At 38.8% G+C, this 105518-nt stretch overlaps 6 protein-coding genes and 1 pseudogene across 8 annotated transcripts; 4 read left to right on the top strand and 3 right to left on the bottom strand.

The window, feature by feature from the left end:
• Nucleotides 1-8173, bottom strand: part of LOC118782774 — an 18101-nt pseudogene extending 9928 nt beyond the window's left edge.
• A 15529-nt stretch (nt 8174-23702) lies between these two features.
• On the top strand, nt 23703-29323 carry LOC118789679 (histone acetyltransferase KAT8-like). Its single transcript, XM_036546195.1, has 11 exons — nt 23703-24044; nt 24362-24436; nt 24561-24739; nt 24934-24987; nt 25111-25275; nt 25398-25487; nt 27146-27286; nt 27748-27841; nt 28076-28226; nt 28435-28589; nt 28810-29323. Exons 1-11 carry the CDS (start codon nt 23717-23719, stop codon nt 28872-28874), a joined length of 1497 nt encoding a protein of 498 aa, XP_036402088.1. The 5' UTR covers nt 23703-23716; the 3' UTR covers nt 28875-29323.
• Nucleotides 29324-31707: 2384 nt separating this feature from the next.
• Nucleotides 31708-35307, top strand: LOC118789803 (serine protease 33-like). Its single transcript, XM_036546451.1, has 7 exons — nt 31708-31918; nt 32186-32232; nt 32964-32987; nt 33075-33240; nt 33336-33607; nt 34162-34322; nt 34953-35307. The coding sequence occupies exons 2-7, from the start codon at nt 32187-32189 to the stop codon at nt 35208-35210; spliced, it is 927 nt and encodes a 308-aa protein (XP_036402344.1). The 5' UTR covers nt 31708-31918; nt 32186; the 3' UTR covers nt 35211-35307.
• Nucleotides 35308-35898: 591 nt separating this feature from the next.
• mapk7 (mitogen-activated protein kinase 7) lies at nt 35899-42279 on the bottom strand. 3 transcript variants are annotated; one of them, XM_036545943.1, is made up of 7 exons: nt 42184-42279; nt 40419-40717; nt 40133-40298; nt 38528-40011; nt 37261-38411; nt 36574-36707; nt 35899-36210 (listed from the first exon to the last, which is right to left on the bottom strand). In XM_036545943.1, the coding sequence occupies exons 2-7, from the start codon at nt 40711-40713 to the stop codon at nt 36057-36059; spliced, it is 3384 nt and encodes a 1127-aa protein (XP_036401836.1). In that variant the 5' UTR covers nt 40714-40717; nt 42184-42279; the 3' UTR covers nt 35899-36056. The 3 variants fall into 3 exon arrangements, with proteins under 3 accessions (XP_036401836.1, XP_036401845.1, XP_036401854.1); XM_036545952.1 differs by having other exon boundaries at nt 42115-42246; XM_036545961.1 differs by lacking the exon at nt 42184-42279 and having other exon boundaries at nt 40133-40293; nt 40419-40488.
• Nucleotides 42280-44505: 2226 nt separating this feature from the next.
• vkorc1 (vitamin K epoxide reductase complex, subunit 1) lies at nt 44506-47922 on the top strand. Its single transcript, XM_036546735.1, has 3 exons — nt 44506-44989; nt 47316-47425; nt 47678-47922. Exons 1-3 carry the CDS (start codon nt 44799-44801, stop codon nt 47887-47889), a joined length of 513 nt encoding a protein of 170 aa, XP_036402628.1. The 5' UTR covers nt 44506-44798; the 3' UTR covers nt 47890-47922.
• A 12763-nt stretch (nt 47923-60685) lies between these two features.
• On the top strand, nt 60686-69567 carry LOC118782845 (transmembrane protease serine 9-like). Its single transcript, XM_036536483.1, has 11 exons — nt 60686-60756; nt 60951-60994; nt 62080-62100; nt 63348-63510; nt 63677-63945; nt 65072-65217; nt 65586-65868; nt 67513-67684; nt 68372-68631; nt 68834-68931; nt 69018-69567. Exons 1-11 carry the CDS (start codon nt 60686-60688, stop codon nt 69351-69353), a joined length of 1863 nt encoding a protein of 620 aa, XP_036392376.1. The 3' UTR covers nt 69354-69567.
• Nucleotides 69568-73016: 3449 nt separating this feature from the next.
• LOC118782934 (integrin alpha-M-like) lies at nt 73017-101332 on the bottom strand. Its single transcript, XM_036536600.1, has 30 exons — nt 101256-101332; nt 97916-98021; nt 97694-97797; nt 94644-94714; nt 92740-92854; nt 91383-91510; nt 90024-90172; nt 88879-89032; nt 88415-88568; nt 87975-88045; nt 87723-87846; nt 84931-85061; nt 84480-84626; nt 84079-84282; nt 83604-83734; nt 82391-82530; nt 82100-82248; nt 81840-81968; nt 81412-81485; nt 81017-81158; nt 80789-80902; nt 80091-80170; nt 79811-79894; nt 79061-79139; nt 74618-74716; nt 74341-74421; nt 73856-73966; nt 73508-73615; nt 73310-73420; nt 73017-73130 (listed from the first exon to the last, which is right to left on the bottom strand). The coding sequence occupies exons 1-30, from the start codon at nt 101293-101295 to the stop codon at nt 73017-73019; spliced, it is 3444 nt and encodes a 1147-aa protein (XP_036392493.1). The 5' UTR covers nt 101296-101332.
• Nucleotides 101333-105518: the final 4186 nt, after the last annotated feature.

Raw genomic sequence — 105518 nt, forward strand, 5'->3', positions numbered from 1 at the left:
CTCAAGACACCTAATATGAAACTAAGAGATGACCAGAGAGGTAAAGAGAAAAATAGAGGATGCTGTGTCGGATAGTCCAGGGTATTACATTTTAATCATAAGTCATGTATTACTCATGTACTCAATAAATACACACAAATTCACACACACAGCCAGCGTGAGAGGCAAAAGAGAACGTATCATGTTCATGTCATTATTTTACTATAAAATCAATGTTTTTTCTCCATGTTCTCATTTTGGCCTCATATGCAGAACAGTCGGATGCAGACGTTCATATACTCACTTTTCTCTGTAATATTCACAAGGTATGATGTAAAATTTTTCCATATTTCTGATGTTTCTTTATTTTCTTCTTCTATCACCTTGGAGAACAAAATTTAATGGAATAGAAATTAGAAGGATTTTCCTAAAGACAGATGGAGTAAATAACTTTCATGAGCAAATACTGGTCCCTTCTGGGTCTCTCTCCCATTCCTTCTCTCTCTCCATCTTTCCCCTTCTCATTACCCTTTTCTCTATCCCTTTTAATGTTTGGCTGTAATATAGTCAGTTTCTGTTTTATGACCAGATTTACAATGATCTGCATAATGGCATTTATGAGAAAGCCACTGTAGCGAAGGGCGAGAGCAGTCACCCCACCCAGCCTCAAACCCAGGTCTACAGATTACCAAACATGCATCTTTGACTGCGACGCCAAAGAGCCAGGCTCGTTGGTATGGCAGTCAGAGTGCATACTCAATTGTAGTGACAGCACTCCATCACAGCCACCATTATTTTTATGACACATCTTTCAACAAAACAACAAAACAATACATTTGCATGTTTTTTCAGGTTAACCTGAACTGGATATCCTGTGGGCATGTTTTACAATATTATAATATCAACAAATTAACTCTTTATAATAACAGATAAAAGGGAAGCCATATCAGGGAGTAAAATACTGTAGGATGTTTGTGAGTTTGTAAGTGAAACATAAAATAATTAAACTGTCAGACAATAGAAGTTTATCTGCTGAAATAGCACAAGAGTCTTAAATGACCTTTCAGATGTCATGATGTTGCCACAAGCCTTGTGGCAGTACAGGATAAAGAAAAATAGTTCTCCAAGCAACTAAAAGCTGAGAACATGACCTCCTGTCAGAATAGTTAAGGGCAGTGTGTGCAGGACTGTGGTGTAATGTAGTTTAGTTTCATGAATAAAAGTAAAAAATGTTGTAGGATTTTTGGACTGCTTTTTAAACATGTAGTTGATAAAGTCACATGCTGTTAGCTACAGAGATGACAAAAGGTTGAAACTGTTTGGTTTAAAGTGTATGATCTGACAGTTACGGCTTTTTTGTTACATACATCAATAAAGAATCCAAGGACAGCAATGCCTTCTGGATCAGCCTTTGCTTGGTCCACTGACAGTCCTTTCCTTAGGCTAACAATGTGCATCTGTTCAACAGAGAGAAAAACACTCACACAACTCATCATTAGTTTGGATACATTTCTGCAGACAAAATGTTATGACTTCACTCAGATAGCTGACAATTTGTGGTACTGTTGTTTACAGTCATTTTAATATACTATCATATACCACATGTATGCACACTTCTGCATAGACTGATATCTTCATGTATATTCATGATAACTCCACCCCACCAATAGACAGAAATGTATCCCTGTTGCTAGCTTCTGACCGTCTGCCCAATCAGTAAGAGACTGCTACATACCTTCCTAAATGTTACATTCACCTCACTATATATATGTGCAGCATTCATTTTTGTATTCAAATATTTTCCAGGAATTTCACTTGATTGCCTCTTTGCTAGGGGTCAGGGAATCATTTTCTGTCTTCCCCAGTTTGGCTCATGTTTTTTTTTTTTTTTTCCTCTGGAAAGCCTCTATATAGCACTTGGTAACAACCTTGGTTGTAAAATACACTATATTAAACACATTTTTTGTTGTTGTTGGTGATGATGATGATAATAACCACAGCATGAGGACAGGCCTAGAAAAAGAAGAGAACTGTACAGAAAAGACAGAGATTAAGTACCTCCAGGAAACCTGATTATCTGCTTTTTTGTGATCTAACACTACCTACCTGGCCTTAGTATATGGAGTTGTTATATGGCCTCACAGTTGAGGCCAATGAGATGAAAAGATCTATAATTAGGGGATATCAAATCTAAAATAAGAATGGAATAAAAATATTGAAATTATGGTGTAAAACAGGGATCTGACTCTAGAAGACCATCAAGACCACTGATAAGACATATATTCTGATTTCTTTTCCATACACAGTCTTTTTGCTTTCTTTTATTATTGACTTATACTTTAATTATTTCTCATATTTTTTATACATTCACTATTTCCTGTCAGTTATTTATCATTTATCTATTTGCTCAAATGATGTCAAATACAATCAGAGCTATAAGGCATAAGAACTGTCTGGACCACACCAAATGGCCCACAGAAACTGTCTTAGAACAAAGAGTCATCACCATATCAATGTGGACCACACCAAATGGTCCACAGAAACTGTCTTAGAACAAAGGGTCATCACCATATCAATGCTTGTAGTTTATTTTCATGTCACTCAGTCCAAATACAATCAATAGCTATCGAGGTGTGGCCTAAATCCCACCTGGGTATTTATGTGAGTGCTCATCTGAGCCTAGGCAGTCTTAGTTCGGGCGTTGTTTGTGTGTGGTTCATCCTTTGTATGTGTGGTATTGACAAAAAAGCACAAGCAATACAATCTCATATTAGCTAAAGGTATTGACCAGGTTTTGCAGGTGTATCTTAGAAGTTGTAGGATGAGTTACAGAAAATCAGATGGAATAAATATAAGAACAAGAAATAATAAAACAAAATAATTTGACTTTTCAAGATGGCTTAATTATGTTTTTGTTTTGGTGTGTACTCTGCACTTGCATCTACTAGTGTAGTGCAAATTGTCCTAGATGTGGTAAATAATGCAGAAATTATGATATGTAAACTACAGAGAAATAAAACTTGCTCATTGGCCTTGCTCACACTTGCTTACTACACATCTGATAACTTCTCACACTGTTGAGGTTGAATATCAGACAAGCAATAAAAATATCTAACCTAAAAAACACCTAACAACCTTTTAGTCCAATTATCATACAGCATCTTTCAAGACAGTGTCAGGATTATGTGAAAATAGTACCTCAAAAACTGCACTTTTCATTTGTCTACAGCTTCATTTTAATTTATCTTCCAACAAGAAATGGTAATACCGAATTGGAGTACTCTGAGGATTTGTTCTTTGGAGTCATTTCTACTGGATGTGTGCGCTAGAGTTTATTCCAAACAATGGATAAAGTTCTTGCAGCTGCTTTCTCTTTGCTAATTACAAAGTGAGATATCGTTTGTGCATTACTGGTGAGGCATGGACAAAATATCTGGCCTGAAAATCCAATCCTTTCAGTGCCATATGCAATTCATGCCATATAAAAAGGCAAAACAGACAATGACAATTATTTTAGTTTTACATAAATAGCTAGCTAGCTAGTTACTAGAATGACATAATCAGAACACACTTCAGATACACTGATACACTTTGCTTTCTGACCACATATCTCAGACTCAATTTAAATAGAACAAAAACTTGAACTTCTGGTAGGAATCTGGACCTTAGCTTAAAGTCATGCCTTCTTGTAATCCTGTGCTTGAAGAGTAGCAACATTCCAACTGTAATTGGAGGCCATAAGTTCTCATTTTCTTTGCAATAACTGCAGATGTCTCTAGGCAAGTAGTCATACTGCACATATTGCACCACACACCTAGTAAAAGGGTGTGTCGTTGGAGTGTGAATCTTTTGCTGCACAAGAAGCAAAGTTCTTGGGAATTCATTGAATAATGTGAAATAGTAAAATTACCCCCAGAGACTCACCTCCATTGGGTATCTCTTAGAGTCAACAGAGTGTTCAGAGCCATTTGAATTCTCACCAGTGTTCCCCCAGTGGAAGTGGAACTGTATGGTGGAGTACTGATGGTGGAGACCTCCCCCTTCTATCTCCACCATACCCTCCTCCAACTCGCATTTCACTGAGAGAGAAAGTGTTTATAAGATTCAAGAGAGGAATTGAAATAAAACTGGGCAATTAATTTAAACCACTCCATTACAATGGGACATATTTTGGAAACAATGACACCTGTGTCATTGAAAAGAGTTGAAAGGGTTGCCAGTTCGCTTCCCCACTGGGGCACAGCTGCTGTACCCTTGGGAAAGGTATTTCACCTAGAATTGCCTAAGTAAATATCCAGCTGTATAAATGGATGATATGTAAAAATTGTAAACCATGTAAGTTGCTTTGGATAAGATCATCTGCTAAAAGCCAATAATGTAATGTGATGTATGGACTCAATGTAAAATGCTAATTATTTATCTTTGGCAGAAAATGTCAGAAATATAATCCCTATATTATAAGACAAAGTATAAGACAAGATGATTACATTCCAGGATGATACACTAAAATATAATAGACTACACAGCACCGTAAGATTAATTGATTAAATTAATAACAGCCATTCTCTTTTTTCAGGGTTTTGTCCTGACAGCAAAAATACTTTGATGGATGAAATAGTTCTCACTGTCAATGTTCACAGTTTTTAAAATCAGTGGCTCCCTCTGCTGGAGACCAGCTACATGGCAAGCCTAGACATCTTACCGTTAGATGGTCACTGCAGCCAATTTATGGCAATATTTAGTGACTTTTTCATTTTTATCTTGAAAACAGTGAGAAAATATAAAACAAATTTTTACACAATTTCTTGGACAGGATAAATGTTTCATGGGTTATAGTTGAAAATTTTTGTCATTTTCTTGTGTGAATGTACAGTTTTCACCAAATGTTGTATTGGTCTGTCTGAGATTACAAATCAATTCCCATGCACATACCAAATAATTTTTTGTGTTCCACTTCTTATTGAAATTAAACAACATAACAGACTGATTTCTGTCCTTTCCATTAATATTGAAGGCACATGCATTATGAAGCACAGTGATAAATAAAAAAAGGCTTGATTGGTAAAAGTGATATTAGCTAAGATGATGAAGAAGAAGCCCTTCTGGATTTTTATTAGCATGTGTGAAAGCTTAAGATTTGTGTAAATTATCTGAATTCCTTTGTTCAATTTGATTTTACGTACCTGTGTGTCCAGTATTGCGGAGGAGCTTCATGCTGTGTGGGTTGGAGAAGTTGATGAAGTTGAATTCACCGAGGTTGGGGTCCACAGTCAGTTTGGAGGTGTCGATGTTAATGGGTGACTGTCTGTCTTTCCCACAGTCAGAATTGGGGATGTAATGCCATTGTGAGGGGTTGTAGTCTGGTAGTCATGGAGAGGGGGATTTAAGCACATTACTGCAATTTTCAAAGCAAAACTTTATCTTCACAGAAGGGCAGCAGCGCAGAAGAATTTGTGGAGACCACTGTCACATTAATCACATCATTCACCAAAAACACTAAATAAGGTGAGTGAGAGAAAGATAATTATTTAATCATATGCATCTTACCACAGTCATGATAGCACCACTCATGATCTGAATGGGTAAAAAAGAAAATCAGTTAAACCATAAGCACGATGCCTCTCTCACAGATCAAGATAAAAAGACACCACATTCCTCATCTGTGGACACATATACTGCAGTTTGACTGATAAACATATAAGTTTTAAGAATAAATAAAAATATTAAAAAGTTGTTTTAAATTTTAAACTCAACAATATTAACAGAGCTGCAATCTAAAATTTGAAACCCAATTGCATTAATTTATGACACAATCTTTTTAAATTTCCAGATGGAATATTTTGACATTTATAATTTAAAAACTACTATATATGTGGCTATATAAAGGTGCCACTTCATTTTAACAAAGCCTGATGCTTGCTGAGCATTGTCTGCACAGTACAACAAAACTACATGCATGGAAAATTTTAAAACATTTTTGTTGACAATACACATATAGCTAATAGTTGTACTCATGCAGGGAATGGAGTTCATCACACACTGACCGATGTTAGTTGCAGGGAATGGAGTTCATCACACACCGACCGATGTTATTCGGTCGGTGCTACATTCATAAAGTATTTACAGCTAGCTGACCATCAAAATTCTTGCCACACTGATGTGATAATCAACAACAAATTTACATGCAATTCAGCTTTTGTGCAAAGCAGTCAAGTATGCACTCAACCAAAATCGGTACAACTGGTAATAACTGGCTAAGACAGTAACCCTGGAACCAAACCTGGATGCGTCTTGCAGTGTGAAACTAGAAAAACCAAAGTTCTGTACGAAGGGCTCTGCTCAAAAATGGAGTTCACTTAATATGGAAGTTAATGACTATGTGTGCTATACATACAATTTTGTTTTTGAGAACTCAGATAATACATCTAATTGACTCAATAATTTTAATGAGTTCAAGAGCTTAAATTGTGCAGACAATGCCTATATTTAAGATTGCCCATCCTGATACTGTATGTGATGTGTGTAGTTAACTAGTTAAACTGAAATGACCCAACAAAATGTCAAAGAGATGTGCGATGGCATGCTAGCAGTAAGTGCAGTATTCTTATTTAATGCACACCCATTCTCTCTCTCTCTCTCACACACACACACACACACAGACACACAGATACACCAAGGACAGACAGACTGGCAGAAAACAAACCTGTGTAATTAATAAGTGATGAAGCACTTTTTGGTTGAACGTATTAGGTTCAGTCAACAATATGGTGAACATGGATGGAACTGAACAATTCATAACTCACCACTGTTAGAATGTGGTGCACTTGTGGTCTGGGATCCGTGTGACTCTCCTGCTGACCCTTTGATGGAAAAAGACCAAAAGAATATAAATAATATCAAAGTATACAGAGCTGGTCTTATTCTGTCATCAGAACAGTGCTGTTTAGTCACATTTACAAAAATAACCCCCACATTCTGATAGTGTTCAAACATCTCTTTTGTACATTGCCAGATGGAGGTACGGAAGCCTCAACTCCATGTTTAAACTGTGACATTGCAAACTGAGACATGATTCAACTGCAATTTTAGAAATGAATATACTGTTTTTCACTCATAACCAGCAATGGTTGTAACAAACAAACCTCAAAATAGGCATGTAATGAAATATTGTGAAACGATACAATGCCATAGAAAAAAAGTAACAGCATGCATTATGGATCTAAAAAATGTGCCATGATATCAGCTGCAATCTGTTTCTTCTAGTTGTGCAACTAGCACTAATTAATGTAGTAATACATTATTTATGAAATACATCCAGAAATACACTTGCATTGGTTTTAATTACATTGTCTGCAGAGCAGAGTGCACACTTTATTTCCCAGGCGGTTGAGTGTGTTTGGGTCAAAGTTTCCTAAAAATGAGGTTGGGTCTCATGTATTACAATGATATATGCAATCTGACCTGACAATGGAATTGGTTTTCTCTTGCAACTATTGCATGCATGAAAAAACAGAATAGAAATTGCATCACAGCAGCGATCGTGTTTAACATGAGCATTTGCCTGCAGTACGTAGGACCTGGCCTTTTTTCATCTTTAGGACTTTCAGGACCTTCTGGACTTTCAACCTGTATTACAATCATTATCCTCCAGGCACCCGAAACATTCCACTCTCATGGAGCAATCATTACAGTACACATATAATTATTACCAAATTCCTTATATACCAATTAGGAGCTCACTGGTGGAAAAAAAAATCAAATTCATACGGGAGGAAGAGATGGACAAATAATATCAAGAAGCATTTCTCTGAGTGAGTGAGTGCAACAATATTCACCTGGTACACTTCACACTGACAGATGTATTTTATTTTGCACAATTTGCAATATATCATTAAACCACACACAAGAAAGATAATAATAGACCAGCATTTAAAATCACAAAAAATACATACAATAAAGTCAGAGATTGACATGGGCAGAATATCATTCATGATTTGACAGATGTGTTTGTGTAAATTTTCCCCTTGAAAAAATAGATCAGTAAACAGTATGTGCATTTTTAAGCAAGCATGTAATAAATCATGGGGAGGTTCTGTGTACCTGCTACTTTCAATTTTTTGGTGTGCATCTCATTCTTTTCATTCAGTAAATGTGTTTCCTTCTCTGACCACAGGATGACCACAGTGACACACATGTTGCCAGCAGCAAGTAAAATTAATAATTCAACTTTCAGAAAAAAGTATATTTAAATATATGCAGACATTTTGAAGAAAATGGGTTCCTTGCCTTCAGTTATAATTTGAAACTTTGCCAGCTATGACTGCATTTCATTGCATTTCAAGCCACTCGCCTTTGTCTTTGTTTCTGTTCACTGCTCTTACTTTGTTCAGTTAGTTACTCTGTTCAAATCCAGTACATTGAAAGAGACAATTTGTAACCAAAATGGAGACCTGGGTCAGAACTGCCTTTTGCCAACAACTGATGACCATGGAATACCAGTCCAACGCAAGAATCACACATTAGGAAAAATCAGAAAAAAAAACTAGCTTCATCAATTCATTGTTATATCCTGAAATCCTGTTTGTGATTTTCCCAAATGTGTCCAGTGTCAGCCTGTGGTTGCACCAGGAAACACACGTCCTGAACAAATTGAACACTATTTATAGTCACGTTCTGAAAGAACTGAGGGAACTGAACGAACTGTGGGATGTAGGTTGTATGATTTGTATATTTTGTACTGACGTGCAGTGGAATTCCATTTGTTAAGTATTTGGGTATTTGTGTTCAGTAACTCTATAGTTTTGACACTGCCAGGAGAGCAGCCTGACACAAAGGAAGAGTTTCCTTCTTTCACTTATCATTTAGTTTTCTGGTGGGTGACACTATTGCTCAGTGATCGATGATTCAAATGAACAATAGAGTATTTGAATTGGGAACTAGTGCATAGAGTATATGGAAAAAGATAAATTATTTCCTGAACTGCACACTAGTACCGGTCTAGACTGTCTAGAGTTGGATAATAGAAGTATTTGTAAAACATTTTGAAAAATTGTTTCCTAACACAGTGTTTTGTATAAATAACTTCCTGTTTATAAACTGTTAATACATGCCAGACAATTGAGTGCTGCTCTTACATTGCTATATTTAAATTCAGGTCAGCATTTCTCTGATTTCTTATCATTGGTACTGTGATTACAGACATTAAACATTACCTAACAGCCTTCTCCAGGCTGCTCTTCTATGTGGCAATCTAGTTAGACAAATGATAACTGCTGCTTTCTTTCTAATTAATTTAATCAGTCATGGAGTTGCATTGCTATATGGAATCTACTAACATGGTGTGTTATATCATAGAGGTTAAAAAAGGGAAAAGAAAAAATCAACATATTTGCCTACAGCAATGCCTCCATATCAAAATAAAATAACAGCATACATAACTTACGAAAATGAGCGCAGTTCTCTTTACTAATTGTACATTCAGACTCTTCTCATAATATACACATAGTGCAGGGTTACATTCAACAGCTTTTACTGTACAAACTTGCATTCTTTATGACATTTTAAAATTGCATTTTAAAATACATTGCATTGCATTTTAAAATTCACATTTTAAAATTGTCAGATTGTACACATTATTATACAAACATAAGACAGTGTGTCTGAAAAACTGCATTAAAACATTAGTACCAACCTGTCACAGCAACAATACACAGGCTAAAACACACAAACTCCAGGATAGCGGATTGAAACATCTAAAGGAGAGTGGGAAAGGAAGAAGACATAAATAACAATAGCTAGATTTAAAAACAACAACTTACGGTAGCAACTTTAAGTAGACAAGCACAGTAAAGAGCATGCAGAAAATACACCCAGATGGCATTAAAAAATAGGGCTCTAAAAGAGAAAACGGAGAGAAGGGTGTGCTCTGATTGTCCTGTGAACCTGTGAACCATTGTTAGCTTAAGTTGTGTCTGTAACCACTGACAGATACAATGTCACTAGGTATTTATAACTGTTCTTACAAAATAACAAGTAGTTGATGCATATCTTCTTATGATTGCTATATCATATACCTTACAATGTTTTGACAATTTTGAATTAACTCTTGTTGAGGATACGGAGGTGTGTATGCTATCAACACACACACACACACACACACAGAGTTTGTAATGAGTCAGACCTCAAGATTGTTGTGATTATTTCTTCATGAAAATCCCCAAAAGGGGCTGATTCCCAGTGCTGTATAGGTATGGAGTATCCCCTGAAATCCCATAACTCCATAGATGGCATACCTGCCATTCCAATTTTACACACCCAATTACACCCATCTTTGGCTTTTAAAGTGTTCAGGAAACCATTTTGATATTGTAGCCATGTTTGTAGAATGTCAGAAAAATTAAGCATAATGCTACAGTAAAACATTTGGTTGCCCTGGCGCAAAGAGTCCAGGCCAAATTTTTTGTAGTTATTTTGTGTATTTATACTTCTAAGGGCGTATATCTTTCTTTTATACTGTGAGTCAAGGAAGATGAAAGCTGAAGGCGAAGGTTAAGTTACAGTGAGGACAAAAGCAAATATTAACATTATAGCCACACAATACAGTACAAAGCACCACAGGGTCACAGTTTGTGCTGGAAAATCGGTTTCACAGACATGGTCTTTTGGCCCTGGACTTGCTCTTGTTATTGATTTATTATGTTGAACATGTTTTGTGTTGAATATTTAATATGTTGAATATGTGTTATATATGAATGTTTTTTATATAATCTCAGATGTAATCATCTGAGTTACAGATAACTACATTTGTGATTAAAGCAGTGTGGCTGCTGAAAACAGCTGGTATAATTTATCTTTCACAACAAAAACATAATTCACTCTAACATGCCAAGACTAATTAAATTTCAGAGGTTAATGCTGCCAAAGGTATGTTTACATAAAAAAGCATTCATGAGAATGTAAAAATATTGAAAATATTGATGAACTTACCTGCATTTTCAGGGTAAAAACAATTTAGTTGTGTACTGTAGTGCTACAAAGTACTCTTTCAGAAATATATTTTCTTCTCAGCAGGAAAAAAGGTTGTTCCATGCATCTCAGTCTGTCAGTTTTACCTAGGTCCTTCAGAGGCAGAGAAATGAGAACGGGAGGAAAAGATCATTTATCTGGGGGAGGGAAAATGGGGAGGGACAAAGGACACCGGAGCAGTATTGCTACACATATATATCATTACCATGGGATGAAATAATGGAACACTACTACTTGAAAACTACTTCTGAGACCTTGCTTTTTTATTTACAATAAACACAAACATGAGAAGTGCGTTCAGAACATGGCACAGTGCACCATCACTCCCTCATTGTGTTGTATATCAGTGCTTCTGCACCTGATTGATCTTGACAAGCTTGCACTTCTGGTGACTTTCATCTCAGACTGTTCTCCCAGCTCTTAGCTGTCCACCTCCCTCTGCATTCTTCCAGACGGCATCTTTCATTGTCTTGCTCATTCATTCAACTGTTAGAATGAAGAGACATTGGAGAGGAGGAAACAAATGAAGGAACAGGGGAGATGGTCACTTTTGCAAAAAAAAATGGAAGTTGTTTTCATATAGAGATATGGTAAACCAACAGTGCTTGCAGATGCAGTATAAAAAAATGTGTAGACCTACATTCCAGTGTTTATTTGTATTCCCTACATGTAGATTACTACATGTATATCAAAACTGCTAGTCATTTTACTTCAAAATTTAATCAATCCTAGCTGTGGAACTCATAAATCCTTATTAGGCCCTTTGTTTGCATGTCAACACAAAGGTACATACAGGTGCCTTCACGTTCACTTGGGAAAGACGGAACATGAGAGGTTGTCTCACCTGAAAGGAAAGATCCATGTTGATGCCAGTAACTCTCTTATCACAACAACAAACAAGTTCTGACCTCTGCCCCTATCTTCTCATTCTTGCATCCACCCCCTTGTCTTCTTCCGCACCTCACTACTCTGATTTTGTTTTGAGTTAATCTGGTCCTGTGTATTCTTCTGCTTTAAACCTTAAACAAAATGGTAGCAAACCAAAACAAAATTAAAACTAGGAACAGGTCAGTGAACAATATCCACTGGCTAACGAATTACATCACACATGCAGCTTACCTATTCCAGAGAAAAAGGACTGATGAGAGGAACATATTTTGATCTATGGATCTAACTCACATTTTAACAAGTGTACATATAAATCTTTGAATGAATTCAATGAATTGATGTCTTACAATAAATCAGTTAACTGAATTAATAAATCGTGTTATAATTTAGTATCAAAATGTTCATAAACATCCAGTTTCATATGTCTTTAAGAGGTCATGTTATCTGTCAACAGGCAAAACATCTGATTTGTAATATACATATACAATATCATTGAAATATACAGCTTTGTATTTTTGGTGTAACAACTGACACCATATCTTTTTCTAACCCCTCAGATTGGTCACATACATTATCCTCTGAGGGGCAATTTTTTACAGCAATGATGCTTCTGACTCACTAAGTATATCCTGGGCATAATCTTAGTAACATCCTTTTCACACCTAAATTAGCATCAAAATACTGAATATTAAAACATGTTATTGCTATGGACCACTTTTCACAAGACAGGACAAACACAGGAAAGACCTTACAGTTTGCTTTGTGTAGCAGATGCAATGTATTGTTGCCTTCCCTTTTCAAAAATTCTACAGGGAGTAAAACAATCTGATGTGCCCCCGGGTACCTCAGCCAGTAAAGGTGCTTGTTCTATGCGTAAGCTGAGCGAAATAATGAATTGGGTGACATTATAGTATTTATACCTTTTCCATTCACACCAAACTGAACAGTGTAACATAACTGATACATTATTTGTTTGTTTGTGACATATGCCTGTTGGGGTGCATTCTCCAGGTACCTTATGAGGCTAACTGTAGCCTTCAGCCAGGAGCAGATGTCGTCAGGTGGTACCCAACCCTCACTGAGTGTTTCCACCCTTAACCACGACACTCTCCAGTTGGTGGGCTGGATGTGTTGGCCAAATCAATGCCTGTCTGCTCCTGACTTCCAGCTTCCCTCCTCTTGCCTACTCCATATTCAGCAAGAGGCTCGTTTTGCCTCTTTCCCCATCCTACGAGCTGCTTGATTCTTGCTCCTTTTGTCCAGGCCCAGAGCTGACAACAACCACCATGTTCATCTGGCTGGGAAACCTCTGCATTTGATTTCCACAGGGAACAACCATGCCTGCCATCCCTTGTCCTTGCACTCCTGAACTAAGCGCTCCTCCCACAGCACTGTCAGCCCCACCAGAGTTCAGTCTTCAGTTGACCACAATACAATATCCAGACGGATGGTTGTGTGCACCACCTCTGGGAACTGCAACCTCCTTCCCACATCGACCCTCGTCTCCCAGGACCTGGAAGAGATGTTTTATACCCGGACGGTATGTGTGCCAGTGTCCCCTTTTCACCACAGAGCTTGCAGTGCTGGTCCTATCTCAGCCCCCATGTGTGCAGATGTGCTGGCAAAGGAAGGTTGTCATACATGGATCACAAGAGGAAGGAAATACGGAAGGGCTCCAGTCTCCACAGCTCTGCCCATGAGATCTTGCGCTTGGGCAGATCCCATTTTGTCCATGCGCCCTGAGACCCTTGTTCCACTGCCTTAGACATCCGCTTCTCCTCCTAGCGAGTCCATACTTCTGCCTGGACCATGTCTCGCCTCTTCCTTGCACTTGCATGCCAGGATTTATCTATTGCTGGACCTGGGGTGAATGGACTTAAATACTACTCTGCTTCAGCAGGACTACCCAAATTTTGTTGCATTCCCCCAACCCAAAACTGAACTAAAATAAATTAATGCACAGCTATTGACAGTCAGTAATTTATCCAGACAGGGTGCAGTGTACAAGATAATCATGGTAAGATTCATTTCATAGGAGTAACAAGAACCAAAAAATCATAGGTATAGAACTACTAGTGACCCTAGGATTGAGCATCAAGATGGAAAACAGCAAAAATGTAAGCCTTAAACTACTGTATAGTTGGTTTAGCCCACATAATGTGAGGGGAGTCACTGGTTAACATTACTATTAACAATAACGCACTGCACCTATAATTCTGCATGTTATTTTTACATTTAGTTGGCATCATGTGTGATGTGATCACCATAGTGCATGCAATGCCCCTCACTCTGATTCAGTCAGAGACCCCCCACAATAAACTGTGGTCTGCATCTTTTTTTTTCTCAACAAGTATGGCTTTTGAACAAGCAAACGTGTGACAGATGTAGGATAAATTCCAACCCACAAAGTCAGAAATTTTAGCAGTGGAAGCAAACAAACATTTTAGCCTTACAACAAATTATAATGTGTCTACTGACCAAAGAAACATTTGGAAAGCAACTTGTATTAACTACTCTTAGCATAGTGATACGCTTATTTGGAAGTCACTCTAGGTTGGAGCATCTGCTAAATGACGCAATGTAATTTAATGACATGTTCATGTAAGGTAGCTCCATGGCCAGGAGGCATGATATTTGTGTGCTGTCTTCAATGTTAAAACCACTTGCTAAGGCCAGTGTTTTTAAATGCTTTGAGGCTAGGAAAGCATATTAAATAATCAATGACTTTTTATAATTAATAGCACAATCCATTAATCAATATTCATTAAATCAGCAGTATATGTTCTTTTTCACCCATTACAATGCACACAATTGAAATTATACACAGTTCTGCAACTTGCTTGAAAAGTAAAGAGGCTTCTCAGTTAATTCAATTTGTGTTATTACATTTAATCATTTGGCAGACACTTTTATCCATAGCAAGTTACAAGTGAGGCAGAGTACAACACAAGCAAGAAACCATAAGGAGTCAACAATGTTAGAAGCGCTGCATGACCAGGTTTCAATGGTTGGCCAAGCAATGTACAAGCTAGCTGGTAGAGCTAAAGAGTATGTTAAACCATTAGATTACATTTTTACATTTTATTTTATAGTTTAGAAGGAAATAGTTTTGAGACATGAGAAATTCCTTTAGGGGGTAGTGTTTCAGGTGCTCAGGTGAGAGTGGAAGAGCTGTGTCTTCAGATGTTTCTTGAAGACAGAGAGGGACTTGGCAGAACGGATGAAGTGTGGAAGTTCATTCCACCATAGGTGAACAATGGCGGTTGTTATCAAGTAATCCTTCCACTGGAGAAAGCTGTCATCTTCCATTAAGCACTAAGTTTACTTTTTTAATTCATCATACTCTCATACCTAGCATACATGTCTCTAAGTATTCTGACATCAGTCCCTGATGAATGCCAGACTATGCTTAAAGTCAAAGAATGAATCCACTTCTGTTCCTTAAATAACAGGTCTTAAGCTTGCTTTTGAACTGTAGTATTGTTTATCTAATTTCATTATCATCATTTATTTTTTTTTCTTATTTCTTATATGATGTGATAGGATCAGAGGTGAGGCAGAGGGTTGTGCAGTAAAATGAAGGACCAAACAAGGTAATACAAAAAAGACTGTAGAACCTTTATTGTGACAGATGTACACTGCCCACAGCAACAGCAAAAAACAAAGTGAAAAAAGAAAACAAATCTTAACTCTGTAACCCTCTGTAACCCCAGCCCTAACCCTACACCTCCCTGAGTACCTCTCTATTACTGGCAACAGGTGTGTGGCTGTAGGCTGGCTGGAAGATGTGGCCTGGCTCTAGTCCACCAGGGATTGGAGCCACTCTGTAGGCACATAGCAGCCCTCGACCACTCCACTGGTCCTGTTACAGTGAATTTCCATTCATATTGTACTTTTTGACCTTGTTTGCTTAATATTGACTTCATTTGAAATTTGCAAACATCAACATGCCTAAGCCTGCCATTAGAGTTATTTGACTTTAGGGAAAAATATATATAGATACAGTTGTACAGCTGAGTATGTAAAATCACTCCAAAACTGATTCCCTGTAAGGTTATGATATATTTCTTTTAATATACTGACAGAAATACTTCCTTTTTACACCTAATTTGGACTCATCAATTGTACTGTATGAGTCTATATAAAATGTATGAGTTCTGTATGATTTGAGTTCTGTCTGTTTGTGTAAGAAAAACTAACATGCAGAAATTGTCCCCTGTGATAAAACAACAGAAATGCATTAACTCCCTCCAATTTTGTAAGAATGCAGTGAATTTAGGTGATGATTAACTGGCCATTCTATGATTGCACATGAATTAACCACTCAGTTAAAGAAGGCAGCATTTTCCTTGGCTGAAATGTATTTAATGCATGATAAGTACTGTTCTATGAAAAATGTGCTCAGCTGTGGGTTTGTGTAAAGCAAAATCTTTTAAAATAGGGGCTTTAGTGTCTAACAGTAAAAACATTAAAAAAGTTTAATGATGAGAACAGGCCATTCAACCCATCTAGGCCCACAATTTTGCTTCTAGTCTTGTGTCTTGCATCTAATACTATACCAAAGTAGGTCTCGATCAGTCCAATACAAATCCATTCTATTCCAAAAGCTATTCCATGTATTAGTGAGTCTGTGAGAGAAAAAATAAAATGCAAAACAAAAAACACTCATTTCTAAATACAAAAGAATCCATGAAACCCCTTGGTAGAAGCCAAACATGGGGGGAGACAACTGAGAAGTTTCCGTCTGTATACTGTTAACATCGACTGCATAGAGATTGCATGAAGGTCACTGACAGGCTTCATTAATGCTATGGTAAGCAAAATGATGCTCTTAAATTGTTTTAAGGTCAGCTGTGAGAGATTGTGGGCATGCACCCAGCTGCAATGGGGTGGATCTCACCCTGGCCTTGTGCTTAATACACGCCTATGCTCCACTACTTTTTCTCCTTTCCCTAGGTGCATCTGGTAAAGGATCAACCACTGTCACAAAGGACCTGGCCAGGTATGACATTGTCAGTCAAGTCATTGATAGCATCATCTGATTTCTCAGGAAAATACATGGTTATGTTTTATTTATCTTATTTATTTATGTATTTTTTGACATACATGCTCTGGAACACTGAGTTTTGAGATTATGATCAAAACACGCACATACAAGCTGTTTTATCAGTTAGTGCAATACACACACTAAAGATGCAATGACAAACAATAAATACTTACTGTTTCATTGAAAAAAAATAAGTCACCAGAATTCCATTGTAACACTCACTACCATGGTTAAATGGTTATGACATCAAAAATTTAAGGCTAGCCAGACACAACATTGACACCTCAGAATGCAAGGAACCTGCCAAACTAGCTGGACTGGATAAAGCTAGTGGCTTTACAGTTGCAACATTTAGACAACAACATCAAAATGAGGGCAGCCAAACACAATAAGGTCTAATCATCCCTTCTGGGAAGGGTCACTCAAATCGATCACATCCCTTTTCTACTCTGGCCTCCTGTGACAGAGAGCCCTCACCTGTCCTCCAGAACTGTCTATTTGTTTGTTTCATTGTTAATTGTTTAAATGTGTTTAAAGATCCTTATCTTTCAGTCTTCATCTTCATCTATACCTGAGCTCATTGCAATCAACTGCATCTAAACAGGGCAATTGTTTAATTGTAATTGTTACATTGTCTGTGTTTCTCAGATCAGCTATTGGTTTACAAGCCACACCTGCCCTAATCAGCAGGCATTAAATGTATGTGTGGCTGCAGAGGGGAGCTAATTTTCAGCAGTTTGGTTGTGTGTTGTGTGCTGAAGACTGCTTCCTTTTTGTTGGATTTTTATTTTTCCTTCTTTTTGTGAGAAACATTGGACAGCTATTTAACAGTAATAGTCAAGTGTATGCCTATTATTCAAACTCCCTGCCATAAAGGAGTGACACACTTATTTTTTGTAAAATTACTAGCTAATGTGATAGTGTTAGGAAGGAGAGCAATGCAAACCAAGACAGAGAGCCAGCTGACTTGAATACAGGTGAATACAGCCATGGTGGGCTGGGGGAGGGGCTGAGAGGACCTGTTGTGAATGTCCCTGCTGTCCTGTGGGGCCCAGGAGAGGGAGCAGCTTCGGAGCTGGCAAGGCCGAGCGGGGGGAGCTGAACACAGGAACAGCAGTAGAGGAGCAGTTCCTGGAACCAAAGTGGAAATACCCAGGGAGCAGCAAGAAGCCACTCTATAGCACTGAGTGGGAATAGCTCGCAAGCCATAGGGAAGAGTTATGATTGCACCAGGATGCACACGGGAGACTGGCTGTCTGCTAAGCTGGAGGAAGGATCCTGGTGGCTGCTAGTCCTGAGTTTGGTGGAATCCTAATCGTTTTGCTATTGCCTGATTTTTGTGGATATTTGTGGATATCTGAAAATCCAACTACTTATATGACATGTTGGTCACCCAAACCCTGACCCATACCCCTCCTCACACTATGGTAAAAGTGTATGTGCAAGATATAAGCATTAGAGGCACACGCCTTTTGGCAGTATAAGCCTTTGATGTGGAAAAAGCTCAGCGATCAAAACTTGGCAGTAGAAGGTTGTAGGGGTACAAGCTTGGTAGCTGAAATGGTTATAAATTAAGGCCAGACTGAGTCTCATAACCATGCTATATGTCTATGTTGATAGACTATCTGTTTAACAAGACTGACAGAAAATACAATGAACTCAACCAAAAACTTAGCATTTTTTTAAAGATGTCTAACAAGTTAGTATACGGTGCAGTACTACAATAGAAAATGTGGAAGTTGAGCACCTTCATAACTTGCTGTAGTGAATTTATCATTGGAAAAAGTGGCAACATATTGAGTTGCATGACTAATTGCACTAATTCATGAATGAGGAGAGGGAGGGAATTGATGGGCTGCAGGAAGAACTTGGAAGTCAGTAATACGATGGAGGGCAGAACACCTTAGGAGGAAGAGAAGGAAGAAAGAGCGAGTTAGGATAGGATTTTATTGAGATCCATTTAGATTTGTTAAAGGAATGTTTAGCCAAGAAAGGAGGGAACAGTTTAAAGTTTCAAAGGAAGAAAGATTCTCAGATATAGGAAAGCTGGACTGTACAGTATACCCCCGCAGCCCCCGTGAGGCCCCGCCCCCGCCTATCAACAACTATTATATATAGAATTTTTTTTTTTAAGTTTTTATTATTTTTAAAAAATTACAATTACTTAGGGTGCACATCATGATATTGTCTGTATTTTCAGAGCCAATATTAGTGTAAAAATAAAACAAATATTTAAAAAAATCTTTGCTGGTCCATACTTTTCTTTGTTATGTGCGTCAGAGACTTTTGGTCCAATTGATACAGTAGTTGGCAAATTTGAATCAGTACAACTCAATGACATCACCAGTCTGAAAACAGAGCCACTTTGAAAATGAAAAGAAAATACCAAAGCGGTGCCCAAAAACAGTACAATAAACAAAAATCTGTTGAATTTACCAAACATCTGAAAATAACATCTATATTTAGAACAGTAAATCCTGTCAGCCGTGAAGGATGCAATCTGTCAGAGTTAACAGGTAGGCTAGATGGTTGCTATAGTTTAGACAGATACCGACAGTATTGGCAAGATAAACAGTTAGCCTAACTGTGTTTAAGTAATTTTTCCAATATACCATTTTATATGTTAGCCATATGAAGTTAGTTAGTCTGTATATGCTGAATCAGAACAATAAATATTTTTTACTTTATTAGGTTTTCACATACCTCCAGGGAATTTGTCTTTGTAATATGGTACAAAATAGGCTAGTTAAAACAGACAGAGAAAAATAGGCTACCCCCAGCCAGTCACACAGTGCCCCTGTTTTCACTTTCACAGAAAAAGTGTAATGCGTTCTTCTTGCTGTGATATTTTTTTGCGCTGTACTGCACCGGATCAGGGTCTTCATTGAATGTTTTAGTGGGAAAACAGCGTTTAATGTAATCACCATCATCAGGCCAGTGGACCGTGACAGGAGCTTGCACAAGAAGGTTACTGGAGAAGCTGAGTGATATTCTGAAGTGGGCTAGATTGAAGATTAAGTATTTCTTCTTAGTTCTTAGTTCTTCTTAGGTTAGGGTAGTCAAATTCATTGACTGCATTGGCTGAGTCAATTACTGAACCTTCATGAATCATGTATCCCACATTATCCCTTTCATCTGACATCTGTGCCTCTCCAGTCCTCAGCGAGAATATCATATCACGTTTCAAGAAACTCTGTGACAGGTGTGGAGGTGTAGCAGAAAACTACACACAGCCTGTCTAATTACAGTGTTGTTGTTGACATGATCACCATTGTTGTGCACTGTTTATTCCAACTTTTTGTGTGCGTAAGAGTTGCAGAAAGAAAACTGACTTATGCTACATCCCAAACCACACATTTTCTCCTATCCCCATCACCAAGTTTCCATCAGTGTGAGTCTTTCCTGGCATCATCAAGTGGACCAGTGAGTCGGCGAACAGCAAGGGGCGGGGGGGTCGGGGGCATCAGGTCAGAATCCACGTATCATGGAAGTAAATGAGACATATCCTAATTTCAGGCAAAACACCCTCATTTTGGGCAGAGGAGCATCTCCAACATCGGAACTTTGTGTCTGGTGTCTGAATTTGCATAGTGGCAATAGAGGTGCACAACACTTCTGGAAAGCACTTAAACAGAGTTTACATATACCTAGCCAAAGTCTAAATCCCCTATATCTGTGTAGCCATATAAAATGATGTAAATAAAGGTCATGGAAGTAAGACAATCAACCTTCTCATTTTGGTGTTATTTTCAGACTAATGGAAAAAACAATTTCACATGCCTTTTTGTATGGAATTTCATATAAACATGAGTGTTATGACATAAACACAGCTTTGCTTTAACAACATCAAGCTTCAAAAAGTAAATGCTACTATGTTGATACAGTACACTGTGACTGGCAGTTTATTGCCATTAGCAGCTATCTGTAGAATGGCTGTAGACTGCTCAGCAGACAGATTTGTGTGTATGATACTTAAAACATTAGCCTTTGGGATGGTGACATCAGAAATATTTTCATTAATTAAGGGGGTGAATATAAGGGCATTTTTGGACGCCAGCGTAAAGGAGGAGGTCATAGCAACTCGACATGGGAGCAAGAGAGAGTTAGCAAGTGAAGAACAGACACAAAACCACATAAGTTTAAGTATTTTTGCCACTATGCAGCTTTGGTTTTGCCAGGTGGTGAACTGAATTACCAGGAGTGGACAGGGCACTGTAATTACCTGCAAGGAGGGAGGGCTCAGTGTCAATGAGTAGCAAAAAGGGCGTGTGGCAGAGGGGCATTACCTAACGTGACTGAACATGTAACTCTTGACTTATGAATTGCAATATGTTGAACCTTGTTGCATGTGCTTGTCCTGTGTTTAATATTTTTAGTGTAGATTTTTATCAGGGTGATAATCTATGATGTATCTTGGCACTATTATTGCAGTTATATGTAGACCGGATGGTCAGCTCAATGCAAAATTGCCATTATTGAAGTGTTTTATCAACCAGCACTGAATGTGAAACGATCTAGGCACAATTCCATTTACCTGTGATATATCAGAGAATATTGTCGTGGCTGGACAAACCAACCACTGGTGTAAATATCGACGGTGCAACCAGTGCAGCGGCACCGCGGCCCAGAAGTTATCAGGGGCCCATGTAGGAAGGCAATTTTTTGCTGTTTTACTATTGTAGGTGGGCTCCCTCGCGCATTGACCATTTCACGCAGTCTTCGAAGTAACCATTCAACGATATCACTAAAATTACTTGTAATTGTGGTAGCTAGATATACCACCTTCCCACCTTGTGTATAACACTTACGGTTTTGAGTCATAGCCATTTGTTATGTATGTTTTATTTGCCCTTATTGAAATGTTCCAAAACTGCATGTTTTCTGCTTTGCAATTGTCTGGAGTGATTGTGTGTGTGTGTGCGCGCGCGCACGAGCGTGCATGTTTTTTTTGTTTTTTTTGGGGGGGGGGTAATGGATTGCCTTCATTAAAACATTAACACACAGCGGGATGTGCTTTATTGCAGTTATTGGCAGAGTGGTGATGCAGTTGCTAAGTATGAGGCTAAATCTTGCAATGTATTCAGTGATACATGCAAATGAGGTTTCAAGGGGAGCCACATACCAATATAATCACAAGAGGAGACTCTTGCCTTCTGTTCGACACCAGTTTATTTTTTGTATGACAGTATTTTGTATCGAAGAGTAGTGTTTCTTTGAGAAACGTGAGTCATGCTTTAAAATGAAACAATGTTGATAAAGTAGCCTACAGTGTGCTGCTTTCAAATCGAAATATCATTACTGGGAAACGATATGCAATCAATCATTCGCGTGGTTCATCCTACAAACCGGTTGCTGATATCGGGAGGAGAATTAAACGTGGATCAAATGTTAAAACGGCTTCCCAAACCAAGACGATCTTCAGACAACATAAAGTGACTAATTGGTCCGCACATCCATACGAAGCCAAAGCGAGCATGACAGTAATGGCCAGTAGTTACACGATGTCGTTTATGTTAATTTCCAAGCGTTGATTCTCCACATTCAGAAACGTAGGCTACTTAGTTGTAGTCGGTGACGGCAGTGTCTCTATGACTAGTTAGCTCGCTAAGAGTATTCATAGGGAACGCTAACCGCAGTTAGTGGCACAGCTAACTTTGATGATAAATGGGTAGAAATGTTTCTGTTTCTGTTACAGATACCTAACCGCAGCAGTCAGTAGATAGCTGTTTGTTATCGACTGCTGATTAATATGCAACGTGATTAGGCGATTTGCAATGACATATGGCTGAAACTCCAGTTGACCAATTAGATGGCGAGATCGGAACTATTCGTTTTATTAAAAACCATAACATTGATGGTCGGTATAGGAACACACAGCACTGGACCCTCCAAGACAGACAATGGAAGGAAATAAGGAGCTGAATATTTTGTCTTAACAGAACATCTGTGCTAAAACTCTCATTCCTCAGGGATCCATCGTGGGTCCAGTTCTGTTCAACATGCTTCCCCTGGGGCATATCATCAGGCAGGACAGCCTGAATTTTGTAATCACCTTTATGCTAATTATACACTTTTACTTGTCCTTCACCAGCCACATCAACTCCAAAGTGAACCTTCTATCATCCTACCTTGATAATGTAAAGTCTTGGACCTATGCTGTTTGGGTTTCATCACGTCTTGAACGAGATTCATCCCCATTCAATTTAAATTCACAACTGTGACCTACAGAGTAGACGGAAGGATCCTGGAGTAAGTTTATTCAGACTAGTGTTTTTAAATTGGTTACTAATGAGCATTTTATTAAAACTACTGAAATCAGTCAACTACCTAAAACTGTAATGTTTAGGGAGGTTAAGTTAAATTATTCATGCTGCAACGTATTCCCTCTAATCCGTCTGGATGTAGACCAGAGTTCAGTGTTAAGACTACGAAGGTTGAAACAATTTGTTCAACTTTGTGAGTCGTGTCACGGAAAAGGTGTTTACTATTGTATTGTACTGTATTGTATTAATACGAATAAAAAAGGATTACATATCAATATGAATGTGTTCATTTCTTTAAAAAGATAGTTCCTTCGTTATTGGACACTGGCAAATCGCGGTGCAGATCCCCGCCCACTCATCCTGCTTTCCGGGATCACTGCCGCCCTTGGGTGTTTCCAGTGATCTGTTTATTCGAGAAGGGTCTTTTGGTTTTATTCTTGATCAAAATGTTTACAACATTTCAAAACGCTGGGGGGCGCTGCATTCGTCCTGATAACGTTTCTAAACAACCAAGATGGCTGCAGTTGCAGTGTCTGTGTCGACGGGTTGTCGGACATCGTACGATAACTGCGGCTCTGAAGATCAAATGGACATTGAAGCGGAGCTCGGAAGGCGCTCTGCCGCGGACAGGACAGATCTGGAGTCTGGACCTCGGACGGCTTGTTCGTCTAATGGAAGTGGTGGGGAGGATGAAGAATCAGAGGCCGATAGGGAGAGGGCAGCCGGGGGCTCGAGTACGCCGCGCGTCTTGGAGGGAACAGGGATGGCTGGTGGGAGGGAGCAGGAAGTCTCGGTGGAAATTGGCGAGACATATCTCTGTCAGCGCACGGATAAAACATGGCGTGAGTCACCACGGCCGTTTTATTATTCGGTTCTCTAACGTCACGTCTTATGTAAACCGTACTTTAAGCTGTCAGCAGTTTTTTTTCTCAGCGGGCTACCTAGATAGCTTGTATAGCTAAATTAAGTGAGCCAACAACGGCAAGGCCAGCTGTGTTGCCAGAAACGTGCAACTCGATCTAGGACGCTGTTCTGTGTAAGTAAAATATGTTGCCGTTTTTGTGGAAAAAGCCTGTAACATCGCATCAGTTTTACCAGTCTCGTTGTCGGCGTTCTTGTAGTATAGTCATAAATGCATTGTCTCATTTTTTTGTCTCAGATTCTGCAGAGGTTATACAGTCCAGGCACAATGAGCAGGAGGGAAGAGAGGAGTTCTACGTCCACTATATAGGCTGTGAGTATTGCACTGCACAAATACAACTGTGCACCGAGAGGAGGGTGTTTCTTTCCGTTTATAATTTATTGATGTTCAGGGTGATACAGTTGAACCCTCCCTCCTCTTAATAATCTTTCCTTAGTTAACCGTCGGCTCGATGAATGGGTGGGCAAAGCACGCCTGGCTCTGACGAAGACAGTGAAGGATGCTGTGAGGAAGAGTGTGGAAGGAGGGGGTGGTGGAGAGCTGGGAGAACAGCCTGAAAGGAAGATAACCAGGAATCAGAAGCGCAAACATGATGAAATCAACCATGTCCAGAAGGTTCCTTTGGGGTTTTTGTTTTGCTTGATCTTACCTTTGTTTTTGGTACCTATATTTTACAAAAGTTATCAACATTTCCCAGTTGAAACAGAGGGAATGATCTGCATTTTTGTAACATCATGCAGGGTGTTACATAGAATCATAGCAGTACACTATATTCAACTCAAATACTATTGCAACTCTTCACTCCACAGACATATGCAGAAATGGACCCAACCACAGCTGCCCTTGAGAAGGAGCATGAAGCGGTAGGAGGGTCTGAAGAGAGAAATTGGAGGTGGCTTTTGGGCTATATATGAACATCAGTGTTTCACACATTGCCAGTTTTGAGTCAGAGAAATGCACTCATCTGTCTGTCCTTTTTCCTCTAGATCACCAAAGTTAAATATGTGGATAAGATCCAGATTGGCACTTTTGAGATTGATGCCTGGTACTTCTCCCCCTTCCCTGAGGACTATGGCAAGCAGCCCAAACTGTGGATCTGCGAGTATTGCCTCAAGTACATGAAGTACGAGAAGACCTTCCGATACCATGTGGTCAGTGCTGCAACTGACCTGAACGTGGGTCAGAGATACAAAGTGTTCAAGATGCCCTGCTGTAAAAGAAGAAAAAAAACACTTACATGATCTGTATTAATAGTCTTTTCTCTTACTCTCAGTCTCAGTGTCAGTGGAGACAGCCACCAGGGAAGGAGATCTATAGAAAGAGCAACATCTCAGTGTATGAAGTGGATGGCCGAGACCACAAGGTAATATTTTACATACACAAGTCCAGTTAGCACATACAGAAATGGAATTTTCAGTGAGTTTGTTGTACTGATCCATTCTCTATCTTGCTGTTGTTGTTCAATGACAATTTTGCTAGCATATTTTATTGCTACTGCTGTAGCATATTTTACATGATGTATGTTGTATAACTATGCAAAATATATTTATTTCACTGGTTAAAATAACACCCTGCTGGAAGGCACAGTAGTCAAGTGAAAATCAATGTCAGTATCACTTTCAGCTACTTCCATCTACTCTATGGCGTGTGCTGTAAGGAGACATTAGTGCCTTGTTATCACTGTGGCCTGTCTTAACCAGACTAGACAGATATGACAGATCAGACAGTTAGGTATCTCCATTTGGAAATTGGAGTCCATCTGAAATGAGCTGGGTTTTCAAAATACAGTGCAGAGGAGGTGGCTCTTCTCTTGAATTTTTTTTCCACCTCTTTATTGTTCATTGCTCACTACAGTAGTAGGCCAATATGTTATATTTGTATTTTTGCATTGGATAACTTGAAAGAGATCATTTTATATAAAAAAAAAATAAATAAATGAAACAAGGGACAATCACAAATCACAGCCATTTGCTCTAAAGACATTGATAAGTAAGTGTGTTAATATATGGTGGTAATGTAATGTTAGATGTAAACATTAAATGCTGTCTGCTTAAACGTAACTTCTGTCTTTCGACTGTAAACTTTGAGGTTTGGATATGGGGCCAAGTTTGTGTACCTGTGTATAGCTATTTGCACAAACACTAACTTTTGTGTTTTACATAATGGTTTTTCGGAAACGATTCATTATATTAATTTAGAAGTGCATATATAGGTTACTTTATCCTCAGCTTATTTCACAGCTAACTTGCTTGCAACAGAAAAAAATTAAGCATTCTTCCTATTAACTTGTGTCTTGGCATTATTTTCAGTTATAATTAGAATGTTAAGATGAAATTGTCAGCTAGTCTAGACGCAATCTGTAAACTGACCAGTGGAGAAACAGCATAAAGGCAGGTGGTGTCCTCTGCTGTATGGTGTCCTCTGTATGTTAACACTTGGACAGGCTTTATCACTGAAGAATAAACTGGACAAACCTGTGGTCTAAATTCAGTAAAAATGTGAACTGTGCAACATGGGCTTGTCTGCTACTTAGCTTTCGTCATTATGAGCAATGTTTTGTGTAGCTAGAATCACTTACAAGTCTTAATACCTCTGACAGATGTGACACCTGTCAGAGGTATTAAGAGCAGGCCTATTTGCTGCTTCTCAGCTTTCACTCCTGTAGATTGAGACAATCAATCAGCCTGATATGTAAACGCTGCAAAACATTAGGTAATCTGACCAAAGACAAATGTAGATTAATTTGTAATTACAATCAGTTCGGTAGATAACACAAAATTAAAACTAGGATTCTTTTCTGTATTGAAGCCATCTCTACAAGTCAATTATTTTACATACATGTCTCTCAAAACCAAATCGCCTGAATCACATAATCAGTATTAGTGCTTGACAGTAAAAGGATTACATTTTAGAATCTGACTTTTTGAATGGGGTGATCATATCTTGCTGTGGCCTTCTATCAGTGTAGATGTATTTATTACGCCTTTATTACATCACTGCTTTCCTTCCTCTTGTCTGTAGATATATTGTCAGAACTTGTGTCTGCTGGCAAAGCTCTTCCTGGATCACAAGACCTTGTATTTTGATGTGGAGCCTTTTATCTTCTACATTCTAACTGAAGTGGACAGACAAGGGGCGCACCTCGTGGGATATTTCTCTAAAGTAATGTTTATGTTTGGTGGTAACAAATCATCTCACAGTGTGTAGCATATGTTACAGAAATAATACATGAATGCTGAATGTGTAATTCGTAGTAATCAGGATTTTGGTTACTTTCATAATAGTTCTTAATGTGACATTTAAACTTTAGTAGTGATATCCCTCATTCATAGTATCATGGCAGTGATGTAAGAAAACTGAGGTACATGCCATAACAATTCTGATAAATATGTCATGAAAAACTTGGGTTAACATGGGTTAATTTGCTGGTATGAACATTGAAGTGCTACATGTAGTTCAGATTTTTGGGGAGTTTATAACATGTATGTACAATTGTTACATGTAACAAACTAGCAGTCAGACAACACCCTGTCTACTTCAAGAATGACACCCTTCTGTTTGACTGCTATTTTCGGACAGAGTAAGTGTAAGCGTTGTTTTTTTGTGTATCGTTTCATGAGCAGGAGAAGGAATCTCCCGATGGGAACAATGTGGCATGCATTCTCACCCTCCCCCCATACCAGCGCAGAGGATATGGGAAGTTCCTAATTGCTTTCAGTGAGTGTGACCTGCACCATCTCAGTAGAGATGGGAAGTTGTACACAAAATTGTGTGTACTGCTTAGAACACCTGAATGCCTATGGTGTGTTGGTTTCTAGCTGTTGTTGAGGTGTAATCTCCACAGCACTATTTAAGTGTTGGAAGTCACTGGATGTGTAACCACTGCATTTATTCTCAACTGTTCCACCTTACTCCACTTCCTTGATTGCACCCACTCTCCTCTCCTACTAGGTTATGAGCTGTCTAAGTTAGAGAGCACAGTTGGCTCTCCAGAGAAGCCACTGTCAGACCTAGGGAAGCTGAGCTACCGCAGCTACTGGTCTTGGGTACTTCTGGAGATCCTGAGGGACTTCCGGGGCACACTCTCCATCAAAGACCTCAGGTAGAAATACAGGAGTCTGATTGGTGGTTCACTTTGATTTCCGTCATCTGTCAGAGGACGAGTGTGTCTTGTGTTGTCCTGTCATCTGTGGTTCATATCTAACTAACCTTGTTGTAATGCAAGGAGCATCTTCCCCATCTAATTTTCTTTGGCAGGTGGCTACCTTCTTTCAAGTGTATATCTTGTACTGACCTTGCACCTCTTTCAGTCAGATGACCAGCATCACCCAGAGTGATATTATCAGCACGCTTCAGTCCCTGAATATGGTGAAGTACTGGAAGGGGCAGCATGTCATCTGTGTGACACCCAAATTGGTGGAGGAACACCTCAAAAGTGCCCAGTATAAGAAGCCACCCATCACAGGTAAACTTTTCACTTTGTGTTCCAGCCACATTGGTGCTTATGAATGCTACATAGGTCCCTAGAGCTGATTAAGTCATTTTTATTAATTTATCTGTCCTCTGTGTATTCTCATTTTTTGTCTGTCCTTTTACATTATGTACCCACGGTACTTATATTCATTTTCTCAGGGTCCACTAATTTCAGAATTAATAGCTAATAAAACTGTTTTTTTTTCTTTCAGTGGACACAGTTTGTCTGAAATGGGCTCCACCGAGGCATAAGCAGCCCAAGTTCTCCAAGAAGTAAGCGCAAGAGGATGAGACAGCAGAGTTCAAGATGTGGTCCCATTTATCTCCATTTCCTCCTTCCTGATGTTATGTTTAAATTTACTGTTGTAAAACATGTATGTATATTTCTAATGATCGAATTTTCATTTTTTAATAAACATAAGTAGGGATATTCAATGTTGTTTGTCTTTCTGAAAGAGAGAGTGGTCTGTTTTTGTACTGGGGCTCATTCTTGTGAAGAAGTGCCACATGCACATTAGGTTGAAAAAGACTCAAACACTGCACAGCTCTGGCTGCAGTGTTATGGCTTTATAACAGTGTGTATCTCCCCCTGTTTAATGCACTATACCTTGTTTCGATTCACAGACTGCTGAGGTGTGGTTGAAACCAGGTCATTCCAGTTAGTGTTTTTCCTGGTACTTGGATGTAGTCAGGGTGTGGTTGTATCATGTTTGTCAGACAGGTGTTTTCATGGAACTGACAGAAGAGGAAAGAACCTGATACAATGCTAAGTAAAATGGAATAAACAGGAATATCATACTATTATTGAGTCTGTATTAATCATACTTGTGTACTTATTAATTGTACTTATTTAATGTTTGTATTCAGTGCAACGTCTAATTTATATAGCATTTCTATATTGAAATGAATGATGGCAATACAATACAGTGACTGGGTGCTAAGCAGAAGATAGGTCCAGTTCCCGTGTAACAGCTTACGTGTGTTACCCACTGACATGACTCTGTGCTGGACTCTGGCAAGTCCCTGAACCTGTATCATATACTTTATTGATCCCCCATGGGGAAATTCGTCTTCTGAATTTGACCCATCCTACACACACTGTGAGCAGTGATCTCACATACACACACACACCGGGAGCCCACCAGGGGCACACACACACACACACGCGCTAGGAGCAGTGGGCAGCCGCAGTGCAGCGCCCGGGGACCAACTCCAGTTCAGTTCAACTCTAAGTGCACAATCACTTTTCACAGTCGCTTCATCCTGACTTATTCAAAATGGTCTTTTATATGTATTGGCCATCCTGTCAGTAAGTGCTTTACTTCACATATTGTATGGCCTGTGACTGTTTCCACTGCTATATCATTTGTTAGGTGTGTAGCACTTCTGAAAACGATAAAAATAACAAATTCACAAAACGAGTATAACTGGGATTTTGAAGCCTGAGGTTTTGAAGCCTTCTGACTAGGTAACCTGGACATACTGTGCATTTTCATGTTGCCAGGAAAGTTTGTACTGTATGTCATGCTGACAAGATGCAGAAGTCAGGGCCCACTTCTGTAGTGTGGCAGGAGCTAATTGGTTACTCCTGTTTTTGGATTGAGAGTTTTTACCAGAGGTTTGTGAACTCTTGCCAGTGTACACTTCCTGCTACAGAGATAATCATTTCTTGACCTGGTGCCTCTTTCTCTTTTTGAGCATAATTAACCTCTGTTTTTGTACACAAAGCTATAGGTCTCTTTGTGCCATTTGATGTTTTTTGTATGAATATTGCTCGCCTTAGGGTGGGTTTCATGCTGAATTGACAGGAAAGTTTGCATCATAAAGTTCCACAGTTTCCTGTCTTTGCTAGGTCTATCAGAGGGTTTTTTAATTGTCAGTGGAATTAAATGGATTGACTTGCCATTGAAATGTCAAAGACTACCCCCCGCCCCCTCCCCCCCACCCATCATGCGTGGCATTACACACCCACAATCACTATTCACAAAGAACAGACTCGGGTCCTTGTCAGTTTCTGTCGTACTAGGTGATGCATGCAGCAGGCCCGTGCTCCTGTGCAGCTGGGTGGATTAGTACTGCTGCTCGTTCGATGGTGATGTGTCCGGTACCTCAACACTGTCAGGATGTGTACATGGCTTTCCTGGAGGATAACGACCACTTTTTTTGATCAAGTGACAGCTGAGCGCTGTTTTTGGAGTCAACAAAGGACTAACTGCATGAATTTATACATAACAGTTTAAATCTTAATCCCATATAAACATATAATTAAAGGCCAACTGTAACTATTCAGCATGCTTTCCAGGAAGGCATCATAGTTAGAGGATTGTCATAGTAACGTCTGATTCACACTATAAATATGAATGTAGCGAATGGCAGCTATGCATTACAGTAAATCATAATAATCCTTCTGGAAGGTTTAAGACATCACTGGTGGGGGTCTGGCAGAAAACCTAGCATTTTCAGCAGGCTATTGTCACATGTCCATAGATTTTGGATTGATTGGATGATTTAGGGCAGGGAGATTAATATGGTTATATAAAACATGTGTTTTATAAATAAGTATTTTATATATTATGTCATATTTACTGACATACAGCTGATTATGGAATCAGTCTGATGTACTAGCCTACTCTTTCTGACCAATGTAAAAGAACGACTTTGCTTCTTTCCTAACATTCACAGAAACAATTATTATAGCAAGCAGATCCAAGCCTTGTTAGTGTTGATCAGGTTGAAAAACAAGTTTAAATGAGTAATAAGTAAGTAGAACATAAATATTTATTTTCTTGTAAAGACTTTTTGTAGCAAATCTAAAGTCAAGCTGCCGTTCACATCTAATCAAAGGAGAGAAGCGTTGAAATGTTCTCACGTAAGCGCGAGTAAAAATGAAAATGAAAAAATTCAAGGGAGAGTTGTCTGCCCAGATTTGGCGCACGAAGATTCCATCCGTGAGGTAAGCTACAAATTGAAATTATTCGCGTTCTTCCGGTTTAGCAGTATCAATTGTACAGAGCACAGAGACGGATATGAAGTACTTGAAGAAGCCCCCCCTGATTGGCTATGCGGCCAGGTATCTTTACGCAGGTGCTTAGCTCTCGCTGTTTCTGGTTTAACTGCATTCCTCCAAGTAGGTCTCTTTCATCGAGAGGACGAGTAGATGATTCTGTGAGTTAAGAAACACCGAAAAACATAGCGGCAAAATGCTTAAGTTTTGAGTCACATAATTATTTTGTAACTTGCTTTTCTTGGTAAATCCTTTGGAGAGGCCACGGCCGTTTTGTTGATAACGTGTGGGCATCTAGTTATACAAGCAAACAACAGGTAAGTGCTAAGTGAAATACTCGAACGCGTTTTGGTTGATAGCCAGTTAAGTTGTTTTAGGGAGTTCGGGGGCGTGGAGGATAACAGTTTTGCTGTCGGCAGGACATTCTGTCGAGTATTTATGTTATGGCTGGCACTTTTCAATTTTTCTAATATGAATACAGTTTAAACATGTAGACTCAGTAGTGCACTGCATGTATGTAAGAAGGCTTTTCCAAGTGAATTTGATTTGTAACCTAACGTTAACTCGTCTTATCTTGTAAAAAGGATGTTGATTTGGGAAGTTCCAGTGATCATTCTTTGGGCCGCTGTAGGTAAGTTGGTATCGTTCTTTTTCTTTGTATGGCATCTTCGTATCAGGTTCCCTGCACGGAGACATAAAAAAAATGACCACTTGGTGATGTATTGTTGAGTGACCGCACCCAAAGGGATTATTTTGATCAACTTGGTTTGGTGGGGGAAACCCAGATCGATTGAAGTGTCAGCTAGTTTCGTGCCATTTGTGATCGTTTTTCTCTCATAGCAATGCGCCACACAGAAGAACATACTGAACATATACAGACAAATACATAAATCAGAATGTAGCCAAGCACACACTGTTTGCTTTTCAGCGTCTACTCTTACCCTTTGGTCTGTCATAAAACACGAGGGAGTAGAACAAGACAATTGGCAATAAACAGAAAAACAGCGATGGATGTACAATTACAGTCTAGAGCGGGCAATTAAAGATTGTTACTGAGCTGGTGGAACATGAACACAATGTAAGCCCAATATATCAACAGATACGACTGACAATGCCCACAGCAAACACTGGACAGAACTGAATTAGTCCAAAATGATTTCTCAAGTTTGGTTTGGTCACTCCACTGTAAACCTCTGCCCAGGTACCAAATCCTGTACATTAACATTTCTAACTGAAAGTCACTTGCCATTACTACTATTTAAATATCAATAACTGTTATGGGGTGGTCCAGGTAAAACAATGAAAGTAACTGAATGCAGTTATACAGTGTTACAATCTTTGTTTTCTTTCTGGTTGTCACAGGTCTTCAGACATGTAAAGCTCAAGGTAATTATCATTACAATGCTAATCATGGCAGATGCATTTGTATTTGTGTTTTGTATCATCACCTTAATGTTTAATCTTCATTTGTAGTCTGTGGTCATCCCCCACTGGAAAACAGAATTGTTGGAGGAGTTAATGCGCAGTATGGGGCTTGGCCATGGCAGGTGGATGTTCAGACTTTTCAGAATGGTCATGTGTGTGGGGGATCCCTCATCACTCAGGAGTGGGTGCTGTGTGCTGCTCACTGCTTCCCAAAGTAGGCATTTTCTCTGCATATCATTTAATGTGTTTTTGGTGGTAACCTGTCTCACCTACCTGAATTGGACTCTTCCTTTCATTGTTTCTCCCCAGACCAATTGACGTGTCCTCCTATATACTCTACATGGGTCGTTACCAACTCAATGGCTTAAATCAGTATGAGGTTTCCAGCGGTATAACTCAGGTGGTGATACCCCCAGGGTATACAGAGCCACAGCAGGGTCAGGACATTGCTTTGGTCCAGCTGTCCAGTCCAGTCACCTTCTCAGACTTTATCCAGCCAGTCTGCCTTCCAGATGCTGGCACCCTCTTCCCCAGTGGCATGGACTGCTACGTCACTGGGTGGGGGAACATCGCAGATGGGGGTGAGTGCAGTTTTAAGTGAAAGCGGATGATTTGTGCCTTGTGGAAGGAGTAGTGGTGGGGACCATGTTTAAGAATCATGAAACCTAGAAGTTTTTTTTTTGTTTCTCAAAATTTTGACGAACTCTAGAAAAGCTTCCAATCTCTGCATGTAAAATCTTCAGTTTTGCTTGGCATAGTTATATAATTGTATAATAATATAACGATTTTGTATGATCTGTTTTTTTATGTTCCCTGTTTTCATGTTGGGATATCATAGTAATTGGGGTAGTTTGATGAATGATAGAGGGATTAAAATGTGTCAGCTTCAGTTGGATTTAACTGTAGGATTAACATTCTGTGCCTTAAGAAAGCCATGGTAACGATTTGTCTTCATAGATAAAACTGAAAAAGATCTCATGCGAGTAAGCCTGAGGAAGTGTTACTTTTCCTATGTTGTAAAGCTGAGGAGTAAAGTCCATCCACACTCACCTGGCCAGGAAAGTATTAGAGAAAGTGCCATAACCTTTCAACACTCTTGACATTTACTTTATACCCCTCTACTGTCATTGCTCAGTTTCTCTGCCAGGAGCAGGGACCCTACAACAAGTACAGGTGCCAATCATTGGGCAGAGTTCTTGTCAAGAGATGTACCAACTCCAATCTACAGACAGTGTGGACATTCTGTCTGACATGATCTGCGCTGGTTTCCAAGAGGGTGGCAAGGATTCCTGCCAGGTACACACATTCGTGCACTCACCTGAATCAACTTGTACATAGGATGTTCCAATAAGCATTCTGATGAAAGTCACATTCACTACGTCACTGTTTGTGTAGAGCAGTGTTTCTCAACCCTCTTCTGGAGGGCCCCCTGCCCTGCATGTTTTAGATCTCTCCCTGCTCCAACACAGCTGATTCAAATGATCAGTTTGTTATTAAGCAGCTTCAGGAGTTCATAATGAGTTGATCATTTGAATCAGCTGTGTTGGAGCAGGGAGCGATCTAAAACATGTCGCAGGGCAGGGCAGGGCAGGGCAGGGCAGGGCAGGGCAGGGCAGGGCAGGGCAGGGCAGGGCAGGGAGGGTTGAGAAACAACAGGTAAGTGTAGAGTATAATTAATCGGTCCTCAAAGGCTTATGTAAAGATGTTAATAGCTGTTCATCAAAAGGGTGGCTGTGAATTGAAATGAAATTTACTCTGTATACCCTGAAAGGTATAATCAAATGTGTGTATATATTAATTTGAATGCTCCTTGATTTGTCTTTTCTAAATTTCATATTTGTGTATAGCTTCGGCAACAGTTACACAGCAGATAACTGCAAAGTGGTGCTCATAATGACTTTGCTTCTCTTTTGTTTCTTTTCACAGGGGGATTCAGGTGGGCCACTGGTGTGTCCAATGGTGAATGGGACTTGGGTGCAGGCGGGGATTGTGAGTTTTGGGCTGGGCTGTGCTCAGGCCAACCAGCCAGGTGTCTACGCCAAGGTGTCTGCCTTTGCTGACTTCATCAGAAGTACAGTGCCAGATATCCAGTTGTTTGGTCGGGCCTCCACAAACTTAGCAAGTGACATAGCGGTGATTGTTAATGCCCTAGCCTCTCTGCTTGTAGTGTTGCTGTTGAGATAGGATAGATGAAGCTCCCAGTGTATGAACCGTCCAACAAACTACACATGTGGTGCAGTGCCCACACTATCAAATATACAGAATCACACACTTCAAACAATTAAAGTACCAAAGTGCAAGGGCATGCAATGATGTGTACCCATTACAGACTACACAAGCTATTATCATCTAACTCCAGATACTTGCCATACATAAGAAAAAGTCATACACCAACACGCCTGAGATCAATTGAGTCACATACATTATGATTTTAATATCTTGCCTTTTTTAGCTTGTAAAGTACAATATGTACAGTGTATCTGAATGTTAACAATGTTAACTTAAGATTTTGTAAATTTTATAATGAAGGATTACAAATAAATGGTAATTACTCAAAATTTTAAATGTTTTTTGTCTATGGAGTTATTTGTCATGCTTGCAATAGTATGTTTTTCATTTGTGTAACATGTACTAGTTGCATGGTTCTATGCCTGTGATTTGGAGCCTATGGTATAGTCTCACTGTCAAGGGCTGTACATGGTATGCTTATTGACTGTGGTGAACTTTTTCTCTGTGCCCTTGTTTCACTTGGTTTTTCAGCCATTTCCTTTTCCCATCCTGATCACATCCTGTTGACTTTTTATGAAGTTCATTCTCTTTATTTAAAACAGAAAACACTGTCTGTAGTCAAAATACAAAAATCAAATGCCTGTAGTAATAATAATCATAATTTTGACTATTACTAAAGTTACAATCATTTTTTAAAATCAAGTTACTCTGTAATAAATCAATCCAGTATTCACTGTAACCATTAGGACAAGATTCATAGTGGCAGTCATTCAACAGTTTGTTCCCGGGATAGATGCAAAGTTAGGTGTCGGGAGGGGTGGGTGTGTCCGAGAGGATCATAGGAGACCCTAGCTGCAACTCCTGCTGAAGTGACTCCAAGTCTGCGGGGGTCATTCGGTGAACCTCAAGCCAATCAGAGAGCAAGGATGCTGAGAGGGGGGCAGAGTCTGTGTGACTGAGGAGAGAAAAGAAGGGAGACTTTACACAGTGACTCCAATGCTGACAACTCTGGCTCCACCTGCATGCAGAAATGGAGACTGGTGGGCACAGTCAAGTACTCCATTTCGGGTGCTAATGCAGACTTTACACCAATCTGAAATTGTGTTTAATTAATGTTTCTGTGTGTTTAATATGCAGACCTTACCTTGTGGGAAAAGAAAAGGGGTGTCTTACAGTCAGCTGTGTCAACTCAAAGCAACACATAAATAGCCTTGTTCTGATGGTACCAAAGATGTAATCCCAAAAATTCATATATGCATCTACATATATAAACTATGTCCGAGACACAGTATCAGTATTGGGGCCAATGCATACTCACCCATCCCTGAGGTCTGACTGCTGAAGGTCTGTGAACGACTGAGTGAGGAGATCGTCCAGGTCAAACCCGACACCGTACCCTGCCCCACTCCCTTTGGGGGTTACTGAGAAAACCGGGGGCAATACATCTTCCACCTAGCAGGGGAATAGTACAATACTAAACATATGCAACACTTAGAGATGCATTCTGAGATGGATGTCAGAAAAAAATCTACACACTGGTATTGTGACAGGTGACCAGAGTATACATACCAACATTATGATAGAGACTGATGGAGGTTACAACAGAATACAAAATGGATAAAACAATCAACTAACAGGGTTGAGATACTCGCCCTGTTACACTATGCGATAAAGATGTAATCAATGAGGTCCCAGCAAGTGTCAAACCAATGACGTGAACAACTGCCAGATGAAAGTCCGTTACACAGGAGACTTAACTGAACTCCTGTCTTGACACTTGGTGTTACAGGTCATGGTGCCAGTGTTGCTGTGATCCAAGCAACAAACATGCAACTGTAGCAGCCATACAACAAAACTGACAAGAGAATTAAACTGCACAAAAGAAACAGCTTGCTCTCAAGGTGAATTAGTCAAAACACTTCATCTCACCCACAAGAGTACAAACCTGCAACAGAGACATCAACTGCCCTACACAGACACGATCGAAGACAACACAAAGACAAACCTGTGATTTGGAGAGCTGCAGCGTTACAGTGTGGATGTCAGGGACGCTGCTGCCCCCTGGCTGTTCAGAGTGGGAGAGTTCCTGGCCAGACTGCGAGGTCACTGAGGGCCCAGGCTGAGGACTCTGTGGATGGGTGCAAGGCTGCTCACTGAGGGAGGGACAGATCTTTTCCATGTTTCTAACCTCAGTGACAGAACTTGAATCAGAGTGGGAGTCACCATTGTTCTGGTGTGTCATTCTAGCATTTCCATTGGTTTCAACAGTAAGGCCCTCCCCTTGGGAGAATACTGGGGCTTTTCGAACATATGACCCGAGGGGAAGGAGCTCAGGCTGGGGGAAGCTTGACTGGGAAGAGGGATGTGTTTGTTGTTGGGGCTGTTGAGGTGCCACCCCTACAACCCCACTCTCTTGACCAGTCCAATCCTCTGTTGTCCTGCGTATGTTCCTCCCTCCAAATTCTGCTTGTTTGAGAGGACCATTTTTGGCTAAAGAGCAGACACTGAGTGTGTCCACCCTGCCACTTACTCCAGCTAGGTCCCTTCCCCCTTCCTGTGTCAGTGTCTGGGAAAAACTAAGAGACGCAGGGGAACCTGATTGTTGATATAATCCAGGCAAATTCTGGTTTGCCTGGGTAACCAGTTTCGGGTATCTGCTGGTTATCTGTTCTTGCATTTGCTGTTCTTTTTGTTGTTTATCTAGTTGTTGCTTGTTTACTTTGTTTTCTGGACTGACATCAATATCTGTCAACGGAAGACCTTTTCCTATAACTGTCTGGGTCTGCCTGGCTATATTAACACTGAGAGATATTGCTTTGCTGTCCTTATTCCCACTAGTGTCATCTATGATTTTCTGAGACTTATCCATCTGCCTGTCCATCATCCGTTTCCAGCGTTCCAACAGGCACTTGTCATTATCACTCAAGACCACTCCTCTAAGAGACTCCCCCTTCTTCCCTTCTCTTTTCTCCTTTTCTTTGATTTTCCTCTCTCGTTCCCGAGCTCTTTCCTGTCTCCTCCTCCTCTTCTCTTCTCTTTCTCTCTGTCGCTCCTGGGCAGTCACTGGGCGCCGCTGCTCTGAAGGGACAGAAGAGAGAGAGGACGCTAGCGCCCCTACTCCTCCCATCTCCATACCCAAACCTGCTGAGCCCCCATCTGAGAGACAAAATAAGATGAAGATTAGTACAGCACTGACGTACCAACAACACAGACAAGCAGAATTACGGACCTCTTGGTCACAACTGAACATGAAGAAAGAGAAACAGACTTACCTCTTGCTCTTTGCCTGAGAGCAGATTTAAGCAAAGCTGCTTTTAGGGCAGCTTTAGTATCATCTGAAATGGCTCCTTCCTTCCTAGTTCCTTCCCCTGCACTTCCTCCTTTGCCTACTTTAGCCAGGGAACGAGACAAGGTCTGTGAAAGGGACTGGGCTTGTGACTGAGAGAGGGAGAGAGAGGGACCAGGGTGTGAAAAAGCAGACTGAGTCTGAGATGAGCTGGAGGGTATAGTGGAAGCTTGAGAAAGAGAGTGATTCTGAGTTACTGGTGTTACGGGTATCTGGTTAGCTGATGGCCCATCCATCTTTGAGCATTCTCCAATCATACTGGAAGGTGGGGTGCCTTGTGAAGAGACTGGAGTGGTCAGGTCAATAGTCTCTGGCTGGCCACTTTCAGAATTGGCACTAGGCATGTCCACATCTTGGCAGCTTCCTGTGTGGGTCAAAAGAGGCAGTGTATGGTCTTGTTGGCAAAGGGATGAGACCCCACTTATAAAGGCTGTTTGGGTAATCGCTGTTGATTTATCCTGTTGCTGCTGAAATTCTTCATTTGGCAACTGCTGCTGCTGTGATGGCTGATGCTGTGCTAGTGGTGTAGTGGCTAATGCGTTATTTGCCACGTTGGCTGTGGCTGTGTGCGAGTTGCTCTGGTTGCTTTGTTTTTGCAGCGGCCTGAATTGGATCTTCCTCCTGTTCCCCTGCTTCCTCTGATGGAAATCTTGTATCTCTTCCAGAATGGCATCTTTAATCTGCTCCCTGCTGAGCGGAAGCTTGTCAAACTCAAAATCAAAGGCTGGCACACAGATGGGCTCGTCATCAGGGTCATGGTATTTAGAAAGGTAGGGGTGTGCCAATGCCTGGGTAACACTGATCCTTTCGCGAGGGTCAAACCGCAGCATGGCTGCCAGTAAGTCCAGGGCTGCGGGCTCCGCCTGTGGATACAATGTGGTGAGGGGGATGGGGCCACGGGACGGCAGGCTTTGTATGTAGGAACGCACCCTGTCTGCTCCAATAGCCCCGATGATACTCTCAGGAGGAGTGCCCAAAACATGCAGAATGAGCTGTAGCTGGTGAACGTAGTGTTTTCCTGGGAACAGCTGCTTCCTCCCCAGCATCTCAGCAAAGATACATCCCACTGACCACAGGTCAATGGCTAAGCTATAGTGATGCAGAGACAGCATTAGCTCTGGTGCTCTGTACCACCGGGTCGCCACATACTCAGTCATGAAGGAGCGGGACTCCTCTGGGTGTGAACTGAGCCCCCGAGCCATTCCAAAATCTCCAATCTTCAGCTCGCAGTTCTCATTGACTAGCAGATTTGATGGCTTTAGGTCACGGTGGATGACGTTGGCGGAGTGGATGTATTTAAGTCCTCGCAGCAGCTGGTAGAGGAAGTAGCGGGTGTGCTCAGGGGTGAGCGGCTGACGGGAGTGGATGATCTGATGCAGGTCACTTTCCATCAGGTCGAGAACCACGTACCTGAGGAGTGGAGAAAGAGACAAGTTAGTGTGACTGATTTGCCTCTTACGCAATAAAATATTTTGACCACATAAATGCACTGCTGTAAAGGGTATATGTGCAAATTAGCACACACACTTACACAGATTTGAATGCGGAGTGGGGCAAAGCAGGCTGAAGGATGTCTTTAATGGCAATAATATTATCATGTTTGAAGTGTTTGAGAATCTTAAGCTCTCGCAAAGTGCGTTTGGCATTCGTCACCACCTCAAAAGCATTTGGAATCTTCTTTATCGCCACCCGCTGTCCTAGGGCACATATTAAGAAACATAATGACTTCATTGATTTAATAAAACAATGACAAGGCAAGGTAATAGCATGCAAGTACCTAAATATCATTCAACAGAAATTACTGATAGAGGTCTCACCATTATCCCGCCTCCGTGCAGATGACACAACACCATAGGCCCCTGTGCCAATTGTCTCGATGATGTCATATTCCTCACCCACTTCAAATTTCACATCCAAGGAATGGGCTTTCAGCAGAGCTAGGTTCCCTGCAGCAACCATGTTTGTGTCTGACGGGGCAGTTATGTCGTTATTGGACTCTGAGTGAAATCCTACCCCTTCTTTTCTGCTATTCTTGCCGTTTTCCCCCATACTGGTCACCAATGAAGTCTCTGTTGTCATAATTTCACCTTTTATCCCCTGTTTGGATGACATGCTTCTAAAAGTAAAAAGAAAACAGGGTAATGAAAAGTAATTAAAGAAGAGAGACAGTGAGTGATATTCAGCAAAACAAACCGCTGTCCACCCATTTACTGCTTTGCATGTATATTCCATATATCTATCTATCTATCTATCTATAAATATATATATGGAAAAGACGTTTAGAGTTTAATGTCCCTCTCATATCAAATTCAAGTTAACTTATCGTTTAACAAATTGGGTCATGTGTTAGTGACTCTACATAACAAGTTAAATGTCCTTGCAGTGGAGTGAGTAGTGTACATATGAATCCCTGACAGTGACCTTTGGCTTATGTATTTTAGCTGGGGTTGCCGTTTACTTTTAAACTTTGGGAAAGCATTAACATTGATGAAAAATCCTCTGACAATGACAAATGTGTACTTGTCAGCCATTTTTAATTACTTGATTTGCTGATGTCCTACAAGAAAACGTTTCTGGTTATTATCTAAATCTATCTATTATAAACTATCTATCTATTATTATTATAATCTAAATTATTTAGATTAAAAAGAGTTATCAGGACAAATGACAGGCAAGATACTGTTTTCCATGCCATCAAACCAATGTGTCTCAAACCCAGTGCCATAACTGTCTGCCTCAAAGCAAGTTAAAATATGTCCGCCTACAATTTCTATCCAAATTATTTATCTTAACAGTTTGTCTTCTACTGACTTTACAATAGCACAATTTGCGGCTTTACCACATTAAATAAGACCTTTATATCAGAATCATCTAGCAAGCTATAATACTTTAAAAATACACCGTACTCATAATAAAAATATTGTGACCGCATATAAAAGTTTGCAGGGAAGAATAATAAAGACCGATATCACAGCTGGACAGCTAAGATAGCATACAAGCTAGCGAACTGCAGTACCTAGCGACAAAATCAGTTTTGACATTTTGGAAATGTTCACATACTGTATATCTATGTTGAAAACTTTCTGAATGGTCAACCCATCAAAAACACCACATATCTTGCTGGATAATTCGCTCACCAGAGACATCATTTTCACAACGAGCTACATCTAATTGTAGCTAGCTATCCTGCTAATGCTGTACAGCAAAATAGCTAACGCTAAACCTACTCTGTGTCCAAACAGCTGTAGTTACCTACTTTGAAACAATAGACAGGAACGTCGTTTTAAAGTCTGTACAAATATGGTTTAGTTTCAATACATTTAGCCAGGCGCAATACGTTTTAATCCCCAAAAATGCTATCTAGGGATAGGTGATGATCTGTATTTAGAATTAGCAAGCTAACGGGGTGTGACGTTTTTAGCAGGCTAAGGAGCGTGATCTACCTAAGGTTACAGCCGATATAGGTAAACTACTTCACAAATAACACCCTTGTAAGGTGTGTCAAATACTCACATCTAAACCTTTACAAAAACAGCAAAATATTTTCTTAAGTGCCTCATTCGTCTCAAACATTTAACTTACGATCAATGCATTGCGTTTCTAAACGCTCACGCCTTTGTTTTTACTTCCTCGTGTTGTTCCGTGTTCATTTTGATTGGCAGTAAAACGTAGCCATTTGGAGAAGGATCCACGCAGGAAACCCAATAGGAGGATGAAAACCACATAAGCAAGGCGTCACACAGTTTGCGCAGGGTCGCTCTTTTTGGGCGGGGCCTGATAACTGGCATGAATGAGTCAAGCCACGGGGTTGCCAAGTTGGGAACGTATTTTGGAAAATTTTCATTACTATTTTTTCACGTCGGTGGCCTGCCATTTCCACAGAGACTACACTGTTTCACACCTGTTAGCTACATTAAAATGTAGAGTGAACATTTCCGTTAAAACACTGCAGCCCTTTGGTGTCTTACGTCAACAGGTTTTTTTTCGTGTGAACCTTACTTTTGTTGTTATTGTGCTATTATTTATATGATTTCACAAGAGGTACAATCTAGGCTACTTACTCTCCATTGTTTCAGGTGACCAAGATACTGCTTTCTCTGTGCTCTCTTTTCTTTCCACTCTGTTTTCAAACACTCTTGATCAAAACATTTTTCACCTTGGTAAAAAGAAGAAGAAGAAGAAGAAAACCTCATTCTGATTCAACGGTTTTCCAAAACAGCTTCCCAGTGCCCCCACTTTGATAACACTCCATAAACTAAACGCGCTGTGCATCTGTAGCTGTTATTCAGAGGCTGCACTGACCAGGCTGCAGAGCCAACCTGCCCACTCCTCCCCGTTGTGCTGGCTAACGTCTTGCAATACAAACTAAAATGTTACAGAAGCTGAGGGTATCATGCATCAGTGATCCCATAATGAAGGAGCCTAGTACTGCACAAACTTGGCTAGGTAGCCTATCAAGTACACTGGCATTTAATTAGTAAACTCTATGAATTGATTTCTCTGATCATAAGAATAATTATATTTTTAATAATAATGGAGAAAACAATATTATTAAATAATATTATTAAAAACATGTATACACTTTGGAATTAGCAGTAAATTGGTTATACTGATACGAGACCTTCACCTTATTGTAATCTTATCACTAAGTATTGTTATTATCTCATCTGAGATAATCTCTTGAGAGGGAGAGTTTAAAAAAAATTCAGAATACCAGTGATTCATAGTGGGTGGGGATTCCTGAATCCAACAGAACAGAATGCACTTGCGGGACAGAGAGTGTTTTAAAAGAGAAAAGAAAAGGTCCTCTAGTACATTGCCACCAAAAGTATGTTCCAATTCACTTCTCATTTTGGCATGGAAAGCAGAAATATTTTTGGCACAATGCACAAAATTGTTGATTGATTTTATTGCATACCACAAGTGTTGACCCTTTGTATGATATTGTATTGGATTTGCCTTGCTCTGATACACAATAAAATGCTGCCAGCATCTAGCATGGCACTCTACAGGATTCAATATCCAGGTTCCCACCAAGATTTCTAAACTAAGCATAGACAACACCATTTTCATTTCCAGTTGCATTTGAATAAATAAGATTGTACAATGAGGAAACAAAGTGTTTGGGACAGACAAGAAAACATTGACGAGTGTTTTAACTGGGGACCCAGAACTTATAAAATGCTGAACCTGGAGATATCTATAAAAGTGTCAACTTGGGATGTCAAATTCTACCTGGATTTGATGAAATGATAGCAAGTCATTTTCATCAAATAAATCAGTTTGTTAAATAAATAATCAATTGTTAAACGATGACAGTAAATTAATCAATATGGATAGAATGTATTGAGAAGTAAATAGCCTACATTTCAGAAGTAAAGAGATAAGCTTCACAACAATGTTGGAGGAATGGGTAGAGGCTCCATGGTATAAGACCACAACATCATTGCAGTGCAAGGACGGAGACAGTCAGTGGATTTAGAGGGTAAAGATTCCTTCAGTGATCTATATGAACGATGCTAGATGTTACAACGTAAGTGATTCTAACGAACGGGATGTTTAAAGTCTGAAATGACCCTCTTGATGCTGTCTGTAGTTAGTATAGAATGAAACGGTGCTATTTCATAACGTTACGGGGATTTTAAAGTAAAATCAGGCAACTTCACTGTTGTAACCCACAGCCTTCTTTTAGTCATGGGATATGAGGAAAAAAGAGGGGGAGAAAGTACGAGAAAACGTCCGCGCAACAAACATGGGAAATGGCCTCACCGCCCCGAAAAATCAATTTTGTTGACACAAAAACTGCCACGACTCCGAAACCCTCCTTAATTGCTTGTCCCGTTGGAACAACCAATAGCCTGGCTGTATTCGGTACGTCCAATCATGGTAAAGGATTGTGATTTTAACACGTAGTCAAACTGGATTTGAGCTACATGTGCTCGGAAGAAATATAAGCGAGGGAAGTACAACTACGGCAGAGTGCAAAGGAAACAACATAATAAAGAAGGGCTGTCGTAAGAACGATACTACTGTATAAATCTAGCTGTCCCCAAAGTAAACTACGGAACATTGAAGACAGTCCACAGTATTGCTTGCTGAATATACGTATCTAGTCTGCGATACTTTATAGGCGTAGCTCACAAATGGTATAACGGGCTGGGACACAGTTTCACTTGAGGAATTATTCACTGAATATTATGTCATCGAGCAGTATTACCATGGGAGTCCCAAAGTGGGAGCAAGGAGCTCGGTTTGGACTTTGCGTATTTGGCTTGGTGCTTTCAGTGTATGCCTTGCATGTTGAGATTTCACGAGAGAGGGACCCAGAGTACCGTGCGATGTGCGACCTTGCACAGTCGGTTAGTTGCTCCAAAGTCTTCACGTCAAGGTAACAGATTTCTGTGTTTCATCATTGTTTTCTCGACACGTAATTTTGTTGAGTTGTGTCTGCCCTCTTCAAAGGTGAATCGACTTGCATTTTCCTGGACAGTTAGTTATGCAGGGAAACGACCCGATGGTAACATTTATTTTCAATCTGTGTATACTGCTGTAGTAGAAATTACAGTGGGAGCTGCTGTGATGGTGTAATTTTGTTGTCTTCTCTTTTTTATTCCGATGTATGTCGTGTGCAGTGACTGTAAAGCTAAGGAGAAAAATAGGCAATATTGTCGCCGTGGTTGTAATTAATTTTTTTTTCATTATATGTTAATATATAAAATATATATAGAGAGGGCTCTGTCCACGCTGGTTCTCTACTGAATGGTTCAAGGTGCAGTTGCCCCCCCTTTAGACCGCCCACTCAAAATGCCACGTGTCTTACTACATCAGTAAAAGCAGCGGCTGAACAAAACGATACTCTTGTTATTTCCATAGCTTAAGCTCTGATAATGTTACATTCAGAAACATATAAGCTCACAATTTCGTCTTTAAAATAATTACTATGGAATAATGTGACCGGGATTTGAATAGTAATTGTAAAATTATAATTTTTTGCAGAAGCAGTAGAATGCATACTGTATGTGAGTGGGTGGCAGTGTAGCATAGTGATAACAAGCAGAGAAAAGTTGCTGGTTCGATTCCCTGCTGGGGCACTGCTGCTGTAGCCTTTGGCAAGGTATTTCATCCAGAGTTGCCTCAGTAAATATCCAGGTATGGATGAATAATATGCAGAAATTGTAACCTGTAACTTACCAATGGTAAGTATACAAACTTAAGACTTAACACAAATGACTTTCTTTTACTTTTTCAGTTGTATGTCTGTGTTTATTTTGAAAGCTGAAAATGTTTTTTATTAGATGAAGTCACAGATGGAATTGTTAAGTATGACGTATAATTTGTGAGCCTCAGCCAGTGGCATTACTCAAGTAATTTTGGATGTATATATGCAATATGTTCTGTAGAGTTTTGATTTACAAAATTCTCTGATGAGAACATTACAGTCATTTAATTTCCCATCACTATAGAAGAAGGTGTCCATATTTATCCTTTGGTGATGTCAGTGCTTCTTCTGTAAGGATGTTCCTGTACTGATTGAATTGATAGAAGCCCCAGAAATGTAAGATTTTACAGTGAATGAAAATTGCTGTTGCAGTTGGAGTAGTGTTGCATAAAACCCATAACAATACAGTGCTGACCCAGTTTTGGGTTGACACTGAAGTTGTCTGTCTCTTAACCAGTTTAAGAGTTGACTCCTCACTTACAGAGTGGAATATCCCAAATTCTTGTCTGAGCTCAATAATTCAGTGCTCTTCATTTCTTTTGTGCACTCTCTAATGTCTGGAACCTTTAAAACAGCAGAAATGTTTTTAGTATAGAATGAGCACTACACATGAACTTTGGCCTGCAAAAAACCTGAGCTTCCTTATACTGTCACCACAGCACTATCATAAAGATTTCCCATTCACTTGCTCCCCATTTCAGTTCCTCAATACAAGAAAAAAGTGTATTCCATCACATTTATTGTATAGTCAGTTGTAACATCTGTGAACTCAGTAGGTCTGTTTTTTTCACATACCTATACGCTGTGAACCCCAAGTGGTGTGGATGATACATTAGCTGCTATATCTTCATCTTTGCAGCTTAGTCTCATTAATGTCCTTTTTAAAATGTAATACCATATAAAATTTCTCACATCCTCAATCAGGCTACTTTGCATTTGTTTCAGTATTCAGCATAGAAAACAATACAAATATTCAAGTTATTTGGTAATCTGTCATTACTTCTGAAAAGCAGATGTACCAGTGCAGCATAATTCCCGTGTTTCAGAGAACGCTCAAATCAAGCCAGCGTGTGATGTATGTGATTTTTGAGAGCAGTCATACTTCTTCAGACCCATTTGCAAATTATTTAAAATAGTCTTTAGAATTCTGTGTAAGAGCTCAAGGCCATGCTGTTGAAACTGTTGTATTCCAATAGGTTGGTGTTATATACTGGCTACAGAGCAGGAATTTCAAGATATAGTCATGTTGTGTCCACACAGTATGACAGTAAAGTATGTAATAAGAGGACATTGTTTACAAAATATTGGTGCTGTCACAAGATGATGTAGATGCACAGAATGAATATGTATTTCTTCATGAAAATTTTTGTAGATGTGTCATGTCGGGTTGTATACTTTGGAGAATTCACCCCATGAATGCATGGATGTTTTATTAATTGATGTTTGATCATTTTCTCTGTGATTACAATATCTAATGTATTCTTTTCTTTTCCAGGTGGGGACGTGGATTTGGGCTGGTACAATTCTTTGTGCCAAAAGACAGTGCACTCAATCAGCCCAACAGTGTGCTGGGCATCATCTTCTACACACTGCAGTTAGCACTGGGTCAGTTCCTACACTGCTACTAACAGTGATTGTTGCATAATGGCTGTGCTGCACTGAATACAAGTCCTAATGCATTCTTGTGACTGTGTGAGTGTGTTTCCACAGTCACTGCCTGTTTAACTGTTTTTTTTTTTTTTTTGGTGCATACCACTTTACAATACATAGTATGGATTTGTCATGTCATGTCTACTGTTATAGAAAGTCTTTGCGAAAAACTGATATGGGACATCTTCCTGTCTCTCACCTTTACAGGCCAGTCCGTGTCCAGCAGGGCAGCGCTATTCCTGGTCCTCTCCTCCTGGGTGTCAGTGGCTGGCTCTCTGTATCTAGCAGGAGTGCTGGTGCTTGTTTTGGGTGACCTCTGTCTGGTGTGCGTCTCAACGTACATTATCAACTTTGCCCTACTATATACCAATTTGAAGAGAAGGGCTGGGCTGGAAAGGGGCAAAGAGAAGACTGGCTGATAGTTGCAGAGGGTCTGTGTGTGTGTGTGTGTGTGTGTGTGCGTGTGTGTGTGTCAGTGACAGTGGAGTGGAGGGATAGAGTAAGTGAGACAAGGAGCACGGACACAGAAACAACTCTGTACTGAAATACTGACTAGCTAATTACACTGCTGTACAAATGTCTTAGACATAATGCATGTTTACACTTTGATGCATAGGCAAGCATATTTACATGAATATATTCTGGATTACAACACCTGAGCCCTCTACCAGTTCCATTGTCAATTCAATGCATGTCTTCTCTCTGTTTCAAAAGGATATTATCTTCAGGTCTTGTTTATCCTTCTTAGATGGCTTTTTGGGTCTTCCAGTCTGGGGTATATCAGTTATAGATGGTTCAAGATGTCTTGCCATATCTTAAAAATTGAATGATGCAAGTGCTGTCACTCAGTGTTTTTTTTCTTAATTATTTATGCAGTAACACAATTGTATAATGATCTTATGTAGAGTCAGGTCCAGAATTGTTGGCACCTTTGATAACTATGCACAAAATACTATAAACTAAAAAAATACCATTACTGACATAAACTTTAATTTCCAACATGTATAAAGTAGTGTTCTTTATTAATGATTCAGTGGAATCAACCAAAATCTTACATTTTTCAAATAAATTTATTTCTCCAAAAAACAGGTTTCACAATTATTGGCACTCCTGGTTTAATACTTTGTGCAACCACCCCTGGCAAAGATGACAGCCTTTTCCTATCATTTGTGATAAGGTTAGGCATTTTTGATCATTCCTCCATGCAGAACTTTTCAAGATCATTGATATCCTTGGGTTTGTGCTTATGGACTGCCTCTTCAGTTCAGACCAGAGGTTTTTGATGGGATTTCAGTTCGCAGACTGAGACAGCCTTTGCAGAATGTGGATTTTGTTTTCACTTAACCATTTCCATATGGACTTTGACATATGTCTGGGGTCATCGTTCTGCTGGAAAATCCACCTACGACCAAGTCTCAGCCCCCTAGCAGAGACAACCAGATTTTTAACAAAAATATCCTGGTACTTGGTGGAATTCATTATGTCATTGGTCTTAACTAGTGCCCCTGGACCACTGGCAGCAACACATCTGAAAACATCAATGACCCTCCTCCATATTTGACAGCAGGTGTGAGATGCTTCTCCTTGTATGCGTTCCTCTTTTGCCGCCAAACATGCTGATGGTGTGTAAGGCCAAAAGCTCAATTTTGGTCTCATCTGACCATAGTACTCTCTTTCTCCAGTCATAATTTCAGTGACATTTGACAACCCTTCCAAAGAGCTTGTTGGTATGGAGGTGGTGTCGTATGGTTGTTTTTGAAACATGGTGACCCCAAGATGCAACCAAGCTGTGAAATTCATGAATCGTTTCCTATGGTGGTAAATGACAAAGGGATTTTGCATACATGTTACATCACCTTTATACCCTAGTGAGACAGGAAGTGATGGAATGACACAATATAGTTCCTTAAGAGAGAGATTAACTTAAATTGGCGGTAAAATTTTACTCAATTAACTTTGTTTGATTTTATTTACAAGAATTGTAAGGGGTGCCAATAATTTGGTTTTAATAATAAAAAAAAAATAATTTAATAATTTTGGTTTTCAGAATAAAATAGATCACTTAAAAAACAATGAGACTTTAGAGATTAAATGTATTGAAATAAGTATATAGTTTTCACATTGTATGTGGCCTGTTTTCTTCATTTTTAAAAAGGGTGCCAACAATTGTGGACCAGACTGTATGCAGGAAAATATGTACATCCAGGCATTGTAACTCCTGAATGTGTCTCACACATTTGCACATCAATAAGTAGCATAGTAGTTAGTTGTGTAGCTAGAGAAAGTGAGTGGGAGAAAACCCGGACAATAAAAAATATATTTACATTATGACAAAGATACACAACAGATAATTGGCATTGACCCACAGAGTTCACAATGGAGCAGTTGTTTTCCTTGCAAAGTAAGTGTAACATATTATCAGTATTGTAGGTGTAGTATTGTTTACTGATAAATAATGGCAAATTAACAATCATTTTGAAATAAAGTTGCCAAAAGCTTTAAACGGAATAATTTCCTATTAAATGCCAGCTTTCTAATAGTATGTATGCATATATGTATAGTGTCCTGTGGACAGACATAATTTTAAATCTTTTACAAATGAGCAAGACTGACAAGATCTGTGTTGTGCAGTTCTTTAGGTCCTGGGGGTCTGGGGTACTTCCGTAATTCATTAGCTGGTATAATATCTGCACACTGAGCAGTAACATGACTGGAGTAGCACAGCATAGTCTCAACTATTCAGAGACATTTTTGCATGCCCATACGAGAAGGATGAGTGACTCAGATAAATGACTTCATGGGAAAGAAAGTTGTAACAACTGTATTGTTGCTTTGCTCCTGGTGTGGTATGGTCAAGACACAAAATACTTATGAACATATATTTCTTTTATTGTAAAATGCGGGACAATAGCAGTTATATCTACAAAAGGTTTCCAGTAACTAACATGGTAATTGTACAAAAGATTCTAGTGCTGAACAACAAAAATATAAATGTACTTGTATAAAAACTCTTGTAAAAAACACAACTTTCTTTAAAAAAGATTTCCAAAATTTAAAACTTTTAAAACAATGTATACTGTCTGTAAAATAATGTATACATCTATATATACTTAGAGACATTTAAAGAATATGTATTGGCTCTTTTTTTCATGAAGAAAAATAGTATTGTTTACACAAAAAAAAAATGGATTGCATATAATCATTTTGTGACTAAATATGATGGAGGACCATTTTTCAAAGAATGAGTTGAATATTTCATGTGTACTGCATTTAGAGCTAGCAGTACATAGTCCCAGTGTGGCACCAGCCTTCGTTTCTCTGGAAAATCAAAAACACTGTGTGTTCAAAGGCACTGTGTATTCATCTGTATTACATTGAAGCCCATATGACCACATCTCCACCCCCAAACTACTCCACTTGTGCAATACAGCATGTCTGTGGTTCCTTCTGTACCAACTGTTTTGCTACAACAGGTCTAACTGTGACTTGTGACAGAAAAATTTGCCAGTTTCTGCTGCAATGCATTTGTGTCAAGGAGTGACACATTGCACAAAGGCTGTTACTCAGAACCAGGCTGACCACATACAAAAATATATATGGGGAATATTAATATAATGAATTCATTTAGTGAATTGCATGTAAATAATTTCCATTTCGGCATATTTCAATATATATTGGCCTTGCTTTAATACATTTTAAATGTATTTGCAATGTATTATTGGGCTGAACAACATATATTACAACATATTACAACATATATTAATATATTTCTTTTAATATAATCGGTGTAATAGGCTCTGTTTCTTTTATCCTGCATATTATGGTATGGGATTGACCACGGTGAATAAATGAACAAGCGCCCCACTCTTCCTCGATGGTTTTATTCAGTGCAGATTTTACACCCATACAAACACACATATACAAATATGTATGCACAGCCACATTCATAGTCATAAAAATATGACAGCAAAACATAATGTAGAATAGTCTGTGTAAGTGCTACGAAACAGACAAAAGGGGGCATTATAGCACAGTTCATAATGGAATACTGTAGAAATGTGCAGTGTGTGGATAGTGCAGTTTGTGGATAGTGAATTGATAGGCGTATGAATGAATTTCAGTAGAACGAACCTTTGTTAAAAGCTACCGAATGCATTAATCAAATATAGACTGCATACTTGTGCTCACTTAATTCATGTATTTGATGAGGGGGAAATACATTAGGGTTGTTATAGTATGTAAAATAATGAGTCTGAGGATACAGTGCACATGTTTCAGGTCTATGATTGTGAACTGGGATCTGACTGGCTGTGTATGCATTTTCTATAGTTTGTCTTAATTTAATAAAACATCTTTCAATGCAATTATATGTTTGTAATGTTAAGATTAATTAATTAGAATGGGTGTGGGATGTTATAGATTTGTATGGGATACACAGCAGTTTGCAGGGCTTACATTTTGTATTGTAGCAAAGGTAATGTTTCTAATGTCTTTGAGCTTCACCATTTCTCTCTCTGCACCACATCAGAGAGATGGGGGAATTCTCCCTTCATATTCTACGTGTTCTCAAAGGGTCATAAAAGTAGGACACTCCCTTACACAGCTCACTTTGAGGTGTGAAAACTGCTGATTGGTTGGCATCTGATACATATCTTACAAATTATGACATGCGCATGAGTGTTTCTGGATATTGGAAAGATTTGCAGGTTTTTGTGAAGACCACTGGTCCTTTTCCAGGGTTTACCAAAGGACCCAGACTTCACTACATGGTGACTGTTTCTTTTGACTCCTGAACAAAATCGTGGAAGATGCTAAACAAACTAGCCAGAGTTCAAGTCTAGGAAGCTTGCAATGGAACACTCCCAGTCAGACTGTGCCAACCTCTGTTTAGCATTCTAGCTTCAGTAAGCTAGAGTTAAGAGTTAGAGAATCTTTCACCATATCTTAGCTCCAGTGGGAGATCTCTGTGTTAAACAGAGATCTCCCAGAGATCATATTTTTGCGTCGGGTGTTTAAATTCTTTTCATACAACATCCATAGGATTTGCCCCTACCTCACAATGTATTCTATGCTGCTCCTAGCTTAGTCCCTGGTCCTCTCACTCCTGGACTACTGTAACTCCCTCTTTGCTTGTCTTCCTGCCTATGACATCAAACCCCTACAACTAATCCAAAATGCAGCTGCGAGACTTGTCTACAATCTCCCTAAATGTAGTCAAGTTACTCCCCTCCTCACCTTGTTTCATTGACTCCCTGTTATTGCTCACATCAAGCTCAAAACCATGACAGTAAATGAGAAAGTAAATGGCCCCCTCACACCTACCTTCACTCTTCAAACCCTATGTTCTCCTAGTTTGCTATGGTATAAACCCATGGGGCAACTGACTGTCCTCTCCCAACGGAGTCACTTCTCTCAAACACGATCCCTGTCTGTACTGGTCTCTCAGTGGTGGAATGACCTCCCCACGGAGATCAGGACAGTGGAATCACTGGCCATATTCCAACACAGACTGAAGACTCACCTCTTCAGACTGCATCTCAGTTGCACCTCAATCCCTGCCCCCTAACACCTGCTATTTGCATAACTTGCTTTGCTTGTTTTGGATTTTGTGATATAATGACTGACACATGGTGATATACTTGGCTTCCCTTGTCTAGTCGGGTTGCACAGGTTAATTTAGTGTAGGTCTTGAATGGTGTTTTGCTCACACTCAGTGGTCTGAGAGTGTTGTTAGCCTGGTCTGACATTCTTGCTCATTCAACTTGAATGGATATACTTATGTTCTAATGTGCTGGAAGTTGCTATAGATAAGAGCATCTGCAAAATGAATGCAATGAAATGTAATCCAAACCTAGATAACTGTCTCTGTGTGTAATCAAGAAGGACCATAAACATCAACAGGAGAAGAGCCCTGACTCATGTTCAAAGACGGACAAGGCTGAATCTCCATGTTCTGCTCCAGCTTGCATAGAGGAGCCAGGCCAGCAATCCTGGTCTGATAAATATGGTGATTCAGTCAAATATTCATTTGATAATGTCATCTAAATGTTTGTATACTGCAATGTACACAAAAAGGATAAAATAAACAAGTCAGACATTTTTTTTTACTTATCAACTTTGGGCTCTTGTTCATAACCTCACCCCCTTTTTCCTCTCTCTATTATCAGGATTTTGTGTTGCAAAACAAAACAATTAAATGTAGCATTATTGTAAATAGCATAATTGTGGATGGTTGGAAATACAAATGTTGTGAAACAGGGACTGTGGTATACCTTGCAAGAAACTGATTATATAGTTGTACTGCTGCTGCCCATTTTTTAAGTTTCATCTTGGCACATAATTCAGAGTACTGCTTGTACAGTGAAAAAAATGAATGTAGTGTACTGACAGTTTGTTTGAAATGTTCATGATAATTCTGTCATTGTATATCTGGTTACTGCTCTATCCATTTCCCTAACCTCCCCTTTTACCCTTCCTTTTCTTAAGGTCACTCCTGGTTTGTGCGCCATAGCTCATTGCTGTGGGGAACACCTAATTCTGTTTGGTTTTAAACAATGGATAACACATGATGGCTCAATGTGTTTCATTACGTGATTCACAGGGCCTGATCTGCCCAATATCCAACCTCTGCCTCTTTTGCACCTTGTTAATGTACTCTTAGACAATCTCTGTGTTCGCTTTTTGAGTCTTGTCAGTGATGTTCATGAGTAAATGTTTTAATCTGGTGCAGAACTATGTAAGCATCAGTGCTTTGCCATAACCCTTGGTGGTTATGATGTAACATGAAACGTGGCATACATCGGGCCCAAAACAGACTGTACTCATGTGGGTGTACATGCACAAAGAGAATGTGCCCCAAGCCTCAGAGTGAGGTGAAATGTGTTCACAGTAAATGTAAGAGGTGTGGAAATGCCATAATATTGTCTCATTCATGTCAATCTATCATGCTTTAAAGCGCACGTTTAAGGTGAAAGCTTTCACCCATGCATTTAACCTTCAATTATATATTTGTATGGGGCAGTGCTCTCTGACTAAATGTCAAAACACTGATTCTGCTATCTTTTCTTTTATGCTTCAAATATCAAACAATAATTAATTTGACCTGCTCTCTTATGTCTCTGGCATAGCCTACATGTAATCCTGGCTGTCAAAGACAGGTACTGTATGGCCTTATGTTCTTTCATATATTTGCAAAATTATCTTTGTGCAGTTTATGGTCAATGTACTGAGAAGAAGAAGAACCAAAAGACTTTTAAAAAGCAAAATGGGAAAGGTGGAAGTGAGGTAAAACAGACAAGAAAACACACAGAGAACAGCCTGTTTGTTACAAGTAAGCTATCTGTTTATTTGTCTATTACTATTTTTCCGCTTGCTCTGGCAAGTGACATTTATGCAATAAATCAAGCTTCTCAAATAAAGAAAAGAAGAATTGAAATATTGAAGAGAATAAAAGGAAAAAAACTCATCCGCTACTGTAGCTATGGTAACATCAGACTGTTGCTATGTGTATTGAGTAGTAGGCTAAATTTGATATCTTATATTTAACTGACATATTCTTATTGAGAAAAACCAACATGTTTATACTGTGGGAATCAAGGCGTGACTGTTACGACTGGCTGTTGAGAGAACCTGTTTCCTTGAAACAGTCATAGCTGAGACATGATGCTATCACCTGTTGAAACAGAAACAGAAGAAATGACCTGCGGCATCTTTCGGAGGAGCAGTTCGGTGAGAGGCTGATCTCACCGAACTGCTCCTCCAACTGTTCTCAGACAGCTGGCATCAATCTTGGAACAGAGGTGAACCACCACAAATGCCCTCCCACAAACGCTAGCAGGAAATGTCCACTTTACACCCTTTGTACCAGCAGGCCAACCTCCAAAGCACCATATAACATCAAAGGATGCAAGCATTCTGCAAGCTGCTCGGGATTGGAAAATGGAAGCTTGTGTTTCCCTGAGACATTGTGGCTACAACACCGGCCGGACATGGTCCTGTGGTCCACAACAGCCAAGTTGGCATACGTTGCGGAATTGACAGTACCATGGGAAGATGGCGTTGAAGAAGCCTTTGAGAGGAAAAAGACAGAGTACTCTGAACTGGCAACTGAAGCTGCCCAGAACGGGTGGAAGACCAAGATTTTCCCTGTAGAAGTAGGATGCAGGGGATTCGTTGCTATGACCTATGACCAGTCTACTGAAGAAAATGGGTGTGAGGGGTCGCTCCCTCCAACAAGCAATTAAATCCTTGTCAGATACAGCAGAAAAAAGCAGCAATTGCTGTGGATTGAAAGGAAAGACAACAACTGGGCTGCAAGATGAAGACAGGAAGGTATGGAACTGAGGGGGGTGTACCTGGGACGCCAGGTATTACCGTTGAGCCCTCTGGAGATGTTGTGGGCTCATCAACGAAGTGTCAAAGGAGGAGGGTACCCACCTGATGACCCCAATGACGGACCTACCCTCTCTTTCATCACTCCAATCCCACTGCCAACATCAAGAGTGCCAACTTACCACAGGGATTGAAACATCAAGTCCTATTAGCTCTAATAATAACTGCACAGTGAGAAGAATAGGAAAAAGGCCTAGTAAAGGAACAGCACATCTAATTGAATTGACAAAACAGATGGATACAGACATGGACAAGCACAGATGGTCTACTATGACCTACTATTCAGGTCCAGTTTTCCCTCCTCTCCCCCACCTAGTAGATTTTGGTTGGTCTATGGTCCCAGTGCTGTCTCTGTTCATATACTGACTGCATATGTTCTGTTGTAAACAACACTCAGGAAATCACAACATTTGTAGCTTCAGCAATGGCAAAGACAGAATCTGATACGCATCAGGCTATCTTGTCCAGATCTAAATAATATGTGCCAACAAGAGTGCTTTGCTATAAACTGTTTGTTATCAGACAGAGAGGACATGCTGTTCAGAATTTACTCCCTCAACAGAGATTTAATCTCAATCAGCAGCATTGAACAGCATGGATATGGTTCTGTTTGTCTGCAGAAAGAGGAACACCTAGGACATTAAGCAAAGCTTTTAAGTAAACATATTTCCCCATAATTATCATCACACACAAGACACCCACCTTGGTAGTAGTTTATTTCAGTTTACTAGTTTACTACAGAGTCCTTTCTCTTGGTAGAAGGGGAAGTGTTTGAGCTTTCCAGGTGTACCTGAACTGGTTCCTTGCCTTTATTCCTTGAACTGAGACCAAGACTATGGTCATGATGCTATATACACACCTCCACAATCCTTCATGCTGTGGGCAGCTAACTCCAAACATTATGGCTACCATATAGTGCAGTATCGTGCCAGGGCTACTTTGTTGTTACATGCTAGTATGGGGTTAGTACCTTGAGAGGCCACTGGGCCTAGACATCTGGAATAAGTAGAGAAAGCAATAGAGAAGTATTTAATTTCAACTCATCATTACGGTGTACCACATGCCCACATTGTGATAAATGAATAAAATTAGTGCTGCAGCTCAACACACATGAAACTGAACATGTTCAGTTTGCCCATTACACCCATCTTGGCTCATACCACCTTGCATTGCAAGTGGGTAACACAGTGGTCACATGTGCCGTATGTGCCGTGCAGGGCCAACTTGTTAATCTTTGATATTATTGCCATATCAAAATTGTTACTTGTCTAAGGTGACATAGGAAGAAATATACCAAACTCACATATGGTTACATTATTCATGACTTAATTCATTAATTCATTAATTCACTTCATTCGTTAATCTGTATGTTAGAGCAGGTGTCAATTTTTATTTAATTATGTATGTAAGTGTCACATTTTTTTAACATAATCTGTGGAATAAGCATTAATGCACAAGTGTAGGGGAGATGCAGTCTGATTAACATGTAAAGTATGTGTGTATGGAGGACTAAACCTAGAAATGTTTCATATTAATTTTGATGATGGACAAGCATTAATATTAGCTATCTGTCCATTGTAACCAGAAGCGTGACACTTCTCAAACTGCCCACTGTCGCTGCCAGTCTGTCTGAACACAATCAACAACTGTTGACGTATGGCACGTCACAGAAATACCTAATCACACCTAGGTATTTCTATGAGTGCTTATCTGAGCCCAGGCAGTCTTAGTTCGGGCGCTGTTTGCGTGCGTAACTTTTGCTTCTGGGGAATAAATCTCATCTGTACATGATCAGTCTCATCTCATTCATCAGACTGTCCTCCTGATGTAGTACCTAACAGAAGTGATCAAATGATGGTGATTAAGCAAGATTGCTACAGCCAGTGGTATTTCCCCAGACAAACTACTGATCTGTGCAGTTGCAGGGATCAAGACAATAGACAGGAGGGACGCCAAAGAAACTGGACAGACAAGCGTAACCATTTCAGGGTTTCAAGCAAAAACATGAGCCTGAACCTGCTTGGTTTGTTTTGTATTGTTTTCAAAAGTATTCAAACAATTTTCAAAACATACAACTGAGTGGGGAAATTACACAAGTTTAATAAAAATAACACATACAGCCTCACATACCTATGCTCAAAATCAACTTGTTGGCATTATGCATACAAATTAAATAATATTGATTCCAAAAGCCTTGTATATATAGCACAGCAGGGTCATACCGCCTATAGCATTTACAGCAACAGAGTATTATCTCAGTATTTTTATTATAATAAGTATTGTGTCAACATGAATGATGCATATGAATTTACATTAAACATTTTTGATGGACATGGATAAGGTAGTCTTGTCATTAGGTTTTAAACTATATATTTAATAATAAAAGGGTCCCCTTGTGTGGGATGGATGAAAAATTCACCTTTGCTGAAATTATTGTTTTTGTTGCATAATAAAATGCATAGCAGTCTAGTATGTTTGAAAAGGGAATCATTCCTTTGAAGTCAAAGGTTGCGAAACCAGGAAGTACCCTGAAAGACAAACGTCATGGACGACCATCATCAACTTCTTCCTTGTTGAGGCTGATCATCTTTTTCAGAGTAATTCCTTCCTGTATTCCTTCTGTTCCAGCTGGTGTGAAACAATTACTGTTATCATTTTTTCAGTTTTGTAGCATCAGCTTAAATATCTCCAAGGAAGCCAGTTTCAAACAGCATATCCTTTACAGTTTTGTGAGTAAATGCACTTTAATCCATATAAAATCAAGAGAAAACCTTGTGCACATGTATGACGTGCTGATAACGGCAAGTAATCAGTCCAAAATTTTGAAAAGCCAAGCGTATTTTAGGCCAACTATCACACTCTCTGGACAGAAAAGAGGACAGACTTTATTGGGGCTGAACCAATAGGTCTGTCCCATTTTCGGTCCAGAGAGTGTGTCATCTGTAAATATTATATAAACATTCATTTTTATGCGGATGACACACATTTTTATAGCTCAGTGAAGGCTGGTGAAGATCTCCAGATCTCTAGACTTGAAGCATATCTTACAGACATCAAGCTCTGGATGTTATAAAGCTTTCTGCTTCTAAATTCAAGCAAAACCAAAATGATGGCCTTAAGTCTAAAAAACTCTTGTTTTCCCATGGCAAATTCCGTGCTCAACTTTGACAATCACTTAAACCACCCCCAAGATAGTTGTTAAAGACCCTGGGATTACAATTGACCAAGACCCCTCTCTTCAACCTTACACAAAAAATCTTTCACAACTGGAATTTTTTCAGCTGTGAAATATTGCCAAAATTAGGCCTTTTCTGCTCATGAGAGATGTGGAAAAGCTAGTTTACACATTTATTACCTCAAGATTAGACTATTGTAATGCCATTTTTTCTGTAGGCTCAAACATCGCATTAATCCCCTTTGAGCTCATTCAAAATTCTGCCACAAAAACAGCAACAATGACAACAATAATAATACTAATACAGCTACTACTACTACTACTACAATAATAATAATAATAATAATAATAACAACAGTATTATGATTAATAATTTCATAATTAAATTGTGTAAGTCATGGAACATTTTAGTACACTTCCTGGTAAACTGGTTTTGATGGAACACTTCATTTTGCACTATTTGTTTCTGTCTTTGTGTGCAATAATTATGTAACTTTTACCCGCATGGAAATTTTTAGCCAACAGCCCCATTGTTGTCTCTCTCCCCCTCCTACTTGTACACACAGTAAATCCTCAATGTCACATTAAGTGCCATACCTCACTCAACAGGTCTTGACATTCATTATTTTGTCATTGTGACTGTCCTTTGCCCTAACCCAACAGTGAACAGGATTAATAGAAACAAAAGCAGAGACTGATCAGGCACAAAAGGTAAAAATGAGGAAGAGGCAAACGGAAAGAGATGGTGCCCATTTCTGACTCTTGCACAATCTCTATGAGAGGATGGCATCTCCTAAAATTAAGGTATGGGAGGAGTATATCCTGGAAACATGAAGGTTATTTAAAGAGAAAGACACTGCACACTCCCCTAAACACAATGGCTCTGTGCAGTGGTGTATGTGTGCTAATGGTAGTGATTCTTCTGGCCAAAGGTAAGCCTAACTTTTATGGACAGCTATATTAAACTTTTCATGAAAGAACACAATTAAAAATATAAGTATTTAAGATAATTAAGACAAGGTATTCCTACAACCCCAGTGACAAATAAAGGAGAACTGTTTTATAACTGATTTTAAAATGAGAATAATATGTACAAGGATGGGGCAAGGAGAATATGAATAGGACTCCACTAGTGAGACGCAGAACATCTTTCTAATTATCACTGCTACTATTACAATGTAAGGATCAAACTACATTTATTTTGCCTTGAAATTTCTGTTATTAAATTTCCAGTTAAATTGGTTTCAGATTTATTACAGTTACATTTATTCATTTGGCAGATGGTTACAAGTGAGGTACAATACAACACAAGCGAAAAACCATAGAGTCAACAATATTAGAAGCGTTGCATGACAAAGTTCCACAGGTTGGCCAGGCAAGATACAAACTAGCAGGCAAAGCTAATGACTGTGTTAAACCATTACAATTTTTTAAAAATGTTACAGTTTAGTAGGAGATTTAGTTTTAGTCATGAGAAGTTCCACTAGGGGGGATGTGTTTCAGGTGCTCAGGTAAGAGAGGAAAGGTTGTGTCTTCAGATGTTTCTTGAAGACAGAGAGGGAATCAGCAGCATGGATGAGGTGCAGAAGTTCATTCCACCACCGGGGGACAATGGTGGAGAAAGTCCTGGATAGTGATTTAATGCCATGATGCGATGGGACCACAAGGCGCTGTTCAGTGGCACAGTGTATCGGTCGGGAGGGGACATAGGGTTGCAGCAGTGAGTTCAGGCACTTAGGTGCAGTTTTGTTGGTCACCCTGTACGCGAGCATCAAGGCCTTGAACATGATGTGGGCAGCTAAAGGAAGCCAGTGGAGTGACACCAAGAGAGGTGTAACATGAGCCCTTTTTGGCTGGTTGAAAACCAGCAGCATACTCAGATAAGGAGGGCCTGATTTTCCTGATGTTGTACAGCGCAAATCTGCATGATCTGGTAGTCGTAGCAATGTGGTCAGCAAGTCTTGTTATGAGCAAAACAGGACTTGCCACAGTTAAACGTCTGTGTTGTAATGGTAATAATTTGCACCTGTTAAGGATAGTAAACAGTTATTGGTCACAGCCCTAACTGTTGAGACAAGTCATGTTACCATGAGTTCACTCATTTTCTTTTTTTTTATTATATTTTTGTCCAACGTCATATTCAAATATATTTTTTGCATTGTCTGCTACAATTTACAATTAAGGTTTCAATGAATTTTCAATACATCAAAAGGAATACCTGGAACAATGCAATGCACAAATAAAAGAGGGCCATACACCAAGATGAAATCAGTTTTTTGAGCAACTGATTGACAGAGCTGAAGCTGAAGGAGTGGTTGGCAGGAGGGGCAGACTGAGGGGAATGCACAGATGGAAGCATCTGGCTCTCCAATCAGAGACACGGACTGGGATGGGATATTGGCACACTGCACTGCAATGCTATTTTGCTGCCCAGTGTAGCCATTGCTCCCTGTCCTTCTTTGCTGGACTCCCACTGATAGACACCCTTGTGTTTCAAACATTCAGTCTTCATGTGGCAAGACAGGCAAAGCCATTGCTTATAAGGAACAAAACTAAAATGCTACGGTTACCAGGCTGCAGTCAGGCAGCAGAGATGACAAGTGGAGACGATATAACAGCTAATGACTACCATCAGTTTCTGGAATTGCCCACAGACTGTGAACATAGCCAAGACAGAAAAGACGAGTGATGTGAACATACAGTAATAAGTGAATATAATTTAGAAACACTAACTCATTAATATCGATGCAATGTTACGGCAGCTTAGTTATTGTACCACGTTAAACACCCTAGCACTACATCCAAGAGAATGTTACCAGTTCTAATACCTGAGGCTGCAATGAGATGCACACTGGTATACAGAGGCATCAGCTGGAGACATCAGTGCTATCATCATGAAGTATTTGGCCAACAGGGTAATGAATAAAGAGATGAGTGAAACTTTACCTATCAATGTTACCTGGCCAGGTACTCTCTGGGGCAGTCCGCATGGACTAATGATCACTAGATTAAAATTTCATTCTTATTTTCTCTCTTTTTTCAGGGTCAGATTCACAATTGAATGGTAAGTTCATCACCATGCTATTTCTAGATGAAAGTACCTTACTCTTTCCTCTTCGTTAATAACTCTTTCTCTACTTGACACAATGCCCCTCCTTTATCAATATTTTCCGCAGAAGCAATGGTATTTTGAAAAAAATGCGCACGAAAACGTCCAGTTTCGTCCTTACCCTCGGTCGTATGATGATGAATTTCAACTGTTCTTAAGCTAGACGTCTGTGCATGTTATCTGTGTTTAAAATAGGCTTAAATAAATGCGCCGAAAATGTATAGTCTATAAGGACATTCCGACTTCAAAGTCGCAAGGATTGCCGATGCTGCCGAAAGGGTAAAAGGGAAAACATTTTCTCTGATTAAGAGACGTAAGCAATTCTGGCAGGTGGATGCAAGAAAACAAACAAACAAAAAAACACATTTATTTCGTGTCGTAGTGTGAGCAGTGGAGTTTCACATCGGTAAATCACACATATACACGACTTTGTTGTATTGTCTAACAATAAACGTTGTTTCCGACACAGAAAGTACGTGGCAGTAAATTTATCAGATGTAAGCCAAGGATGAAAGGTACACGGCTACATGTAATTCATACCTTGACGTTCATCTCCTCTACTAGAGCCTGAATCGTAACCCTTAGGAGCTATTAGGACATAGGCTATTGTCGCTGCCGTTCATCTGGTAGCGAACGAATACTTTGCAGGATGCAGCGGACCAACTTCATCTTGCACCCTCTCTTTGCTGTGTACAACATTGTGTCGCCTGCTTTGTCCAAACACATCATCCATCTTTTAGCGCAACGATTGTGCGCTCAGTTACCGAGCAAGTACGCGTATGTGGGAATATTTAACCTTCCGTGGTGTCTGTGAGTTGAACAGCAGTGTCCTCAGCCAGGTTTTCACAACGAAACTCTTATATGTCCTATATGTGAATCGCGTTGTCCTGCGAAAGATTATTTTGTTCACAAGTGAATTTGATACTTGTACAATTTTATCGGAATGGAAAAAAACGTCGTCTTGCTAATATTTGTGTGCTTGAATATGTTGTACGAGTGGTCTGGATCAGACGTGTAATACGTTCAGGAACAAATTCCAGGTAAGAAAAAATGAATTAATAGATGAATTACAAAATGTTCGCCAATTTCATTGTAGGCATAAAACACAAAAACGTTCCTACGCATTAAGAGTGAATCTGGCCCTACTGTGCTCCCTCTACAATCCCTGCACATCCACCTCATTCTCTCCCCTTGTTTTTTAGTTTGTGGCAGTGCCCCCCTCAACACCAGAATTGTGGGGGGTCAGAATGCTCCTGTTGGGAGCTGGCCATGGCAGGCCAGTCTACACTATACCGGGAGCCATGTGTGTGGGGGCTCCCTCATCAACAAGGAGTGGGTACTGTCTGCGGCTCACTGTTTTGACAGGTGAGTCATCATGAGTATTCAGGCATATAGGGGTGCGCTCATCTATTAAGGAGTCGTAATTCATAATCCTCTGATAACTCTGTGTACTGACTGAACATCTGTATCTACATATTTCAGTGTCACAGTTCCTATTTTATTTCTTTCCCTCCCTCTTTGTCTCTCCCAGCACAAACACCGCTCCCTGGACCATTTACTTGGGTCGAGAGAACCAGCAGGGCAGTAATCCTAATGAGGTGTCCAGAACAGTCAGTCAAATCATACTTCATCCAAATTATGACAGCAACACCAATGAAAATGACATCGCACTGATGAAGCTTGCCTCCCCAGTCAGCTTCACAGACTTTATCCAGCCTGTGTGCCTGGCAGCCAGCAGCAGCGCCTTTTCTAATGGTACAGAGAGCTGGGTCACCGGCTGGGGTGACATTAGCGAAGGAGGTGAGCACATTATGGATTGATTATACATTCTTGATCATAAGTGAATTTTAACTTCGATAGAGGAGTCTGTTTGTGAAAGATTACATATTGTAAAGATAGATTACAACTTAAAATTTTAGAATAATTTAAAGTGTCTTGAATTTGAGAGTGCTATAAATGTAGGAGTCATGCTTTCAGCAGAACCGCTGACCCAGTTTCATATTAATGCTACAGTGACACACTGTTGTGAAATTAAATGTACATTAGAGGAGCACAGGTTACTGAATCAGGTTGATTCCTCCATTGATTTACATTAGTCATAACCATAGCAATCATACTATGTACCTATATATAAATCATTGTTTTTTATACATTTTGAGTTGGACACAAAGAATTGGTACAAGATATTGTTAAGGTGGGTATGGAGGATGCTTATTGAATGAAAGACTATGGGAAATATGGTCCTGGTTTGTTTGAAATATATTGCACGTGTAATACACTACAATAACATACAGGGTTAAAGAAATAGGGTCATGAATAAAAAGCAATGTCTAACAGTGCTGTGCAGACCTGATATTATTCTGTAAGTAGTATGATGGTGTGGCATTATTTCATACATCAGCATTTACCCTTTATTTTTACATTCCTCTGCGAAGTGGAACAAACATTTTAAACAGGTCTCTCCCTGGTGGACATTTACTGGAACTGCAGTGTATTCACCTTTATTACAACCTCTACCTCTATCAGTATGAATTCACTGCTTCATTTTTAGTTGACATCCAGTATTGACAACAAAGAGAGTCTATTTGCCCATATTTAGTGTTATTATCTACTAACCAATGTTTCAGTCTCTCAGTATTTCAGTTTCTTTTTAGTTGTTTTTGTGCAAAGATCACCTCACTATTGTCTAATCATCCCTGCATATTTCCACAACATCCACACATTGTTTATGTGTAATTTTCCACTATTCATCCAATATGTAACCCCCCCCCTCCCCACCACCACCCCTTTAAATTTTACATGAGCACATGTAATACATGAGATGCTCATTGGACATGTGGATTACCAAAATATTGCCACTTACAATACAACTGAAGTGAAGTTTTAAACTGTTTTAAAAATATTTTTCATGTCTCTGTCCCCATAGTGCCCCTCCCCTCTCCCCAGACTCTGCAGGAAGTAGAGGTACCAGTTGTGGGTAACAGACAATGTAACTGCCTCCTTGGGGTGGGAAGAGTCACAGAAAACATGATCTGTGCTGGTGTGTTGGCTGGAGGAAAGGACTCCTGTCAGGTAAATTTCTATAGTCTCACATTATGTTCAGTCTGTTCAAATTAGGATTTGGTCATGTTTCAATTAGTGTAGAATCAATAACACTGAGAACGACAGAGAACTTTGCATACTTTGCATACTTAAGCATGCCTTAGGCATACTTCAGGGATATCAGTTTCTCTGTCTCAGTATTTATGCACTAGTCCTTCCTCTGCCCCTTTAATGGATTATTTTTCTGACCAACAAAACTCAGATTCAACCAGTGTATGAAAGTATTCCAAAGCTGCTGTAAAGTGAGTTTGAATTGTACACAATTTTACGCTCTTAAACTTAATGTTGCAATCACAATGAAAACTTGTAGTGATGTTGGTAATCTGGTTTTTGCACAGGGTGATTCTGGGGGTCCGATGGTGAACAAGCAGAACACAGTGTGGGTCCAGTCTGGAATTGTTAGTTTTGGTTTCGGCTGTGCACAGCCCAATCTCCCAGGGGTGTACACCAGGGTGTCCCGTTACCAAAGCTGGATCAGTTCCCAGATAAGCACCGACCAGCCAGGCTTTGTCCTGTTCTCCTCCAGTGGAACAGACAGTGACAGCAGCGTCACCTGCCCGGGCCTGCCGCCTCCCACCACAGCCCCATCACCATCACAGCCCCCTGCAACGACCGCCGCACGTGAGTGTCAAAGTGTGTGACTCCAGCGAGAGCCGGAGCCTCGTGTACATCAGTGTCCAGTTTCAAGATCTAGTCCAAGATCTAGACAGAAAGGGATATTTAAAGCGAGCTCCCTTCCCAGGTGCATTTCATTCTTAACATAATGCCCACTCATCACTTAGCTACTGTCAAACATAAAGAATTCAGGATTTATAAGTCTCAAGGTAGGCTCAGTGGGTTGATGCTGATTACTGAACATGCATTAAATGATGATGTTATTAGCTTACAGGCAATGATAACCCTTTTCAATGACACCAGAGTTCCTCAGAGATTTTATCTATGTAAAAAAAAAAAAAAAAAAAATGTAGAAATTATTTGTGAGTAGTATAATTATATATGATATAAGTAGTGTAATTTTCTTAAGGGAGGGCTTTGGATACTGTAACCCGTAAGGAAGATTAAAATAAACAAGACAAGGTGGTGCCACAAAACAAAAGCTCAAAGAACTGCAGAGATGGTGCCATATTTGTTTTTATAGGAAGCAGAAAATACCTTCTATTATCTACATACATGGTATTCCAGCCATCTCAGCAGCCTTAGTAAGACTGAAAGAGACATGTCCAAAAGAAAGACCATATACAGGAGATCCCATTCAAATTGCGTGACATATAATTCCATGCTACGCCATGCCATGCTGTGCTCTGACTAATTTTTCCCTGGTGGGAAAAATAAGTTGTGGGGACACTCAGGGAAAATTACCCTAACCCCCACCCTAAATATTATGGATTTACAAAACACAATGAAATGTTTGGTTAATTACATGTGTATATGTATATAAAAAACAGGGATAATAAACATAGTTCATTAACATGATGTGACCTCTACATTTTTATAACAAAGCAAATATCACATGTTAATGAGGACTATGTCTGCTGAGCATTCAGACTGAGAAAGAAGGGAAAGACAATATAGTAACATACTTTCATAGAGAGTGTAATGGTTGAGCAGGAGAGACCCAAATGCAGAGATCATTCAAACACATGGGAGTATTACAAACACACAAAGAGTCTTTACTGAACAAGCAAGACACTGGCACAGGAAGGCACAACATGCAGAAAAGCTCACGAGTGAGCAGGGAACAATACAGCAGGTGGGGCTTAAATACACCAAACACTCAAAGTCTAATTGCAAACATATGTGATCGATCAGTCAATGATGCACACACAAGAAAGTCTCTCTGGTGGGGGCTGAGAGAAGCAGCAGGCAACCGGGACAGACTGGCTGTCACGAGGATGTCTGCTGGTCATTTCAGGAAGCTGTCTCCAAAACCCTGACAGTGAGTTTACGCTAATTTGAGACATTTAGGGTTCAGGGAGCCAAGAGGGACATTTTCAGAATATCTTGGGGCTGTTTGCTGGGGCTGTTTACTTCAGCATTTTGTGCATTCTGATATGGCAAGTGATTCTTGCAATGTTTTTGCTTTCCAACACTTTTTGAATTTTTTGAATTCACAATTTTGAAGTCATCCTGATATTTTGTGGTGCAGCATGATATATGTTAAGGTATAGCAATGTGCTGTAGTGACGTGGTAGAGAAACCCTACTTTTGACAGCATAGCGGCCTCATTGTGTGTCTTCTGCATTAACTCTCCTTCCTTTCCTGCAGCTGCGGTATGTGGTAGTGCCCCCCTCAATACCCGCATTGGTGGGAACAGTGAGCTGGCGGAGGCTGGTCAGTGGCCCTGGCAGGTCAGCCTACACAAGGATGGGGCCCATGTCTGCGGGGGAACCCTCATCAGTGAGGAGTTTGTCATGACTGCTGCAGAATGCTTCACTAGGTAAACGCCTGCGCGACAGATGCAAGTGCTGCATATCAGCAAGGGTGCCTCCAAGTCCTGGGAAGCTGCATTCAACAGTTTTAATCGTGGTGTGAAAACTGGTTAGAATGAAATGCTCACACAACCAAGAATCTGGTCACGGATTTTAGGAGAGGAGGGACCCTATTGTGGACTTGCTGATCAAGTGGCTACAAATTTTTCCAAGTTTGATCTGTTCTATCTGAGTTAGAAACTCTGTGCCCAGAGTTGTCTGCTATTCTTTGCTTCTGTTGCATTTTCTTTGTGAGACCAGGAATCCACCATTTTTGAGGAGAAAGTGACCTAGCCTTTAAATAAGTTAATTATTGAACAGAGTGAATTAAACTGGTGCTTATTCTTGTAATGTGTAAAACTGAATGAAACTGAATAAAATGACTGTCTTGTTAGTTACATTTCTTATCCAGTCATAGTGAACTAGTGGATCTTCCTCATGACGAGTTATCCTGTGGTTCATTGTCTGTGACTGTAATTCTGTGATGAGAGCTAGCTGGCTAGCTTTACTACAGTACTGTGTGTGATTAGTGTGTTCATAAAGCTGATAAAATGATAAGGATCAAGAAAGATTTTCTTCTATAGCAGCATGCTTGTATCCACTCTGTTTTGTGTATTTACCATTAAATATGCATCATTCTCTCTCCCTCCACCCAGAACACAGCCTAATGCCAGTGAGTGGACAGTGTTTCTAGGTCGCCTGAAACAGAACGGCTCGAACCCCTTTGAGGTTACAGTGGATGTGTATAACATTACCCTGAGCAACCTGACGGGCACCAACATTGCAGTGCTTCAACTTGCCACAAAGGCAGAATTCACAAATTATATTCAGCCTGTGTGTTTGGATTTGGACAACAGCAACATTGGTGTAGGAACCCAGTGCTGGGTGACAGGGTGGGGCAGAGGCCGGGGTGGAGGTGAGTGTGTGTGTGTATATACCCCCAAAAATGATGCGGATAGGAAGTATTGCACAAATGTATTAAGGAACAAAAAGTGATGTAATCATAAGTAACAAGATGGAGCTTCTGTTGCAGGTGATTAATCAGAAACAGTAATTTAAAAATAAGTGGGGTTTATGAAAACATACATAATAAACTAAGTACTGTCTTTATTCCTCAGTGGAAGAAATCCTACAGGAACTTCAGACTACTGTGGTAGAGTGTGGGAATGTCTCCTCTACTGACAACATCTGTACTGGAGCTGTGGAGATAGAGCAGGTAGTTACATTAATATTATTTCACTGTTCACTCGAGTCACAGCCAGTTGGTATCCTTCAACCCGCCCCCCCCCTTTTTTTTCCCAGGGAGATGCAGGTGGCCCCTTGGTGTGCAAGAATGGCATTTCCTGGTTCCAGGCTGGAGTGATAATGGTCGACAACAGCAACAGCAGTCTTAGCAACCTCACTGTATCTCGTGCATCTAACATACAGGTCTTTGCCAAAACCTCCCGCTTTGGAAGCTTTTTGAAAGATACTGTGGGTACTTTGCCCTCTCCTGCTAGTACATTCACTACCTTAAACTCCACCACTTCCTCCTTTACTACTGCAAATGGAGCCCCTCACTCCATCTCTGTCTCTCTTCTGTTCTCTGTTTCCCCTGCCCTTCTCTCCCTCTTCCTGCTGGCAAGTTGGGGGCAATAAAAGGGTGTTTTTCTGCTTGTAGGGAGCGGTGCAACTATTTTTGTCTTGTGAAACACTTTTCACCACTTCTTAGATCTTCCTGTTTCTAGACTTACACTGTTCAACCGTCACAAAACATATTTCAAGTACACAAATCTACTGTAGTCTAATGTTCCCAGCTAACGTATAATGTTGTCAGGGTTGATCAGATGAAATTGCAGCATTAGTACCCAGCATTATAAGAACCAGGAATCTGCTCATAATAGGGCAGTGTTGATCCATTAGCTGTTAATATGAAACTGGAACAACCAAGTCAATCCAATTGTGCTTGACAGTGTAACTTGATATTTACCCTTACATAGACATAGACACTCAATGTTTTTTGTGCAAAAAAAAATACTATAAACATACTGTGTCTGTGAACATTGGCATTGTAGTTCGCAGCACTGTTATTACCTCTATGATTTTTTTTTTTTTTTACATTTTGTTGTGAAAAGCTAATAGCACTATACCAGAAATGTGTATGGTACACTTACAGTATTTCTACATTATGGACATATTGTATGAGTATAAATACATATTACACATACCTACAGTATATATGCACTGTGAAACAATTTCAGAAATAATGAAGGATTTAAATTTACATAATGACTATACAAGAGATGGGTAAGAGGTATTTTTAAAGCTTATATATTTATATATATATATATATATATATATATATATATATATATATATATATATATATATATAGATTAGTTTTGCAACTCTACAGCTATATGCAGTGCTTAGGTTTTAAGCATATAAGATGTGTATATGTATGAGATAACAAAAACATGAAAAGCACTGTATTCTACAAATGAAGAAAATAAAATTTAAAGAATGTAAATTTGTATTTTTCTTTTATATGTTTATTATATATATGCTTACATATATTTTAGATTTTGGCTATTAAATCCAAAATACAAGTTTTGATACATTTATTACTGCATAATTCCATTTGTGTTATTTCATAGTTTTGATGTCTTTACTATTATTCTGAAATTCTAAATAAAAACCTATTAGTAGGTGTGTATACATATATATATACAGTATATGAAAAGATGAAAGTGCTTGTGTAATGAAAGTTAGTAAGAAGACTCCTTTGCTGGCTTTATTGCCCTCTATTGCCTGTAGTAAAGTGTAGTGCTGCTGTAGTCTTTCAGTCAATGGCTGACATCATGAGTCTTTCAGTAAAGAGCACTACCACCTTTAGGGCTGCTTCTTTCTGTCACATTTATTATCACAACTTATTCACTGATCAAGGGTGAGTGTATTATAGTATAGTAGTAGAGTAGTAGAGTAGTATAGTATAGTATAGTATAGTATAGTATAGTATAGTATAGTATAGTAGTATATTTTAGTAGCTACCAAGGTCTGTTCAAGTCCCCTTTCTGGCTCTTCTCCTCTTCTTTGCCATATCTCTCATTGTTGGATAACGTCAGCATCCCTTCTCCATTTCAACACATGCTGTACTTTGGATCTACACAAGGCCACCAGTCTCCTATGAATAGGGTTATGAGTATGAGTCCTCTTTCTGTTTTTCTCACCTGCATTTTCAACCTCCACCCCGTAGACGTTTCTTAGTCTTTGTGTTGCAGATAAGACCTACTGCTGTTGCTGCTGTGCTGCAAAATCAGAACAAATTTCATTCTGACCTAAACATTTGTGGGAATAAAATGTTTCAACTCTTTGAATAAAAATGAAAATAACTACAGGCGTTTCAGCAGCACATACATGAACATAAAACAATAGAGGTCAACTACAGGTACATCTATTTGTTTGGAACATCTCAGTTGGCAAATCTGAGTGGTGTATGAAATGTGCTGTCTTCATATGTTATGACATGTGAGCATTTAGCTCTCTTTTAAGCTTATTGAATCTAGTATAAAATGCAAGCATGTTCCTCACTGCTACACAGATTGATATGAAAGAAGACTAGATTGACAATCCCTGCATCACATCCTGCAACGTATGACACATTGACTAGTTAAAAAGGTTTCTTGTAGTGCAAACCAGTGACTAGAAAACCACCCACCTTAACAATATAACCTGTCCCAAAATTCCTTATGATAGGCATGACAGACTTGCTTGGTAACCTAGATATACAATTGTTCAACAATAAAAAAAAACATTTATTCATTCACTACAACTAATGTACACTGTGAATGCTGTCAGAAATTTCCCAGACAGAACACTGCACATTCAATAAGCTGTTGCATCCTCAAATATTTTGCTTAGTTTCAGACCTCACTTTCAGTTGCTTATAATTTAAAGGAAAAAAATCACTGCGTGCAAATGGAAAATAAAAGCAAACTTTAATGTGAAGACAGGTGCAAGGTGTTCCTGTACAGTAGTTTACCCCAAACTGGATATTCTGTGATTCTCAAGCCCATTTCCATCTGGTGGACATGTTCATACAGACAGTACCCGTTAAACGTTTGGACACACCTGATGAAAATGTCGTCAATCATGCAAGACGTGTTGATTTAAAGACGAATGCTTAAATGTTTGTAATTTGTTTCTTATACAAATATAAAGTGAAGTTGATGTCTGAGTATGAATATGATTTCAAAAAAAAGAAATAAATTGGCTACTTTGAAGAATCTAAAAAACAAGATAGTTGTGCCTTGTTTAACACTTATTGGTCACTGCATAATTCCATTTGTGTTATATTTCATAGTTTTGATGTTTTTATTATTATTCTAAAATGTGAAAAATAGTACAAATAAAGAAAAACCCTTCTGTGGGTAGGTGTGTCCAAACTTTTGACTGATACTGTATATATCTATAACATGACAAGTATAACTTTTCCAATGCCAATAAACCCACAAATTGTTCAAATAAGAATAAGGTCATAGGAGAACCAAATCCATTTAAAATGGGGCAACCTCAGAACCTGAAGGCACACCCACACAAAGCAACAGAATATAGAAATGACCATGTAATACATAATGGCTGGACATTTCTGGCTTTATATTTTGCAGCAATACCTAGATTTACACCTTAAACAGCTATCATTAGGCTCAATATCAGAATGTATTCATGAGAAAATGCTTTCCAGATATATGAGATGTAGCCTATATATGTAGTTATACATATAAGAACACACATATTTAGCCAGATCTCCTACACAACTTGGGAGGCAACATTAAAGCACTTATTAAAGCACTTATTTATTTTTTATCTTCTAACATGTGATGCATTAAAGCAAACAAAATACAATGCAAGTTTCAACATTCTAACGTGTAGGTGTCATTGTCTTGTGTGAAAACATCCCAAGTTTATAAAAGTCTATTCGACACTCTAAACATATCTTTTTAAAAAACTGACTATGGAATGATGTATTGGTGTGCCTTTAGCTACTCACCATTAAGCATAGTAAAAACTTCAACTAAAACTTCACATAATCAGTGTCAGTGACACAGTTTTGCATGTACCTTTATACATGTAATAATTTGAATGCTGCTAAGTTTTGTTATAGCACTAAGAGTCTGACAAACCACAGAATTAACCACGACTGTGTACTAGATCGCAACATTTCATTGACATTATGTCTGCAATGCATCATTTAGGAAACTATTCATCGCAGTTACATGGCTGCATTCTGCTGTCATGCCATGCAGTGGCACAGAATTGTGCCTATTCAGAGGCCGGAGGTGCAGTTCCATCCTCTCCTGCAGCTGCATCTGCTTCCCCTTCCCCGTCCTCTGTGTTCTCCATCTTCTGCTTGTACTGGCTTTTGAAAAACCCAGCCTGGGAGACAGAGAAAGAGGCTGAGTAATAAGGTCCACACATGAAAGACCAAAGTTTAAGTGTTTTTCAGGCGAGCTGCATAATGAAACTGACCATGAGCAATGTAAATGAATCAAAATTTGATTGAGACAGTAAAACAATGTTTTACTCATTGACTAGAAAATTAAAGGCATATTTACCTTGTAAAGCCCAGCAGTGATCAGAGCAAGTAGCAGCAGACCCCCCACGGCAGACCCTATTATCTCCTTTGTGAAGTTAGCTTCAGTGTACACCTCCACACGAGTAGCAACCTGATGGAGATTGAGAGACCACAGTAACTAAGCAATGCGGTGGTAATCGTACTTGTTTTTTGAAAATTTTCTGAATAAATTTGCTACCTCAGTGACAGGCGGGTTGTTCTGAGAAGAGGAGGCCGTATAAATAAACTGGTTTCGGTCATAATCGAAAACAGCTCTACTGACCAACTGTAGTGAGGTAAGTTGTGTCTAAAGGAGGGATAAAAAAGAAGCAGAGTAAGAGAGTTGATATGTCATGACCTGCATACACCCAAACATCAAAAGAGAGGATTACAATACCATGCACAGTTACACACTCCCCTTACATAGCCGCTTACTGAAGTTTGCAACATTCAGAGACTGGTTGACAGCATATGAGAGCTTTTATTTATATATTACAGCAACAGTACAATGAACATAATGCAACTGAATGTGGAGGCTTCCTGTTACCTGTTCAATCCAACCTGAGCTAACTTCACCAGAGAAGTTGTAAGAATAATGACCATCCTTCCTCAGGTACACACTGCACTTTATCACTCTACAAACTGAGACAGTGCAATCCTGAAAGAAAGAGAAAATGATGTTACATCATTCATCATAAGAACTGTAAGTCAGAGTATGCTACAAAAGGAACTTTTGTAGAAAAGATGTTTACTGTGAACAGATGAATAAACTAGGAGCCTCAGTGTATGAATGAAAACATATGTGTTTTAATGTTAAACACAAACATCTTGTGTCTTAATTTTAATGTTATTGAAGTACACACTGTACTGAAATTACATTAAAATTAACATAAGGATGAAGACAGGTCTGATGTAACCTAAATACACTTTGTGACTGATCAGTTACACAAAAAGAAGACAACACAAGTTGTTAACAATATATCTGTGCTGAAGGACTTGTGAGCAGAGTGAATAAAAGGATGAGACACTCACCACAGTGGGCTTGTTCTTCAGCACCTCTACAAAATTATTGACTTTAGGTTTCTCATCTCTTTCTATCTGGCAACCTGGAATCTGTGGAATTAGCTACCATTAGCACAATCAGTCTAGAAAAAAAATGTGCTGCACAGGCTTATTGGGATGTAATTTGCACATGCAGTTGTATGATTTTATATCTATAACAAGCTGCCCTGAAGGCATGGATATCTGTCAGAGTCTGTGGTTGTATGTGTATATGTTTACTACTATATATGTTCAGCGTGGACCTCACCTGAAGTCTGTTTGCATCACTCCAGATATTTTTTTCTCCCAGTTTAACTGGCACCTTAAAAATCACTGTAGCATTAAGGTCTCTGATATAATTCACAACCTGAGGCAAATAATAAAGGTATTCAGGTAAATAAAGGTACATCTGAGATATTTATTCAAACAAATGTCAGATTCTTCAACCTTTTAAAAATATTTTCAGGCATAAAACCGATGTCACCTTAAAATACTTTATATTTTTAAAAATATTTTCTAACACAAAAGGAATGTCACAGTACAATAATTAATTTTGGGTTTTGGCATTTTTAAATAAAATATCACACAGAATGAAATTTCAATGCATCATTTGTAATTTAGTAAAATGTGAGAACTGGTCATGGGTCTGAATACTCATGCAATGCACTGTATGTGTGAATATATAAGAGTTAACAAGAACAAAACAATGATTCATTTATCCTGTTAAGATGAAATTAATTTTCCAGTGGAATGTAACCCAAAGGTTTCTGGTTCAAATTCCTGCAGAGGCACTGCTGTTGTACTCTTGGGCTAGGTACTTAACGCATAATTGCCTCAGTAAATATCCAGGTGTATAACTTGATAATATGTAAGAATTGTAAGTTTCCCTGAATAAGAGCATCTGCTAAGCAAATAAACGTAAGACGTATAAATATTGACTCTATGCTTTCAATGACTTAGGCCTCAGGCCTTCAGCCTGAATTTCAGGCCACACCTTTAGCTCTTTCTGTGACTTAAGACTCTTGTCACTTTTGTTTCTAGTCACTTATGAAGTTAAGTCAGACCCTTATGAGGATTAGGCTGACTTTATTCACCACAGCTAAACCTATTAATTTTGTTGAACTGCATTTTGCCTTGGCAGCTTGGCGAGTTAGACTGAATCCCAGACTTTACATTAATAAGGCAGTTGACATTCATTCATGTATTCATTCCCTTTGTTCCTTTTGGAACATAAGACATCCACAATTCTCTTCCAACTCTGCTTGTCATTTGCAGCTCTTTGTACCTCTTTCCATGACAGATTCATTTCTTTCAGTTCCTACTCAATGGTCACCACTAAGTGATCTTGGAGTGTTCTCTACTTCTTTCCATGGGGAATCCATTTTAAACCAACAATGGCTATGCATTCTGGTTGCAACCCCAAAACATGACCAAGCCATCTTAGGTGGTGGCGTTTGATCTCTTGAATCACAGTAAGGCATTTTGTCTTTTCATAGAGCTCTTTGTTGGAGATTTTGTTAGGACAATACAATTCTGCAGATCCCCCTTAGTCAGCTATTGTGGAAAGCCTGGATCTTACTCACACCTGGCCACTCACCAGCACTCAGAGCCTTACAGGAGAACCAGTTTTATTAAAGTTTTGCATAGCCGGATCATGGTTCTTACGCTGTATTGGTTTGATATACAGATGGTATGTATTTGGTGAGCAAATTTAGTTAGTCTGTCTGTCTTCTCTTGCAGGTGTTGTTGAGTAGCAGACAGGACAGCTAAATCATCAGCAAAAGTTAAGGTCCTCACGCTGAGTGAATGGTCCATTGGATGCCACGGGGTTTATCGGTTGTTGTTTTCCTCATGATCCAGTCTATAACCACCAAGAAAAGTATAGGAGATAGAATACAGCCTTGGTACGCTCCAGATGTCACAGAAAACCAAGGTGACAAGTTGGTGTCAATAACAACACTGCATTGGAATCGTTCATAGAAGACCCCTATTATGATTTTAGGAGGAATCCCATAAAATCGCAAAGGCGTTTTTGAAGTTGATGTAGTTGACAAAGAGGGGGACATTCCATTCAACACATTGTTCAATGATGTTTTTCAATGCAAAGATTTGGTATATACACCCTCTGCCTTTGCAGAATCCATCTTGTTCTTGAATGAGTTTCTTGTCAATAGCTGAATCTATTTGACCCAATAGAATTCTACAAAAGACTTTGCCTATTTTGGTATAGACAGTAGTGTGATTCAACAGCAGTTATCACATTCCCAAAGGTTTTTTAGGGATCTTGATAATTGCACCAGTCTTCAATTATCTGTCTTAATAGTCTTCACTGTTCCAGATGTTAAACAGCAATGTTAGAACTTTACTGGATGTTCCAAAGTCTGCTTTGAGTATTTCTGCATGTACAAGGTCAATGCCAGCTGCTTTGCCGTTCCTCTTGGATTGAATTTTTAACCTCTTACAGTGTTGGTGGATGGATGTCAATGTCCAACATGACTGTTGGGTCATAAAGGTTAGCTGGTTCATCTGGCTCGGGAAGATTTAGAACTCCTTAGAAGTGCTGCACCCAGCGTGCAGCCTCTTCTTCATGTGATACAATTTTCCTGCCAGATTTACTTCTGATGGGGACAGAGGGTTTCTTATTCTTTTTTTTCCACTGAGGCTTTTGGTGATGTTGTAAAGAGCACTCAGATGTCCCCAAGCAGAGGCTTCTCCTCATTCCTTACGTAATGCATCAAATTAGGATCTTTTGTCTTGCCTGGCACTTTTCTTTATTTCTTTGTCCTTGGAGTTGTATGTGTTCTGTAGGTGGGTTCTGATCCTGGGTGATTTAACACTTAGAAGCTTGGCTTTCAGCTCTTTCTGCTTGTTGATTTTTTGCCTCATACTACATTTTATCCATTCTTTTTGATTCATCTTAGTGGCCAAGATTTTCTTAGCTGATCAGCATTTGTGTTTTCAGCCTCGACCACCTTGGAGAATAGTGAAAAGTAAATTTTCAGCTCAATTACACATTCCTTACATACTGAGGGACACTTTAACATGTTGAGGTGTTGCTGATGGTGTTGTTGTTTTGGGATTTTATGCAACTTTAACCTGAAAAGTGCATGCAACAGATGTTGATCACTTGCAACATTGGCTCTCGGACATCTCGAAGAGAGCTTTGCCATCTACCATTGATCATAATATTATCATTCTGGTTGTTCGTCTTCTTGTCTGGCAAAATCCAGTTCAGTTTGTGAATATCTGTGTGGGAAGATTGAACCTCCAATTAAAAGTTCATTGTTGGCGCAAAATCAAACCAATTGTTCTCCGTTGTCATTTGCTTCTCCACACCCATGCTTTCCCATTGTTCTTGGGGTTAGGCTATTGTCACTCCCAACTTTACCATTGATGTCCCCCATCATGATTAACATATCATGCTTAGGGACACATGCGACCACAGACTATAGTTAGTCAAAGCAATCCTCTTTGATGTCTGGGTCAGCGTCGTTAGGTGGAGCATAACATTGTAAGATGGCTAACTTAACAATGTCTTGCATAGAAGTGTGCATGCAACAATCAAGGACTAATAGAGGCTCCCATTTAATCAAGGTGTTCGCCCACTTGTTTTGAATAATTAAGGCTACACCATGGGTATGGGATGATTCCTGGCCTAAATACAGGATTACTATTCCCTTGTTTTGGGAAAATCGCCCAGAATCAGCCCATCTACACTTGCTTATTCCAAGCAAATCTAGCTGGTATCTTTTCAACTCTATGATGACCTGTGCATTCTTTCATTGTTCTGACATTCCATGTTCTGATCTTCATCGTTTTTTTTTTTTTTTTTTTGATCCAATCAATCTTTCACGCATCTGGTTTGCTGACAGCTTTGGCCAGTTATGGTCATACCGCCACTGGACTGGTTCAAATCCACATTGGACGTTTCAGTAGTTGGTAGAGATATTCTATCAGTCACTATAACAGTTACTTTTTCTATGATAGGGTTGTTAACCTTATGCAAAACCCCCAACTTGGAGGACCACTTGCTATGCATTTATGGTGCAGGGACGGACAACTCCCTGAGGGCCAACATTAGGGAAGAAACCACCAAATAAAAGAAAGTTCAGCCTTTTACAGAATAACTTTACGAGCATTTTTTGTTTGTATTTATATTTGTATTTCCAATTAAGTCAAAGCTGCTCTTCTTAGTCGTTTGTAAACCAAGAGGTTATGTTGGTGATGGCTTGGGGATCCTAATGCTATTGAAAAAGTTGTACATAACAATGCATGTAAAATTTATCTTAAAAAATATTTCAAAACATGAAGGCAGCAGAGTGGTATAATGGTAAGTTTCCAGATTTGTAACCCAAAAGTTGCCAGTTTGATTTCCACGTGAGCCACTGCAGTTGTACCCTCGGGCAGGGTATATAGCCTGAATTGTCATAGTAAGCAGCTGAATAAATGGATAATGCATAGAAGCTGTAAGTGATTGCAAAAATGAAATATTATGTCATATTGTAGAATATTTTAAGTTAAATCAAACTGTTCTACTGTATATGGAAATGACACTATTTGTAGTATGTCGTGTGTTTTGACAAATATAAATCAGCATGCATACCATATATACCAAAATATGAATTTGACCATACTGCATACTAAGAAAAGAAACCAGACAAAAAACTAACCCTTTGTTATAAAAGATTAAAGTGAAAGCAACATTACTTACCTCAAATGAATGCAGCACTGGTCTTGTTAAGTCACTCTTACCAGCTGTGAAATTAATATAGCTGGTTGTGTCATCCAGGCTTGAATTGAAAAAATCAGAATAAGTCATTTAAAATACAAAATAATTATTTTGTGATTGCTATAAATGGTCATATAGAAAGAGACTACAGTATTCAACCCTATGAAATTTTTACTGATCCACAATGAAATGCAAGTGTTAATTTCCCGTTACAAATATAATTTTGCAAATTCACCAAAAGTTGAAAGGATAAAAAAAAAAATTCAGATCTTAAAATTCTTTTGAAAAAAATGACATGCATTTATAGATAGAAAATAGGTAAAGGAAGATACTGCATGATGTTGATAATGCTGTAAATTAACACCTACATTATGGCGTTTAATGCAGATTGTTAAAATAATTAATTTTCATTTCAATCATTAAAATAAAAATAGATGTCCTTTTCAAAGGTGCCCTCAAGAACAGACATATCTATATTAAAATCAATGAAATGAAAGATGGAAAGTATTGAACACATGGGGGAAGGCACATAAATTTATGTTTTTTATACCCATATATAGAGAAATCTATGCCCTTAATGGAAATTAAACCTTAATTTATGATGGTTGCCAACTGAAACATGCAGCATAGCTGCAAGGCATATGTATTTTCCAGCTTCGAAGTGACAATGATTCATTTTAAATGTGCAAATTAGTGACAGAATACAGCATGGAGTGGATCGAGAGCACTTACCCCTTGATCAGCATGTAAATGTTGTATTTTACACTAATGTTGTCCATTTTGAAATATTCACTGCCACTGTGCAGCTCATTCCCACTGAAATTGTTTGAAATGCAGAGTTAGTGCACTTTAGACACAGATTACAGGGGCACTACAACATATGTGCAATAAGCCAGAGGAGAGTATGAATAAAAATGGCTCAGTTAAACACTACACTATTGAGAAAGGAGCTTGCACATCTGCAGAGAGGGCCGCAATGCAGAGAAACAGGGAGGCTTAAAAAGTGCATTACCTTGTGGCATTGGCAGTGAACGTCACACTTCTGTCATAGTGACTGTTTCCATCTATTCCAAAAGAAATTATAAAGAAGGCCTGATAACAAGAAAAACAGAAGATGTACAGGGAAAATGAGAGGTATAAAATTGCTCTATGATTACAAAAACTGAGGCACATTACACTGTGTTTTAGAATAATGAAAAAATTCAGATCTGCCTCAAGGGACAGGAATGAGAAACATCATGGACTTGCATTGTTTTTGTGTGTATTCTACAGGTTTTTAATCACTTCATGTCATATGATGAGGAACATCTGGCTTTTCCCATCAAGTGAGTTAATTGCAAGGTGATGTAGTTCCCTGATGGCTTTAAAGCCAAGAGCTGTATTATGTTGTACTGCTCCTGTGTTCCTAAAACAATGGCTCCAATTCCATCTCTGAAAAGAATTCCAGTTTTAACACAGGCGGTTTTAGTCTCATACTTTTATTACATAGCAATGCTGAACTGTTTACACTGGAAACCACTACTACTTTAAAAACTCCACCTGAGGGGAAAGACTATGACTTCCTTTGCAATCAAAAATTTGCAAAAACTGGACTGGAAAACCATCCAACTTGTCAAAGGACTAACTGGAAAATGTGCTGTAGTATTGCTTTTAGAAAGTGTTTTAAAAGTTTTTAAGGTGGCCACCCTGTTCTGGAGCGGGGAAACTCACGCGGGTGTTGCTTCTGAAAATGGGCCTGTTGATGAAGCAGACGCTCTTTCCTGGGGTGGTTCGGTCCTCGCTGTCTGAGGCACTGCACTGCACTGTGGTTCTCTGGGAGGGATCCTGGGGGAACAGCCGGAGTCAGCATGTACTCCTAAAACGTGTGTACTTTGCCTCCTTTTCTCTCCTTCCCACCTGCATAATCTCTTAGATCCATTTTATCCCCTCCTCTCTCACCTGCACCACGGTAACCCTCCTGTATGACAGGCCTGCCGGGTAGGTGAAATTGACGTGGGTACTGTAGGAGTTTTCCCCTCTGTTCTCCACGAATACTGTCACATTTAACACCAGTGCTATGCCAACCTGCATCTCTGATGCTCTATAAATAGAGGAAAAGGGGGGGCGGGAGGGAGGTCAGGGACTGAGCAGTTATTGCATATGTGATTCTGATTATACTAATGGTAAGAATTACAATAAAAAATGATATTCAGCAGTATAAATTCCCTTAGCCATCTTTCTACCTAAAGCACACCTCTGATATAACACAGACAGACAGAAAGTTACAATACATAATAACTAATACTGATCAAGGGGTTATAAGCATTAAATCTGAATTCTGACAATATTCTTACCCGGAGAAATTGAAATCCACTTTGAGGTCATCAATACACTTGTTATCTGTCCCACAGTCTCTCTCAAAGTCTAACTAAGGGAGATAGCAGAAAATTAATTAACAATTTCAGCTCCAACTCTTTGTAAGGGCTATGGAGTATATAGCTAAAAATACTTCTGATTTTGTAAGAAAAAAAAAAAAAAAAGACGATTTGTTCAATCAAGGAACATGAAAAATGCTTGACAAAATGTGCATAGGTGTCAAGGTGTCAGTGTAACATTTCTTTCATATGAATGAACCATACACTCAATTATAGGGACATGATGTTAATTTTATATTATTTCAAAATGTATGGTTGAGGTTAATGTGTTATTTTCTGTCACTTTAGCAAATGATAGCATGCCAATAACGAAGCTGAAATTCAAATTTAATTGAGAGAGAGCTCACTGGGTGGTATGTAGTTGTAGATTGTTGGTCAAGGACTGGGGCAAGACCGTATTGATCCTCAGAAGCCAGACCATCAAAATGGAACTTTATTTCATTGGACAGGGGATTCAAAGCATCTTCTGGGCACTCCTAAGAGACAGAGCAGAGAGATGCACATTCTGAGCCTTGCCACTCACCTTCCATTATATACCTAAAGGAGGAAAACATCTAGACTCTATTTTTATATTGGTAAAGGAATATGAGGAAGAATGCGGACTTACAGCAATGAAAAACTTTTCTTCATCACAATGCTGTTGCTGTTTAATTAGGATGACTTTCTCTTGTGTGCGATTGTTGGAGGAGAAGTGGGCACGAAAGCGAGATCGAGTGGCATCCAGAGTGAGAGCATAAGAAATCTGTGCTTTCACGGCTATGACAGACAACAGAAGAGGAAGGGTTTCAATATATTTAATAGCTTAATAATGACAGCCTGATATAATCACTGCGAATGATGAATTAGAAGCACATATTCAGGTGGATATGGACAGTGAAATATAGATCAAGTGCAGCACCTATTTTGTCCCGAGTGAGTTTTTGCATAGTGAAACAGACAGTGGCCGTAATGGGGATCTTGGTACATTCAGAGTTGCTGGTGGGGATTTTGCTTGGGCTGTAGGACACTGTCAAGCCCACTGACACCACTGGTCTGGACCTATATAGACAAGGATAAAAGCAAGAATAGCAACAATAACAACCATGATTTCTAGCGCTGGAATAATACACATCTCTGGATTAGAACTGAATATGGTGCATGAACATGTTCTAAAAGAATACTCTAGGTCTGTAGCAATTATTTTTAATAAAGACTTTTGCAAGGTAAGTAAATTGAAAGGCAATACTGTGACTCTGACATATATACAGTTTTGGTTTTAAGAGATTTTTGCACTGTTGCTTTAAGTGCACAGATTGGACGATTCTGAGAGACATACTGAATAAATATGTGTTTGGAAACTTTGACTTGTGAGGATGTCAGAGTTGGGTGTAAAATTTGCCATACATTTGTTTGTCAAGGATGATTACAAACTCTTTTTAATTCAAACTCAATTTTAAATCAGTAACTGCACAGTACCACACAAGAAGAAGTTAAAACAGGTTGGTAACTGTGCACTCCATCATGTAATTAGATTGCAGAAATATTGCATTATGAGCACAAGAGAGTACAAAAGAGAATCATGATCCCTGTCACCTTTTCCTCACTACACACATCATTAGAGATATCACCTGATCCAAATAATGACTAACCAAATGAAGAATTAATTAAAAAGTTCTTGACACTATCAATTACAACAAAGGGAGTAAGACACTGAATTTGTTTCCACAATTAAAACTAGAAAAAAAATGCATCTGGTATAGAAGAAAAACACCAGTACACAAGGGGTAAATTGGGGGAACCTGTCACAATTAAAATAATTCTGGGATATCACATTGTAACACAATCGCACACAATTATCTCATCATATATATTATTTGAGGTAGGGTGATGGTAAGGGCAGGAGGCAGGAATAAAAAACTAAATACATGCCATATATAAAATATAGAAAAACATTGTATTACTTTAAAAATACAAAACATGAATACATAAATATATCTGTGTACATCTGATGTCCATATATCCCTAAGCTCTAGTCTGTATGTTACCAAATTACGCTTTTCATAAGTGTCTTGCTGTGTGCATGTTTCAGTTTTGACTGTGAGCTTCAGTTAAATATGTTGACACTGTGATACCTGAGAAGAAGAACCTCCCCTTTGGAGCCCACTGCTATATCTGGAAGTCTGTCTCCACTTTGGTCCAGAGAGCCACTGACAGACTGACCAAAGTACTGCAGTCCTTTTTTTATGGAGGAGCTTTGGATTCTCTGCATGAAGCCAGAGAAAAATGGAAGTGTTGGAAGAGTGCAGAAACAGGGAGGAAACAGGGAAAATGCATGTGATGCCAAACAAATACTGTAAATGTTTTACAGCGACCATCAATCAATTAATGCTGGTATCTACAAGTATCTGTCCATAATAGTAAAGTGTTCATTCAAATGCAAACTTATTGTGCTACTTTTATATGTTTTACTGAGGCTTATTCAAGATCGGGGCATTGCCCAAGGCTACAGTATCAGCTTCCCACCTGGGAATCCAGTCCACAGTCTTCATATTACTAGCAATGTTCCTTAGCATTACACCAAACCGCTGCCCACCTCTTCTCTCTCACCTGAGAGTAAATTGAGTTGACTCCTCTCCTATTGCCACTGAAGATGTACAGGCTGCCTTGGCCATTACCCTCCAAGGGGGCGCCCACAGCTACATCAGAAATCCCATCTCCATTCAGGTCAGCAAGAGCCGACACACATGACCCAAATTTCCCCCTCTCCCCTGGCTCCCCCACCAGGGCATCTTGTGTGCATGAAACAGATGGCTAGAAAAAAGCAATTAGAGGAAAACAAAACAATTAATTTTAAATCACCTTGTTGCATAAACTAAGCAATTCAAAAGAGTGCATAGCCTCTGTAGGCGGACACTAAAGAGTGAAGAGAGCACACACACAATGAGTATAGAGACATAGATCAAATTGCATACACTGCAGCAGAGACAAGGAGCACATGTGATCATTACCCCATTTTCGAAGGTACAAACAATGACTTTGCCTTCTGTGTCTTTCTGCGTGTCTCTGTACATAGGAGCAGCAATGAGCAGCAAATCAGTTTCGGAGTCTGAATTCAAATCCACTGTACACACCTCTGCTCCAAAGTATGAACCAATCTGACAGAGAGAGAAATAGGTGTAGGATAAACAATGGTAGCATTTTACAAATCCAAAAGAACTTCACACCTTCCTGAGGACAACATATTTGTAAACACTTAGACCAACTGTTGTATAGTGTATTAACTCACTTTTCATGTCAAGTATTATTGTCACAGTGTACCAATTAAACAGTAAGCTATAGTGTAAGTCACTTATGACATATTGAACTATTAACATGAAATGATATTGTGAAGTCTAAATTACATCTTAAAAAATACACACATAAAAATGAACATTATAAATGGTAAAATTAGCAACAGACCTGTTCGCCATCTATTTCAAATTGTTTGCCACTTGAAAAGAAAACAACCACTTTCCCGATATGTTTATATCTTGGGGCTCCCAAAATATGTGTCTCTTTATCTGTCAACTCAGCAATAGCCATTGAAAATCCTGAAGAAACAAAAGGTTAAAAAGGAATTCAAAATAATTCAGACAAGAAAGAATAAATTTATTCAACATCCATGGTAGAAGAGGAATTACAAAATACTGATATATAATATAGGATTATTATACTGTTCATTTGTGTGTGTGTGTGTGTGTGTGTAAGGGCTCAGGCAAGGACTCAGTCGCAGACCAAGAGAGCTTCAGGTTCCAGGCGGGTTTATTAATGACGGCAGGCAAGTTGCGCAACAAAAGCAGGCAGGGTCGAAAACCGGAAGGCAGTCCGTGGACAAAAGCAGGGTTGGTAACAGAAGCAGGCAGGGTCAGGAACCGGGCAGGCAAACGATCAGGCAACGGGACAAAACGGCAGGCAAAAAACAAAGACGAAGGGCAGGCAGAGTCAAACACGGAGAAATCAGACATCCAAAAAACTGCGGGAACGAAACAGGTACGAAACACACTGCAACGAACTGGCAAACAAGACAGGAACAAGCAGGGTAGAAATAAGGCTGGGCTGATGAGGAGATGGGATGCAGGTGAGCAGGCAGGCAGGTGAAGGTAATGGGACAATCAGGTGGGCGGGGACCAGGCGGGGAGCGGGGCGGGGCTGGAACACAAGGAAAAACAAAAAGCACATGGACAGGGAAAAACAAAAACACCACAGCTAGGGGGGCGGAGCCCTGACAGTGTGTGTGTAAATAATGAAATATCTGTGTGATATTTCATTTAAAAATACTAAAACTCAAAATGAATTAAGGTTTATGGTGTTTAGATTTATGTAAGTTTCTGAAAATATTTTTACTTAATATATTTTATATATATATATATATATATATATATATATATATATATATATATATATATAAATATTTTATCTAATATTTTTTAAGAAATACAGAAAACTGAAATATGCTGTTTGCATAAGTATTCAACCCCTGTGCTCTGGAAGCTCTAAGTTCATACAGATGAAAAAAAATTGCCCTAATGAGGATGCTATTGCTTTACCATCGGTGTCTACCTGAGAATCGTTAACGTAACTGTCACATTTTCCAGATAGAAAGCGTGTTTAAGTGTTTAAGTATCATTGCTCAGGCTGTGAATCTGAAGGAAATGTGTTAAAATGACACACCTCTTCAGACTCTACCTGGACTGACCCAGCACACAATTGCTGCCCCCCAATCAGTGCTGTCGTAAATTGCTGTGCTTTTTAAATTGTGCTTTTTAAATTGTTTCTTGTTGCTGCCTTTACCCTGACGCTTATTGCGCCGTTTGAAGTTGTTGAAGTTTGCTGTTTGAAAGTGTATCATATTAGTTGCCCTATAGGCTGTAATTGTACAAATCTGATAGTACTGTGTCCTCAAACAGACCTTTCTCTCAGCTGAGAACTGTCTCATTGTGGAACTGTACACATCCTGTCCCCGTACTGTCGCTATACTTGCTGTATGCACTTTTGTAAGTCGCTTTGGATAAAAGCATCTGCTAAATAAATAAATGTAAATGTAAATGTAAGAAGGAGACTTGTGAGAGAAGCCACAAAGAGGCCCAAAATCACCTAGAAGGAGCAGAGTTCAGTGTACAGAGTCCGGATTTCAGTGGTTCAGAGTAGAGTAAAGGTCCACCAGTCATCAATATCAAGAGCTCTGTGTAAAAGCTCTAAGAGGGTGGCAAGACAGAAGCCATTACTCAAAAAGAGACATCTCAAAGGATGTCTGCAGCTTGCCAGAAAGTATGAGAGTGACCCAGCTAAGACGTGGGAAATGTTTTCTGGTCAGATGAGACCAAGATGGAGCTTTCTTGCCAAATTTAAAGTACTATATGTTGCACAAACCTAACACTGCCCATACCTCACAAAGCACAATTGCTACAGTGGGATATCGCTATGGTGTGGGAAGTATCAAAGTCTTTATCACAATCCTATTGAGAATCTGTGGCACTACTTGACAATTTCATTCCATAAGTGTCTTCCAACCAACGGGAACAACCCGGCGCAAATGTACCAAGAAGAATGGCCAAACATCACTCCCCAACAGTGTGCAAAGCTGGTGGATACTTACTCCAAAAGACTTAAAACTGTTAATGCAGGACAAAGTGGTTCTACCAAATGCTAAGGTGTGGGGGTTGAATACTTATGCAAACAGCATATATCTCAGCTTTTTATTTTTCTTAAAAATATTTTCTAACATAAAACCCAATGCCTTAACATTTTCAGTTTTCTTAAATTAAAATATCAATATCAGTGTAGTGCTTCTAATATTGTTAACTCCATATGGCTTTTCGCTTGTGTTGTATTGTGCGTCACTTGTAAGTCACTTTGGATAAAAGCATCTGCCAAATGAATTAATGTAAATGTAATCAATGTATCATTTGTAAATCAGTAAAAAGTCAGTATTTGTCACAGATCTGAATACTCTTGTAATGCACTGTATATATACATAAATGAGAAAGTTTTGTATATTTTATGTACCTCTGAAAAATTGATAAAGCCATCAATTTTATCATTTAAAATATGTATTTTAAATTAAAAGATGTACATTCTGAATACTGAATATGTACTACATTGCTAGTGGGGTGAAAAAACAATAGTTGTTGTACCTTATTTTTACTATTCAATTCTAAATGAGCCATTAACAAATACACTATGAATACATTTTTGGAGGAAGACTGCCATACCCAAATAACTGTCTGATTCATTTTTGCTGCTGCTGTCAAAAGCAGGACTCCCTCTGTTTGACGGAAATTTCTGGTAACCTCCTTGCCAGTTTTTTGCCCCCACTGTACCCATCAGAATCTCCCCCTAAACATAGTCAAAAAAGCAGAGCAGTCAGAAAACTTGCACAGGCAAATACAATAAGCTACATTTTAAATGAGTGTTGCAGCATGACCACATCAGACAAACAGTGTCCTTATAGGATGTTTGTGTACCGAGGACAACAAAGCTGAACTAAATCCTTCCTGAGCCAACTCCATATCAAATGATTCACCAGTCTGGGTACCTGTGAAAGAAGGATAAATGGACATCAGCACAGATGTTCTGCATATTAATGTGAAATTCGTACATTTACAGGTGAGCAGTCAACCTTCCTGTTTAATTATTATGGATTATAAAGATGGAGGAGAGGGCGAACCTCCTAGAATAAACATGCATCACAGCGAACTGGAAAAGAACACATTGGAAATGGGGGCAGGAGGACAGAGGGAATGTGAAATACAACAGAAACAAGAACAATGATGTGAAACATCCACTGAAGCAGAAATTAAGAATGCAATACTAAATGACAAAAAGAAGCCTGACCAGACCAACCAAAGAAAACCAACAGAAAAATATAAAGTGTATTGGTAAAGGCAGATCAAAACCACCATACCCTCAATAGCAAAAATGTTCTTTTGCAGGTCTTCCCTGAGTTTATCGAGTGCTTGGAAATTCCTTACAGAAAACAAATGCTTCTCAGTAGGTGTAGAGGCTATAATTTCCAGCTCTCGTCTTCCCCTGGAAGAGGGGTTAAATGCCGTGCCCACCTGAGGGAATTCCACAGATGGTGACCAGCAGATTTAGATGACATTAGAACACATTTCCACTGCAACACTATCAACACTACAAGATCGAAAAAAAAAAATCGAAACATCAAAAAAAAATTAAGAGACAGACCAACAAGAACAGAGAATCATATTCACAAATGATCCATTGTGGTTGTAAAAATAACAATGTGTAAACAACAGAAATAGATACTGTATTAATCAAAACTATTAACAATTAGAATATTGTGTTATCCTCCACTTTTGGTTGTATTCAAACATATGCAAACTGTGATACAGCTAGATTACGTACCCCTATAGCATATCGAATGATTCCTTTTGACTGAGCTTCTTCAATGACGGTATGCAGAGGAGTGCGGTCTCCTTCAGTCACCCCATCAGTGATGACCAACAAGACTTTTTTGGCTTTTGGTCGTGCTCCACGTTGAACCACAAAGAGTTCATGGCTGCAAATTGGAGCACGATTAAAATAAAGCATAGATCTAATTATAATTATACAGGGACTTACTAAAATCAATTGCAGGTGAAGACACAAGCATTGCATACATTTTACAACTTGAGCAATGATTTATATCTTTAATTTTATTTTGGGCACTTTCATTATCAAACCAATTAAACTGAAACAGAACAAGGCCATTGGATTTTTGCATTACATGCACTGTTTTGAAAAATCACTACATTTTAAAACGCTCCTATTCCAAAGGCAGATCAAATCATGAAATGCTTTTAATTAATTGATTTTTCTTACTAATTATTCTGACACCTGTATGGATCAGTCACATTTTGACACATTTTTCCTGGTCACTAAAGCTGCTGTTGGAGGGTGGTTGGCAGTGGTTAATGTAAATCATCTCTCTTTAATAAAGCATGTAGCTAAGTAAACATACTGTATTTTAAGTCTCTGTCATCAAAAAAATGTCATTTGAAAATAGCACATTGAACACATTTTTCATTTTGTATCTGAAACGAAATTTCAAAACAGCTTCCTAACATAGAAATGTACTGAGCAGAACTGGGGGATCTCAAACTGTGCGTGGCACCAGGTGGTTATTTCGACACTCCTAATAATTCTTCCACACTTGAGAACAAAAAGAAAAACCCAGTTCTGTTTGGAGCACTGGTCCTTTCCAGAAGATTTTAGAACCATGAGAACCATACAGTGCATCTCACTTTCCTCAAAACATCTTTCACAGTGAAATATTGTCACATGTGGCTTTTTAAAACTATTTTCCACATGAAGCAATTTCATTGTGGAAGACAATTACCAAAATATAACAGCTGATGGGGTTTGCATTGGCATTTGTAATACATAAACCAAGATTCAGAACACAAGAGTCACTTTCTCCTCCCCCTACAGACATATGGGCATGTGCACCAGCATATGTGCCAGACCATCATCTGTTGCCCCTCAAGGTCTACACTGCAGTTCACACTTACACGACTTTCCAGATTGCTGTTGGAGTGTACGTTCCTCCTCCCTGTTGTTTTATATTATCTATCAGATGCTTCCAGTTGTTACCATTCTGGTTGAACTCATTGAAGTCGAAATGGATTGTAAATCGGCTAGAATACTGCATGACTGCAAACTGAAATAGAATGAAAATGGAGATAGAAGCCATGATACACATTGTGCCATTGATTTATCAACAGGTATAAAAAGACGCATTTTACGCTTAACAGGTTTCCTGTAAAAAGATTCTAACCTAATACCTAATGTATGTTGTATTGTTCTGCGTATGAGATACTTACATTCAAGAATTGAGAAGCAGTTTTGACACACTGTAAACTCCCAAAGATTCTCATCCCTTATTCCTCCAAAACTATGTTAATAGCATAGTTATTAACCATGTTAATAATTAATTCCGCGTCTAAAGTGTATTTTTTGGAAATTTGTCACCCCCCAGATCATCTGTATTGTTTTACTCAAAATCGCTGGTTGCTCAGAAACATAAAACCTGTTGTGTTCTTCCTAAACTGGACACATGAATATTTTGACATTGATGGCTTTGACAATTATTCCTCTAGGGTGTACCCCTCTAGGGTCCTTGAAATTCCACTCATAGGTACATTTTTTTGATGCAGCTCAGCCCTGCTCAGACATTTTCATACTTTTAAAGGTTTTAAACAGGCATATTTACATGCAAGAGGGTTGAAATTAGTTGAGTAGCTATCCTAATTTGTCAGCTTAGGTGTTGCGTTACACACATATGTAGAATTTCTGCCTTTTTTACACTAAGGCTGTTTTGTTATATTTTGGATTAAGTAACAATATCTATGTATAGTCAAATGAATGTGCTATAGCCAAAAAACATTTTCTTGCCATGCACCATGTGTATATAATACATGATTTTCAGGAAATCAATGATTGATAGTGACCAAGAAAATTAGTTACTGAAACACCTCAGCTGTGCTTGCAATGAAAGGTCTCTAACAGAATTACATGACTCGGAATATCTGTACATATAGAAACATAGCATGCCAACATTATTGTATGTGGCTGATCCAATAATCAGACATTGCTTTGTTTGGTATGAAATTAAAATGTTTCATTTTCTGCAGTTGCAAGCACATGCATAATTTTGTAACCAATTTGGCAGCACTAAAATGATGTTAAACCATCATAGTTTATATTTACTTCAAAACAAAGTGTATTAAAAGTGTATTAATGTACCAAAGAAAAATGGGCAAATTCATTTACTTAAGCTAAATTATAAAATTATTAGTTTGAGAGCCCCACTCAGCTGCAGCACGTATTGTTTCTATAAAGATTTTTTAATGAAAAGAAGTCCTGCTTACCCAACTGTTGCGCCCTTTGAATTGCTCAATCATCTTCATTATAAATGATTTCATTTTTCCAAAGTCATCCCAGCGGACACTGCCTGAACCATCCATTAAAAACACAATATCTGTACCTCCTGGACAATCTGGACGGAAAAAAAGGATTGAGAAAGAGAGAGTCAGCATCTAGCATCTAGAATTGTTAGTATCTAACAATTACAAGATAGATTCAATGTAACAGTGCAAATCCCATCTCCGCGTGATTTAAATTACTGTATTGACTTTGTTCTGTTCAGCCTGAATGTCAACTACACTAAGTCAAATGCAGGAGAAAAAGACTTGCTCAGCAAAGATAACGCTCTCTATCTACCAGCAGAGTTTGCCAGTTTGTTACAAAACCCACACACTGAATACCTGACAAATCAAGATAAATCGTCTAACCAAATAAATGTATTCACCACTGAAAAGTAGTGCTGTAATCTCATTTTAGATTGTTCCCATTTTAAATATGCTAATGAGGCATCATGAAATGACTGACAAACTATGTATTTCTTGGTTAAAATGGTTTAATGCACTTGCGTCTCTACCAGTTATCTTGTACCTTGTCTGGCCAACTATTGATACTTGGGCATGCAGCACTTCTAATATTGTGACCTTCTAATATTGCTACTTCTTCAGTGCACGGCAGAATACTGCAAATATTCACCATTCAGTGTACTCTCCAATTGTATTTGAGGCTTTTACAGCAGAAGGAGTCATTTTGAAAAGATTTTGGACATCAGCCATTGCATCCATTTTGTATGATTTTGGTTGGTACACATTTGTTTTAACAATATTTGTCATACCCTTGGAGGAGGAAAAAAAAACATTTCATTTAAAACAAAAGGTCATTTTAACTGTACTAATTCATTATATTTATTTATTACTGCATGAATTGCTATCTTGTGAGGGAGGAAAAAGCCCTAGGAAAGCAGTAAAAAGCCGCCATGTCTGCAATAATGGTAACACCCACTTTTTATTGAACCTAGTGTGTCATATGCATCTATTAATTCTTACCATGTATATCTCTGTTCTGAATATGCTTAACAAAGCTAAAGGTAGACACCACATTTTGAAAAAGTGTACTGACGCAATCTCCCTAAACCAACTCATTGGTCATTGCTCTTATTAATCCATAGCAATGATGAAAGGAACTTGTCTGCTCACTTCATTATTGTGACATATTTATAGAAACATGTGAAAACCAGTGTTCGTTTATTATATTGCATGATACTTTTGACTCAAATCTCACTTATGTGAAAATTGGATCTAGATGTTAAAAATGTGAGAAAAAAAATCCCCCATGTATTTGTCTTGCTTCTCTCTTTTTCTTTACCTTCAAGATTTGGAGGTAGTCCATCAATGAGACCGAAACGTTCGCTGAGCTGAAAGCACATCCCATTGTAGGTAGTGATAGATGGACACTGTCTGGGTATGGTGGGTCCACAAACCTGTGAAAATGTAGAGAGAGGAGGCTTGTAAGAATTCCAGCTTGTTAAATTCCATAATAGATACTTTCCAATCAATTGTGGCACGGTGAACGGACTAAATGGTGATCACAGTGCACAAGAAGCCGATATAGAATAAAGACTAGACCTCTTGAGACCTGGAACCAGGCCCAGACCTAGAGTGCTTAGACCACATCCAAGAGCAGCCAGTGCATGGCAAGACTGAGACCAAGGGCTGATACTATACTGACTATACCATAGACAGTAAAAAAAAAAATCAATAATTAAGATTTTAAGAAGTTTTATTCTAGTGCTCTTTTTAACATAAATGTCCTCACATGTGACAATGGAAGAGTTTTGTGTTTGTCAGCAAAACAATAAGGCCAAAAAAGATTTTAAAAATATTAAAAGTTTGTCACTTGCTACAGCAAAGATCAAAGAGACTCATTTTATTAAAAACTGGAGATCCAAAGATCTGTTTGAGGTTGTTTATTGGTGAATTCAGTGAAACTGTAGTGAAGTAGATGTAATGGTTGAAAGCTGTTAGAGCCTGGCTGGCAATGTTGGCGTACCAATAGAGGCGAACTAGGCAATTGCGTTGCAGCCATTAAGTTTGTCAGCTCCCCTGGAAAGCCTCTACTGGATGCAATACATTGCTCCTCAGTAATTTTAATGGTTACCAGCTCACCAACTTAGATATCTGTCTAGCTCAGTACAAATGGCATCTATAATGACACAACTGCATTTAATAAACCTGTTTCTGTATTTGAAAGATAAAGGAGACGATGAGTCCGGCCATGATCATTGATAATTTTCTATGATAGTTACTGTATAGTTACTATAGGAGTCTATAATGATTGTTGGTAGCAGGTCCTTTTGTAAGACTTTTGTAGTTGGAAGTATGGATACTGTTGTGGAGATGCGAATATGTCAGACTACAAAATAAATTTGGCTATAATGACCTCACAATGGCCCAATATGATTTCCTCTGCTTATTAAAGTTGAGATGCCAAAATGATGTCAATGATCATCAGCTGTGCCATGATTACAACTGCTTCTCTGTACAACACCAAATAGCAATCTAGCTAGCTTGGAATCAGCTAGAAGGAAAAGTCAAACACTAAAATGAGTGACTATTAATTTGCCATGCATTTAATGCTTGAAACAAGTTTTTACTAAATTAAATTTAGTAAAATTTATTGCGACATGATGGACCAACATCATTTACACAAAGATAGGTGAGAAGAGTTTAATACACTAGTATCAAAGGGATCTCGACCTGGAAGCAACCATGGTTTTCTCCCAACCAGAACTGATTTGATGTAAAATGTGGTTTGCAATTCAAACCCAATCGCCTTAATAATGCCAATTTTGTCTCTCAGGATTAAGAGAACAATCAAGCAAAAGCATTAACTTTGTAATTGGCTATGTTGTCTTGAGAAGAAGGAATTATGCTGTAAAAATAACACAAACAGATCAATTTAAACTTCAAATTAATAATGCTGGGCTATGATACAGCATTAAATAAAAGATAAATAGTTGATCATAACTTGTATTCTCCAAATTCTCTTCCTGTGTACCTTATGGACTTTTGGCACACGTGGCAAAGTTTATTCCAGTACATAAATAACATCTAAAGAAGATATGTCATAGGCACTGGCTGAAATCAGATTCAACTTCTGTTGTGTGCCCAATAATCATTCAGAAGTTACAATGAATTAGTAATAGCCAGTTACTGAATGTAAATGTTCACAAGATGAACACACATATAGTTTTATAACTATAGACTTACCAATGTTTTTGATGACTTTGGATCTTTTGACATTGACAATCCAAGAGACATGTTTACTCCATGATCGGGCACTGTATTAAAAACAAGATTTCTTACTTTACAATGACAATATACCTGTTTGCATAACATAAAACATGAGAAAACATCCCCTGAAGAACATGATAAAATCCATCTCATGCTGATTTGCAACATGTAACAGATATCTTCCTCTCCGCCCAAGAACAGTGCAGAAAAATGCAATAATTTAATAAAAACTTAATTGCTGTCAGTGTGAATTAAAACATCACCAAGGGTTACTTTACTCTTGTAACAGTGAGCAGGAAGGACCCACATGCAGAGATAACTCAAAGAACACAGGAGGAGGACAAAAAACAAAGAATATTTACTAAAACAGGCAAGCATTGGCACAGAACACAGGCAAGATCAAGACTGAGCAAGGAACATCACAACAGGCAGGGTTTGAATGCAGCAAACAATCAAGACTAATTACAAACATGTGTGAACAATCAGACAATGATTAGACATACACAGTGCAAACACAAACAGGAAGTAAAGTCCCTCTGGTGGATGTTCAAGGAAGCAGCAGGTGACTGGGAGATAGGCGCCTATCTCTGTCATGAGGACGCCTGCTGGTCTTTGCAGGAAGCCGTCCCTGAAACGCTCACAACTCTATCTGGAAGATGGGGAAAGCTTGCTTTCTCTTTTGAAAAAGGAATCATTACATTAGATTATTGTCATTTAGCATACACTCTTATCCAGACCAACTTACACAGTGCATCTAATAAAGTTACATGAAAAGTTGCACAAACAGGACACCAAACAGGCCAAACATAGTGCTGCTATCACACACACACTGTAAATTTTACAGATTTTTCCTGTATTTCAGAAATACATGGAAATGTCATAAAATTACAAAAATAGACTGTGAGCTTACCTGTCTAATGAAAATTTTGTAACCGTGAATTAACATAACATATCCATATTTTTAAGGGAGAATGTAGGTTTTTTTTACGTCAAAACATTGTTAAAATACAATTTCAATCTTAACATAATTTCACAAATATTTACTTTTTTTAGAACAGATGAAAGTAAGTTAAGTTGCTAGCTAGCTAGCTAGCAAACGGTACTTAAGATCAGAAGTCAATATCTTGGCTTGCAGTACGAATGCTAAAATTTGTTCAGAAGAGACATGCTGAAGCTGGATTGGATTGATAGCTAGCTAGCAAAGTGCGTGAAAGCCAAATTAACTAACTACCTAGCTACTTGCACAGTCAGCTGAAAAGTACAAATACCACCTTACAAACACAAATCAGCTAGCTAGCCACAATACAAACAAAACAAGAAACGTAACTAGCTAGCCACTAGCATATTCTGCTGAGAAATACAAATGTCACCTTGCAAACAAACACATAGCTAGCAACAATTAAAAAAAAAAGAGTAAACCGTTAAATACACAATATTATATGTACAATTATTATATTATACTTGATATTGCAGCATGTTGGGGGTATGGGCGGAGTTTTCCAGCATGATGGACTGTTGTTTATCCCACCGTGAATGTGACTGTGTTCGACTTTGATGTATTTCCCTCCTACCGAGCTAGTGTGTGGGTTACCAACATGGTGTGTTGCCAACATGGAAGATTGGTTGTTGAAAAGTGCAACAGCAGCATCATTATTCCAATGAGGTCTTTATTTGCCACAATATGATCCAACATTAACAGTTTGTTGTTGCATTTATACACTCTTCTTATCATTTTACAACACTATTTTGACATTTTTTAAAAGGTAGGGCCTAAGTCAAATTTTTATGGGTAGCATTAGCATGAAAGTTTATTACAATAAATATTGATTAAATATGCAAGGTTTTTACCTAAAATTATGTAATAATACAGAAGTTAAAATGGTACAGCTTTGTAATTTTAAGTGTCATTATTTGTATCATTGCAGCATTAGTACATTTTTTTGCATAGTTTATGTTTTTAAAAGAGGAAATATCTTTATTTAAACAAATTTCATGTAAAATTAATATGACAAACTGTATTTTAATTATAGAAAATTACTGTATTTTTATGAGTTGGTTAATTTCTGTTATGTTACAGAATTTTATTGGCGCCCCAGCTGCCAGAATATTTCCCTTTTTTTTAAGGTTATTTTTTTTTACAATGCATGTGTGCCAGGATTGACAGCAACATGTCCTTTATATGCATTTGACTTTAAACCAATACCATTCCAAATATAATGCTGACACATACTACACGTTGCAAGCAAGTCTTAACGTAATTGCACATAACAGAGACAATAGATCATGCTTGGGCAGGGGGGTTGAGGTGTAGCCTTAACAGGTGATTCTTCAATCTGCGACAGAGGATGGCCAGTGTTTCAGCTGTTCTGATGGGAAACTTGTTTAACCACATAAGGGCCAAAACAGACAGAGGGTGTGACAGGAGGTGAGGTTACGAGAAAACAGCCAAGCACCCTGAAGAAGCTGAGCGCAGCGGTCTGGCTGGTGTGTGGGGTCAGGTGATCCACTAAAGATAAGAGGGAACCATTCCCTTGCACCGCTCAAGAGACTAACACAAGCATTTTGAAGCAGGTATGAGCTGTCACTGGTTGCCAGTGAAGGGAGATCAGGAAGGGAGAGTTGTGAAAGAAGGATATTGTGAACTAACTGAGCAAGAGCATTTTGTATAAGCTGCAGAAATTTGATCGCACTGCAGGGAGGGAAACAAGGAGGAAGTTGCAGTAGTTTAAGCAGGAGGGAAGCAGCGCTTGTTCTAGGAATTGGGTTAGTAGGAGTAGGTGGTGAGGAGGGGGCAAATTCTTCTGATGTTGTAAAGGAAGAGTATGCAGGTCCTGCTGACTAACACCAACATGTGTAACACCTGCTGACTTGTGTGGAGAGTTGTTGTCCAAGTCGCAGGTCCCATTAGTGAGACATCTCATTATTTATCACTTAAGTTAATTTCACCATATACACTCGGCACAATCCTTTCTTACTATCAGCAAATCTGCCTTTTGGTCTTACTACATTTTCAAGTTGTTTCTTACCTTGTATTGATATTTGAGAGCATGTTGAAGATCCAACGCTGCAGTCATAAACGGTCCCTTTCCTGTTTTGAGTGTAGTAATTTAAAGGAGCACTAACAAGTAACCTGGGAATGAAAGAACGACAAGAGAGACGGACAGACAGAGAGAATACGTGTGATCAGATCCAGCCATCAGAGCACCACCCACCCCCAATCCCCCATAGTGCTCACACCTTTCTCTCACCTGTCTGCCTTTGTCTGTATCACCCTGTACCCAAAAGCAGTCGCAGGATTGATGAAGGATTTCCAAGCAACAGGATCGACATTGAAAGTCACAGCTGGCTGAGACACTGAGTGACAAAGAGGGAGAAAAATGGTTAATAGAGTACACAAATACATTGTTATTGTTGTTGTAATTATTATTATGTCATTTAACAAATGCAACTATCCAGATTGGCTTACAAATAATGAGATACACAATTACAATACAATAGCAACAGAAGAGTAGTAGAATATATATAATTATACCAATAACCGATTGTTCATGTGAGGAAAAAACAATTAATAGGCAAGAATTTTCTTGGAGTTCAGAGTAAAACAAGGTGGTGAACAATATATACAAAGGGATAAAACATTTTATTGAAATATACACTCAAAGTAAATCAATCAAATCAATTTGCTCTAGTATGTTCAGAGGTGTGTGAAATCAAAGGCTTGTGTCTGTGGCAATAAAATTGTACCCCAAGACTGTGCCATGGGATGGTTAGAAAAATAATTCTTTCATGAACTGATAAACATCTTATGTTTCTTTATTCTTAAGCTTGTTTGTGTACACTCAAGCATAATAAAAATCATAAAAGTATGTTTAAGTAGGTTTTTCTTCCAGAGTATCCAGAAGTGAGAGATCTTCCTGACATGTCATCATCATCACAATGATCAATTTTTTTGTTTGTATATACAGTAATGTCATAACATATAAATCTCTATACAGTTTCATATACTAAATACAAACATCATTACTGTTCACATATTTCTATTTATTTCCACTGTATTCATTACCAGATGCCAGACAACTCTGATCATAACAGTGCATCAAATATGCTATGGAAGAGGCAGCATTGAGGTGGTGGATTGATCCACTGGCTGTATGCAATGAATTGCAAATACTATTTAAAAAACCAATTGTACCAGGTCACAGAGATGCTATATGGCCAATTCTTTGCATAATAATTAAATTAGGCCCTAAGACTTAATATGTGATAAGGTATACCATCATTTAAATTTTATGACACTGATAGCCGTTCAGATAACACGTCATCATCAGAAACCGTCATCCATACAACTGTCACCCACATTTACACAACTCGTGTTCAGACAAAACATGCAAACTATGGCAGTTCATCCTGAGTAATGAACATAAAAGCCTGGAAAAGGGTACAACTCATTTTTTTAAAAATTTGTAACTACCACCCAGCTAGTTGTGTAATACATTGCACCATGTTCATACTGATGAGACAACTGCATGCAGTGATAAAAAAAAAAAAAAAACACTAAGGCAATCATTTCCAAACAGAAGTGGTTACTGGAATTTCAATACAGTAACTGCTGGCTGCTTGTGTTACTTTTGTTTTTTTTTTTTTTTTTGAAAACTTGAGGCACAAATCAACATCATGATAATAAAGAGCCCAACCTGGCAGAGTCTGTAATGCCATAGTAATGAAAGAGCTAAAGGAATTACATGCCAAGATAGAGGAAATGCAATCTCATCTTTCCATCTAATAGTACCATATAGCAACTTGTTAGGCATTAATGAGTTCCTTCAATGATGTCAGTTGGGATTCTGTCTCTTCTTGATTTGGTGTGGTACACTATGACTGTTGCTGAAAATGAGTATATAGGAGGATTGCATTCATTGTTCTTCAGTGTTCCTGTGTGAGGGCAGAGGACATTGCAGTGAGGGACACTGAAAGAATTTCGTTGTCATGCTGAAAAGAGAGGGGAAATAGAGGAAAAAAAATATGTTTTGTTTGAAGACTTAAGCTAAGAATTTAGATATTTGTCAGTCAAATAAGAAAAAAAACGTCAAAGCATAAATTTCCATTTTTTAAAATTAATTTTAAATTATCGTCTTAAGGATCACATCATTCTGTCATTTGTATAATCAAAGAGGATAGATGCCTCTTCAGAATATGCTGTAAATGCACAATGAGTTCTTCAGACTGTAAAGCACATGAAAAGTTACTGGAACTATCGTGGTCCTATGTTTCCCAGCACAAGAGGAGCATGGTTATAATTCTAAATTTCATTTGATAGATATTTTGATCTATTGGTTACTATGCTCTCATAATTGCAACACTGCAGATTCACAAAGTGATAGGATTAGAGTAATCAACCTCCCCCCCCATCACTTCACCTTAAAAGGACATGGATAGGGTTTGTTTCATAAATAGGGGAGTGTCTAGGTCTATCATTTTTTCTGTCTTCCTCTTAATCTTTTTCACATGAATTGCTTATTCTTACTCTGTGGGTGTTGTAGCAGAGATATATATCATTAATATCTGGGAGCCCCTGTTCTCACATTCTAATAAGGCATTATGCTTTCTCTGGACGTTCAGATGTCTGATTCACATTCTCATGTGTTTCCATTTATACTTTCTGTAACTCTTTCCACAGAGGTTTGGAGAAGTGTGGTCAAGAAGTGTAACAGTTTTACAGAAATTCAGCACACATTTCCTGACTCACAGAACTGTGACTAACATATGAAGCCTTATGATCTAAAACTCATTTCAACAGTCATAGAAACATAGTAGCAGCTCTGTATTTGTTCAGGTTTTTATACTTTATAACAGTTTACCACAGTTTACTTTCACAAAAAACAAGAGCTATTATCCATGAGCCACTAAGTGCAACATGTTTAGCATGGACGTTTTCATCTAAGTCATAATTTAAAACATTTGAGGTCATGAAGCCTTACATTTCCATTGAAAACTAATTGAAATACTGCTGGGAGAACATAATTTTACTTTTCTATCCTAGTGCTGTCCTGACACATATACACACTGAAACCTTGCCTCTGCACCTGAGACATGTACTCCTACACATGCACACATTTATTTGTATTGGTAATCTTATCCCATAAACTTTAAGCATTAACACATACACAGATGTGCATTAATGTGTGCATTCACAAAACTATTGTAAAGTTCTGTTTTACATTTAGTTAGACAACTGTAGCCCATATATATTTTGTGTTAATGTTAATGTTTACACTAATCAAATCTACATAACTTTCTGTTATTTGAAGTATAGCAGTTGAAACTGAGCTTTGGTTAATTTGGGAGATTAACACTTTTAAGACTTTGCACTGTACTTAATGTCATTCATTTTCCTTTTGAAGGGATCATAATCATTCACTTTGTTCTCTGCAATTTAAAAATACAAAAAACTTTTAGCTCTTTAGTTTAGTTCTTTGAGACCCTCAAACCGAGAGTAGTAGGAATATACATGTTTAGAATAACATTAAACATGGACAGATTTAGTTTGAAAACAACTATATTTAATAATTCAGTTGAAGGAAACCTTACCTGTATACAGACACAAAGTGAGGGTCAATATCCAATCCATTCTGTTTCAGTCATAAAGACAGAGAGGGAGGAGGCAGGATGGATGAAGAGAATGAAATGGCAGGGTTATGTGGTGTTGAAATCTTATAGGAGCTCAGATAGCAAAGAAGGAAGTACACAAAATCAGAGGGAGTAACAACAGAAAGGAAATACAGTGCAGAAATAATGGTTTGTATGTGTATTTGGGGAGATAGGATGGGAGGTTGTTAGCAGACAGAGAAAGATGAGAGTCAGACATCCTTTTATGGGTTTTCATTTAATCCAGGTAAGAATAATATATTCTGATGAGGATTATATCATTGCATATAATATTTGTCCTATGTGTAATATAATATTTGGCCTCTATACTTAAGGAATATTTTGACAGTTGTCCTGCTGCCTATGTTATATTACATTACATTCATCAAGTCATAGAAGTAGGATTCATAAAGGGAAGTCTTAGCAGACTTCACACTTGAAGAGAAGACAGTGAACCAGAAGTGTAGATACACACATAATTTAAGGTGTGTTACAGTTTTAGTCTCATATGATGACAAAAATAAAATGGCTCAATTTTTTTTTTTTGTTACTTGGCTACAGATGTGTGGTATTTGCATTCCGATTGTTTTTGCACTCTTCAAAGCTTTACCTTATACGCTTGTAACTTGTGTATTCAGTTTTCCACCGCACCTCAACAACATCTGAAGAACCACACCAACAGCTGATGTTAATCTTTTGTTCTGCATTTTAAGCAGTGTGTGGAAATTACCAGAAGCTTGCACTTCACAATATCCTTGTGAAAGCGGGGAAGCTAACCCTCTGTCTACATTTTGTGCTCTTTAAAGGAGTTTTACTAAAACATGTGTGCCATACAAGGGAGTAGGGGAGTATGAACAGAGGGAGAAAAAATACAGATAATAAAGAAAATAAAGGGGAGCGGACAAGTTTAGCTAAGTGCCATTGGTCCTACATAACAAGTACTTTCCTATACAGGAGTATGTTAGATAAAGTAAAGATAAAATACCAGATAACATTTTACAGAGGATGTGGGGAGTGCAGTGATGAGCAAGCTTATAAATACTCCACAACTTCCACAAATTACATGCTGCGGTTTTTTATGTTGATCTCATTATTTTCAGTAAATCTATGATCTGGGTTTAACTCCACAGACAAAATATCATAACATGTTGGTAACAGTTTTTGTTATCTTTGTTACAGAGCATATATGTGGGGCATGTTTAAGATAGAAATGTTTGTTAGTAATTGTTCTTATTACATTAAGCAACAGTCTGTTGCTTAGCACTACAAGAAATCCCATTGTATCATAGAGTGATCACGTGATTGTTACTATTTTTTTAATCTTGGTTACTTTTGCAAAGGCATTTTAACTGCTAGTGTAATTAGTCAGTAGTTTAGGCCTCTAGCTGGCCATCTTCCAAATCAGACTGAAGACCCACCTCTTCAGACTGCATCTCGGTTCCACTTCAATCCCCACCATCTCACACCTGCCACTTATAGTATTTGATGTTAATTTTAAATGTAGTATTGTGATGTATTTTGGTTTTGTGTTCTAGGGACTGTTGTATCATGTTATACTTGGCTTCTGTCTGCTTCTATCTTCTTGCACAATTTAACTTGTGTAGGGCTCAAATAGTGTCATGCTCACACTCACTGGGAGTGCTGTTAGCCTGGTCTGACACTGTTGCTCATTTAAATTGAATGGATACACTTATGTTCTATTATGCTGGAAGTCTCTCTGGATAAGAGTGTCTACTAAATGCAAGTAATGAAATGCAATGTAATGTAATGTGAATTAAACATATTAAAAGAAAATAAGGCACATGTGAAATCCTATGGTAATGTTTAGAGAGATGTGTCTCAAGGAGATTAAAGTCTGTGGCATTAAAATCATGCCCAAGACTGTTTGCAGATGAAAATGACAAATGTTTTCTCATACACTGAGAAAGATCTTATGTTTCTTCATTCTGTAGCCCTGGGACCAAGGTGTGTCAATCGTAATTACCTGCCTTTCCCCACCCCTTGAGTCCCTGTGAGTTTCCAGGTTATTGCCTTGCATGTGGCAGCATTGAGAAGGTAGGTTACGTTTGCTTTCCTTTTACACATTTATTATCTCGGATATCTGGCGTGTTGAAAAGCATAACTTGCTACTATTATGATGAATCAGGCAAGGTGACCAAGTATGACAAAACGCTGGGTAAAGTACATGTGTTTCTACCTGCATGCAGGGAATTCCTTAGCTTATATCCACTTCAGTGCCCAAGAGAAAGCGAGCAAATGCCTTGGAAAACAAGCTTATGCTAGCAAGCGAGTGGTAAGGAGCTCTCCTTTAGTTAGTTGTTTTATTGCTTTAACTTGTACAGTTTGCATTTAAGTGGTAATCTGGCACAGAGGCAATAAAGAACTAGTAATGTTATGTTTCTCATTTCAGATATTTGTTTGCCTTCTCGGGGTGTTCGGGATGCTATAATTCTTAAGTTTTATTTTTTCATGCAGATTGAAAACATACAGCTTAAAATTTAAGCTCATCAGAAATCACAAAAAATGTTTAATGCCAAATGCCAATAATGTTTTTGTTAATGAATGCAGTAATGCAGACGCCTCAAGTTTCATATACTAAATAAACATCATTACTACTAATGACATATTGAAATTACCACTATATTCATCACCATATGCCAGAAAACACTGTGAATGACGGTGCATCAGCACTGTCGTCAACACAACTCTCACCCACATTTACACAACTCGTGTTCAAACAAAACATGCACACTGTGAAAGTTCATCCCAATGGAGGGTGGATGAGGAAAAGTGACAACAAAGAAGAGTAATGAACATAAAAACCTGGGAAAGGATACAACTCATTTTTTTTCTTAATTGATGTACCTACCACCCAGCTAGTTGTGTAATACATTGCACCATGTTCATACTGATGAGACACCTGCATGCAGTGATAAAAAAAAAAAAAACACTAAGGCAATCATTTCCAAACAGAATTGGTTACTGGAATTTCAATACAGTAACTGCTGTTTTTTGTGGAAAACTTTTGTGGAAAACAAAGAGGGACAAAGACATTGGGCTGTTTATTATCATAATCTGGCAGATGTAATGCCATAGTAATGAACATAGAACTAAATTCCATGATAGAGGAAATGCAGTCCGCACTGGAGAAACAATTAAACAGTAAGGTGGATCGTATGTGACTGCTCTTGGAAAACCTCATTTTAGAAAACTGAGATGCTCTGAAATAGGAGATGGAAAGAAAAACCAAAGAGGTCCAAGACAATACAGAGCTGGAAGTTAGCCACTTAAGGTTAAGATTTGACACACTCAGAAATCGCGGAATGATGAATCTGATGCTACATCTAAGGTTAATGATAGAAAACAAAAAAAAAAAAAATTAGAAATGTATCATTTTCTTCCTTCTGACATATGCTGCTATATCCTTCTTGAGATTATTAGTAACCTAGACTCTCTTAAAAATACCCAAAATGATACTGATTGCTGGTATGAGAATGTCCGTGGGGTATTACACAAAGAAATAGATGACTGCTTCCCTATTAAATTTGAAAAAACAGTAAACCTTGTAAATATTACTCAAGCAAAGAACTAAACATAATGCGGACAGAGATGAGACAGTCAGAAAAAGGTTCTGAAATACAAAGGTAACTAACAGAGGAACTAGTAAAATGAATTTAAAGTCTCGCAGTCTGAATCTGATTAAAAAAAAGTTTTGCCAAGGAAAATATAGAAGAGAAAGCACCTCAAGTAGAACACCTACACACCAATAACCCAACACAGGTTTGAAATGAATTAAATAAATTAGGGCCCAAAATTCCTTAAAATTGTAAAATGTGAAGCTTATGTGAAAAGGGAGTGGTTCTGGAGAGATGCAATAGAGACTTTGCTAATTTATACTCTAGTAACAATATTCCTCTTGTATTTCATGATGCTTTCCTCAAAAAACATGTGTCTGCTTAAACATAAACTTCAGTGGTCAGTAGAGCTAAAATGAATGGTAGGTACAGGAATAGAGGACTCACTCAGTGAAGTCCTAAAATCTCCCAAACGGGATTATCTCCTTTCTATGGTACAGATCTATCATCAAACCTATTCTAAAATTCTCCAAAAATGATCCCGGAGTCCCACTGAATCATGGTGCATAGGTCTCATAAGCACAGCAAGCAAAGCATTTTAAAAAGAGGCTGTCCCATTATTTTGAATCAT

This window comes from Megalops cyprinoides, chromosome 1, assembly GCF_013368585.1.
Source record: "Megalops cyprinoides isolate fMegCyp1 chromosome 1, fMegCyp1.pri, whole genome shotgun sequence".
Classification (NCBI taxonomy): domain Eukaryota; kingdom Metazoa; phylum Chordata; class Actinopteri; order Elopiformes; family Megalopidae; genus Megalops; species Megalops cyprinoides.

What these genes read in the sequence shown, in the direction of transcription:
- LOC118789679 (XM_036546195.1), top strand. Translation starts at nt 23,717, where the DNA reads ATGGCTGCAGTTGCAGTGTCTGTGTCGACGGGTTGTCGGACATCGTAC. An exon ending in CTACGTCCACTATATAGGCT is followed by an intron (nt 24,437 to 24,560) that starts GTGAGTATTGCA and finishes ATCTTTCCTTAG; the next exon opens with TTAACCGTCGGCTCGATGAA. An exon ending in TGGATGGCCGAGACCACAAG is followed by an intron (nt 25,488 to 27,145) that starts GTAATATTTTAC and finishes TCTTGTCTGTAG; the next exon opens with ATATATTGTCAGAACTTGTG.
- vkorc1 (XM_036546735.1), top strand. Translation starts at nt 44,799, where the DNA reads ATGTCATCGAGCAGTATTACCATGGGAGTCCCAAAGTGGGAGCAAGGA. An exon ending in TCCAAAGTCTTCACGTCAAG is followed by an intron (nt 44,990 to 47,315) that starts GTAACAGATTTC and finishes TTTCTTTTCCAG; the next exon opens with GTGGGGACGTGGATTTGGGC. An exon ending in CACACTGCAGTTAGCACTGG is followed by an intron (nt 47,426 to 47,677) that starts GTCAGTTCCTAC and finishes TCACCTTTACAG; the next exon opens with GCCAGTCCGTGTCCAGCAGG.
- LOC118782934 (XM_036536600.1), bottom strand. Translation starts at nt 101,295, where the DNA reads ATGGATTGGATATTGACCCTCACTTTGTGTCTGTATACAG. An exon ending in TTGAAATAGATGGCGAACAG is followed by an intron (nt 84,627 to 84,930) that starts GTCTGTTGCTAA and finishes TCTCTCTGTCAG; the next exon opens with ATTGGTTCATACTTTGGAGC. An exon ending in TTTGTACCTTCGAAAATGGG is followed by an intron (nt 84,283 to 84,479) that starts GTAATGATCACA and finishes GCTTTTTTCTAG; the next exon opens with CCATCTGTTTCATGCACACA.
- LOC118789803 (XM_036546451.1), top strand. Translation starts at nt 32,187, where the DNA reads ATGTTGATTTGGGAAGTTCCAGTGATCATTCTTTGGGCCGCTGTAG. An exon ending in TCAGACATGTAAAGCTCAAG is followed by an intron (nt 32,988 to 33,074) that starts GTAATTATCATT and finishes CTTCATTTGTAG; the next exon opens with TCTGTGGTCATCCCCCACTG. An exon ending in GGGGAACATCGCAGATGGGG is followed by an intron (nt 33,608 to 34,161) that starts GTGAGTGCAGTT and finishes GTCATTGCTCAG; the next exon opens with TTTCTCTGCCAGGAGCAGGG.
- mapk7 (XM_036545943.1), bottom strand. Translation starts at nt 40,713, where the DNA reads ATGTCATCCAAACAGGGGATAAAAGGTGAAATTATGACAACAGAGACT. An exon ending in TGCACGGAGGCGGGATAATG is followed by an intron (nt 40,299 to 40,418) that starts GTGAGACCTCTA and finishes TATGTGCCCTAG; the next exon opens with GACAGCGGGTGGCGATAAAG. An exon ending in CAGTCAGACCTCAGGGATGG is followed by an intron (nt 36,211 to 36,573) that starts GTGAGTATGCAT and finishes TTCTCTCCTCAG; the next exon opens with TCACACAGACTCTGCCCCCC.
- LOC118782845 (XM_036536483.1), top strand. Translation starts at nt 60,686, where the DNA reads ATGCGATGGGACCACAAGGCGCTGTTCAGTGGCACAGTGTATCGGTCG. An exon ending in GTCAGATTCACAATTGAATG is followed by an intron (nt 62,101 to 63,347) that starts GTAAGTTCATCA and finishes CTTGTTTTTTAG; the next exon opens with TTTGTGGCAGTGCCCCCCTC. An exon ending in GCGGCTCACTGTTTTGACAG is followed by an intron (nt 63,511 to 63,676) that starts GTGAGTCATCAT and finishes TGTCTCTCCCAG; the next exon opens with CACAAACACCGCTCCCTGGA.